The sequence below is a fragment of the Nerophis ophidion genome, linkage group LG13 (assembly GCF_033978795.1).
Source record: "Nerophis ophidion isolate RoL-2023_Sa linkage group LG13, RoL_Noph_v1.0, whole genome shotgun sequence".
NCBI classification, from domain to species: domain Eukaryota; kingdom Metazoa; phylum Chordata; class Actinopteri; order Syngnathiformes; family Syngnathidae; genus Nerophis; species Nerophis ophidion.
Genome location: NC_084623.1, coordinates 43907336 through 44036376, shown reverse-complemented (window position 1 = coordinate 44036376; position 129041 = coordinate 43907336). Strand labels below are relative to the sequence as shown.

The 129041-nt window shown below is 39.7% G+C and overlaps 2 protein-coding genes across 3 annotated transcripts in view; one reads left to right on the top strand and one right to left on the bottom strand.

Annotated features, from left to right (window-relative positions):
* Positions 1–19128: 19128 nt before the first annotated feature.
* On the top strand, positions 19129–81485 carry LOC133564591 (protein phosphatase Slingshot homolog 2-like). Of its 2 annotated transcripts, XM_061918990.1 has the most exons (15): positions 19129–19312; positions 26117–26160; positions 59654–59766; positions 60161–60225; positions 62278–62399; positions 62603–62668; positions 62745–62810; positions 63586–63780; positions 68531–68624; positions 72882–73010; positions 73128–73174; positions 74492–74638; positions 74747–74947; positions 75023–75836; positions 79894–81485. In XM_061918990.1, the coding sequence occupies exons 1-15, from the start codon at positions 19250–19252 to the stop codon at positions 81133–81135; spliced, it is 3408 nt and encodes a 1135-aa protein (XP_061774974.1). In that variant the 5' UTR covers positions 19129–19249; the 3' UTR covers positions 81136–81485. The 2 variants fall into 2 exon arrangements, with proteins under 2 accessions (XP_061774974.1, XP_061774973.1); XM_061918989.1 differs by lacking the exons at positions 19129–19312; positions 26117–26160 and adding an exon at positions 46895–47360.
* A 4203-nt stretch (positions 81486–85688) lies between these two features.
* Positions 85689–129041, bottom strand: part of LOC133564599 (ankyrin repeat domain-containing protein 13B-like) — a 128215-nt gene continuing 84862 nt past the window's right edge. The window contains exons 5-16 of the mRNA XM_061919012.1: positions 125137–125182; positions 123172–123315; positions 121074–121314; positions 114653–114719; positions 113915–113996; positions 110613–110677; positions 110308–110444; positions 105261–105418; positions 104959–105123; positions 100731–100894; positions 91680–91756; positions 85689–88593 (exon numbers count right to left, since the gene is read on the bottom strand). Of these exons, the coding sequence (XP_061774996.1) occupies positions 88392–88593; positions 91680–91756; positions 100731–100894; positions 104959–105123; positions 105261–105418; positions 110308–110444; positions 110613–110677; positions 113915–113996; positions 114653–114719; positions 121074–121314; positions 123172–123315; positions 125137–125182 (1548 nt within the window). The 3' untranslated portion in view covers positions 85689–88391. The remainder of the gene's footprint in view (positions 88594–91679; positions 91757–100730; positions 100895–104958; positions 105124–105260; positions 105419–110307; positions 110445–110612; positions 110678–113914; positions 113997–114652; positions 114720–121073; positions 121315–123171; positions 123316–125136; positions 125183–129041) is intronic.

Below are 129041 nucleotides of genomic sequence, written 5' to 3'. Positions count from 1 at the left end.
TATATATATATATGTACATGTGAATATATATATATATATGTGAATATATATATATATATATATATATGTATATATATATATATATATATATATATGTATATGTGAATATATATATATATATATATATATATATATATATATATATATATATATACGTTAGGTGAGAAAAAAACACAGAGGCTATATCATTCCTATAAGCCTTTTTCACGGGTCTCCCTGCTTGTCAGGGGATTTTATAAAATCAGTTACTACAACTCCCGACAAAATATTTGTGTACTATTCACAAATGTTAACACACAACAGCCAACAATAGCAAAGCACAAGTTAACATGCATGCAATGATTTTATCCCATATGTCTTATTGTGCCATGGTCTGGGGACAGGCAACAAAATGTGTAGTGAAGCCTCGTTATATAAACAATCAATCAATCAATGTTTATTTATATAGCCCTAAATCACAAGTGTCTCAAAGGGCTGCACAAGCCACAACGACATCCTTGGTTCAAAGCCCACATAAGGGCAAGGAAAAACTCACAACCCAGTGGGATGTGATATGAGAAACCTTGGAGAGGACCGCAGATGTGGGTGACCCCCACCCTCGAGGGGAGACCGGATACAATGAACGTCGAGTGGGTCCAGCATCATATTGTGAAAGTCCAGTCCATAGTGGATCTAACATAATAGTGAGAGTCCATGGTTGGGCCAGCAGGAGACCATCCCGAGTGGAGACTGGTCAGCAGCGCAGAGATGTGCCCAACCGATGCACAGGCGAGCGGTCCACCCCCGGGTCCCGACTCTGGACAGCCAGCACTTCATCCATGGCCACCGGACCTGTGCCCACCCTTCAAAACACTTAAGACATTTGATCAAAAACCAATGAAGCATCATCACTGCCTCACTACTCAAAAATATAACATGAGTTTTGATTATTTTATACATTTCTCATTTTCAAGAGCTCTTTCTAAGTGTCTTAACGGATAAGCTCCCCGATGTTATGTGTCAAGTACAAAGATACGGTGGTGAAGGTGTGCAGACTCCAGCTGCAGAGTGAAAAGGTGCCGGACCAGTCTGGGTCAGCCGTGTGAGCACTAAAACTGGGTGTCGTATGGACAAATGGGGCCACTTATTTTTAATTTATTTTTTATTTTTTGTACTTGTCTTAATCTTTTTGTATGTGTTTTACACTTTTCTCAACTTTTCTTTAAAAGCCTAACCAAGGACGAGGGTTGCAAATTAGCCTGTGGCTAGAAGTCCTATGTACTTTGACATCGGTTACCTATGGGTAGCAATGTTTGATTGAACTGTCCCTGTCAAATAAACACATAAATAAATAAAAATATCAGTTAAAACAATATATCTCTGCTGACAATAAACAATTGAATAATTTACACAGATGTTGGGTAAGTTGGGCCAATTCCAGTCCGGCTTGGACTCAGTGGCAGTGGTCAGGAGGACTTTGAGGAGTGATGTTTTTGGAAAGCGAGAACGAAAAAGACAAACACTTTAAAGGGTAACATTATCACAATTTCAAAAGGGTTAAAAACAATAAAAATCAGTTCCCAGTGGCTTGTTGTATTTTTTGAGTTTTTTTTCAAAATTTTACCGGTCCCCGAATATCCCTAAAAAAAGTTTTAAAGTGCTTGATTTTCCCTCTCTGCGAAAACACTATCCATTTTCCTGTGACGTCATACAGTGTTGCCAATGTAAACAAACAATGGCGAATACCACAGCAAGATATAGCGACATTAGCTCGGATTCAGACTCGGATTTCAGCGGTTTAAGCGATTCAACAGATTACGCATGTTTTGAAACGAATGGTTGGAGTATGAAAGTATTGAAGAAGAAACTGAAGCTATTGAGCGAATAGCTATTGACGCTATTCATAGCCATAGCATGGCCGAATAGCTGCGTTAGCATCGCCGGTAAAACGTGCGGATCGAACGATCAGGACTTTCGCATCTTGTGACACTGGAGCAACTTAAATCCTTTGATTGGTAAGTGTTTTTTTCGCATTAAATGTGGGTGGAAGGAAACGTAATATAGTTGCAAATGCATCTGCAGGTTATCCATACATCTCTGTGCCATGTCTGCTTTAGCACCGCCGGTAAATAGCATGTTAGCATCGATTAGCGTAGCATGTTAGCATCGATTAGCTGGCAGTCAACGTCAACAAAACTCATCTTTGTTAATTCGTTGACTTTATCGTTGCAAATGCATCTGCAGGTTATCCATACATCTCTGTGCCATGTCTGCCTTAGCACCGCCGGTAGATAGCATGTTAGCATCGATTAGCATACCATGTTAGCATCGATTAGCTAGCAGTCACGCCGCAACCAAATATGTCTGATTAGCACATAAGGCAACAATATCAACAAAACTCACCTTTGTGATTTTGTTGACTTTATCGTTGCAAATGCATCTGCAGGTTATCCATACATCTCTGTGCCATGTCTGTCATCGCCGGTAAAATGTGGAGAGACTTTGGCACATTCAATGGGGGTCTGGCGGCAGACACTTTTGCATCTTCGGGCCAGTGGTGCAACTTGAATCCCTCCCTGTTAGTGTTGTTACACCCTCCGACAACACACCGACGAGGCATGATGTCTCCAAAGTTCCAAAAGATAGTCGAAAAAACGGAAAATAACAGAGCTGAGACCCGGTTTGTTATGTGTTGAAAATGAAAATGGCGGCTGTATAACCTCGGTGACGTCACGTTCTGACGTCATCGCAAAAAGAGCGACAAAGAGAAAGGCGTTTAATTCGCCCAAATTCACCCATTTAGAGTTCGGAAATCGGTTTAAAAAATACATGGTCTTTTTTCTGCACCATCAAGGTTGACGCTTATTGACGCTTACATAGGTCTGGTGATAATGTTCCCCTTTAATGTCCTGGGCCCAAGGAGAGGCCATGGTCCAGGTGTAAGACTGCAAGGTGGTGGCGTTCCAAGGGCTCCAAGACCAGTAGCCAATGATAAAATTGGTACCACGATCATTGACCACGTCATCAAACACGGTCTTTCACTAATTAAGGCTGGTGAAAGAGTGCAGCCCACTTGAGTGCCTCCATTCTACGCATCTTTCAACAGACCAACGAGTAAGTATTGCATTTTACAAGGATTGTTTCTGTCTTCTCTCGGCAGGGTTCTTGAGGGTGCATGGGAGTTTGCCCAACCAGTCTACATGTGCTTTGTGGACTTGGAGAAGGCATTCGACCGTGTCCCTCGGGAAGTCCTGTGGGGAGTGCTCAGAGAGTATGGGGTATCGGACAGTCTGATTGTGGCAGTCCGCTCCCTGTATGATCAGTGCCAGAGCTTGGTCCGCATTGCCGTCAGTAAGTCGGACACGTTTCCAGTGAGGGTTGGACTCAGCCAAGGCTGTTCTTTGTCACCGATTCTGTTCATAACTTTTATGGACAAAATTTCTAGGCGCAGTCAAGGTGTTGAGGGGGTCCGGTTTGGTGGCTGCAGGATTAGGTCTCTGCTTTTTGCAGATGATGTGGTCCTGATGGCTTCATCTTTCCAGGATCTTCAGCTCTCACTGGATCGGTTCGCAGCCGAGTGTGAAGCGACTGGGATGAGAATCAGCACCTCCAAGTCCGAGTCCATGGTTCTCGCCCGGAAAAGGGTGGAGTGCCATCTCTGGGTTGGGGAGGAGACCCTGCCCCAAGTAGAGGAGTTCAAGTACCTCAGAGTTTTGTTCATGAGTGAGGGAAGAGTGGATCGTGAGATCGACAGGCGGATCGGTTCGGCGTCTTCAGTAATGCGGACGCTGTATCGATCCGTTGTGGTGAAGAAGGAGCTGAGCCGGAAGGCAAAGCTCTCAATTTACTGGTCGATCTACGTTCCCATCCTCACCTATGGTCATGAGCTTTGGGTTATGACGGAAAGGACAAGATCACGGGTTCAAGCGGCCGAAATGAGTTTCCTCCACCGGGTGGCGGGGCTCTCCCTTAGAGATAGGGTGAGAAGCTCTGTCATCCGGGAGGAACTCAAAGTAAAGCCGCTGCTCCTCCACATCGAGAGAAGCCAGATTAGGTGGTTCAGGCATCTGGTCAGGATAACACCCGAACGCCTCCCTAGGGAGGTGTTTAGGGCACGTCCGACCGGTAGGAGACCACGGGGAAGACCCAGGACACGATGGAAAGACTATGTCTCCTGGCTGGCCTAGGAACACCTCGGGACAAGGCTTCAAGTCTGGGATCCCCTGCTTAGGCTGCTGCCCTTGCGACCCAACCTCGAATAATCGGAAGAAGATGGACCGATAATGGATGGACTTACGGCGCTGTTGGTAGAGTGTCTGTGCCAGCAACCTGTGGGTTCCTGGTTCAATCCCCACTTTCTACCAACCTCATCACGTTCGATTGTGTCCTTGAGCAAGACACTTCACGCTTGCTCCTGATGGGTCGTTTTTAGGCACTTGCATGGCAGCTCCCGCCATCAGTGTGTGAATTTGTGTGTGAATGGGTGAATGTGGAAGTAGTGTCAAAGCGCTTTGAGTACCTTGAAGGTAGAAAAGCGCTACAAGTATAACCCATTTACCATTGACTTAATGCACAAACACTTCAACATAAGACAAGACTATCACATTCAGCTTAATGGCAAAGACTACTTCCTAGCAAGGCAACGCACTCAGGACAAACTGAAATTAATGTACTTGTTGTTGTCACTGTTTAAACATTTAGAATTGGACCTTACAGTAGAAAACATCAACATTGACAGCAAAAGATGTTCATTATTTCAAGCAACAGTGAAAAGTTTACTTCTAAAACTTTTATTTTGATTGTTTTAGTAATACTACCTGTATATAAAAAAAAGTTTTGATGTGTATGTACATATTATTTTAAGCAAAGTCAAATAATTTTGCCCGTATTCAGCATTTTTAAGCAAAAGATTGACTAAATTAACTAAAAAAAAATCAGTGATACAGCGGTATGGACCATTTGATGAAACCAAACCCACAGGACTGCACTGTTTAGTATCGAGCTCTCTGATTGGTTCAACCTCTGGCAGCATGTTTATATTGGAATAAACAAGTGTAAAGGTAACTAATATTATTCTAAGTCCAGTGGGATCTCATTGTGTTAAAATAATTGAACTAGTTGAATTAGGTCCTGTTGTTGAGCAACTCAAACATAACGTTGGAACAACATTGATTTGACCATTGAATTTTGGTCTTTTTCCAAACAATATTTTACAACATGTATACAACGCTGAAACAACATGCTTTTTGACAACGTTTATTCAATGTCAGGTTGTGATTTGGATTCGACCATTGAAATTTGGTAATTTCCCAACCAAGAACGTGGATCCAACGTTGGACATCAACGTTGTCTCAATTTACAAATACGACTATTATACAACGTTGTTTCAAAGTCAAGTTTTAAAGGACATGTATGTATAATCAACGTTGTATCAATGTCTTGTGCTTCCTGGGAAACCGTTGTTTTATTAGCTCAAGCAATGAAAATGTTATATTTATAATTAATAATTTCTACTTTCTGGGAATTGTTTAACCACGGTCAGGCCTGGAACCAATTAACAGCAATAAACGGGAATTTACTTTTTAAAACATTTTTAAGTTGGTGGCGATTATATTGAGAGTTTCCAATATTTAACTACTCAAGGGAGACCGTGTGTGTGTGTGTGTGTGTGTGTGTGTGTGTGTGTGTGTGTGTGTGTCTGTGTGTGTGCGTGTGTGTGTGTGTGTGTGTGTATGAGGGGCCGTTAGGGACATTATTCAGAAATACCTCTTACACACACTACTGAAATGCTCTTACATACACCACTGACATGCTCTTGTTTATGTGAGAGCATTTTAGTTGTTTATGTGAGAGGTAATTCTTAATAATGTCCCTAACGGCCCCTCATATGCGTGTGTGTGTTGTCATCATCACCGAATAATCCTTCTAACTCGGCGCCCAACATTCACACGCAAAATGTTTAGTTCGTTGCCTTTTTTTGTTACTTGTGTAGTTTGTTCTGGTTCATCTTTGCCCGGTGTGTATCCAAACACACACACACCTACACACACTTTTGCACGTTTTTTGTGTGCCGCCGCCATACATGCACACTTTATTGTGGTAATTTCCTCTAAGCTTCCTTCGCCTGACTGACAGAGCCGTGCTCCCTAATCGCAGAGGATCTATATTAAACAACGGAGCGCAGCGTGCGTATCCTTCCACCTCGTACCTGCCTCACTATCAAGTGTCTATCAAGACTCCCAGTTCATTTCATCCATACACCCTTTTTCTTCTCATTGCTTCGGCCTCCTGCTCCTTCTAGAACATTCCAGTTTTGACATATCTTTCAACTCCATTTTTTTTTTTTTCATCCCACTCTTCTAAGTTCCTCCATTTGACATCAATCTGGAGAGAAAAGGCTGGCATTTACCTCTCCAACTTGCACCGTCTGTCCTCTCAGGCTCTCTCCATTCTGCTCCACAAGCGAGGCACTACTCTGCTGATGTTCCGATACCAGCGCTGCCTCAGAAGAACAGGAAATGAGAATCTTTTTTTTCGCCCGCCTCCAATCAGTTGGTCCGGTCCTTTATCGTGCAGAAAAAAACACCGAATTCGTGCAATGGCCGTCTTTCACTCGTCTAATGAACTCATTTTGCAAGAAGGGAGAATACCATCTTATCTTTGCAGAGGAGGCCTTCTGTGACACGTACACTTCATTGTTTCCAACATGGCAACAGTTTATTAATGTTCAGTCTCCTCATTACGGGGCGACGCATTTTTAATTGTCATTTTTTCTGCTTTACTATCATTTAAAAGTTTACTGTTTTTCTGGATGGAGTTTGCACGTTTATCCCGTCTATACAGTTTGATGCAGAGGTATGATTTACACTAGAAACTAAAGTACAGAAAGGAATCTTGAATATATAACCGGATGTTGGTCTGGACCCCGGGATGGGGAGACGGCAGGCAGCGTGCAGGTGAGAGGTCTTTTTATAGGGACAGTGTGAGAAGAACAAAAAACGAAGATGTGCAGCAGGGAAGTGCACAAAAGGGCAAGTGCTCTCTTTGTGCAAAGCAAAACTGAAAGAAGTGTCCTGCTTGCCAAAACGGGGATAACTGTGTTCTGATTGACAACCGGGAACAGGTGTATCCTGGCTGACAACCGGGAACAGGTATGGTCTGATTGCCAACTGGGAACAGTGCCCAAAGGGCAAGTACTTGCTTTGTGCAAAGCAAAAATTTAAAAACTGTCCTGCTGACTAAATAGGGATAAGTTTGTCCTTATTGACAACCGGGAACAGGTGTGTCCTAGCTGACAACCGGGGACAGATGTGTCCTGATTGCCGACTGCGAACAGTGCAAAAAGGGCAAGTGCTTGCTTTAAGAAAGGAAAAATGAAAGGAGTGTCCTGTTTACTAAACAGGGATGTGTGTCCTGATTGCCAACTGGGAACAGTGCAAAAAGGGCAAATGCTTGCTTTAAGAAAGGAAAAATGAAAGGAGTGTCCTGCTTACTAAACATGGATAAGTGTGTCCTGATTGCCAACTGGGAACAATGCACAAAGGCAAGTGCTTGCTTTAAGAAAGCAAAAATTAAAGGAGTGTTGTGCTCACTAAACGGGAATAAGTGTGTCCTGATTGACAACCGGGAACAGGTGTGTCCTGTTTGACAACCGGGAACAGGTGTGTCCTGTTTGACGATCGGGAACAGGTGTGTCCTGGCTGACAACCGGGGACAGATGTGTCCTGATTGCCAACTGGGAACAGTGCAAAAAGGGCAAGTGCTTGCTTTAAGAAAGGAAAAATGAAAGGAGTGTCCTGCTTACTAAACATGGATAAGTGTGTCCTGATTGCCAACTGGGAACAGTGCACAAAGACAAGTGCTTGCTTTAAGAAAGCAAAAATTAAAGGAGTGTTGTGCTCACTAAACGGGAATAAGTGTGTCCTGATTGACAACCGGGAACAGGTGTGTCCTGTTTGACGATCGGGAACAGGTGTGTCCTGTTTGACGATCGGGAACAGGTGTGTCCTGGCTGACAACCGGGGACAGATGTGTCCTGATTGCCAACTGGAAACAGTGCAAAAAGGGCAAGTGCTTGCTTTAAGAAAGGAAAAATGAAAGGAGTGTCCTGCTTACTAAACATGGATAAGTGTGTCCTGATTGCCAACTGGGAACAGTGAACAAAGGCAAGTGCTTGCTTTATGAAAGCAAAAATTAAAGGAGTGTTGTGCTCACTAAACGGGAATAAGTGTGTCCTGATTGACAACCGGGAACAGGTTTGTCCTGGCTGACAACCGGGTACAGGTGTGTCCTGATTGCCAACTGTGAACAGTGCACAAAGGGCAAGTGCTTGCTTTAAGAAAGCAAAAATGAAAGGAGTGTCCTGCTCGCCAAAACTTGGATAAGTGTGTCCTGATTGACAACCAGGGACAGGTGTGCCTTGATTGCCAACCGGGCATATGCGTGTCCTGATTTCCAATCGGTGATATGTGCGTCCTAATTGACAACCAGCGACAGGTGTGTTCTAATTGCCAACCAGGGGTAAGTCCGTCCTGATTGCCAACTAGGGACAGGTGTGTCCTGATGGCCAACCAGGCTTTATAAATAAATTGAGACGAAGTTTAAGTTCATTGTGTTCTTCATGGTGTTTTTGAAACTGCACCAATTTTTTCCTCAGAATTGAAAGTGTTTTGGCAAGAGGATTAGTTGTAAAATGCACATTTTAAGAATATTTTTGTTCTATTTTTGGGCGAAAAAAAACAAAAAACTATTTTGAAGTTGTCTTTATTGTTTAATTATTATGCCATGATTTTGTCAATCCGGCCCACGTAGGAATAGATTCCCTCCATGGGACCCCTGAGCTGAAATTAATTTGACTAAATTAGCTATATGTACTAGTTGTTACATGGCTGTTAGCCTCAGATTATTATAAACTAGATAACTAGTTGTTAAACGGTTGTTAGTCTCAAATTGGTAATGATTAGGTAACTAGTTGCTACATGGTTGTTAACCTGAGATTTTTAATAGCTAGATAAGTAGTTGTTACACGATTGTTAGCCTGGAATTCATATTAGCCAAATAACTAGGTGTTACACAGTTTTTAACCTAATATTGTTATTAGCCAGATAACTAGTTGTTACACAGTTGTTTGCCTCAGATTATTATTAGCTAGATAAGTAGTTTTTGCATGGTGGCTTCAAATTATTATTAGCTCGATACGTTTTTGTTACACACTTGTTCGTCTAATATTATTATTAGCTAGGTAACTAGTTGTTACATGGTTGTTAGCCTTAGATTATTATAAGATAGATAACTAGTTGTTAAACGGTTTTTAGTCTCAGATTGGTAATAATTGGGTAACTAGTTGCTACATGGTTGTTAACCTTAGATTGTTAATCGCTATATAAGTAGTTGTTACACGATTGTTAGCATGGGATTCATATTAGCCAGATAGCTAGTTGTTACACAGTTTTTAACCTAATATTGTTATTAGCCAGATAACTAGTTGTTACACAGTTTTTAACCTAATATTATTATTAGCCAGATAACTAGTTGTTACACAGTTTTTAACCTAATATTGTTATTAGCCAGATAACTAGTTGTTACACAGTTGTTTGCCTCAGATTATTATTAGCTCGATAAGTAGTTGTTACATGGTGGCTTCAAATTATCATTAGCTCGATACGTTTTTGTTACACACTTGTTCGTTTTATATTATTATCAGCTAAGGAACTAGTTATTACATGGTTGTTAGCCTTTGATTGTTATTAGCTAGATAACTAGTTGTTACACAGTTGTTAACCTTAGATAGGTAATGATTACGTAACCAGTTGCTACATGTTTTTTAACCTTAGATTGTCAATAGCCAGATTAGTAGTTGTTAGATGGTGGTTAGCCTCAGATTCATATTAGCCAGAGAACTAGTTGTTACACGGTTGTTAACCTAAAATTTTTATTATCTAGATAACTAATTGCAACTCGTTTGTTAGCCTCATATTGTTATTAGCAAAATAACTAGCTGTTACACGGTTGTTTGCCACATAATGTTATTAGCTAGATAACGCGTTGTTACACAGTTGTTAACCTAAGATTGTTATTGGCTAGATAACTAGTTGTTACATGGTTGTTTGCCGCATATTATTATTAGCTAGGTAACTAGTTACATGGTTGTTAGCCTTAGAATGATATTAGCCAGATAACTAATTGTTACACGGTTGTTAGCCTCAGTTTGTTATTAACTATATAACTGGTTGTTACACGGTTGTTTGCCACATAATGTTATCAGCTAGATAACTCGTTGTTACACACTTGTTAACTCAGATTGTTATTGGCTAGATAACTAGTTGTTACACGGTTGATTGCCACATATTGTTATTAGCTAGATAACTAGTTGTTACATGGTTGTTAGTCTGAGAATAATATTAGCCAGATAACTAGTTGTTACATGGTTGTTAACCTTAGGTTGTTTTAGCTGGCTAACAAGTTGGTAAACGGTTGGTAGCCTCAGTTTGTTATTAGCTAGATAACTAGTTAGCGGCTAACCTTCGCTTGTGAATGGCTGGATAACTACTTGTTACACAGTATTCCGCTTTGGATTGTTAATAGCTAGATAACTAGTTGTTACGTGGTTGTTAGCTTTAGATTAATATTAGCTAGAAAAATAGTTGTTACACTCTTCTTAACCTTAGATGTTTTTTAGCTAGATAACTAGTTGTTAAACGGCTGTTAGCCTCAGAATGTTATTAGCGAGATAACTAGTCGTTACACAGGTGTTAGCGGCTAACCTTAGATTGTGATTGGCCGGATAACTAGTTGTTAGCCTTGATGCTAGCAATACATGTTTAAATTATATTGAACTTTCACATTTAATTCTACCTTCTTGCCTTTGTTAAATAGATATTTTTGTTGCATTTACATTGTGACACCCCGTGATGGGGTTGGTTGTCACATATGGGTCATAGCCATAGTTTATTACTTTTTTAGTTTTAATGAGAGGATACACAATTCACATTTCAATTTAATGTAACAATGCATTTTAAAGGACATAATATTGAGTAATTTACACTATAGTAAAAAAAAGAAGTGTGACAACTACACACTATACAGTAAGTAGCTTTACTGTTTTTCTATATTACTATCAAATCCCTACAACTTCTGCAGAAAGAAAGGAATAAAAGAACCTATTAAACTTGAACACAACATATCACATCTAACACCTCTAAAACGAAAAAAATCTTTTATTGTGTTTTTAAGAGGCTTTGCTGTCTCGAAATGAGGAAAATGAGTTTACATCTCCCCCTGTTGGCCCAAAAAGAGCAAGCAGCAACATTGGAAACATTGGAGCCTGTTTTGACCTCCACTAACTAACTACTGAGGAGGACTCAAGCTCCATAGAGAAAACTCTCACACACACACACACACACACACACACACACACACACACACACACACACAAAGTCTACTATGCAACACTTACAAATGACACTTAGAAGTTGAAGAAAACCAAAAAGTTGATGTTATTATTAAACAGTTAACATTTATTACCACATGAACACACACAAAATTACCAAAAATTTAGCTCAGTGGTCAGCACACTCACCTCTCACACGAATGACCAGGGTTTGTGTTCCTATGCAGATTGGGATAAAGGCATGTAGCCCAACTTGTTGGGTTACACTCGGTCTGTGCTCGGTATCTGCTAGGTTTAAATAAATGATAAATGGGTTGTACTTGTATAGCGCTTTTCTACCTTCAAGGTACTCAAAGCGCTTTGACACTACTTCCACATTTACCCGTTCACACACACATTCACACACTGATGGAGGGAGCTGCCATGCAAGGCGCTAACCAGCACCCAACAGGAGCAAGTGTCTTGCTCAGGACACAACGGACGTGACGAGGTTGGTACTAGGTGGTAATTGAACCAGGGACCCTCGGGTTGCGCACGGCCACTCTACCACTGCGCCACGCCGTCCCCAGGTTTGTGCTATTCCTGTGCTAGCTTTGTGCTCTTTATTAATAAAGTTGGTATGACATAAAAGGTTCGTGCTAGGGTTTATGCGCTCGGTCTGTCCTAGGACTTTGCTATAGGTTTGTGCTAGGTTTTCGCTATGTGTCTGCTACTGTAGGTTTGTGCTCGGTCTTTGCTAGGTTTCTGTCATTTTTGTGCCATATGTTTCTACTAGTTCTGTACTATGTTTATGCTACTGTAGGTTTGTGCTCGGTCTTTGCTAGGTTTGTGCAAAGTTTGTGCTAAGTTTCTGCCAGGTTTGTGGTATGTTCCCGCAAGGTTTGTGTTATGTTCCTGCTAGGTCTGTGCTATGTTTCGGGTAAGCCTGTGCTATTTTGCTGCTAGGTTTGTGCTAAGTTTCAACTGTGCTTGTGCTATGTTGCTTGCTAGTACTGTGCAATGTTCTGCCAGGTCTATGCTATTTTTCTACCAGGTTTGTGCTATGTTTCTGCCAGGCTTGTGCTATCTTTCTCCTAAGTTTGTGCTATGTTGCCACTAGGTTTGTGCTATGTTTCTGCCAGGTTTGTTCCATGTTTCTTGCTTAATGGTGCTATGTTTCTGCTAAGTCTGTGCTATGTTTCAGCTAGGTTTTTGCTTTTTTTCTTCCAGGTTTGTGCTATGTTTCTTCTAGGTTTGTGCTATGTTGCTGCTAGGTTTGTGCTACGTTTCTGCTAGGTTTATGCTATGTTTCTGCCAGGTTTGTACTATGTTTCTTCTAGGTTTGTGCTATGTTGCTGCTAGGTTTGTGCTGCGTTTCTGCTAGGTTTATGCTATGTCTCTGCCAGGTTTGTACTATGTTTCTGCTAGGTTTGTGCAATGTTTCAACTGGGTTTGTGCTATGTTTCTTTCTAGTTCTGTGTTACGTTTCTGCTAGGCCTGCGCTGTGTTTCAACTAGGTTTATGCTATGTTTATGCCAGATTTGTGCTGTCTCTGCCAGGTTTGTGCTATATTTCTGCTATGTTTGTGCTGGGTTTGTGCTATGTTTCAGCTAGATTTGTGGTTGGACTATGCTATGTTTCAGCTAGATTTGTGCTAGGACTTTGTTGGGTTTGAGCTAAGTCTGATTGGTTGGGCGGCTGGTTGAAGTTTATTTAGGGTTAAGGTTAGGGTTACATCACGTACTTTAAATGTGTTTATTTTTGTTTAGAACATATCCGAAAAGGAGCAGGACGAAGCAAGGCTTAATCCTACCCCCTTTTCATTTCATGGCAATTAGTAACACTTTTGTCGTATTGTTGTACATTTTTGGGTAGCAGGTTAAAGGTGGCTTTGTATGCACAAATTTTAGCTGTCTGCTAACGCACCAAATAATTGAGTTTCAGTATTTTGGATTCAATAAATAAAGGGTTTTGTATGTTCTCTATGACCAACATTACGTATTATTCTAACTGATCTCTTTTGTAACACAGTTAGTGAATGAAGCAAGTTGTTGTTGTTATTTCCCCATATTTCTACACAACAACTAAGATATGGCAACACTAGCAAGCAGTAGACAATATGGAGTAATTTTTTGTCTAAAACAGGGGTGTCAAACGTAAGGCCCGAGGGTCGGATCAGGCCCACGGACAGGGATGAGTTTACTAAGTCTAAAAATGAACCTGAAATATTTGAATGAAAGAAACTGCTGTTCTAAATGTGTCCACTGGATGTCGCAACAGCAATATCAATTCTTTGTATCTTTGTAGATCAGGGTTCGGCAACCTTTACCACTCAAAGAGCCATTTTGACCCGTTTCACAAAGTAGAGAACACAATGGGAGCCACATAATTCTTTTGAAATTTAGAATGAAATAATACTGCATACAGAGTTTTTTTTTTTGCTTTGTACTATGTATAAACTTGGGGTCTCAGACACGCGGCCCGCACCTTAATATGAAAATGTTATGTTATGTTATGTTTCATATGAATGCCGCTTGACAGCGTCACACCTGCCCACCCTCCCAATTTTCCCGGGAGACTCCCGAATTTCAGAGTAATTTTTCTCTCTAATGTACGCTGGTGTTCACCCAGTGAACAATAATAAGGGCGTACAATGATGGCACTACCGCTAGCGCCCTCTACAGCTTGTACAAATAGCTCGCCAGCCCAAAGAATTGTTTGACGAGGCTATTGCAGACACACGTAAGAGACTGCAAGGCATGCTTATTCAACAGCAATCCAGGTCACACTGAGGGTAGCCGTTTAAACAACTTTAGCACTCTTACTAGTATGCGCCACACTGTGAACCCACACCAAACAAGTATGACAAACACATTTCAGGAGAACATCCGCACTATAACACAACATAAACACAACAGAACAAATACCCAAAATCCCATGTATCCCTGACTCTTCCAGGCTACATTATACATCCAGCTACGCGCAACCCAACAACGCCCCCAACCCCTCCCCACCCCCTCCGTGCATCGGTTGAGGTGGGCGGGGCTGGGTGTATAATGTAGCCTGGAAGACTCAGGGATACATGGGATTCTGGGTATTTGTTCTGTCGTGTTTATGTTGTGTTATAGTGCGGATGTTCTCCTGAAATGTGTTTGTCATTCCTGTTTGGTGTGGTTTCACTTTAGTTTCGGCGGTGGCTCTTTGTTGTTAAGGCGACCGCCTTAACAACAATGCGCTGCAGGAAACCCTGGTATATATGTGTGTGTATGTATATATATGTATATATATATATATATGTATGTATGTATATACAATATATATAATACGGCCCGCGAGTCCAAAAGTTTTGGGGACCCCTGTGTTAGATCCATAAACACTGGAGCTGCACACTGTTTACCATCCATTGCGGTGGTAATCCCCTCCGTTATTTTTTGGGGCAGTTTTGTGACGTGAAAATTATCGATTGTGCCGCAATAATATTTGATTCAATCACAGATTTTCCGTCTCTGACACACATTAATTAATGTTCTACATCTTTAATGCAGAATCCAGCTTTAATTACAAAGAGAATTGTCTTGAGTTAATAGCTCCTGTTGTTATAAAAGTCACAAAGTGAAATCCCTGCTCGCCGCTTTAGTCCTAATCTTTTTTTCACGGCACACTTTCATGCCACACAATTGCTTCTTCAAGCAAAGATCCACCTCCCATTCACCTTCATCCAGCCGCTCGTTTGTCTTCCAAAGAGTCATTGTGAAGTGTTTCTCACACAGTTTGCATACTGAGCGATCCGCCATGAAGGCCATGAAGGCCATGAAGGCTTTTATATGCTTGAACACTCGCAGCCATTATAAAAGTAATTTGACGATGCACATATGTGGGAAGGGGAGATGTACCATCAATCATTCTGCCGCCCCTTTCGTGGTTCTGTCCGCTTTCAAAGCCCATTTTCACTCTTCTATTTGACCTTTGCACCCTGTGTGACCACACCAGCCACTAAGCATGTTTTTGGGTATTTTTTTCCCCTTCTTTGCATCCTGGATAAGAATGGAGCACAAGTGGAGGATGGGGGTAGCAGGAAGAACAGGAGGGAGTGGCAATGACCCAGATAACGCAATGAAATCAATCACGCTGCTTCTTCTAGGCCCTTTTGAGCGTTTGTGTATTTCAAATTAAAAGCTTCTTTTCGGTCTATCTGTGTTTCAACACATTTTGAATTCAATATTGAAAACGACTGTTATAACATGTGGTTTCACACCTCCTTTAGTCCCAGGAGAATGCATGGGGTCATGTCATCTCCTGCAGAAGTTATGGCATATATGACCTTGCTGATGCATAATTCATGAGTCATCTAATAACACACACACACACACACACACACACACACACACACACACACACACACACACACACACACACACACACACACACACACACACACACACACACACACACACACACTTTAAACCCATGTGTGTAAAAGACCCCCCTTTTCTATCGTTACATTCATTCCCAATTCATTGATTAGGGCAGGAACACACTTATGCATGGTCATAAATTCTCAGCAGACAGCATTCACGCCCTTTTGACAGCCGGTCTCTTTGGCGCATGCGCACAACACCAGCCGCTGAGCCCAGGAGTGTCAAGTCAACCGGATTCCGGGACAGGTTGGATGAGTCGCATTTCAAAATGAAAGCGCCGATTTTGACCCATCATTGGAGTGACTTTACTGTAATTAGCAGGATGGTGTAATGCGGGGGTCAGCAACCTTGCGGCTCTAGAGCATTTAGCTCCGTGGAACTTTTTTTAACAATGTATGAAAATAAAAAAAGATGGGGGAAAACTATATTTTTTGTTTTAATATGGTTTCCGTAGAAGGAAAAACATGACACAAACTTTCCTATTTGCTACAAATCCCGCTGTTTATATCAAACATGATTCTCTGATGAGAGGATTTGTCAAGCGCCGCTTTGTCCTACTAATTTCCGCGTCTTGAACCCACCATAGTTTGTTTACGTTTACAAGGCTGCCACTCCTTCTGGGTCTTATTTTGTCCACCAAACGTTTTATGCGGTGGGTTAGTGCACTAAAGAGAGGTTTGTTGATGTTATTGACTTGTGTGAAGTTCTAATCAGGAATATTTAGTCACTGCATGACTGCAAGACAATTGATGCTAACATGCTATTTAGGCTAGCTTTATGTAAATATTGCATCATTAGGTCTCGTTTGTAGGTATATTTAAGCTTATTTACCTTACTTTACGTATGTCCTTTGTGTATTAAATTTATATTTGCATGTCTTATGACATACTATCTGTAGGTCATGTAGGCTGCTTTTCGGATAATTGTTTGTGTGCCATGTTGTTCCAGACCCCAGAAAAAGTTACCTAGCCTGCAAATATTATAATAAATCCATTAAAAGAAGCCTGTCATTTTCTTTCATTTGGACACACACATATTTTCATTTGGCCATTCTGAGCCAGTAATTTCAAGGGTTTATTTCACCCTCTGTTTTGTTAATGTTTTCCAATATTGTACAAATGAAAATATTATATTCCAAAATTTCTGTCAACATGAAATACGGCACGTTTAGTTCATATTGGCACTGTAATTCGTCCGAGTTTTTTTATTCAAGACTTCTATAGCAAAGATGACTGTGGAGGGGGGCGTGGTCTGCGGGCCTGCCACGTAGCGAGGTGTGTAAGGAAACCAGCGGCAGGTGAGTAGATTACCCAGCTGGGACTCATTATCTAATCCCCTATTGCCTTTATTAGCAGCAGCCGGGAAGAGACACGTTGTTGGAGTTGGAGAGAGAGAAAGACACACACTGGAGAGCATAACAGAGAGCAAGAGAGACTGAGGCTGAAAAGTTGAGTGCGATTGCCACAGAGGGGACTTAATAAAAACCTTATTGAACCCAGAACACCGGGCTCTCGTGCCAGTGTGTGGTGGTCAGGGGAACCCACAGCAGATGAACTGCTGCAATGACTTATTTAAGTAACAGGACTGAAAGTAACATGAGGGATTCCAAACTCCCAATTAGGGCCTCTTTCCTACGAGAAGTGATCCAGTCCACCTGCGAATATCAAACTAAGGGGCCTTATCTTAGTATGTGCTCAAACTGAAGTACCACTGTTTACTCAAACTTGATGGTTTAATTTTTTTCCAAGATGAATATGAACATTCACCAAATGTGAAGTGAAGTGAAATATATTTATATAGCGCTTTTCTCTAGTGACTCAAAGCGCTTTTACTTTGAGGGAAATTTAATTTGCATCCCACGAAAAAAATCTATAAATACACAATAACTGTTTAAGTGTGTCAATTAACTCATATACCATGAGTTGATTAACGTGAACCCCGAATTAAACAAGTTGAAAAACTTTTTCGGGTGTTACATTTAGTGGTCAATTGTACGCAATATGTACTGTACTGTGCAATCTACTAATAAAAGTTTCAATCATAGTGAAACCCAATATTTAATTTACATTTAAACCAGTGTGGTAAAGTGTCTTGCCCAAGGACACGACAGCAGGATGGCAAAAGTGGGGATCGAACCGGGAACCCTCCAGTTGCTGGCACAGTCTCTCTACCAACTGTAGAAAATGTTATGAGTTAATTAATACACTTCAACAGTTATTGTGTATTTATAGATTATTTCATGGGACACAAATGAAATTGCCCTCAAAATGTCTTGGAAATTAACAATTGCAATTTAAGAAGATCAAGATAGATCTTGGCCGTAGTGTGTGAATGTGAGTGTGAATGTTATCTATCTGTGTTGGCCCTGCAATGAGGTGGCGACTTGTCCAGGGTGTACCCCGCCTTCCGCCCGATTGTAGCTGAGATAGGCGCCAGCGCCCCCCGCTACCCCAACAGGGAATATGGATGGATGGATGGATGAAGATAGAAATTAGGGCTGCGAATCTTTGGGTGTCCCACGATTCGACTCAAAATCGATTCTTGGTGTCGCGATTCGATTAAATATCGATTTTTTTCGCTTCAACGCGATTCTCGATTCAGAAACAATATTTTTCCGATTCAATACGATTCTGTATTCATTCAATACATAGGATTTCAGCAGGATCTACCCCAGTCTGCTGACCTGCTAGCAGAGTAGCAGATTTTTGTAAAAACCTTTATAGTTGTAAAGGACAATGTTTTATCAACTGATTGCAATAATGTAAATTTGTTTTAACTATTAAACAAACCAAAAATACGACTTATTTTATCTTGGTGAAAACATTGGACACAGTGTGTTGTCAAGCTTATGAGATGCGATGCAAGTGTAAGCCACTGTGACACTATTGTTCTTTTTTTATCATTTTTATAAATGTCTAATGATAATGTCAATGAGGGATTTTTAAGCACTGCTATGCTGAAATTATAACTAATATTGATACTGTTGTTGATAATATTCATTTTCGTTTCACTACTTTTGGTTTGTTCTGTGTCGTGTTTGTGTCTTCTCTCAATTGCTTTGTTTATTGCAGTTCTGAGTGTTGCTGGGTCAGGTTTGGTTTTGGAATTGCATTGTTATGGTATTGCTGTGTATTGTTTTGTTTGATTGATAACAAAAACAAATAAAAATCGATTAAAAAAAATGAAAATCGATTTTGAATCGCACAACGTGAGAATCGCGATTCGTATTCGAATCGATTTTTCCCCACACCCCTAATAGATACGCTCATATTTTCGGGTAAGCATTGTTTTATTTTGAAAAAACCCTAACCGGATCTAGCAGCTCAATACCGTTCAGCTTGACTATACCGGGGGGGGGACATCAGCGACCAGACTTAACCTTAAGACTCAAGAGCTTGTTGTAGTTTCTTTTTCCTCTCAAAATGTCCGCTACTCCGCTTTTAGGCACTTTTAGGTGACTGTGGTGTGAGCAGGTGGAGGCAGGATGGCGCTGGTCACCGTCCAGCGGTCGCCGACGCCGAGCACTACCTCCAGCCCGTGTGTGTCGGTGAGTATCGGTCAAGTGTTTGTGACATCTGGCGGTAAGCTCGCCCACTGTCTTCCCTTTTAATGCTGACAGTGCACGTATAAACAATTGTTTAAATTACTATAAAAAAATATTTTACTGTAGAAATTTAGTTGTGTTTCATTAGCAGAAGGCTATACTTATTTCCTGCTGATGTGTGTGTGCCTCACAGTGAATAGTTTTTAAAATATACTTTAGTGTCAGCTGTGAATGTGAGTAACTGTTGTCTGTCTATCCGTGTTGGCCCTGCGATGAGGTGGCGACTTGTCCAGTATGTAACCCGCCTTCCGCCCGATTGTAGCTGAGATAGGCACCAGCGCCCCCAAAGGGAATAAGCGGTAGAAAATGGATGGCATTAGTGTCAGCATCACTTCTGCTTCATTGACCTCCATTATGGCGACTTAGTGAGAGTGACAGTGAGGAGGCTGGAGCTTGCCCTGAAAGCCGGTTAGTGTGACAGGCCTGTCAGACCCCGTTGGACCTTTCGTGGGCCCTCTTATCTTATATTCCACGCCTCCAACATGCTGACACACTGTGAGACTGTGGCTGGCATAGATAAAATTGCAATGTAAAGCCTCTTAGGCCCCTTCTACAGTTTCCAACCCTCCTGAAATTCAGCGCCTCTCCCGAAAACCTCCCGGCACAAATTTTCTCCCGAAAATCTCCCGAAATTCAGGCGGACCCGAGTGACGTGTCGACAGCCTGTTTTCATGTCCCCTTTCCCACAATACAGAGTGCCTGCCCAATGACGTTATAACTGTAGAATGATCGAGGGCGAGTTCTTGGTTTCTTATGTGGGTTTATTGTTAGGCAGTCTCATTAACGTCCTCCCAGCGCGGAAACAACACACAACAACAGCAGTCACGTTTTCGTCTACCGTAAAGTAGTTTGTCTGCCGTAAACAGCAATGTTGTGACACTCTTAAACAGGACAATACTGCCATCTACTGTGCATGCATATGTGACAATAACATCTACGGCTTTTAGAGCAGTGGTTCTCAACCTTTTTTTAGAGACGTACCCCCTGTGAACATTTTTTTTAATTCAAGTACCCCTTAATCAGAGCAAAGCATTTTTGGTTGAAAAAAAAGATAAAGAAGTAAAATACAGCACTATGTCATCAGTTTCTGATTTGTTAAATTGTATAACAGTGCAAAATATTGCTCATTTGTAGTGGTCTTTCTTGAACTATTTGGAAAAAAAGATATGAAAATAACTAAAAACTTGTTGAAAAATAAACAAAAGTGATTCAATTATAAATAAAGATTTCTACAAATATTGCGATGGGTTGGCGACTTGTCCAGGGTGTACCCCGCCTTCCGCCCGATTGTAGCTGAGATAGGCACCAGCGCGCCCGCGACCCCAAAGGGAATAAGCGGTAGGAAATGGATGGATGGATGGATGGATAGCTGTAAATATACTCCTCCCCCCTTAACCACGCCCCCAATAACGCCCCGCCCCCAACAATGCTCCTCGCCCAAAACCCCGACCACGCCCCCCACCCCCACTTCCCGAAATCGGAGTTCTCGAGGTTGGCAAGTATGCTACACTAAGCCGGCTAAGGTTATCCAGGGTAAATCACACCTAACTTTATCCTTGTCCACACACACACAATTTTTGTTTAAGACCCCCCTGTTCCCTTCTGTCAGCCGGTGCAGCGCGACCTAATATGCATGCACGTGTATTGCGCACGTCATAGTCACTTCTGGTTTTTGTGTGCACGTTTTTAAATTTAACTTATCTGTACAATATCCAATGTTGTGGTATTTTATTAACTGGAATCCAGTGTGCTTTGGGGCCCTATTGTAGTTCATCACACCTGAGACATCACAAATCAATCAAATCTTTAATAAACAAGTGAAATCAATCAAATCTTTAATAAACAAGTGAAAGTACACAGCCCCAAGATGAGGTGGCGACTTGTCCAGGGTGTACACTGCCTTCCGCCCGAATACGGCTGAGATAGGCTCCAGCAACCCTCCAAAAATGGAGGAATGGATGAAAGTACACATTGTGAATAAGAACATTTTACAACAATCAAACTAGGGATCTAGATATCTGGTCAGGACACTCCTCACTCTTTTGCCTTTTCCTTCATTGTCAATTCATTTTTGGTGACTTTATATACTCTGGACCTAGACGTTGAGTCCGCGACATACATGGCGGACAATAACTGATACAGTCTGCTTTGCCAGTCCAAATGCATTCGCTGTTTTCCGTAGTTTTCCCTCGACAGCCAGGTAATTCAAAGAACACGCTGCCTTTTTTTAATCACATCCACGGGAGCCCGCATTCTCGTTGACGCTCCTTCGACAAATGGACAAAGTTTTTTGCTAAGTAGAATCCCAGCTGACCTCGACATTCGAAAGTTGTCTTGCCGTCTGAGAAGTGTTGTATCCGAAATAGCTGCAATCGCTTTCTCTTTAGGTATTCATGTGTGATTTCCACAAGCGCCTGTACAGACAGAAGGAGAAACATGGCATGTTTGAATGACTCGCCTTCATATTTCCAGTGGTTAGCTCCGAGTTACGAAACTGCTATATTATGAAGCCGGTTGTGGTGCGTTATTACTGACGTCACTTCTTGTGTGGGGCGCGGTCTTTCTGGCGTCACTTCCTCTCCGAACTCAGTTTGTAAACGATCAATGAGTCCATACAAAGCCAAGAGCGGGAGAGTCAAGAAATACACGGCGCATTTATACCCGTGTAAAAAATTATCCGAGGAGAGGAACCTTAAACGATGAATTAGTGTGGCTGAAACGGGGCTTAGGTTAAATAATTATTCATTGAAGGGGTTATCCGTCTTAGTGTAGACATAGCCTAAGGCTGGACGGATGTGGGTGAGTTGGGGCTGCAAAGTCTGGTCTCTGGGTGGACTGGGGACAAACATAGAAAAGGGAACTTAATCTGTATACCGGGGATCGGCAACCTAAAATGTTGAAAGATCCATATTGGACGAAAAATACAAAAAACAAATCCGTCTGGAGCCGCAAAAAATGAAAAGCCATATAAGTGTTATAATGAAGGCATCACATGACGTAAGTGACTATATTAGCCTTAATAACCTACTATCAAAATGACTATATGTCGCAGGCTGAAGAAAATATTCGTTGACAGAAATGTTGAAATGTAATATTTATTCTACATATTTTTACAACATTACAAACCATGAGTCAATCAGAGGCTACTCAGAAGGTGAGATAACTCCTGGATGGGTTTTAATGGCTAAAAGTATAGATGTGTGTGTCCAAATTAAAGGAAACGGCAGGCTTTTTTCTTTTAATGGATTTATTACAATCTTCAGAACGCTAGGTAATGTTTGCTGTGGTCTGGAACTACATGGCACACAAACAAGTACTTTGAGAAATGCAACCAATATTACATACAGATAATGTGTCATGAGACATGCAAAACTAAATTATATACAGAGGATATGAGGATATTAAATGAGTTCAAATATAGCTACAAATGAGGTAAAATGATGCAATATGTACATGCAGCTAGCCTAAATAGCATGTTAGCATTGATTAGCTTGGAGTCATGCACTGACCAAATATGCCTGATTAGCACTCCAACAAGTCGATAACATCAACAAAGCGCACCTTTGTGCATTCACGCACAGTATCCAACATTTGGTGGACAAAATGAGACAAAGAAGGAGTGTAAGATTTTACATGTAAACAAACTGTTGCTCATAGTCAACCACGGTGAGTTCAACAACGGAAAAATTAGTAGGACAAAACGATGTTCACCAAATACTCTCATGAGTAAAGCATACACAAACATTTTAAATAGTGGGCTTTTGGGAAGGTTTTGTTGAATGCAACATGTTTGTTCTCAAACCAAAAAACATACTGAAACGAAAACAAAAAATGTTCCCCCATCTTTTTCCATTTTCAATCTTGTTTTAAAAATGCTCCTGGGAGCCACTAGGGCAGCACTAAAGAGCCCCGGGTTGCTGACCAATGCCCTATACCTATTAACATTGATTAATTTTCATGCCCTATATTTGTTGCGTGATCAGTCAAAGATGTGACTGCTTTTCATCTAAAATCCAAAACAAAGTTGTCCCAAACAAGTCTCTTAAAGGGGCTGTTGGCAACTTGCTCACAATAACCTTTTTCAAGTAAAACTATAACAAGCGGCTAGCTTTTGTTACCATTCATGGTTAAACAGAACATGTACATGTCAAAACTGTTCATATTTTTTTTTTCACAAAAACTAAGTTTGTGTAGCAAATTATTTTACTGGCCCGAATAAAATGATTGATGTTAACGGTAGTCACTCAGCCGGTCTGGTAAAAACGTACGTGCACACATACAAAAGTGGTCCTAGAGAAGCAATAAACAATTTGCAGTCATGTTGTTATGATAGAATATACTGTACATTCAATGACAGCTAACGCTAGCTATCCAAATCACTATGATTACCCAATAGCACCCAAAGCTAACACGCGTGCATGTGTTGTGTACGTAAGCATCATAGAAGACGGGACAGGGCGGGATATAACGCTAGAATTACATTGGAAATTACCGCCCTCTAAGCATCTGTGTAAATGTTGTTAAAAGCCCTTTTAACCGGTTCAACGGTTCAGGTTTTATATACATGCTCTAAGTATACAATGTATATGTAGAGGAGTGACAGGCACATTTATAATATTTAATACTACGCATTTTTGCTTATTTTGAGAATGTGCGGCGCATTAATTAAAAAAATTAATCACAAGGTTCGCCTTTTTTTTTTCAACATCATCACTGATTATTACTCACTGCAGACTACATGACAACATCACTTACTGTACAAGGTCTGCTGTCATTAGGATGCCGACTGCTTGGATGTTTGTATATTCATATTTAGATTAAGAGTATTACTTATAAAACTTGCGAAGAAAAGATGGGGGTGCACCCAAGTGTCTTTTCATGTCGTTCTCGCCATTTCCGAGTCTAAATTGGCTGTCAAAGTGTATCAACTTGTCGTAATCCATCCTCATCCTTTTTCTACCCAGGTGAGATGCGTGATTTATGATCGAGATTGAAGTTGGACAAGCAAGGCAATAAGGAAGCAGTTTACCAGTCGATCATGTCAACATTGGCTCACAAGCTCATGATCCCGGCGCCGTTATAAAAAGTTTTTCTGCGTTAGCGCTTATAATAACAATATCACTAATGCTTGGTTCATACTCCAGGCGGGCAACATGTAAATAGAGTACTGTTGGCACTATTTGGATGGTTATTGATTGGGTTTTACGGGCAGAATAGTACACCTCCCATTGGCTTTTGTTTACATTTTTTTTTACAAATTACAATGCATTGATAAAAGTTAATCCATTGTCAAGTCTTTCATAATTATTGTGAACGGTAGGCAAAATTTAAAAAAAAGTGTGCTCCCCTTTAAAAACCACGTTCGACAACCAATTTAAGTTTGTAAATAGAGGTGATCCTGTATGTTATGGATAATCCGCTGTTGTTATCGTTGGGATAAACGTCACAGGTTGTGCAAATTCCAAAAGGCTTGTTTGGCGGAAGTACGAAGCGAGGCAAGATTCTTTTTTAAATATCTCCGCCAAGCCTCCACGGTTTTATTACAAATATTTGACACTTAGGCAGATTCTAAATACAACAAAACTAGGTTTTGTCATAATAGCTCCCCTTTAACAACACACAACTGAGCCAAATCGCTGCACATTTAAATTCACAAGCTGACTGTAATTAAATAAAGTAACTTCAGTCTATCGTTCTTGAGCAGTTTATAGTCCTAAAGTGCAAAACACTTACTGAGAGTGTACCGCGGTTCCATTAATGCAATGTTTATTTATCACACATTTTTTGCAACGTTGCCATATGCAAACTTTGGAGTGGTTTTCCATGAAAAAATACAAAATAAAAAGATGATGAATATATTTTACCCAATATTTCACCTTCCTACTCTCCGCCCTCACCTTTGCCCTTGCTTTTCTATCGCTTGGGTGTTTATCTTCCGAAATATTGACCCACCCATCTCACATTACTTGCTTTTAGCACAGCAGGGAGCGGCCACCCCCTGTGTGCAGTAATCTGCCTAGCAGCCCACCGACTTCTCTCTTCTGATTGGCTATGAGGCCACTCCCTAGACATGTATGCAGCGGATGTAACCATAGAGATGAGGTTATGCATCACGCCCTATTCCTATGCCGTATGTGTATAATGAAAAATGGAATGATTAGCGGGGGGCCTGCACATTACGGGTGTCAGTAGTGGTGTGTTGTTTGCTAAGCAGTGTGTGTGTGTCCTTACATACTTCCTAAAAGGAGGCAATACTGAAGATGCTGAGGCTGGCAGCTGTCCCATCAGATGCTCACATCTGGGAACCACAGGGTGAAAATTCCATCCTCTTCCACCTGTTTCATCCGCCATTATTTAACAGTTCGCAAGCGCAGCCTTTGCCATCCCAGCGTAATTTGGACATTGTGTCCAACCACGACAGATTGATGCCGAAGAGAAAGTTCCTGAGTTTTGGAAGGGATTAGAAAAGGGATTAAAATGTTTGTGTATGTGGTGGACTGGTTGCAGTGGTGGGGGAGGATAATTGCATTTTTTTTTGGAAGGGGGAAAGAATAGCAGAGTGGCGAGTATGGACAGGCTGTTTAAGCTATATCCTTCTGCCTGGAGTCCAATTTTTGCTATTAAAGTAATTTCAATTAATTGTACCGGCCTCTCAGCGTGTGATGCAAGCATCCATTACAGTCTGCGTGGGACACTGGGTTCTCTCCAGCTGATGATGCACTAACGACGTACTTCTGCTACTTCTAGGAGTCTGGCAGTGGTGAGGATGACAGTCGCTCCCAGGCCAGAAGGTGAGACCACATCCTGTTTAGTCACACACTCTCATGTCCCTCCCCTGGTTCTTCTGTGGAGGCTGCAGGTTGGAATGTACGCCACTAGGGGGAGTTTGCTTATTAATATTCTGACAGTTGCAACTGCACTTGATATACATTGATCACAGTTCTCCCAAAGTCCGTACTTTAATCCCAAAATCTTCTATATAATGCTGATATTCAAATAAGATTTGTGTCTTTGTACCACTTAGATGAATGAATGAATCAAGTTCATATTGTTGTGCAATCTAATTTGGAGATCAATTTAGAAGTTACACAACAAACAATAATAAAAATGAGGACAAGGATCTATGCAAAGCCAACAGATAAAATAATAATGAAATGTTGGCTTTCATGAAGATTGCATAAACTATTGATGTCATAATTTTTTGTCAGTGTTTTCGGTGTGGGGTGGCTCAGATGGTAGATCGGCTGACCCAGAAACATGAAAGTTCCAGGTTAAAATCCATCTTTTGCCTAGAGGTGGGGGGAAATTCAGATATGGTCGATTATAAAATCGATTAGTAAACGTCAATAATCGATGTATTTTTTGTAAATAAAGTAATGCAGACAGTTCTCAAATGTGGCTGACTGCAGAGAGCCACCTCCCTGAGGGATCCGACCCGCTCCTTTTATTTTAGGGAACTTACCGTATTTTTCGGAGTACAAGTCTCTCCGAAGTATAAGTCGCACCTGCGGAAAATGCATAATAAAGAAGGAGAAAAACATATATACAGTACGTCGCACTGGAGTATAAGTCGCTATTTTGGGGGAAATTTATTTGATAAAACCCAACACCAAGAATAGATATTTGAAAGGCAATTTAAAATAAATAAAGAATATTGAACAACAGGCTGAATAAGTGTACGTTATACGACGCATAAATAACCAACTGAGAACGTGCCTGGTATGTTAACGTAACATATTATGCTAAGAGCCATTCATATAAGTACAACATATAGAACATGCTATATGTTTACCAAACAATGTGTCACTCCTAATCGCTAAATCCCATGAAATCTTATACGTCTAGTCTGTTACGTGAATGAGCTAAATAATATTATTTGATATTTTACGGTAATGTGTTAATAATTTCACACATAAGTCGCTCTTGAGGATAAGTCGCACCCCTGGCCAAACTATGAAAAAAAACAGCGACTTATAGTCCGAAAAATACGATATGTTCCAGTTTCGCATACATTTCTATTAATTTAATGAATGTGATAGGATTTTTTTTTGTTAAAAATGCACTGTTTTTAAAAGTTGCAAGTGATAAACGCTTTTTAGTGGAATTAAAAGAAATGTAAAACTGCATGAATAAAAAAAAATAATAATTTAAAATTAAAACGCATTGATATAATTTTAACTTGGGCTTCACGGTGGTAGAGGGGTTAGTGCGTCTGCCTCACAATACGAAGGTCCTGCAGTCCTGGGTTCAAATCCAGCCTCGGGATCTACCTGTGTGGAGTTTGCATGTTCTCCCCGTGAATGCGTGGGTTCCCTCCGGGTAATCCGGTTTCCTCCCACTTCCAAAGACATGCACCTGGGGATAGGTTGATTGGCAACACTAAATTGGCCCTAGTGTGTGAATGTGAGTGTGAATGTAGTCTGTCTATCTGTGTTGGCCCTGCGATGAGATGGCGACTTGTCCAAGGTGTACCCCGCCTTCCACCCGATTGTAGCTGAGATACAAAAAAAGGGAATAAGCGGTAGAAAATGGATGGATAATTTTAACTTTTAATTTCATTTTTAATCGAATCTTAGCTCCCGAATCCTAATCGGAATCGAATCGTGCCGTGGCCTAAGATTTCCACCTTTACTAATAACTCGGGCTGTACAATTATGGCTAAAATAATAATGAATATTAGTTTGGTTGATTTAAATTGTAATTATGATTCATATTTTTTGTAACACCAAAACTCCATTTCGAATAAAGTTGAAAAACATCTGCATATTGATTAGCAATTAATATACCACAACAAGTAAAATTAAAATAATAATAATAATAGCAATAACTAAACATTTAAATAACAATAAATGGCAAAGTTAAAAAACTACACAATTTTTCAGTTTTGTTTCAAATTATTTATTTTACATTTTACACTTATATTATACCACCATAGTGTGTGCTTTTTGTGTAAATTAACATTTTATAAAATGTTTGTTGAATAAATGCAAAAATCTTCACATTTATTGGTGTAATACATCCATCCATCCATTTCTACCACTTGTCCCGTTCGGGGTCACAGGGATGCTGGAGCCAATCTCAGTCGAGTACACCCTGGACAAGTCGCCACCTCATCACAGGGCCAACACAGACAGACAGACAACATTCACACTCACATTTACACACTAGGGCCAATTTACTGTTGCCAATCAACCTATCCCCATATTTGGACAATTTTTACCAGTATTTTAGGCTAAAGCATAATACTTGTGGAAATGTATTGGTAAGTGCTTTAAGTACATTATGCTTGTGCAAGGTACTTTTTTGAAACTTTTTTTTTGGTAACGCAGTCAGACCAGATGTGGAACACTGTCCTATTATTCTGAAGGAGGAAGTGTGTTGTGCTGTAGTTTCCTCATCTTGACGAGTATAGAGGTGACTCACTTGAGGCTGTTAAAAAAAAAAAAAAAGAGAGCGCCTCTCAAATTGCGATCGCTGTTTTTCCATTAATGTTACATCGATGATGTCGTTCACAAAAACACAAGCAGATAAGATGTGTTGTGGGTGTATGGATTGCTTTTGTTTGCTTTGTAGTTTAGGCGCCGTTTCAAGGGACAGTCTCAACATTGTTTAGTCCAGGACGAGGCTGTTAAGTGTGTCGGGTATTATTGAGCGCTACCGGACACATTATTCTCCAAAACGAATGTTTCTTTTCCTCACAATGACCAAATTTTCCTTGCCGGTTCATTTATGTAAATTTAGAGATTATTGATTAGAACTACTGCGATGAGGTGGCGACTTGTCCAGGGTGTACCCTGCCTTCCACCCGATTGTAGCTGAGATAGGCACCAGCGCCCTCCGCGACCCCAAAGGGAATAAGCGGTAGGAAATGGATGAATGGATGGATGATTAGAACTACCCGTGTTGTTTCAAATAAAAAGTAGCAACCATGGTGACATTCCAAACTTCTTGTAGATGTTTCATCGTCACAAGCTCCGAAATTTGCATGCATGTTTTGCGGCCCATTTATTTATTTATTTTTTTAAAGATTATTTTATTTTCATGATTTGACTAATTGTCCAGCCCGACTTGTTACTGCAAGACACATCACCCACCTTGCACTAATTGCTACCCACACTTGTGTAAATGTGGCTGAAATTTACATACCGGTAATGGGTTTTCTCAATATAAAGCGCTTTATGCCCCTTGAGGAAAAGGGCTAGATAAATATATTTAATTTCATTTAACTCTAACACCTCACTTGTGTACAAACTTCAACTTCATTGACAAATGATCAAGGGGTCGTTTAACATTTTTAAAGGTTATGCAAGTATAAAAATAAGTTAACTGTTGTAAGATGTCAAATCCACCAAGCATTCTTAACGTGCATAGTAGATCTTAAGAAAAGTGTCGAGGCACTGCTGGGATTTTTACACATTAGGGATCTAACGATATGAAACTTTGTGACTTGTTGTGACCAAAATTATCACGGTATAATTATTATCACGGTATTGTTGAATGTGGTCAAAAAATACTTAAACACACTAAAATATTTTAGGAAATTTCTTTGAAAAAAAATACTTAAAAAAAATAAACACACAATATACTTTCTTGGCAGAAAAAAACATTGAACCTTTTTTGGTGTTTAAATATGTTAATCTCTTTCTGTTTCGATTTCTAAAAGTCTTAAAATCATTATTATAATTTTTTTTACATTTCCCAATGTGTATTAATATTGTTCTACTTGTAAAGTTGTTTCCATTATTAACACTCTGTGTCACTTAAGCCAGCAGAGAATGAAAAAGTCTCGCAAGAAATGTCGACATCAAGCATGACGTCTTTTGTGACGGCAGTCCATCTTTTGAAATTTGTCCTAAAATAATTAAAAAAAAAAAGCAAAACACATGCCCAGACTTATTGCTTTGGTTTGCTGAAAAGAGGTTGCACGACAATGGTAGATCTTTTTAAAAAGGAGACATATAACAAATATTTTTAGTACCATCCTTTTCTTTTGACTACTATATTTATCGATGTATGCGGATCTGCTTTTTATGAACGGTGCCTTTGGACTATTCCGTTAAACTTGTTTGGTGTGTTTTTCTGTTAAATACATTGTAGTTTTGTAACATTTTAACACTATCCGAACTGTTTTTCATGCCTTGGGCGTGTTTTTAAGTAATAGAAAAGAATAGACGTATTCAAATTGATTGCAGCGACTCGTCAGTTTTGCAGATTAGCCTATTGTTTTTTGGTCGGTGTCTTTTTTTTTTAATCCAAACAGAGGAGTTACTCACCCCTTTTTTTAGTACCAATTCCTCTTCGAACTTTGTTAGCTTAGCTTCCATTTTGCTTTCCGTTCTGCTACAATGTTGACATGTTCCCACTGTCTCTCGCTGCAAAGTTCTTTCAAGCGACGTCAAAATGCTCCCACAAAGTAGCAGTGTTACTGCAGTTCCATTATCCGCAGCCCAGACGTTTATGTTATTGCATGGATAAGGGGTTCTTAACCTTTTTGGCCTCAGGGCCCCACTGAAATATTAACACTAAATGAGTAATATTGTTTTTGATTTTAATAATATTAAATAATTATATCTAACCTACTGTATATAAGCAGTTTACAACCTTGTTAAATTATATGAAAGTGTGTTAATCACACAGATTGTTTATTTAACACGTAAACCGTAGGCTTAGATCAGGGTGATTAGAAAAATAAGTACTAACCAAATATACTGCATAAGAAAGGACTCATAAATAATAGCCAAAACATATATTTATATACAGTGTTGTGCTAAAATAAATAAATTAAATTAATAATATATATTTCATTTAAATAAACTGTAAATAAAATTAAAGTGCAAATCAAAATATAGCTTCACAAATTTAGTCATAGGTATTGCGCTTATGAAACTTCTTGATGACTTTAGTTCCAGATTGCTTATGTTTGTTTGATATGGTCATTACTGCCACAGGTAGCGAAACAGTGTATTACAACTGAGTCCCGCTGCGGCCCCTGCGGACCACCGCTGAGAAACAGATTTTTTGGCGGACCACTCGGGGGTGCTCACAACCTGGTCCTGCCCCTGGCCCTATGGTTAAGTAACGGTGGTATAAACAGTAAGAGTTTTTGCGTAAGATCGACATTTTTATGTCGCTTTGCAATATATATTGTAATATCGCAGGACACTAGCGTACACCATGACTGGTTTTAATGTCTGTTTCACCCAGCAGTTTATTTTATTTTATTTTTTTAGGAGATTAAGTCTCAGAATAGATAAATTATGTCTTTGTGAATATTGTCGTCAATGTCTGATCCTGATGCCGCAGGCTCGGACTTGATATGCATGATGGTAGAATAGAACATTTTTTTTTTAGGTTTGTATCTGCATGCATGTATCAGGAAGGAAGTCATGATTCACTCGGTTTGATTTTGCTGTTGAGTAACAGAGCTGAGCCACAAGCCTGAACAGATTATGAGCAGACAATAGGTGGGAGAAACTCAAACATAAAGGCTGCATGGTTTGCGTCAGATGGGCAACTGTTGAATTGTCTTCATTGTACACAATGGTTCTTGAAGCTCACATTGTGTACATCTTGTGTCTATGGGAATAGCAGCACACAGCCATGAAACGCAGCACGCATACAGTATATTGTAGTTAGTATGTCTGTTAATGACTGTGTACGTAGTTCATTGTTGTGCCAAAAAAATAAAAAATAAACGCAAAGATGGCATAAAACCTGCTTGTCAGTGTAATAGTGTTACACAATCTGAAACATGAACTGTATACTGTGTATATTCAGTGTTGCTCATGCATCCGCTAATTGATTTAAATCGCCACAAATAGATTTGGCGCTACCTGTTTGCCCTGGCTCGCTCATAAATACTTTGTCATATGATAGTCTGTGATTGTAGCTAGTCGTTACAACTCAGTATAATAGATGGCATTGTAACACACGGTTAATAGGCATGTCGTCTTCCATAGAATAAGAAGACATAGCAGGAAAGATCAGTGTTGCCAGCTTGCGAGGATACGGACACCCTTCGTAACGTTTTTGGGCATGGGCTACTGATTTCAATACTTTTGTTGCACATGAAGTCACATCCAGTTGTAGGCGCTGCATCAGCTCAAGTACTTGGCGGGCTAACAGGTGTATTTGTAGCGGACTGCTTCTAGGTCAGGGGTGTCAAACTTATTTTCATTGAAGGCCACATAGCAAATATGGCTGTCCTCAGACAAATATATATATATATATATATATATATATATATATATATATATATATATATATATATATATATATATATATATATATATATATAAATATCCATCCATTTTCTACCACTTGTCCCTTTTTTGGGGTCGCTATGTATATATATGTGTGTATATATATACATATACATATACATGTATATGTTCATTTAGCTGCTGTGCAACAACTTTTTCGAGGTCAGGATCAAGGTTAGGCTGAAGCCCGTCGCCTCTCAGCAAGCACGGTTTGCCGTAGAAAGAGGGCCAATTATCAATAAACGTTAGTCTTTGTTCTCTACAAAAACTAGCCAGCCACTTCTTAAGCGAGACTAATCTGCTATACCTCTCATCAATGACAAGTACTCTATGTCGAGACATCTTTCTAGTGAGATTACAGGTCCGAGTTATGTTCCTCTTTGTAATCGCTGACTGTCCTATCCAAGTGTCATTGGAGCCGACGTGTACAACTGTTTTCGCGCAGATGATGGTGCGATTAGCCTGTCATACAGTTTACTAGGCCTGTTGCGAGTCAGCTCCCTAAGACTAGCTTCAATGTCGGGTACTCTGGCCCTGGGAATACACTTAATTATGGCTGGTTTACTAAACTGTATGTTCCGGGTGATGGTGTCCCCTATGACTAAGGTGTGGTGTCCAGTCGACTGGGGTGTAGGGCTATCTAAAATGGCTAAATGTATTATTTTACTCAACCAGTACACCATGGCTTGTATGCCGATTAAGACGGCCACAAGCTGGGCTCGTCAGCTCGCTACAGCTGATGCTAGAAAACGTGTCCGCGGCGTCTAAAGTTACAAAATTATTCTGCTTTAACTGGCGGACACGGTCCTCTCGTAGGGCCAACCTACTCCCGTTGTTTCTTTCGCCAAGTCGCGTTCTTGCTGTCTTCAGAGCAGTAGGTGAAGAGGAGCCCCAGCGAAACAGAGCAGACGCCTTCGGAGCACAGTTGCTTTGGACCGGGAAAAGCTTAGCTTCGTTAGCTTAGTAGCTATCTAGCTGAGAGAAAGGCGGTGAGACAGAGAGTGGGTGCTTTGTAAGTTTGATAAGACTACTGGAAATGTATCACAGAATAACATTACAAAAGATATTTGACAAAGCATGATCGTAATATGAGACCGTTTTACTTTGTTAATGTAGTTAAACCGGATGTATAGCGTGGCAATTTTATTTTTAAGCCGGGAAAGTGTGTGATTTGTTTGAGAAAGTGTCTTGACATGATTTCATGTCGCATCGATTTTTTGCATAACAAAAATATTACATTCGACTTCCTGCCTTCAGTCTTTTATTTCTGTTGAGATTTTAAGCTATCTTACTTACTAAAGCACTCATAGTAACAGTCTAAATGTTATGTTATCACAGCACCTAACGGTAATCGAAACACACAAGTGAAGCATAAAGAAGAGCAGGCATTTGCTGCAGTGATGTCGTCCCACGGTGAAAAATAGAACTTTATTGTCAGGAGAACAACTTGCTGTGGTTATAAACTTGATATTTCCATACGGTGCCCTTTTCTTTTGTCTATTTCTGCTCGCTTAAATTTGTAGCTCTTCAGTAAGAAGTAAAATGCAGCCAGGTTTCCCCCGCATCGGCACGTCCCAAGGGTCAAAAAGGAGTGTGTGTTAATCGCTGTTATAAAAATTTGTGACATTAATTAAACTAATAGTTAAATTGTTATCGTGTTGATTTAGACAGCCCACATTTTTAAGTGTATTTATTTTGTTTTTCTTTTTTTGCTTAAGTTTTGTTGGCCTACATAACCCACCAACACTGATATCAATACTATAGCTCATCATTAAAACCTGAATCCCAATGATTTTGGCTTGTAGCAGATGCACGATGATTGTTGTAACTGAGGTCAAAGGTCAGTTTGAGCTACAAATTGTACTAACTACAGATTAGTGTCTGGTAACTGAGGTCAAAAGTCAGTTTGATCTACCAATTCTACTAACTACAGATTAGTTTTTTTCTAATAAAAACATTTTTTCAGATATGACTAAAAACATGTATTTTTGCATTTGAATAGCTATTCTTCTAGGAGGCTGTAGATATCTAACACACTTTTAAAACAACAAAGGCATTTTGTCAATGATACCAAACATATTACATAAATTTTGTCTGCGTCATGTCTGTATTCTGCCTCACACTCCAGCGTGAACTTTGGTAGAGGTTCCCTCTCAGATTTCATTCATGCATATTTTGGACCCGCTTCTACCCTCATGAGCCTCACAAGTCCACTGCCTGGTAAAATGTCAGGTTATGAAAATATTATGTAGCGAATAATGCACGCGAGCCCACTGAATGAGCCATTGTGTTGATTTTGTTCTCTAAAATATGTCTACAGTTGTTTTAATTACTGTACATTTTCACTGCGGATGTTTTGTGTGGCCAAAAAACGTTGATACTTAACAATCATGTTAACTTAGTGTTGTTTTTGTGCAATGCAAAAAGAAACAGAACTGAAAAAAAACTAAAACCAATTGGTCTTTGAGTGGTGTGCAGTCATTTGGGTGGGGCGGTCAACGTATTCAGCCCTCCGCTCATTCACACACTGGGCTTGTTATTACACTGGACAAACTTAAACAAAGCCATTATATTTGTGAGGTCATTCTGAACAGTTGAAGCAAGTTGGTCCCAGCATGGAACATCTTAACTGTCTCTCTGTTGAGAAACAGAGCATAAACTTATTTTTCCTCCCATCCCTTGAACGTTTTTTGCAAATAAACTCTATCCAGCTCACCAAAAACCAATACACACATCTACTGTGAATATTCTTTTTAAACATGAAACAAACTGACAGGCAATTTCTGCGTGACTAATTACAAACGTCTCACATTCTATACCTAATTAAGAAAGAAAGACGTTGCAGAGACATTATTTGCATTTGAAATTGAACAAATTATTGTTGTGCTATTTGCTCTTTGTTGACTGCACAGAAGAATTTAAATCTACGGTCAGTTATGCTAGAAAAAAATGTGACAAACACACATACACACACATTTCCGAAACATGGTGACATCACGCGTATGAACCTTTAATCCTGCCCCAGTCCCTTATGCACTTATGTTTCACATTATGTTAGGTAATACATCAGAACAGCAGCTGGTGAAATTACTGTATACCTATTCACATGCACATTGTATATATTCCCAACAGCGTCATCATTGTACTCTTTTACTATTTGGTTCATATCTCACCATTTGTCCAGCATTGCTACACACTAACATGGGGTGCAGCCAGGGGGCCTGCTTGAGTGACCGCTAACGTGTATTACATAAGAACCGTGGTCCAATTAACTTTGTTCTCCCCACCCTGCATATGGATCCAACTAGAAGTAAAAAAAAATGTGGCCAGTAAAACAAATAGTGGATGTTATATTTCTTTGTATATTTTGTCCATTCACTACCTTTAAATGCTACTCTTATCTGCGCTCCACACGCCATTAACGTATAAAACCATTTAACTAAAATATGACAAATGTTATGGTATTTTGTCAGTCATTTAGACAATTGGTCTGACTGATGAATGTTTGTTTTTGGACAAGGGGGCTATCCAATTGCAGGGATATTATGTAACGTGGCACAGCTGTCACAAGAACGATACATCTGTTTCAAAACCCCGACCTGCAAGGTTTTTGTTCCCCACTCAACAAAAACGAAAAATGAAAAGTGATCCAAACAGACTAGCTCTGCCTCCTTTTGCATATTCCAAAGTTTGCTAATGAATGTATTTATTGAGTGGGATCAAGGGTTGTTGGGACCTGGTTCGATCAGACCAATTTCTGAAGGGGGATTGATTTTATTTTCTAAGCACGAAAACGTGCCCTTGAGCAAGCAAACACAATGACATTGTCCCTGTCACTATATACTTCTTTTCTACACACCACAGAGTTTAGCATATATCTTTGAAACTGTAATTATCATACTTCCATAAACATTTTGCGATTGCATTTTAGTTACACAACATTAATCCATCCATTTCCTACCGCTTATTCCCTTTGGGGCAGTGGGGGGCGCTGGTGCCTATCTCAGCTACAATCGGGCGGAAGGCGGGGTACACCCTGGACAAGTCGCTGGGCCAACACAGATAGACAGACAACATTCACACTCACATTCACACACTAGGGACCATTTGGTGTTGCCAGTCAACCTATCTCCAGGTGCATGTTTTTGGAAGTGGGAGGAAGCTGGAGAACCCGGAGGGAACCCACACAGTCACGGGGAGAACATGCAAACTCCACACAGAAAGATCCCGAGCCCGGGATTGAACCCAGGACTACTCAGGATGTTCATATTGGGAGGCAGACGCACTAACCCCTCCTCCACCGTGCTGCCCGTTCCACAACATATTGTCTTGATTTAAGCACTTGATGAAAAAAATTATTTACCAAATTTGGGCGTGTCATCTTTTTGTGATCCACAATAATATAGACTGTTTGCTTGGATTAGTTACCAAAGGAAGAAGTACTTTTCTCAGTCAGTTTTAATTTCCTGTGGAGTACTGCTGTGCGCAGAGGACCTACTCAGATGCAGATTGTAGATCAAATAAATACTTTCCGAAATTCTATCTTTCAAAGGCCTGTTGATGGTCATCCAGGATCGAAGTTATAAGTTACATTGATGCAAACAAACACAGCAAGTTACAGTAGCTACTCCTGCTTTTGTAAGTCTGCCAGTTGAACAAATGTTCACACACACCCAGAGTAGAGATGTTTAGACTCATCACAGCTGCATTCTGTTTAACATGCAATCTTCCTTGTATAATATTGATAACAACATACACATACACACAGCGCCTTGTCATTCTGAATAATGTACTCTACAAACCGAGGTGCTAGGCCTGGAATGATACCTTTGCAGGAAGCTATATTGTCCCACAAATTATTGCTGGTAAAGGATATTAGTATCAGCACCAAATCAAGCACTAATGAATTTATAATATACGTATAACAGTAATAATGTAAGTATCCTTTCAAATGCAATCAACTTTCATTCATTATTAGTATGTTTTACCATTGTAATTGAGGAGTCGGTAACTTTTAATTATCTGACATAAGTGAACAAACTCAGTGGCCTAGTGGTGAGAGTGTCCGCCCTGAGATCGGTAGGTTGTGAGTTCAGACCTCGGCCAAGTCATACCAAAACTATAAAAATGGGACCCATTACCTCCCTGCTTGGCACTCAGCATCAAGGGTTGGAATTGGGGGTTAAAGCACCAAAAATGATTCCCGGGCGCGGCCACTGCTGCTGCCCACTGCTGCTGCCCACTGCTCCCCTCACCACCCAGGGGGTAACCAAGGGGATGGGTCAAATGCAGAGGACAAATTTCACCACACCTAGTGTGTGTGTGACAATCATTGGTACTTTACTTTAACGTAAACAATAACTAATAAAATTAACTCTCAATTTCCGTTTGCAAAATTTGCACTTGAATAAATACTGAACATCATGAAGAGCTGTTTTTCCACTGTTAAAAGTGATAGGTCAGGTTGTGTGTCTTTTTGTCTTTTTTTGTTGCCGTCACTTTCCTGAAAACTAAGCGTGTTAGTTCGTGATGATGGTCTCATCTTGCTTATTATGTTTGAAGCCGAAATATTGTGCATCCTGTAAAGAAAGTAAGCTAGCGGCCCTTCCTCCACCAACATAGACAAAGAGTGGATGACTGAGGAGAGGGCTCACGCCGTTCATTTAATCCTGCTTTTGAACAAATGCGCTCAGGTGCCGAGAGTGATGCACAGAGTGAACCCTCTTGCGCCCTGTTTGGAAGTGCCAGTCAAAGAAAACAAACACAAGTGGATATGGAAAAGTTAGCAAGTTAATTTTCATTTATTGTTTGCTTTATTGATTCTTGGCCCAGGTGTGCTGGTGGAATCATATTTTAATTCATAGTCGATTTCCAACTTATGACCCTCCATTCCATAAAGCCCCACTTAAGAACCTTCAGTTTAGGTTGATTGAGGCACCAGTGGACCAAAACGGTAGTGTTTTACTCAGAGGAAGACCACATTTCCTTGAGGACTAGCGCATATAGCGTCAAACTGACACAATAATACCACAATGATTCAGTGTTACCGATGTTTCCACAATAGAAACTTAAATATTTTACTCAAACTTTAAATTTGCAGTTTGCAGTTATCTCATTGTTTTTTCTTTATACAGTACTTTTGAGTTTGTTGCCTGGCTGGTCATGTCAGTGTAGAACTGCAAACTATCACGCTGGTGGCCATTTATTGCTACCACGCAAATTTCCATTAGCTAACATTGACCTTATCATTTCTAATTAAGCATTGAAAGTCCCTTACGAGTTTAGCAGAAACAGAGCTAAGGCGGCATCGGCCGAAAATCTTTCATCTTTGAGTTCACGCCAGCAAGTGAAAGCTGAGCCAAATTTGATCCTTAATTGTTCTTTTATCCGGATTATAGCCTCCCTTTTTTTTCCCCCCCCTCCTCAGACAAAACTTTTCGTTTCTTTGGTTGTTTTGTAGCTGTTGCCATGATAGAAGTAATTGCACAAAAGTGTTCTTCTTTTAGTTTTTTGCGGGCACGTAGGCGTTTGCATCGACTTGTTTTTTTAACAAATGGGCAAAGGGGAAGTGACATATGCCATAAAGCAAGTCAGCATATTTTTTTTGTGGCACTGTTCCTGCCACCCTCCTCAAAATTGCTAAGTGCCATTGAAAGCGATACAAAACCCCAAAACTTATGAAAATATTTTATAAATGTTGGTTACTTACTTAGTGCTGCTTTAAATCAAGTTCTTACAAATTGATTCATGTTGATCAAAAAAGACCTAATTCGAGATAAGCAGCAAATTTAAAGCCCTTTTTTCAGAAACTTATATTATCCGTAATTGTAAAAACCCCCAGAATTGTACAATGTTGTGATCGCACCAATTCTTGTGAATTCAAAGAATGCCTGCAAATTTTGTGCTGTGTTGAAATTTTCCCCAATCACCACAGCCTCCAAAGAAGTTTGGGGCAATTGTCCTTGTTATCACCAATCAAATGTGTCCCAAAGTAGCTTCTCAAACACAAACATCAATAGCCAAGAACGTAGGGACAATAACATATTGAAAATCTCTTTTATAGGTGTATGTGTATAAACAGTCAATAATAAAAGTTTTATTTCAGTATATGTTTTCAGGAGATAATACATAAAATCGAGCAGGGACGTACTTCAGCGTAGCAAGTGTCATTTCTCAATTATGTCTCATGAGATTATAAAATGTTTGCTTTGTTGAGTAATCTTTAGCAAAATATGCTGTGATCACAATTTTATGGCAACACCAATAAACACAGCAACTTGTATTGCATTTTTTGAGAAAGCTCCTGAGAAACCACGCATTTACGGCCGCACAATCTCAGAAAAAGGCCCATAAAGTCCTGGGGGCGTTATATGTGGTCATTGCAACTAAAAAGGTACCTTTGGTCCATTGTGTCTTACATTTGCACTGCAACAACGTCCCCGGAATATTCATGTAAATCAGGCTGACGACAACACAGAAGCAATGCTCTTAATTGCACTATACCAAGGCAGTGAAATAAAACGCAAGGCAGTCACCCAATCTGATATGTTCAGCATTGCAAACGCCATCAAAAGTTTACTGGTTACTTTTTTATGAGTCGCACCAAAGGCTTCATTTTGGCCCTGAAAAATTATCAGTAACCGAATTGTGAACCTGTTCCTGTTTCTATGGTAAAGCTCCTGAAGTGGAAAAGGGGTTTAAGAATGTTATGCTCCAGCTTCAGCTCTTTGATCTCCTTTTGTCTGTTCCTTTTTCTCAGATTCATGTTGTATAAAAGTTTCACAGTTCAGCATCATAACATCAAAACAACCGCCCTCTCATGTTACCAGCCCGCAATCCAGGTTCCCACCAAAAGGCCAGTTCATTTGACCACGCTAAACGGAACCTCATGACTAAAGCATCAGAGCAGCTGTTTGGGCTGTGTGCGAGCATGAGAAAGCAAACCTTCATTGTGATGCAACAGTTGTTCATAGGAAGGTGAGACGAGGTGGGGTGTAGTGTCACGGCAGCAGTGCAGGTGTTGGTGTGTTTGTGATGTAATCAATTTGGCGCTGAGCAGGACACATGTCCAGTCCAGGCTTCAATAGCCACATTCCTCATAACTTATCAAGGTTGAATTTTGCAAACAATAAGTAATATAGGTACAATAGAAACTGTGTTTAATAGATTATAGTAGCTGTTTGTATTAGTTTTGCTTTTCCTGATTTATTCTATATTTTAAATGGTGAGAGCTCTCAGGAAGGAGGTTTAGGGCTTCTTTGTTCCTATAAGAAACCGTTACGAGACTTAGTCGGATTTTTGCATTGACTGGATGGATAAATAATATATTACATGCTCTGTGAATGTGTAAGAAAATGCATGGCTTCCAAAGGCCACAGTTGTTTTTAACATTTCATAACAAAGTCAAGCAGAACTAATGCTTAAAATGCTGGATTCTCATAAACAAATATCCATTTCAGAAAAATGACATAACATTCACGTTGAGACCTGGATTACACAATTGAGTTAAAAAGTGTGTAAGCCAAAAGGATTGTTGGGTGAGTGGAAACAGATGAGGCTTGCGTGCATGGCACTATGTGATGTGTTTTGTTTGATCCAATTTAAGTATCAGTCAATTCATGCAAAAAAAAAAAGTGTATTCAGTTCAATTAAACCAACTATTTATATTACTACATTATAAGTAAATATTATAACATAGAGACTGGCATTTGACAAATTATCTTTAATCCTTTAATGGGAGGAAAATAATTGTCATATAATGGAATAATTGAAGTAGTTGAGACACATTCAAGCTCCTTTTGGAAGCAATTATTCTTCAATTTTACACAGTCTGTTAGAAACAACAAACTTTTTAAACTTCGTCCGACAACAGTCAGACCACATGCTGGTGAAAAAATGAGGTGGTTGATTATACGCTGTTTCAAATTGTTGACAGGTTGCATTGTGTTAAAGATGTTTTGGTTGTTGCAAGATCAACAACATTTTTATGAGCTAATAAAATAATGTTAAACAACCTTTTTTTAAGATTGAGCCAGTTAGTGTACACCATGTGTTCTGGCTTAATTTGAAATTTAATTCCCCTACTAAGACCTCCTTGACAAGACAAGTTCATGATCATCTCTAATTGAGTCACATTCCACTGCATCAGTCAGCCTAGTGTGGTTGACTCTTGCGGCTTCTTTCACATGTGGTTTGTTCCTTATGTAACACAAGCACAAGATTTGGGTATGGAGAGGATACAAGTCATCTCAGGGGCAAACCAAAAGCTCATGCAGATTAAACTGCTTCTATTACATTAGCTTGTAACAAGCAGTTCATTGACCCTGCAGGACCTCGATACGAACAACAGAATTCTCAGGACAAGTGTGCTATTGTTTTTTTTCTTGGGATTTTTCTGGCCATTTCCTGACAAACCTAGAGATTTAAAAAAATATATTTATTTTTTTTCACCTATAACAGATTTTTCTCAGCATAAACTGAGCTTTGGAAAACTGCAGCCAGGAACACTTTACAAAGTGCTGTCTTCAGTGTTGGGTGTAGACAGGTGTAAGGGAGGTTTGCCAGTGTGGCTGCGCCAAGTGTATGTTGGTAAACCTCAGTCCCTGACAACCCTAGTAGCAGTGCTGGTTGCTGAATTGATACTTGGGCTCTTAGCTTGGTAGCTCGCGCTCTCGTGCTCTTGTCTCTTTGGGTGGACCACTCAGGTTTCAGTCCTGGGCAAAACAGAAAGCAGGGACTGAACCAGGCATGGAATCTGCACCATAATCCCAAGTATTTACTCTTCATTTAACATTAATGGCCCTCAGAAGCAAAACTATAGCATAGCTATGTCAGCTGCAGTGATAACGTGTTAGTAACATTTTAGGTTAGCCCATTCGCTCAAGAAAATGTACATTTGTTCAAAATTATATATTTCACAGTTTCTAAGTCTTCTAAGAGGACTGGCTCTTTTAGCCCAGGGGTGGGTCTAAGGCGTTACATCTATGATGAAGGTGTGTTTACATTTTTGACTTAACCAAAACCCAGAACTTCAAAATTGAAGTTGAGCGCCCCTTCTCTCGAAAGTGGTGCAATTCAATGAAGGAGATAAAATATGTTTTTCACACTTGGTGGTTATTAACAGGCCCTGAACAGTATGATTGACCAAGTGCAGTGATTTGCAATTATTTTTTAACTCCCCACTTGGACTGACATGTTTCACTTGAGAAGTACTGGCCTAGTGCGAGTACAACCATATATCACATGTTGATAAAATGTTGTTTTAAATCACAAAAAGCTTGACAGCCCCTCAACATTTTGTGTTTTATGTCGCTAGTAGAGTTGTCAGATGTATTGTCACTTTAATACCAAGTCTATATCAACACGGCAAAAATAAATCGATGTATATATTTTTCAGCATCGTCAGTACTGCATACTGTACTTTTTCCCAGGCGAAATGCATCAATTCACTGAGTCAGCGCTGAAGAAGAAAAAAAAAAACCCACTGAAGAGGGAAGGCAAAGTGTGGCCTGGGCGCCATTTGCTGAAAGCAGCTGTTTTTTTTTTTTTGGACCCGTAGCACATTGGAAAAATAAAATAAACACAAAAATATTTGTGTTGGCCCTGCGATGAGGTGGCGTCTTGTCCAGGGTGTACCCCGCCTTCCGCCCGAATGCAGCTGAGATAGGCTCTGGCACCCCCCGCGACCCCGAAAGGGACACGCGGTTGAAAATGGATGGATGGGGGGAAAAATTTGGGGCAAAAAGGAATGACAAAATGAGAAAAGGCTGAAATGTTGGTACTAATAACAGATACAAACACATAGATTAGTCATTAAATATATGTTTTAGCTTTTTTATTTGCCTTTTTCATCAAAATATATTAAATCAAGCAACCACCATATAGAAAGAATATTAGGAAGACTATTGTTTGTTTTTTTACAGTTGGAGGCGCCTCACCACTGCTGTTCTTTTTAGAATGTAAATAGTTGACAATGCTATGATCATGATAAGAACAATATTGTTTGTTTTGTTATACTGAGGGGCAATAAGTCAATGCTGACCTTTTTTGGCTTCATAGTTACCTCTTGGGCAGCACAGTCTCAGGCTCGGGGTCTTTCTGTGTGGAGTTGGCATGTTCTCCACATGACTGCGTGGGGTTCCTCCGGGTACTCCGCCTTCCTCCCACCTCCAAAGACCTGTACCTGGGAATAGGTTGTTTGGCAGCTGTCAATTGGCCCTAGTGTGTGACTGCAAGTGTGATTGGTTGTCTATCTGTGTTGGCCCTGCGGCGAGATGGCGACTTTTCCAGGGTGTACCCCGCTCTCTGCTTGAATGCAGCTGGGATAAGCACCAGCCACCCCCGTGACCACGAGAGGGACAAGCTGTAGAAAATGGAGAGAATGATAGTTTCCTTTTGACAGCAATTACTGCAATTTGAATTATGTGCAGAAATATATTGGAGCACAGTGATCTTAAACACTTGACACCGTTTTTACTTAAGTAGTGAATAAAAGAAAATGGGTTTATTTTTTTATTTTTTTTTTAATGGTGGTATTGTATAAGTGTCGATAATCATATAAATTCATTGGTTTCGGAATCACCTACTCAAATTCAGGTATTGTGGCAACTAGAGCTGTACGGTATACTGGTATTAGTATAGTACCGTGATACAAATGAGATGCAAATGAGTTCAGTATTGTACCGCCTCTAAAAAGTACCGGTCCAGCTAAGAATAAAGGTGAAGTTATAACACTGAAACGCTGTCAGGAAGTGGCGCTTTAAGACAAGGCTAGCTAGCTAGCGGCTAAAGTCCAGCCGCAGTTGGCAGTGTTTTAGCTACTTCTAAATCACAAATTCTCGCCCCCATGGTGACAAGTAAAGTATGCTTCTTACAAGTATCATCCCTGCAGGACGAGGAATAGCCAAACATGCTTTACTACACACCGTAGCTCACCGGTGTCAAAATGTAAACAAAGGGCCTTGGTGAATATACACCTAACATCCTTTGTAATGATACCAAGTACAGAAGCGTATCTAGTCAATGCTACTATGATTAAATCGATTTTTTTGGCATCCTAACATCTTCTTTTGTTTATTTTAAATTTATATTATGTTTATAAACTCAGGAAATGTGTCCCTTGACACATGAGAACTTTGAATAAGACCAATGTATGATCCTGTAACTACTTAGTATCGGATCGATACCTAAATTTGTGATATCATCCAAAACTAATGTAAGACATCCAAACAACAGAAGAATGCCTGCTCAGTGGCCTTGTGGTTAGAGTGTATGCCCTGAGATTGGTAGGTCGTGAGTTCAAACCCCAGCTAAGTGATACCAAAGACTATAAAAAGAACCCATTACCTCCCTGCTTGGCACTCAGCATCAAGGGTTTGACTTGGGGGTTAAATCACCAAAATGATTCCTGAGCGTGGCCACCACTGCTGCTCACTGCTCCCTTCACCTCCCAGGGTGTGGAACTAGGAGATGGGTCGAATGCAGAGGGTAATTTCACCACACCTAGTGTGTGTGTGTCTTATCAGTGGTACTTTAATAAGTGATTATTACATTTTAACAGAAGAGTAGATAAAACATGTTAAAGGAGTAAGCAGATATTAACAGTAAATGAACAAACAGATTAATAATTAATTTTCCGCGAATTGTCTTTAATAATTTTGACAAAATAATAGAAGGATAAATGATACAGTATGTTACTGCATATGTCAGCAGACTAAATCAGGAACCTTTGTTTGCCTACTTACTACTAAAAGAAAAGTTGTCTGTTCACTATTTTATTTAAGGAAAAACTTGCAGTAAGAAACATGTTTGATGTACCATAAGATTTTTTGTTAAAATATAGCCAATAATGCCATTTTTGTGGTCCCCTTTATTTAGAAAAGTATCGAAATACATTTTAGTCCCGGTACCAAAATTATGGTATCGGGACAACACTGTTCACTAGGGCAATGGTTCTCAAATGGGGGTATGCGTGCCACTCGGGGTACTTGAAGGTATGCCAAGGGGTACGTGATATATTTTTTAAAATATTCTAAAAATAGCAACAATTCAAAAATCCTTTATAAATATATTTATTGAATAATATTTTTTTCTAAAAAGTGAATGTAAGTTCATAAACTGCGAAAAGAAATGTAACAATGCAATATTCAGTGTTGACAGCTAGATTTTTTGTGAACATGTTCCATAAATATTGATGTTAAAGATTCATTTTTTGTGAAGAAATGTTTAGAATTAAGTTCATGAATCCAGATGGAAGGTTGAGAACCACTGCCCTATTGCAGCGGTCCTCAACCTTTTTTCAGTGATGTACTCCTTGTGAACATTTTTTAAATTAAAGTCCCCCCTAATCAGAGCAAAGCATTTTTGGTTGGAAAAAAATGAGATAAAGAAGTAAAATACAGCACTATGTCATCAGTTTCTGATTTATTAAATTGTAAAACAGTGCAAAATATTGCTCATTAGTAGTGGTCTTTCTTGAACTATTTGGAAAAAAGATATACAAATAACTAAAAACTGGTTGAAAAATAAACAAGTGATTCAATTATAAATAAAGATTTCTACACATAGAAGTAATCATCAACTTAAAGTGCCCACTTTGGGGATTGTAATAGAGATCCATCTGTATTCGTGAACTTAATTGTAAACATTTCTTCACAAAAAAAGAAATCTTTAACATCAATATTTATGGAACATGTTCACAAAAAGTCTAGCTGTCAATACTGAATTATTTTTTTTCACAGTTTATGAACTTACATTCATAATTTGTTGAAGTATTATTCAATAAATATATTTATAAAGGATTTTTGCTATTTTTAGAATATTTTAAAAAAATCTCACGTACCCCTTGGCATACCTTCAAGTACCCCCAGGGGTATGCGTACCCCCATTTGAGAACCACTGCACTAGGGTCCCAAGTGAATGTATATTGCACTGAGATAGTATTGCTATTTATAGCAAATCATGTTTTGACTTGACAGTCAAACTCTAGAGCGGCTAAATAAACAGAACCACTCTTCCAGTCAGAGAGGAGCATGTGAACAGCAAGATCACCTGCCAGCGCAATGTCTGGCCCAATAACTGACCCCCAGCTGGTGTACTTGAAGAATTGGAGCTTTTTGCCAAACTGGTCGCTCCTCCTTCGACTTCTTATTGGCTCTACCCCGCTACTCCCGCCTATGTCGTGCTGTCATTGGCTCCCAGTTTGTCGCCCCGCCCTCTTTTACCATTGGCTCTCCCACGGTACCTACAAAGCACGTGTCCTGCTGCTTTCTCCCTCCTATGACTGGAAGTGAGTCTGTCGGAGCGTCATTAGTTCAGCGCTGTACTAACAGCTCGGTCTCATGACTGCAAAGCATGTCCCGGTTCTACAACGACAACTTCTTCAAGTTTTTGTCCGCCATTAGAGAGTAGGAGTGTAGTGCGATAAACTTCTAAAACAGGCTTTTGTTTTTACCGAGTAGAGCACTATTGTTTAGGTCCGTAGCCTCTTTACTACCATGGCAGAGTCCGCGCGTGTGCGAGTGCACTAAAGTTTGGTCTCGTACGGAGAACACCTGCCGTGTCCCCGGCTCCCATCCCTGCTTGTTTGTGCTGCACTCACCCGCCGACATGACCCTCGGCGCGGTGTCCGACAGCTCGTCGGCGGTCGGCTTTTGCTCATGCTGCGGGGCGAAGATGGTGCCTTACTTCAGCGACGACGCGGTGGTGTCCAATAATCAAATCAACCAGCTGTAAGTCTTTTCTTCAGTGACAAAATGAAGACTTTTTTTCGTTTTCTGCTTGTTTCATTTTGCACAAATGTATCAAAAACTATTATAGTTGTTTTTTTTGAATGAATGCACAGAATGTATATGACATGTTGGGTCTTGGTGAACCATCCATCCATTTCCTACTGCTTATTCCCTTTTGGGGTCGCGGGGGGGCGCTGGCGCCTATCTAAGCTACAATCGGGCGGAAGGCGGGGTACACCCTGGACAAGTCACCACCTCATAGCAGGGCCAACACAGATTCATCAATCAATCAATGTTTACTTATTCAGCCCTAAATCACTAGTGTCTCAAAGGGCTGCACAAACCACTACGACATCCTCGGTAGGCCCACATAAGGGCAAGGAAAACTCAAACCCAGTGGGACGTCTGTGACAATGACTATGAGAACTTTGGAGAGGACACCCCCCCCCCCCCCCCCCACCCCCTCTAGGGGACCGAAAGCAATGGATGTCGAGCAGGTCTAACATGAGACTGTGAAAGTTCAATCCATAGTGGATCCAACACAGCCGCGAGAGTCCAGTCCAAAGCGGATCCAGCACAGCAGCGAGAGTCCCGTCCACAGCGGAGCCAGCAGGAAACCATCCCAAGCGAAAGCGGATCAGCAGCGCAGAGATGTCCCCACCCAATACGCAGGCGAGCGGTCATTCCTGGGTCCCGATTCTGGATAGCCAGTACTTCATCCATGGCCATCAGACCAGACCCCCTCCACAAGGGAGAGTGGGACATAGGAGAAAAAGAAAAGAAACGGCAGATCAACTGGTCTAAAAAGGGAGTATATTTAAAGGCTGGAGTACAGTATATACAGACAACATTCACACTCACATTCACACACTAGGGCCAATTTAGTGTTGCCAATCAACCCAGTTGCACGTCTTTGGAAGTCGGAGGAAGCCGGACTACCCGGAGGGAACCCACGCATTCACGGGGAGAACATACAAACTCCTCACAGAAAGATCCCGAGCCTGTTATTGAACCCAGGACTGCAGGACCTTCGTATTGTGAGGCAAACGCAATAACCCCTCTGCCACCGTGAAGCCTCTTGGTGAATCAGAGTTTTGCAATATAAGTGCTGTAAGTACTTCCTGGTGATGTACGCAGCCAGGATCTTACTCATCATCCTCACCATCATCACCATCACTGCTGTTTGACCTTATTGAGACATTCTGTACAGAGCCGCCATGAGTCATTTTACTTTTTCACTGGTCTACACATGTAGCATTGTTTCATTGATGTCAGATGATTTGGGAAGCTATTGGGCAGTGGCGAAAGTCTTTGGGCACCGAACGATTCAGAATCAGATTTCACCTAACTATTCATTCCTATTCTTGAGATGACAATTAGATTCAGAATCAATTTTCGATTCAACAGGATTCTCGATTCAAACTGATTCTCACAATGTATAATTGGTTCTAATAAGTATAATGGTATAATAAGTATAATAGCAGGCCTTGTGGTCAGAGTGTCCGCCCTGAGATCGGTAGGTCGAGTCATACCAAGACTATAAAAAGGGGACCCATTACGTTTCTGCTCGGCACTCAGCATCAAGGGTTGGAATTGGGCGTTAAATCACCAAAATGATTCCCGAGCGCGCCCACTGCTGCTGCTCGCTGCTCCCCACTCTCCTCAGCTCCCAGGGGATGGGTCAAATGCAGAAGGTAATTTTCACCACTTTTCCAGAACAGATTACAGGTTGGAAAAGCTTATTCTGGTTGCATAGAGATTGCCTAAAATTGTCTTATTATAAATAGATTCTTATGTGATGGATATGTTTTCACTGTACAGTATGGCTATTTCAATTGTCTTAGGAGACATATTAACAGAAAGCTAAGGCCTGGAGTGATTCTCAAACTGTGGTGCACGTACCACTAGTTGTACGAGGGCTCAATCTTGTGGTGCTTTAAAGAAGTCTGTAAATATGTACTGTGTATATAAAGCGCCATTGTTGGTTCTGTTTGTGCATTGGGTGTAATGTTAAGGTGGCCATAATATTAAATATACTTGTTGGAGAACCACTGTACTATAGTATTGGTATAGCGCTGGTGTCCGCTGCAGTGGATATTCGATTTTTGTGTATCTAATTTTTCAGTTACGGAATTTGGAAAACAATAGCCTTCTCTATTCTACAGGAGCGCTGTACTGTTTATGGAAATCTGTTGCAAAACTTTATAAAGTTTTTCAAACTGACTCGTGGGCCTGTATAGTCTCATTCATGACCCAGATTTGGCCCATGGGTTACCAGTTGAATAACCCTGTTTGCTGTACAGCATAAGTATTGTACTAAGATCACTTAATGTAAAACTATATACCAATGATTCTTTCTTGTCTATCTTTACATAGCACAAATGTTTTGTTGATTTCTCAAGACATCTAAATTCAATTTGAAATTGTGAAAAACTGGCGTACTGTGTTTACAGCTATATTTGTTGAGGCATAGGTTTTAGACTGGATGGTGATGTGTGGTCAATAGGTTTCTCATGTCAATATTATGACTTAAACAGCACATGATTGAAGTTAATTCTATATTCTGATATGCTTGAATGTAAGTACTTCTGTGCTCAGATTTGATTTGCAACTGTCAGCATAATAGTCATTTAGCGGTATGTTAATTTGTCTTTCTACATGAGATGGGGATCCTTGTTTGAAAGCACCCACTAAGTAGCCCCAAAATAGACTAACATTTTTCTAGTTAGCACATTTTGGACCAATCTACTGCAAATAGCAATTGTATTGCATCTCATTACAGTAGGGATGCCCAAAATGTTTCCCTCCAAGGACCAAAGTAAAGATTTGTCAATGGGCCACGAGCTAATCCCAGCGATTTTAAGCGTGCAGCAGTGCCATGAGTGAGGAGTCTTGCCCCATACCGCTATGAACATCATAAAAGGTAGTGTAGATCGTTATGGTCAATAGCCAGGGACTAGTTAGCTCTGGTGACACGCCATCAATGATTGTGTGCTTGAAATAAGTCCGTATGAATATGCATTTAGATATGGGAAGCCACTCTTTGGCGGGCCAAATAAAATGACTCGGCCGTCCAAATTTGACTCCTGTACCACCCTTTGGGCACCTCTGCATTAGAATGTCACAGCATACCAAATAAGTCATGAATGTAATCAATATAAAAACTGACCTGTTAAACTTATTTTATTAAAGGAAGAAAGTCAAGGTTTGTAATTACTTTAATTCAATTCAAGGGGGATGAAATTAACTTCACCCACTTTTCCAGTAAAACGATTTTGTGGCTTTACGGTCTGTGTTTGGTTTTGCGGTGTTTCATAACATTTTCTTGCAGTTGGCTGAGTTCTGCGTGAGAAAAGGTCTCCTGCTGTGTTTGGGGAAGTTGAGGGCAGCCTTGATTGCATTCTTTTTTTTACACAGTTTTTTACACATGATTTTGCTGCGAGGTTATTGTTTAAATTACTTTTTACACTGCAATCTGTTTAAAACCTATACAAGATGTTGGCAATAAAGATAATCTTCTCGTTAGGTGGTCTTGATGAGCAATTGTTTTCATCGCAGCGTGGAAGCTGTGGTTATTTTTTAACAGCACTGAGTGCGTGCATAGTACTGGTAAATATTTGTTTATAGTTCATCTGTAACAAGCATGCCTGTGGTCCCCAGAATGTCCTTTTTGAGATGTAATGTTAACAAGGGTTTGGATCAGTAATTATTAGAATGAATGCTGTTCATGGGACTAAGACCCACTAAATGACATGTAAAACACACTTTGGGAGTAGTGTGACACAAAAAGGTACATTTTTAAGTCTTCGGAAGAACAGGCTGGATCTATTAATCACCTATCATATGTGATGTGCCATGGCGAGTATCTTTGGTTGTTCCCGTGTTCACAGTGCAGGTAAAACCCGCTTTTTTTTTGCCAATATGTGACCTGTGTCGGATTTTTTCATTTCCATGTGAACAGTCCAATTCCCAATTTTTCATATTCGACCCAGGCCTATTTCGTATGTGGATATACATCGGCTATATATATGTGATGCATCCTCAATGTGAAGGCTCCCAAGCTCAGGTCACATTCATTCGACCAGAACATCACCAAAAAGCGATAAGCATTATAATTACTTGCCAAAATAGAAGGTTACAAAATAAATAGTTGACAACGGAGTAGAAAACGAGTGAAAACAATGTTTTAGGAACTCTCATGAACTTTCCACCACTATTGTCTTCGACTGCTTTCCACAGAAACACTCTACAAGCACACATCAAAGTATAAAGTATCCCGTTAAAACATGAGAAACATAATGCCTGTCCTGTTCTTTCTTAGTTTTCTACGCGCAGTAATTGGTTTCAGAACATGTTGACATTGATTGCACAAAATCCTTGAAATTGCTTCAAATGCACCGGTACTGACACAGACTAGTTTAAACCATTTTTACTTTCATAAATCGTCTTGTCCGCATGCGGGTCCGATTGTATTCACATTAGAAATAAAAAAACATTTTGTGATGTGACCGGCCACTAAAAATATTAGATTTAACATAAAATAAAACAAATTTTACATCCGACCCTGTAGTGCAGTGGTCCCCAACCTTTTTGTAACCGCGGACCGGTCAACGCTTAATAATTTGTCCCGCGGCCCGGGGGGAGGGACCTTTTTTTTTTTTTTTGTTATTAAAAAGAGACGTTTTTGTCATGAAAAAGGGAGGTTTTTGTGGTTGGTGCACTAATTGTAAGTGTATATTGTGTTTTTAATGTTGATTTAATTAAAAAATTAAATATATATATATATATTTTTTTTTTTTAATAAAAATTAATTAAAAATTCCTCTGTGCCCCCGGTACCGTGCCGCGGCCCGGTGGTTAGGGACCACTGCTGTAGTGAGAACATAGCCTAAAATCTAATCTACATAACGTTGTTGAGATAATTTAGTAATACTTTGTGTTAACATGGCAGCCCTTCAAAAAGTTGCCATCTGCCGTGTTGCTATTTTTGATGTAAATGATAGCTGCATGCAGATGATCTAATTTGCATTTATCTTCAATAATAGATATTTTTTATAAATGGTTGATTTATATAGGCTATTAAGGTAAAGGGTTGTACCTGACACGTTTCAGCTACCTTGCTTCTGCAGCTTTCATCAGAGGTGTCACGTGATGTGACACGCCACGCCATAATAACACGTCACAGACAACGTCACGCTAACATCACGTGACACCTCTGATGAAGGCTGCAGAAGCAAGGTACCCTAAACTTGTCAGGTACAACACTTTACCTTACTAGCCTATATAAATCAACCATTTATAAATACACGTCAGTAGGCTAAATGAACATCTTCAACAAAATAATAGATATTGGTTGCCATGTTTCCACCGATGTTTTTGTCTAAATTACAACTTGTAATCGGATTCCCTGCCCTTTCAAAATAGTTCTGCGCATCTTGCCAAGTATGTGAAGTTCACCTTAGGTGGTGAAAACTTGGAGCACAGTTGGTACACTGGGTTTGTGATGATAAGCCTGTCTTCTTAAAACCTAACACAGCTACTTACACAATGTGAACAACATTATTGAATCACCTGGACATTGCACCTACAGGAACTGAATTGAAATATAGACTTGGTTCCCCTTCTTTTCAAGAATGTCTGCGGGAAGTTTTTGTGCAGTCTCATTTCTTAGGTGTTGGAAATAATTAAATTAAATTCTTGTTTTGAGATTAAGGTTCTAGTGTGTTTTCTTTCACACAGAACTCATCCAACTATACCTTTTTATTGACTTTGCATTGTGCACTTATGTCACAGTAGCCCCTTCCCAAAAATTTCACACAAGGTTGGGGGCATTGGTCATTGTCCAAAATGTAAGATCAATTATCAATTAAGAACATCGATGGCAGTTGCTCAAAGTCTATCTTTAGTGTGACCTGGTTTTCAACTTTCCTGTTATCAGTCCTGTTGTGTACTGGCTCCCGTCAGCTGTTCTTTCCCGTATTTGTTTCTTTCCCCAACAACCCGCAGTTTAACTGTTATAAAACTTTATGACATTTGCGTTGAAGAGACGGGTAGCGCAGAGTGAGCTAAGAAAATGAATAAATCCTGTCACTGTTGGATGCCTCCAATTGACGAAGTGTCATTAACTTGACTCTCCCTCGACTTGTGACACATTTTTCCACTGTGGCCCCTTTAGGCAGCAAGGCTTAACATACACCTCTGGCCATGGTCGTTCCCACGGGGTGCATGCAGTTTCTCGGGTCTTAACTAAGCCTGGCCCGCACTGAGTGTAGCCCTATATTTATCCCACTTTCCTCCTCAGATTGACTAATATGGGCACAGACTGGTTGGGGAGGGTCACCTACTTATCTGGCCCACCATGTGGAGTGGCCCTTACATAGTGATGATTGTGTCTCTGACCGATGCCCTAACAAGCGCCCTCTATTGCACTAATGTTGAGTAGTGCCTGAAATCCAAAAAGAAGATCCACCTAACTCTGTCTTTCTACATTAACCATCCTGTTAAATTATGTCTATCCCACCTATTTTGGCAATAAGCACAATCAGCCCAGTGCAGTTATACCGAGTATCTTGCCATCCTAAAGTACCTCTTTTGTGAGGTGAGATATAGTTATCTGCATCACAAAATGGGAAAAAATTACGTTAATAGGCTACAAGCTGCTGCACTGCATTGTATGGGCACTAATCGCATAAGTTAGATGTAATACAGTTACTAATTTACATGCATTAGAGCACACTCAGACGATGCGGTTTAATGTCTGCAGCTTGCTGTCCTGTCATCGAGAACCTGCAAGATGAATGTACAGTAAGGTGACTGAATGCCATCTATCAATAGCTGACACTTTTGAAGGACCAAGCTATTTTTAGTTACCGTAGCCCAATCCTTTACATACAACACCCTAACCTCTCCGATGCAGTCTCAGGTTTAGATTCCACATTCTCTGGTATTGTCAGATTGCCTACAAGCACGTGCACAGCCTTCCAATAATGACTGTTAGTGTTTTATTACTGATGACGGTGTACAGTAGCACTGCTATACAAGGTCATTGCTGTGTGAGTGCATGCACAGTGGGACATGATAGGGCGGCAACTCAAGAGATGGACCGGGTCATAAAAGCAGGACGAGACGTTGCAGGGAATGCAGAAAAGAGGATGTGATGTACGGGGAGTGAGAGGAAACAGCTGGGTCAGGGGTGGCTGGGTTATGGGAAATGAGTGCTGCACATGGCTGTCGCTTTGTTTTTTTTTTCTCGTTCCTCTCGTCAGTTCAACGGGATCCTATGCTACACATTGACAGTTTCAGCAAAACTCAGGAAGGAGGCTGACTGACTGGAGGAATGAAGAGATTAAGTTACAGAGCAAGAGGGGGATGACAGGATGCCTGAAAGTCAGATTGCAGAAGTTGAGAACTGTGGCCACTGGGTTCGCAGAGTTCAGTGTTATAAACCACAGAGTAACATCCATCATAGTGCAAACCATTTATGTGAAGTACGCCCTCAGAAGATTTGCATCTTGTGCGGTCTTGAGCATTAGTGTGTGTATGGTATCGATATTTTGTCTGTGTTTAACTCCAGAGGTTATGAAACCGTTTACGTACTTGGGCCTTGCAGAACAGGTTTACCAACTTTTGGGATCACTCTGTTCCAAACACTGTACTTATTGGCCACTATAAGTACACTTGCGCAATTGAAGAGATCTAATGCAATGTCTGTCTCAAAAGTTGTCTCTACAAATGTAAAGCTATAATAAATGCAAACAGCTTAACTAACTTTGGCAAACATATTAGACCTTAAAACAGCCACAATAAAGCATACATTTTGAAATTTAAACCATACCTAAGCATCATTTTAAGATAAGCCCTTGTGTTGGATGTCACACTTAATTTTTTTGTTGGGGAGTGTATTATTTTTTTATTCCTACTAAACAGCTGTTTAAAATTACTATCTTTTAGAATCATATAAACTTGAATAATTGAGCTAATGTGTGAATAGCCTCAGAGATAATGTACCATATGTTCACACTTAACATGCTTGGTTCAGTATAGATTAACTGTAGTGTGGTTTTGTTGACAGTTCCTGTGAACACTATCATTAGTTTGTTGGTTGTCAGTTTATTTCTAACATGCATACAATCACAATGTAATACATCACATATTTCCAGTTGTTTCATAACAGCATGTCCGAAAAAGAGTAGGAAGTAGCATAGCTTACTTAATCCTACTGTTTTTCGTATCATAACAGTCTTAACCCATTTGTTTGTTCAAGTTTATTTTTCTTTCTACTTTGTACAAAAGTACAAAGTACTTGTTTGTACAGTTTTTCTTAAACTAGATCATATTAATACAATGGTTTGACTTTTTTCCTTATAGTCATTCTATAATTTCATTCCGCATACTGATATGCTAAAGTTTGGAGGTGCATACAGATGTGTTAAATTCGATTTTTTTCAAAGGTTATATTTATCCTCTTTTGTCGAGAATAATTGTACATTCTTTGGTCGCAGGTTAAAATTGCTTTGTACATCATTTTAATCAATCAATCAATGAATATTTACTTATATAGCCCTAAATCACTAGTGTCTCAAAGGGCTGCACAAACCACAACACAAACCACTACGACATCCTCGGTAGGCCCACATAAGGGCAAGGAAAACTCACACCCAGTGGGACGTCGGTGACAATGATGACTATGAGAACCTTGAAGAGGACGAAAGCAATGGATTTGATCCAAACATACACTATATTGCCTAAAGTATTTGGCCCGGTCCTAATCACTTAGCCTGGCCACAGGTGTATAAAATCAAGCACTTAGGCATGCAGACTATTTCTACAAACATTTGTGAAAGAATGGGCCGCTCTCAGGAGCTCAGTGATTTCCAGCCTGGAACTGTCATAGGATGCCACCTGTGCAACAAATCCAGTCGTGAAATTTCCTTGCGCCTAAATCTTCCAAAGTCAACTGTCTGCTTTATTATAAGAAAATAAAATAGTTTAGGAACAATAGAATCTAAGACACAAGTGGCAGGCCACGTAAACTGACAGAGAGGGGTCAGTGGATGCTGAAGCGCAGAGTGCAAAGATTTTCTGCACAGTCAGTTGCTACCGAGCTCCAAACTTCATGTAACCTTCCAATTAGCCCACGTATAGTACACAGAGAGCTTCCATGAATGGGTTTTAATGGCCGAGCAGCTGCATCTAACCCATACATCACCAAGTCCAATGCAAAGCGTTTGATGCAGTGGTGTAAAGCATGTCGCCACTTGACTCTCGTGCAGTGAACACACCTTCTCTGGATGATGAGTCACGCTTTTCCATCTGGCAATCCGATGGACGAGTCTGGGTTTGGAGGTTGCCAGGAGAACGGTACATTTCGGACTGCATTGTGCCGAGTATGAAATTTGATGGAGGAATTATGGTGTGAGGTTGTTTTTCAGGAGTTGGGCTTGGCCCCTTAGTTCCAGTGAAAGGAACTTTGAATGCTCCCGGATACCAAAACATTTAGGACAATTCCATGCTCTCAACTTTGTGGGAACAGTTTGGAGCGTGCCCCTTCCTCGTCCAACATGACTGTGCACCAGTGCACAAAGCCAGATGGATGACAACATCTGGTGTGTATGGACTTGACTGGCCCGACCTGAACCCGGACACTTTTGGGAGGAATTAGAACGCAGAGTGAGAGCCAGGTCTTCACGACCAACATCAGTGTGTGTGACCTCACCAATGCGCTTTTGGAAGAATGGTTGAAAATTCCTATAAACACACTCTGCAACCTTGTAGACAGCTTTCCCTGAAGAGTTGAAACTGTAATAGCTGCAAAAGGTGGACCCACATCATATTGAACCCTATGTTTTAGGAATGGGATGGCATTTCAAGTTCATATGTGAGTAAAGGCACGTGGCCAAATACTTTTGGCAATATAGTGCATTTTGCTCTTCATTATTGACATGTTTCTTGCTACTTTATGTTGAATATTTTTATGAGATTTCCAGTTCATTTTATCATATATTACACCACAAATGTCTTTTTTTTCTTTTACCATTTAAATGTCTATTTGGATTTTTGTGTGTGATTTTCTTTTCTACTGTTGATGAATAACATTTTAGTTTTACTGAGATTCAAAGATAGTCAGTCAGTTTTTGTTAAACCATCAGTTTAATTTCTCCTGTTATTTGTATTGGCTTCTCTGTGTTCTCGCCTGAACAAAACGCAGTCGTGTCGTCTGCTAATAGTACTGACTTTAAGTCCTTTGTAACTTTACAAATGTGTTTATGTAGAGATTGAACAGTTTTGGTCCTGGTATTAATTCTTGGGGTACGCCACAAGATATATTTGTCTCTGTAGACGTGTTTGCCTGACTTCACGCATCGTTTCTTGTTGGTTAAATAGCTGCTCACCCAGTTCAAGACCAGCCCTCTACCATACCGTTAATTTTATTTTTATTACGGTACAGCTCGGTTGGTAGAGTGGCTGTGCCAGCAACTTGAGGGTTCCAGGTTCGATTCCCGCTTCCACCATCCTAGTCACTGCCGTTGTGTCCTTGGGCAAGACACTTTACCCACCTGCTCCCAGTGCCACCCACACTGGTTTAAATGTAACTTAGATATTGGGTTTCACTATGTATAGCGCTTTGAGTCACTAGAGAAAAGCGCTATATAGATATAATTCACTTCACTTCAATATTATGATTAGTTTTGTCAAATGCTTTTGTCATATCCATAAACTCTGCAGCTGCACACTGTGTCATTTATTGCGTTGGCAATCTCTTATGTTATTTTGATTAATGCCATTGATGTTGAAATGTTTCCAGGTCGGTTGTCCGTAAGTGTTGCACTTTTAATTAGGATTTGTCCAAGCTGTTGTGAAGCAATTTTTCAATCATTTATCAAAATTGTGAATGTAAAGAAACAGGCCTGTAGTTTGTAAACTGGTGTTTGTCTCCAATCTTATAAACCGGTACAATTTTTAATTTGTTTGGGAATTTGCCAGTGGCTTAATATATCTCTGTGTGTGTTGGCAGTATGTTTGTTATTTTCGAGGGTAATATATGATCGTATATTATAGGACTTAACCCAGGAGACAGCATTGTTATGTTGAAATTCTGTCAATTGCTGTCTTTATCTTTATATTTGTTTCTTGGTCAGGTTTTAAAGATTCCAGATTAAGCACTTGGTGAAGCAGACATGAAAACCACAATAAATGTGCACACCCTTTTAAATAACAATGGAATTCAACAACTGTCTGGATGGTAATAACAAAGAAAGCAAACACAAAAGAAGCAGCCACTCTGTGTTGCAGTTGTGGCCCAGCCTGCAGAGCTGTGCGTGATCCATCTCCCTTGGGTTTGCAAAGTGCTCTTACAGATATTGAGTCACAAGCATTTTTTTTGTTTGTTACACGCGCCATATTTTCCCAATTGAAAACCGTATGGCCACCCTGCCGTGTCAGTGTCACCATCATAATGGTAATGATATGTTTGTCCGATGAATGTCATTTGAGCCAGTCATAACTAGGTCTTTCAGACAGTTTCAATATAATCTCCTGTGACCAAGGTTAGTGTGCCACTGAACGTCTCTGAACAAAACACTTGACACTAACATGCTACAGCAGCAGAAAATCCTACACGCCCTGAGTGTTTAGTCACCACTTGAAATACTGACCCCCGCTTTTATTATGCTCAATGCAGTGACTTCAGTCATGTTTAATAAGATTAACTGTTCTAAAGGGGAACAGAACCTCAGCTTTGGTTCAGAGATTTGGGTGATGGCCAGCTCTTATCTCTACTCAAACATTGTGGAGGAGGGGGACTGGCTCTATCTTCCCGCTCAGCCCCTCAGTCCTCTCCCTATCCCCCCCATCCTTCTTTGCTGGCAGCTGCTACAGTGAATGCGTTCAGTGTGTGTAATCCAGCTGTGTGGAGGAGCAGAGAACATTGTGTTCTGAATTCACATTTACGCTTGTTTTTTTGGGGGGATTTTTTTTGCTTGCATCTTTCTGAATGCTTGGAGTTGGGCAGCCCCATTGATTATCAAAAATTATTCATTTTTAAAGTGGTAGAATTGGAAAAAAATGGATGGTTGGATTGAAGTTGTACTTTTGAGTGCTTTGATTGAACCTGTGGATCTAAGAAAAAAGACGTATTTTTGCATAGACCTATTTATAAAATGTATTGGTAACTGTATATTGAAACTGGAAGTTTATCATAAATATATACTGTATAATATATTTTAGATATTTGTATGTCAATGTGTTGGTTAAATTTCAGTTGTATTGTCCCTTTTTGTGCCCATTTTTTTATAGTATCAGCGAGAGCTTCCTGACAGTAAAAGGTGCGGCTCTCTTCCTCCCAAGAGGAAATAGTCCAACGCCAAACTCTGCCCCTCGTATTAGCCAGCGCTGGAACAAGCACACAGGTAAACATACAACACAGTTTTCCATAAACTTCCTACAAATAACAATTCTGAAACACATTATGTAGTAACAAACGGTGGTTCCCAGTTTGGTGCAGTCCATCAAACCCCAAAGTACTGTGTGCGCTGGTGGATTTAGATACTTCTCTGTTGGAATATTTCAATGCTATATATAAATGGACAGATTTCTAAGAATGGCAACATATTTTAAACAACTGACTGGATTTTCTTTTGGCCTCAAATGTATTCAGAGACTGGCAGCAAGGGAGACAATGCAGCCGAAACCGTCCCCAGGCCTAATGACACAGTATCTTATGTTCTAATGTTAACATTTAGCTGCCAAGAATTTCTGTGTACCCAAAAGAAACTCTGACAAAATCACATTACTTTTTGCCAGGGGATCTCCAGAAACATCTCCAGACTATGTTCACTGTGCTTAGGCCAGAAGACACGATCAGACTGGTGAGTAATACCGAGGCGTTAACAGACACCTGTTGTGTTCATGGGACGTTGAATTATAGGGTATATATAAATGCCCAATTTCCATTGCAAACATTTTGATGGGATGTTTAGGCCCATTCTGAGAACGGTATTACATTTAAGTCTTAAACTGTCACAATCATAAAGTAGACTAACATGACAACATCACACATACAAACTTTATTATTACAACTTGATTACTGAGTGGAATAATTTATGCAATATAGTATATCTTAAACAATCTTGGTGTGTGTTAAGATACATTTTAACTCAATTTGCATGCACTTGTAGTTATTTTTTAATGTTGCTGTTGCACTAACCTAATATCTATATACTATAGAGCAGTGGTTCACAAACTTTTTTCACCAAGCACTCCCTCAGAAAACACTTGACTCTTCAAATACCACCATAATGACTAACATTAAAACACATCAGCGTAGTAGGCCTGAGTATTCATTAAAAACAAAGCAGGTGTTTTATTTAACAAGTATACTGTATGTAATTTTGGCCAGTGTAACATTACACCCAGTTTAAACAGTAAAACTGTGTTTGAATATAGGAAAACAAAACACTGTAATTTAATCAAGTAATTATTTGGCGTACCACAGTTTGAGAATCCCTGCTGTCATGCATTCCTCTTGTTTCTTCTGAAGAAATTACTTCACTTTGTATTTTATTGGATTTTGTAAATGTTTTAATACATTTTCAAACCGTTCAAATGCTACATTGTATTCATAATCATCTGAGAAATACAAGTTGGCTGGTGCACAATTGATGGTAGAAAAAATGTCAAGAAAGAACAGAACACATTATCATAAAACATAGAGATGGAAACTTGTGGGATTCTTAAAATTGTATGGTATGATTTGTTTTAGACATGCATAACAAGTTATATCATGTAGTTACTTTTGCACATTGCAACAAAGAAGGTGTGTGTGTGTGTGTGTGTGTGTGTGTGTGTGTGTAAACTAATAATTCACACCATCATTTTTACATGTTTACATTTAATTCACTACTTGTATGAAAGAAAGGTAGTTGTTAAAAAAATATAACTCTTAAGTAATCATTTCAATAGTTGTATTAGTACAGTTTCATACTTTGTACTTTACTTTGTTTTGTGTGTGTGTGTATATATATATATATATATATATATATATATATATTTGGCCACATGGAAATATAAAGCTTCACAAATTCTATAGTTATCAGTAGGGCTGTGATTCTTTGGGTGTCCCACGATTTGATTCAATATCCATTCTTGGCGTCACGATTCAATAATATATCGATTTTTTTTCGATTCGATTTTCGATTCAAAAACGATTTTTTTCCTGATTTTAAAAGGATTCTGTATTCATTCAATACATAGGATTTCAGCGAAACTACCCCAGTCTGCTGACATGCAAGCTGAGTAGTAGATTTTTGTAAAAACCTTACATAATTGTAAAGGACAATGTTTTATCAACTGATAGCAATAATGTAAATTTGTTTTAACTAAACAAATCAAAAATATGACTTATTTTATCTTTGTGAAAATATTGGACACAGTGTGTTGTCAAGCTTATGAGATGTGATGCAAGTATAAGCCACTGTGACACTTTTTAAAATTTTTTATAAATGTCTAACGATAATGTCAATGAGGGATTTTTAATCACTGCTATGCTGAAATTATAACTAATATTGATATTGTTTTTGATAATATTAATTTTTGTTTCACTACTATGACGCTTCTTTTCTAACGTACGTTACAGTATCTGTCCTAGTTTGCACAAGCACTGTTTATTTGTGAAATGTACCCAGTGGCATCACAGTAAAAGTTGTTTCATTAAGGAATAATGTCTTCATTATACTCCACATCCGACATTAGTTTGAGGGAAGACCTGCTGTATTGATAGGTATCGGAAATTAAGTGTAATGCAATATCAGCATGTACGGAGAGCCAATATTGGACATCCCTAGTGCTATTTAACAAACATGAGAAAGAAAGTGATTTTTTTTTTTTTTTTTTTGTAACCCCTTTCCTGGCTTGTATTTCAGGCTGTACGTCTGGAGAGCACCTACCCTCAGGTAACCCGCTACATGGTGGTGGTCTCCACCAATGGTCGACAGGACACGGAGGAGAGCATTGTGCTCGGCATGGACTTTTATTCCTCGGACAGGTCAGTACCACAGCAGTAGTGCAGCATGGGCCTCTTTCAATTCCCTTTGAATTTTATAATTGTAAGAATACATTATGGCTCATTATGTTTTTTTATTGTATTTCATTAATACAATTCAAACATGGGAATAGTTAGGCTCCTTTTTTTATATGTGAAACCAGTGGACGTTGATCTGATATTAACATTCTGAATGTGCCTGTCAGCTGTTGTTCAGTGGGTCTGGTTCTACCTCTGTGGAGTGACACTCTGATCCACTTGGATGGAGACGGGTATGTCATGCCCTGTTTTCTTCAGCTGTGTACCTTTGACTTATTGGATTCTAAATGGTTACACTTTCCTTTGCAGAGGTTTTAGCGTGTCAACTGTGAATCGAGTTCATGTTTTTAAGCCTGTATCAGTTCAGGCAATGTGGTAAGCATCCATTTATTCTTTTTTTTCTAAAAATAACGTGCACTTCTGAAGATCTTTCATGCAAACTATACAGAGAAAAATGGTAAGGATTGTTAAGACTTGTCACATTTTGCTTTTTGTTTATTCTGTGTAAAGGATCTTATCTTATGGGGCGGTATGGCGTAGTGGGTAGAGCAGCCGTGCCAGAAACCTGAGGGTTGCAGGTTCGCTTCCCACCTATGGACATCAAAGTCGCTGCCGTTGTGTCCTTGGGCAGGACACTTCACCCTTTGCCCCCGGTGCCGCTCACACCGGTTAATGAATGATGAATGAATGATTGATGGTGGTCGGAGGGGCCGTAGGCGCAAACTGGCAGCCACGCTTCCGTCAGTCTACCCCAGGGCAGCTGTGGCTACTGATGTAGCTTACCACCACCAGGTGTGAATGAATGATGGGTTCCCACTTCTCTGTGAGCGCTTTGAGTATATAACAATAGAAAAGCGCGATATAAATCTAATCCATTATTATTATTATCAGAACTGCTTTCTTTTTTCTATATGAGCTTTCATTGTGTCATTTTGTGTCCTTGTCAACTTCCTATGGTCCCATCATTTTTTCATTGTAATCACAAGTTTTCTTTAAGTAATTAATGCTGTTAGCATTGCCCTCCTTACACTCTCGTTTTTCCACCTGCTACTCTCTGTCTGTCTTTCACTTGTACGCCTTGTGAGATGTTACATAATGTCTGTTTTAAGAAATGTCATGATCAGGAAAGCTTTTTGTTTGCCCACATCAGGTCAGCTCTTCAGTCACTCCACAAAGCGTGTGAGGTGGCCCGTTGCCACAATTACTACCCAGGGAGTCTGTTCCTGACATGGGTCAGCTACTATCAGAGCAGGATCTCCTCCAACCAGTTCTGCATCAACGAGTGGAACGCTATGCAGGATGTTGAGTCACACCGAGCCAATTCACCTGTTCTCTTTACAGACTTGTGAGTAGTAGACACACACATCTTTAAAGTAAATGGTGTTTTCTGATAACAAATAGTGTTATGTTCATGCATCACGAATAATGATTATATATGTTATTCCATGGAGATACATGGTAATCATAGTTAATTTATGAGTCCACACAGTTTTATTTAGATCACATTTAAATGTGCATGTTCATACGGTTTTCTTTGAGCTGCAACATAAATTGACAACTGATTGCAACCACTTGTTTGTCATTCACCTAAAACAGTGGTATACAATGTGTGCCCAACAGGACTGCAATTTATTTGTGTCAGTAGTGGCTTGTGTATGATGTACTGATGCATTTGACAAAGTGAGTAAAAAACATGAAAATAAAAACAAACGTTTCTTTTTTTAGTTTTTTTTAATGTCACAAACATAACTGAGCTTCCTTTTAAGTGCGTTTAAATCAGTCCTTCTCAAATAGTAGGGCGGGCAACCCGTTTCATCAAGAAAAACAACTAATAATACTAATAAACTAGATGAATACATCTCTCGTGGGCTCAACAGCATTTACTGAATCTTGATATCGCTACCAAACAATGGTGAACAACCAGGACATCCATCCATCCATCCATTTTCTACCGCTTATTCCCTTTTGGGGTCGCGGGGGGCGCTGGCGCCTATCTCAGCTACAATCGGGCGGAAGGCGGGGTACACCCTGGAGAAGTCGCCACCTCATCGCAGGGCCAACACAGATAGACAGACAACATTCACACTCACATTCACACACTAGGGCCAATTTAGTGTTGCCAATCAACCTATCCCCAGGTGCATGTCTTTGGAAGTGGGAGGAAGCCGGAGTACCCGGAGGGAACCCACGCATTCACGGGGAGAACATGCAAACTCCACACAGAAAGATCCCGAGCCTGGATTTGAACCCAGGACTGCGGGACCTTCGTATTGTGAGGCAGACGCACTAACCCCTCTGCCACCGTGAAGCCCCTCACAACCAGGACATCTCTACCTAAATAATGAGACAAAATATGAACTTCACATTATAAAAACAACTGCAGACATGAACCGTAGATGAGACTAATATTTGTAGCAGGAAATCAACTGCAAAAAAATGTATTCTTTCTCTCACGTCACGATCACAGCAGCGCGGCACGCGTTATGTCAATTAAATACGTTACTTACCGATGCACGAATAAGTCCAACATTGTCGTATACCTATTAATGCTTAATTTGTGTAGTCCTCCAGATGTACAGACATGATGTGTCTCCAATCTTTTCTTCTCTAAATCTGTGTGAGTGTCAAATGAAAGGAGCAGTAATGTCTTGGTGATGATAAATGGCTTAAATGTTAAAAAAAAAAGGTTTTCTTAGTGTACATATCCACTGCATCTCATTTTAGATATGTTTTAATGATCACTCATATATTTGCCTCTAAATACACCAAAATCTGCATTGGTGCAGGTAAATAAAGAGTAGCCTAACGAGACCATTGTCTGAACCCCAAAAGTGCCTCTAGGTTGAGTGATTGCAACCCAGCAATTGTAACGGAAATTAAAAAGTTGTCCGTAGACACCTAGTTTTTACCTTTTGCATTTTGTGACAGATGAAATTCCAATTGCAACATTTAGGAAGGTATTTATACAACGCAGTTTATTATTGGGGTACATTGGCTGTGATTTGTAGAACTGCACTGCTTCAAACTGACTTGATATTGCACACTTATTCAAGTGAGCCTCGTGTTGCAACATGCACATTGGGCACACACTTGCATCTGATACAGCAACAGGGAGGTTTAATACAGTCAGAAAACATGTTCACAAAGGGTGTGTACACTGCGAAGTGACAAAAACGGTGTTAACACGTCTCTTGCATGCGCGTGAGCTGAAATAGATCACCTGAGCAGAAATGTGCGTGGTTAGGGCTTCAGTTGGAACAGTGTTGCCCAACCCTGTCTCAAGTGCAGACAGAGTTGCTTCACTTTACACAGCACATCGAGGTCAAGGGTCTACATACTGGTTGTAACTTTGGGGCAACGGAGAGCAACACACACCCACAAAGTGCATAAACTGTCACTTGAGCTTAACTATTTACACTTAAACACGTGTTGCTGATAGACACACTTAAAGACAAAGTTGTCAACAATCGCATACGGAAACAGTGGACATGACGAGAATGACTTTTATAGATTTATGGCTTTATTCACACCACAAAAATTCCCCTCGCATGCTTAGTCATGTGCCTCGCTACATATTTGGATTGTGTGTGTTTCTCACATGCACACACTTCTGAGATCCTGGAGTGTCCAAAATAACTGTTGCATTAGTTAGCTTGATTTTTGGGAAAAAAAACAGGTCCAGACTTTGGATTGGCGATGTGGCCTGAACTCTATGTCGCAATATAAATGGCAGCGTCTTGCGATGTCGATATATAATACAACATATTATTTGGCATACAAATATAACTATTTTAAAACAAGTTAAAAAGACTTCTAAATTGGCTGCTGACGTATTTGGTAACTTACTGCATCATTTCCAATTGTATTATTTTACCAAACCTATTACACATCTCCTTGTTAGTTCACTGGTCGTATCTGGTTACTTTCTGTTTCTCTATGGAGGTGAAATCGTCTTTACTAAGAAAGCTTTTTTGACACCGAATTTATGTAACTAAATTGTTTGCTTTTGAATTTTGTGAAATGCATTTTTTTAGTGGAAAACAATTTGGTAGCAAATTTTGTGTTAAAAAATTCAGTGTTTTAAAATTCAGTGTATAAAAATTCAGTGCAGAAAAAACATTTGCTGCTTCAAAACGCAATACCCACTCCTGGTAAATTTACGACTGAAGCAATCGATCCGGTCTGATAACCTGCCAATGAGATGTCAAGTTTGAAGTCATGTGACACGGGTCTAAGGCACTATTGTAATCTGACAAAAACACAGGATGGCGGTGTAATAATATCAAATATTCAAATTATTTTGAGCAAAATAAAGTCAATAGTGCAAAATAAGTTAATATAAGTAAATATTTATATTGGCTCTGATTTAAAGCCTTTTTTTTGTTGCCCTTAATGTCCTCCTGTGTATAGTATTCCCTGAGTTTATCAACAAAAAGGCAAACAAATATTTTGTGATAATAAAAAATATTGCTCTAATCACTGAAGTATTGGCCATATACTGCTGTTGTATTTTGCATTTTTACTGTTGTATCTATTTGACCACCCATTTTTGCATTCAACAGCTCTAGCTTAGCAGTTAGCATGACTTGTTGTATAAGTTGGTCCTCGTCCTCCAGGTAATCCTTACCTCCTTGTACTTGTAAGAAAAATAGTTTATTTGCAGGACACAGCTGGAACAGGTCATCAACATGCATCATCACAAAGCTCTATCGTCTGCAAAGTTGATATAATTTAAATCGTTTATACAACACAACCCTAGTCTAGACACACACAGAGGAAGAGTGACACAGGACAGGACAGACAGAAGCAGGTGGCAGGCAAATAGTAGCACACATGATGGAAGTGTTAGATTTAAATAGAGCTCTTTTACTCTGCCAAAGCACGCACTGACCCTACCAAATGGACACAAGAAGTGTGGACAGATCTTAAAAAAAAAAAAAAATCACAGGTAAACACCTATTTCCTGGGAGCGCAACTTGTCTTTTGTTACCCAGCACAAGGTGTGTTTGTGTTAGAGTTGACTTTTTAAGGTGGCCACCCACATGTTATGAACACACACACGTATATAAGTCTGTGTTTATCTTCCAGCGTCAAGTGACCCGGCCGAGGAATCCTATAATTTCCCCTTTTACTGATGAAAGGTTCTGGTAGCAGGCATTCCAATGGTGCTTCAAGTGAAGTGAACCATGACTCACTAGTGTTTTTAGTTGCTCATCTGAAACATTCATCGTGTAGTCGTATATTATAAAAATTACGTTATACAAGTCAGCTTTTTGGCTTTAGTGGTCCGACCCTCAGGAATACCAGGACCTGTTAAAGGATGTAACGGTGGCTGGATGTGGTGGCCAAATAGCCTAAGGAAGCGCTCTGCAGAGGTCAAGAACAAGAAATTTCAAAATATTTCTACTGTACTCTCTTCAGTTTGGCATACTCTTTAAGCTATAATAGATGTGTTTGTGTGCAATTGGAACATTAACGCACGGTATAATGGTAATTAGGCTACGTGTTTGACTAACCACAGGCTAAAATGGTCCAATACATGTTCTACAAGGGAACCTTGTTGTGGAGGATCACTCATTGGCCATTCTCAGATTTTCTCTTCCCACTCTAGTTTTGAAGAATTAGACAAAGCAGTGATTCTTTTGTGGATACAGTAACTCATTTGCACTCTTATAAGTCAATGAAGAAAAAATAAAATGCCCTTTCCAGGACGTCTAGGCGTTTGTCATTCTTTCTTTTGTCTGATTTATTGGCCTGTGGTGATTTAAAAAAAATGTTCTGGATTATATTGTCCCACAAATAATTGCTGAAAAACAATATTGTCAGCATTATTTAGAAACCAAATTAAAGACAAATTTTATTCATAACCTAAAAAGATAATAATGTGAGTGAACCCCCTTGCACTCTGAATGGAAAGGATCAACAAAGATAAAAACATGGATATAGCAAATTATTGATTCTGGGAAAAGTTATCAAGTTCATTTTCATGTATCGTTTGGTCAATTGATTTGACTGTCGCCCCAAACCTATTGACGCTAAAGAGAGTGATCGTGTGTGTTTGTAAAAGCTGTTTTCATGTGTGTGTTCCGACACAGACCCACAGAGAGGGAGCGCACGGAAAGACTGATCAAGATGCGCCTCAGAGAGATTATGATGCAAAAGGACTTGGAGAACGTGACCTGCAAGGAGGTGAGAAGCAAACATTTGTTCTATTCTTAAATAGTCATGGTTTCACCTCCCAGTACAGTTCTCTTCAGCTCAGCACCATGCGCGTTGGTAGAATCGACTCCAATCCAGCTTGCATGCCCACTAGGATGTGGTTGACTTTGGGAGGATGTCATGATTATTTTTATAAAGGACAGTGTTTCTCACAGATTGCCAATCTACCGTATTTTATGAACTATAACGCGTTTATAAGCCGCACCCACTGAATTTTAAAAGCAAAAAACATTGTTCCATATTTTAGCCGCACCAGACTATAAGCCGCAGATACTGTAAATACGTTGAAGTGGTTCATTTAGCCTGCTGACGTGTATTTATAAATGGTTGATTTCTATAGGCTAGTAAGGTAAAGTGTTGTCAGGAACAACACTTTACCTTACTAGTCTATATAAATCAACCATTTATAAATGCAGATATAAAGGTTGGGCCATGAGTTATTTAAAGACAATTCTGTAAATGTTACATACCTCAAATGTTTCCAAATGATGCCTGTTGCACAGCAGTAAAACGGCTGATTAAACAAAACAGAAGTAATCGTCACGGACCAACTAGCTGCGGTGGCTAGCTCTCTAATCAGCTAAACAGATTCAATAACTCCACAGTGACATTTTGGTGAAGAGGCCCCACATCTGCGGTCTCCAAGGTTTCTCATTACGCCCATTGGGTTGATTTTATTTCTTGCCCTGATGTGGGATGTCGTTGTGGCTTGGGCAGCTCTTTGAGACGCTTGTGATTAAGGGCTCTACAAATAAACTTTGACTTTGACAAACGTTACTTGGAGTGATAAATGAAGAATCCATATGAGTAAAAACGCTATGGACGGCTGGAAGACTGAATGGCACTACCAATGAATGAAAGGACGCTGCAGCACCTACAGTGAGCGAATTTGTCCAAAAGGTGGTGCCATAGCGCAAACAATAAAATACCCTGTCAGTGTTTTTTGCTAGTAGGTTTTTAAAAAAAAAAATTACATTTTATTATTGCCGTCAACGAAGAAAAGGCCATAAATTATCCGCTGCCTTATAGACTGTGTTAGTAAAGGTATGCGGTCTCTTACCAGGTTTATTGTTGTTCCCATTGGTTTGAGTTTTTTTTTTTCTTGCCCTGATGTGGGATCTGAACGAAGGATGAGACATTTGTGAGTAAAGGCTCTATGACTAAATTTTTGATTGATTGATTGATTGACTTTATTTTATAATTTGCATAATTAACTATATAACTATGATTTATTTAAAAGGGCAAAAAAAGTTCTAAGTATACATGAAGATAAATCTGTGCTATGAAGAGGGTTGTGGCCGACAAACTGATGCGACCGGATATACGATTTGACAACCACTTCAATTGAAAAGAATCATTTGTGAATCTTTAGATTGAGTGTAAAACCATAGAACGGGTATCGTGTAAAACTAAAAATCAGGGGGCATTTTTTTTTTGTCTTTAAGAACAACGCAATACAGTGTTTCCCACGGGTCAGGCATCTATTTGTGGTGGTGTGGTCGGGGGGGCAGCGTCGGCGGCGGCGATCACAAAGAAGAACGCGGAGTTGGAATATAATTACAACACTTTATGTACATATTTATATAATATTTACATATTTATATAATATGTAACTACAAGCGCCATTCACAGACAGTCCCATTGCTTTTATGAAGGGGGCCAGCGAGTCAATTTGTGGCGGCCGTAATTTTCTTTGCGGGCCGCCACAAATAAATGAATGTGTGGGAAACCCTGCAATATGCACGGCTGCGCGCTAAATGCTTATTTAGCATTTCCATGTCTGAGTTTCGCCATCCGTCAACACCCACCAGCGGGCATCTGTGACGTCACTGACTTGACTCTTGGAAAAGACATCAGTTTTGCCTTGCAGAGTGAATACTTTATTTTCATATTTGTGGAGAGCGGCAACAACAACCCTGGTGATTCACACACACACGCACTTCCCATTCAAGTCCCGCTAACCACTCTCTACTGTGCCTGTGCGTGTCAGGTCTAGTTTACAATGGTCCCTAAATAGCTGTCCAAGGTATGCCTGTAATATAATTATTTAATTTTAGACCTCCGGAATCAGTGTGTGCTCATAACCCTCATAAAATGACATCTGAAAACCTGACAAGTTGACTTAATTAGTAAGCTATGCATAACAGCTCTGAAGTGCATTGGATACTTACTTTTATTGATTATACTGAAATGGGAACTGCCCCTTTTGGGGAATTTTGCCTATCGTTCACAATCATTATGAAAGACATGACAATGTTTTTTATTTTATCCATTCTAACTCGTTAATAAAAATCCTGCTTAAAGCGAGCCAATGGGAGATCTTCTATTCCTTCCATAAAACGCCAAAGATTCTCCATTTAAAATTTGTGACTTGAATATTAACTAAGTATTTGTGATATTGTTATTATGAGCGCTAACGCAATCAGCTGCTTCTTCGTTTTCTTGCACGTCAAACTTTACTGTAGATCATAAATAATGTCTTTCACTTGGATAGTAGAAGGATGAGAATGTATTTCGACAAGCTGGTACACTTCGATTGCCAATTTAGACCCGGTAATGGCGAGAACGACACGAAAAGACGCTCTGCTCCACCCCACTTTTATGCGTGAGGATTAGGAGTCATTCTTCACCTAAATGGGAACATATGAACATCCTAGCATCCTAATGATCGCAGACTCTGCTCAGTAAGAGATGTTTTATTGTGTGTTTAGGCTCTCATAAAGTCTGCAGTCAGTAGAAATCATGTTTAAATTGATCAAAATACGTAAATATTAAATGTTATGTATATGTGCCTTCATGTTGCTTATTACATATAAACTTACAGCATGTATATAACACCTAAATGAAGGTGTGTGGATGTTTTTAAGGGCTTTATCGGCAGAATAGAGCACAAGCAGACTTTTGGTCACATTTTCTATTTAGAATACATTAAGATGAAATACATCTGTTGTCATGTCTTTCATAAAGATTGTGAAGGATTCCAAAAAAAGTGCAGTTCCCCTTGAAGGACAAGATTTTTTTTATTTACACATTTTATTTGCTCATTTTTATATCATACCGTCAAACAAACATTCATTCAGCAAGATTTTTTGGTCCATGTTTAAAAATAGATACATGTACAGATATTTGACGTGTGTTTCTATTGTTTGTCTTTTGTCCTTAGTTCTGGGGACACAGAACTAATGACAAATTTTGATTAAATTTTACACATTTAAAATACTGCAAGCATGTCGCTTTTAGAGAATGTGCTTATGTTAATATTTGAGTATGAGTGTGCCTATGGTAATTGTTGTTCTCTGGGCATTTAACGGATCAGTTGACTATTCCGTTTATATTAGAAGACGTTTGGCCAGTCACTTAAGTATTTTCATCAGTTCTTGCTCATAGACTTACATTGTTCTAATATAGTCTGGGTGCTTGGTGCCAAAGTCCTAACTATTTATCCTCTGACACAAAGAGTGCATGTTCTTTTGTGGTGTTAAAAAAATGTCCATCATTAAATGTTAAACATGGGAACGAATTGTACATAAAACGTATCAAATCTTGTCCAGTTGTTCATACACTATCGTTTCGCTTCTTAAATATGTTGAATTGTCCATCACAGAGATGTACAAGCAGAGTTACCTTTTTATATGGTTTTGCTGTGTTTTCTGATTGTTGCGGTTTATTTTATTACTATAAAGTAACTTGGGGTCCACTTTGTACACCTCTGGTTTATTTACATATACTATTATGCCTCTCCGAATGTTGGCATTTGGTTTTGGCTGATGGATAAACAGTCTTTTTTAAATTAGAGATGGAAAAATCAATTTCAGGTTGTTTATTGATGATCTCCACAATGAAGTTACTGTAAAACTAAGCACTTAAAGGAAAAAAAAATGATCACACAGAATAATTGCCTGCTTCCACTTACAAAAATATTGTGACCTCATGTTTGCAAGGTCGTGCATCCCGCCATTGATATTAACAGAGAAGCACGAATACAGTCCACAAGGTTAGCAAATACATTCCTTCTTTGTGTTGCTATAGAGTACATAAAGACGACACACTTTTGATTGACTTCGTGTTTATTTTACACCATGACAATGTGACTAGCTCCACTCTTATGTACAGAGGGGTGCCCAAAAGTAATAGGGTGCAGTAATTGTACATGCTTTACATTACTTGACTTTCTCAGATGTGCTGTGCAAACATACAGACATATCATACCATACTTTGTTTTCCCAGATTCGTACAGAGCTGGAGATGCAGATGGTGTGCAACCTGAGGGAGTTCAAAGAGTTCATAGACAATGAAATGATTGTCATCCTAGGACAAATGGACAGCCCCACTGAGATCTTTGAACACGTCTACCTGGTAGGAACGCTAGCAGCATTTTTTTATTCTTTAACCAAGCCTCGCACCCACTGTCCTCCAGTTGATGATTGACATAGTCAGTGTACGCTCACGCTGACCGACTTATGTTGTCTTCAGGGCTCAGAGTGGAACGCCTCCAACCTGGATGAGCTGCAGAACAGCGGGTAAGACATCTGTCGCCACAGTTAGGAAGCAGCACACCATTTTGCTGAATTATACACACAGTCTGTGCCAAGGCCGTGTTTATCCACTAGTGCACAAGATGCAACCAGGCCAATCAATACCCGTGCTTTCTTTCCCAAGTGTATTGTAGCTTTGATCAAATAAAACTCCAATTTACTGTATATTAGGTGTGTGCCAATTCAAACGTTTTTGCTTCCAATACTAAGCCAATGTTGGAGCCTTGAATATTCGCCGGTACCGGTATTAATCTAATATATCAACAAAAATGTTTTATTGTTCCCTTTTTTCCGGTGTATTTGATTAGTTAGTGTAGTGGACAAGTTAGGCCCTAAGGTCTAAAAGGTAAAAACCCACATCACCAATAGGTGCGCAGCTCTCATGTGCGCTCTATTGGGGCAGTCTTCCAGAAAAATGTCTGCGTAAACAAATCATTGAAGCAGCAGAATACAAATATAAGGATTTTTTCTAATCGATTAATCAATTTACATTTTAACCGATACGGTACCAGGGTGCCAGTTTTCAGTACTTTTATGTGTGATCATGTGTTATTAGATATTATTTTTAATAATTGACTACGGTCTGCACAGGAGCCGAACAGCAGGAAAGGTGTAACATTACCTGTCACTCTAACTTCTTGTGCATATCTGAATGCTTATTTAAATGCAAAGGTGCAAACGCCAATCGCCACGTTTGGGGAGGCGTGTTTTTAAAGTAACACTTACAGAGCGGCGCCTCCCAGTTTAAAGTGTCACTTTTATTGCACTTCACGCACCCTCTTTATTAACCAATACAATTGTCATTTTTTGACATTCTTCTCCAAGATGTTATTGCTAGTGTGCACTTAGTGTGTGCGTTTTGACACACTCAACATCATGCGCCTTGGCTATATAGTCACGGGATGAAAGCGGGTACCGGTATTTTCAAAGGCAATATATACCAATTTCAATTAATTAGTATCGCGGTACTTTATTAGTATCGCGGTACTTTATTAGTACCGCGGTACCGTACAACCCTATGCCATTTTGGTCAGTCCAAAGCAAACTTATTGCAGTCACACAACACACAAGAAGAGAATACGCCTAGCAAGAAACGGCAGCAGCATTGGAAGCTAACAGAGAAGCTCAACCAGAAGCATGCAAGTGCAATAAAGGTACCGAAACATGGCGCCATTTGGTTTTACATGAATCGATATCCGGTAGTACTGATGGAGTTCGGTCAGTCCCTATAAAAGTACCAAATTCCATAACCCATCCCCAGTTGCCGCCCTGATAATTGTCAACTTCTCATCTCCTCTGTAGCGTCCGCTACATCCTGAACGTGACCAGAGAAATAGACAACTTCTTTCCGGGAACATTTGAGTACCACAACATAAGAGTGTACGATGAAGAAGAAACCAACCTGCTGGAGTACTGGAACGAAACCTACAAGTTCATCACTAAAGCCAAGTAAGCCTCAGCGCGCAGACACACAAACACACACACACACACACACACACAAACATGCCCATTGTCCTGTTGGCGGTTAAAAGCACAATCCTACTCCTCCTCTCCTAGGAAAGCCGGGGCCAAGTGTCTGGTTCACTGTAAGATGGGTGTGAGCCGCTCTGCCTCCACCGTGATCGCCTACGCCATGAAGGAGTACGGCTGGACGCTGGACGATGCCTTCGAGTATGTGAAAGAAAAAAGAGCTGTCACCAAACCAAACCCTTCCTTCATGAAACAGCTTGAAGAATATCAGGGAATTCTGCTCGCCAGGTGGGATTTTTACCAAAGTTCCTGTTAGTAATCGTTAAAGGGGTGTTTATTCATGGTTTCTTTGTGCCCCCCCAGCAAACAGAGGCATAATAAACTCTGGCGCTCCCACTCTGACAGCGACTTGTCAGATCGACCAGCACCGTTATGTAAATCCTCCTCACACTCCCAGAGCAACAACAACAACTCCTCCTCCTCTCCCTCCTTGCATCACTTCCTGGGTGTGGCCGTGCTCCGAACTCTGGCTTCTGAACCCGACGGCTCTGCAAAGTCGACCCCCGACCTCCGCGCACGCTGCAACGGTGCCTGCGACTCCCCGGTAGAGAAGGTGCCCGGTACGGAGCGTGACGCAATCCTCCTGTCGTCGGGTGTCGCTGACACGGCAACATCAGTCATCGCTGTCAAAGTCCCTCCTCCCCCACCCACGCTCAGCATCCTGCCCTCAACTCCCGAACTGCAGCATGCTCACAGCACAGGCGCAGAGAATAAAGCACCGGAACTACTTCTTCACTTCCGGAAGCAGAGCAGCTCCGACGACCTTTCCCCCGTCACCATGATGTCCCATGACTCCGATACGTCAGAACAGTCGCCGCCGGACACGCCGCGTGACGACAACAGCCCGCCGAGCCCCGTCAGCGGCGTCCACCTGACAACGCCGCCGCACAGCGACGACAACAACAACCCCAGCGAGTTACGGGCTAGCGGCGCCACGGACGGACGCGGGGAAGCCGACGGCTCGTCGAGCCACAGCTCGGACAACATTGACTTCCACAGCGCCAGGGAGAAGTTCCTGGGCTTGGCCCAAGAGGATAGAACACAGAGACCACCCGAGCAGAGGACCGCGTCGCTGGACAGTGAAGAAGAGGAGGTTAGCGGACAAGGAACAAGTCAGGTAAATATGACAATGTGATGCATCATGTTGCTTTGTTGTCTTCCACAAAACGGGTCTTTGTCACGGAGTTGTGGTGGTTAGGGGTCTTGGTGACGTCATTGTCTAATTTGCATAACTATCCCATGTCACATAAGTGCCAAATAATTGTATTCGCTAAAACAGGGGTCGGCAACCCACGACTCTGGAGCCGCATACGGCTCTTTAGCGCCGCCCTAGTGGCTCTCTGGAGATTTTTCAAAAATATATGAAAAATTGATATGATGGGGGGGAAAAAACATATCTTTTTGTTTTAATTTGATTTCTGTAGGAAGACAAACATGACACAAACCTCCCTAATTGCTATAAAGCACACTGTTTGTATTAAACATGCTTCATTGATTCGAGTATTTGGCGAGCGCCGTTTTGTCCTACTAATTTTGGCGGTCCTTGAACTCACCGTGGTTTGTTTACATGTATAACTTTCTCCGACTTTCTGGGACGTGTTTTATGCCACTTCTTTTTCCGTCTCATTTTGTCCACCAAACTTATAATGTTGTGCATGAAGGCACAAAGGTGAGTTTTGTTGACGTTATTGACTTGGGTGGAGTGCTAATCAGACAAATTTGGTCACTGCAAGCTAATCGATGCTAACATGCTATTTAGGCTAGCTGTATGTACATATTGCATCATTATGCCTCATTTGTAGCTATATTTGAGTTCATGTAGTTTCCCTTAAGACCTCTTAATTCAGTTTATATCTCATGACACACTATCTGTATGTAATATGGCTTTTAATTTTTTGCGGCTCCGGACAGATTTGTTTTTGGATTTTTGGTCCAATATGTCTCTTTCAACATTTTGGGTTGCCGACCCCTGCTCTAAAACAATCGAGTGCATTTTGTAATTGTCACCTATCAGATGAAAACTTTAAGTTGAGCATATTTTATGCATAAAAGGTAAACATTAATATAAGGTGAATGCATTTGATAAACCACGGTGAAACTTCAGTTAGTATTACTGTTTTGTGTTTTGTTTTTTTTAAACATCTGTTTGAGTTTTTTCGACATATACAATCAACAGTGAACACATATAAATGTAAATGTGTTCACTCCCCCCACACTAAAAAAAACCCTTCATCAGTCCAATAAGTCCAGGCAAATATTGACATGAAGCCATAGACAACTGCACTCCAACACACTGCAGCAATACACAAAGGCAGGCAAAAGGCTCATCAATTATCTACCTTTCAGTTACTTTTTAATCAGGGTTAAATTTGAGATCAGTCTCTTTAATATATTTTAGGAAAGCACCCCATACTTTCTGAAGTTTCACGGAATAACCGTTCAATGTCAGCCTAATTCTCTCCACTTTGAGAAGTTACAGAACATTTTTAATCCAGCAGGTGTGGCAAAGAAGTGATGTTGCCTTCAAATTTAGCACAATGAGTCTTTTAGTAAAGTAGTGAATGCTTCGAGATACTTTTTTACAGAGGGTCCAAATAGTCCACTAAGAGAATTTGGTTCCATCTTTTCACCAAGTATTAAAAATGTCAGTCCAATAACTGCACAGAGATGGGCGAATTAAAAACATTGACGGAGTCAGCTGGAGACTGTTGATAGCGATCACATCTCATCACACAAACAAGCAGGATGGTGCTGTAACAATATCAAATATTCAAAAAATTATCTTTCATGACATACAACTTGTATGATAAAGTCTATAGGGTGACAATGTTACACCAAAGCAAAAACTACTACTGGTTCTTGATCTTTAACTTTGTAAACAAAATTGACAAAAATCAATTTTGGGATGGTAAACTATCGAGTTTAATCAATGTTGTATTGACCGTTTACTAGGGGTGCAACGGTACGTGTATTTTTTTGAACCGTTTCGGTACAGGGGTTTCGGTTCGGCACACAGGCGTACCGAACGAGTTTGTAAGCAAAAGTCTTCACAAGCTGCTCTGCTTTCTGCCTCTGTCAGCAGCGAGCATTGTACCACCCACACAACCATCTGATTGGTTACATACAAAGCCAATTAGCAGTGCGTATTCAGAGCGATGTAGTCAATGCTCCAGCGTCTAGCAGATATTCGTTTAGCGGGGGAGCAGCGGACCGTGTACTCGCCCCAAATTATTAAAAAAACACCTCCCAGTCACAACTATTACAAACATCACTATGAGACCATTGACCTTCTAGATTCTTAAACTGCAACTCAGTTCGCTCGCAGTTCTGGCTTGACGTGAAGGCTAATTAGCTTCTAGCGTAATGTTAGCTCATTTTGCGGTGCATGTGTGTGTGTGTGTGTGTGTGTGTGTGTGTGTGTGTGTGTGTGTGTGTGTGTGTGTGTGTGTGTGTGTGTGTGTGTGTGCGTGTTAGGGGCAGCAAAGCCCTGTCTGTCTGTTATTTCATTGAACTCCATGGTGTTCAGGGATGAATAGTCTCTCCTATTGCTATTGTACTATTTTTTCAGCTATAGTTACATTAATCATTAGTAATGTAGCAGCCTAGTTTTGAATGGCAGGGTCCCTGCTATCACATGTTGATAAAAAATATAACATTTACATAATAAAAGTCAACTACAGGCTTCCCAAATGCTGTAATAAATTAAGCATGATGAGTTGACTTGAAATTGTTTAATGTTGCACTTTGTATATGTATAAGAAAGGTTTTGTCATTTTATTTAATCAAAGCAACAACTTGAGGCAGTTTAAAGTGGATTAACGTGGGCAGAATTATTATAGTGTTCCCAATGTTAAAAGGATAAAGCCATTGTTTACAAATTTGGTAAATAGCCAAGAAATTTATATTTTGTTTTCTTACTGTACCGAAAATGAACCGAACAGTGACCTCTAAACCGAGGTACGTACCGAACCGAAATGTTTGTGTACCGTTACACCCCTACCTTTTACTGATACTCTACATCATGGGTGTCAAACTCTGGCCCGCGGGCCAAATTTGGCCCGCCGTGTAATTTCACTTGGCCCTTGAGGCAATATCAAATTAACTTTAGAGCTGGCCCGCCACTGTAACACCGCATTCACCGCTAATACTCTTACTTGCCAACCCTCCCGATTTTCCCGGGGGACTCCCGAAGTTCAGTGCCCCTCCCGAATTTCATCCGGGACAACAATATTTGGGGTGGGCTTTAAAGGCACTGCCTTTGGCGTTCTCTACAACCTGTCCCCACGTCCGCTTTTTCTCCATACAAACAGCGTACCGGCCCAGTCATATAATATATGCGGCTTATACACACACACACACAAGTGAATGCAAGGCATATTTGGTCAACAGCCATACAGGTCACACTGAGGGTGGCTGTATAAAAAACTTTAACACTGTTACAAATATGCGCCACACTGTGAACCCACACCAAACAAGAATGACACATTTCGGGAGAACATCCGCACCGTAACACAACAGAACACATACCCAGAACGCCTTGCAGCACTAACTCTTCCGGGACGCTACAATATACACCCCCCCGCTATCACCACCTCAACCCCGCTGCTGAAAAGAGGCCTTCAATATTTATTAAAATTTTATTTGATATGTCATTGATATTTTTTAATTATTATTATTATTTGAAACTCGATTTTGCATGTCACTCTAAAGTTATATAAGCCTTGCTTGTTCAATATTCAATGCAAAACTTGTTTGGGTCCCTATTAAAAGGTTAATTTGTTCAACCTCGGCCCGCGGCTTTGTTCAGTTTTAAATTTTGGCCCACTCTGTATTTGAGTTTGACACTCCTGCTCTACCTGGTATCATTATTATCGATATTTGTATCGATCCACCTTTTTTTGAATTCAAGAGCTCTAGCTTAGCGGTTAGCAATGCTTTTTTCTATCCTCCTACAGTGTGTAATGTAGCATGTTTAGCTATGAATTGTCCTCCAGTGATAAAAATACTTGTAAGAAACATTGTTTATTTTCCACCATAGAGGCCATGATTAGTAATGTAGAAGCCCTGTTGGGGAATGTTGGCTGCTAACACGTTGTCGTGACATGACGATACTTCTAAAAGCTCTCCATAAAGTGCAGGTCATGTGACATGTCCTTTCTCTCCTCCGCCCGCAGTCCGACAGCGACGACAAGATCAGCCCGCACCTCCCTCTCCATGACAACGCCATATCCGTCCGCCATATCGTCACTGAGATCGAAGCCATAAGCCACACAGCTACTTCCGCGGCGTCCCCCGCCGGGTCCTCGCCGTCGCCCAAGTCGCCCAGTCTTCAGGAGGAGGCGGAGACCGGAGAGACTCCTCCCACGCACCCGCAGTCCCCCTCCATGCTGCCGTGCGATTTGCCGGCGGGCTCGGTGCGGCGGGCCACCGAGCAGCTGGAGTTGAAGCTGAGGCAGGAAATGGAGACGGCGGCGGCATCGCAGCGCTCGCCGCTGCCATCCCCCTGCCTTGAACAACTTCCTGTCCGATTGTACTCACTTCCTGTCCCTCAGCGCACCACAAAGGCAAGCGCTGAAGAGTCTCAGGATGAAGACAACCTGCCAGCGCCTGCACACAACTCATCAAGTGAGCGCTCCAGAATCCTTCTAGAAGGCGTCACGGTCCAAGAGTCAGACCCGGACGACGGCCAAGAGTCACATGACAGGAAGGGAGGCTGCGGCCCCGACTGCGACGCCAACAACCGCCTGGTTCATGGCGGCCGGGAGCTGGAGCGGATCCAACAAACCTTGAGAGAACTGCAAGCGTTCCTTCACGAGGGCGTCGGCCTGAAGAGGCCAGCCAATCAGGATCAAGACCGGGGGAAGCCCCACCCCCTGAGGGACACAATGGATGTGGAGGTGACGCCGTGCTCAGTGGCGCCGCCCGCAGGCGTGGACATGTTGCAGCGGCTGAAAGAAGACGGGAAGATCTTCCTGCGGCCGCTCGGTTGGCAGCGAGCCATGGAGCTGGACGCTCGCATCCGCCAGGCGGGCCTGACCCCGCCTTCCCTCATGAAGAGGTCCGCCTCCTTGGCCAAACTGGACTGCTTGGAACTTTCCGCCACCGACCTCAGCGACCTTGACCTGAGGCAGCGCGGCAGGACCGCCTCGGCGCACTCCCACCACTCCGTCGCCACGTCGCCGACTCACTCGGACGACACGTGGAAGAAGCAGAAAGTCCTGACCCGGAACGCCCGGCGCGAAGCCACACCTTCATCCCGCGATGACTCCCCGCCTGGTTCGGGAGCGGAGAGGGCGGAGCTAGACGGCTGCGCTACGTCTTCGCGTCCCCAGGGGCGTGGCCACATGTCGAGACGGTCGAGGAAAGCGAGCGAGAGAAAAGCGCGTGCTGCCACGCTGCTTTACAACACCATGTGACCTCACGACTCAGCAGCACGTGTGCCAATCATGTAGCAGGTGTGCGTGCGTGTCTGCATGTCAACTACTGGATCTTTCAACTGGATCATGCACACAAACTGTGTTTTGTTTTTTTATGCTCGTGTATATTTGTCCGACTCCAAAATGAGGGCTTCTTCTCAAACATGCACTTTACTGTCATCTTTTATTTGATGGTGTTGCACTGATATTGTTTCTTCTGTGTTCATCATGTCAACACACCTGTCTTTAACACACTTTTTAATTTAACGAAGACAAAGCTGGTATGTTTGTTACATGTGTTTTTTATTCCGTGCTTTAGCAATTAATAAATATCATGGCTTTGTTTTGAATGGTGTCTCCCTTGTCTTTTACTCACTTGTGCTTTGCTGCCCTCTGCAGGTCAGGAAATGAACGAAGTGTGTTTCACAACCTTTATTCCAGTGGTTCTTAACCTGGGTTCGATCGAACCCTAGGGGTTCGGCGGAGGTCAAAACACATCCGACTCATCGTGTGAATAAAAACTTCTCCCTAACGGATGCGGCAACAGCAGAAGTCAGACTGATTTACAGGTGTGTAATTTGTTGTGAGTTTATTCACTGTTTTGGTTTTGTTGTTTGAACAAGGTGATGTTCATGCACGGTCCATTTTGTGCACCAGTAAAAAAAAAAAAACATGGTTACACTTTGGTATGGGGAACATATTCACCATTAATTAGTTGCTTATTAACATGCAAATTAGTAACATATTGGCTCTTAACTAGTCATTAAGTTCTTCTTAATGCCTTATTCGGCAAGGCCTTATTATAACCCTAACCCTTTAATCAAATAACTCTAAATTAAGTTTTTGTTACTTGGGATATGTTCCCCATACTAAAGTGTTTCCAAAAACATAACTTTGTCTTTAATTTAAAAAAAAACATTTTTTTTCCACTAAAGAAGGGTTCAGTGAATGCACATATGAAACTGGTGGGGTTCGGTCCCTCCAACAAGGTTAAGAACCACTGCTTTATTCAGTCAGTGCCAGTTAATGTGGGGCAAATATTACTCTGTATTACACTTTGAAATTGCATCTTATGTCATCTCGTGGCGGAATATTTCATTGTTCATCAAAAATGAGACCCCCTGGAGAAATTTCATTTTTTAAATGCCTGAGATGAGTAGATTATATCTTTATCAGTTTGAGTGTTGTAAAAAAAATAATAATAGCCTTTATACATCATAGTAATTAAATAATCGTATCAGGCCAATTAAATGGAATTTGATCAAGTCTTTGGAAAATAAAAGGATCCTGCCATAACCTGACTTAGTGTGACAATCAGTGGTACTTTAAATTTATAAATGTGTTTTTTTTTTTTAATAAGGTGAAGTGAAATATATTTATACAGCGCTTTTTCCTCAAGTGACTCAAAGCGCTTTACTTAGTGAAACCCAATATCTAAGTTACAATTAAATGAGATTTTCTTATTTAAACTGGAATAGCAGGTCCATTCTATGTGTCATACTTGATCATTTCGCGATATTGCCATATTTTTGCTGAAAGGATTTAGTAGAGAACATCGACGATAAAGTTGGCAACTTTTGGTCGCTAATAAAAAAGACTTGCCTGTACCGGAAGTAGCAGACGATGTGCGCGTGACGTCACCCGTTGTAGGGCTCCTCACATCCTCACATTGTTTATAATCATAGCCACCAGCTGCAAGTGCAATTCGGACCCAGAAAGTGAGGAGTTCCCCATTAATTTGATCGAGGATGAAAGATTCATGGATGAGGAAAGTTAGAGTGAAACACTGGAAAAAAAAAAAGAAAAGGCGAAAGCTCCAGGCGACAGCAGTGCGAGCGATTCAGATATTAGACACATTTACTTGGATAATTCTGGAAAATCCCTTATCGTTTTAGTGTGTTAATAGTGTTTTAGTGAGATTATAAAGTCATACCTGAAAGTCGGAGGGCTGCGGTCAATGCCAGTGTCTCTCAGAGGAGCCAAAAATCACAGCTGCCTTTTTGACAGCTACAGGAGGAGGTCACATAATCCACTCAAGTCTCCGGTAAGAGACGACTTAATATCACAATTTTCCTATCCAAAAACTTGCTGGTAGAGAAACATGTTCGCTTGACCGCTCTGTGTTAAAGATTCACAACAAACAAACGCCGGCTGTGTTTCGGTTGCTAAAGGCAGCTGCAATCCACCGCTTTCCACCAACAGCATTCTTCTTTGACGTCTCCATTATTAATTGAACAAATTGCAAAAGATTCAGCAACACAGATGTCCAAAATACTGTGTAATTATGCGATGAAAAGAGACGACTTTTAGCCGTGTGTGGTGCTGGGCTAAAATGTCCCCTCCAACCACGCGTCATCATTCCGCAACGTTTTCAACAGCAAACTCCGCGGGAAATTTAAAATTGTAATTTAGTAAACTAAAAAGGCCGTATTGGCATGTGTTGCAATGTTAATATTTCATCATTGATTTTTAAACTATCAGACTGCGTGGTGGGTAGTAGTGGGTTTCAGTAGGCCTTTAAACCAGTGTGGGTGGCACTGGGAGCAGGCGGGTGTCTTGCCCAAGGACACAACGGCATTGACTAGGATGGCGGAAGCGGGGATCGAACCTGGAACCCTAAAGTCGCTGGCACGGTCGCTCTACCGTGGGGATTCAGATACTGAGATTAACCTCATGTGGGTCATTAATTAAACACTCCTCTCACAAATGAGTTAACAAGGGAAGTCCATTAAAAAAATACATCACAAGTTCCTCCTTAGGGTGAGATTTTTTAATTACTGCATAATTAAATAGTACTAAATATATCCCTAATACGTGCAATTAACTTACACTTTTTTTTAAATTGAGACAAAGATTATTTATGTATTTAATATTAGTATGCTTACTGTGGTATATTATTTATTTGTTCACTGTTCTGTGTCAGAGAACAAGAAAATTGGCTAAAATTGATATGGTATAAAAAGGGGGAGGATTAAATAAGCTCTGCTTCTCCCTACTCCTTTTCGGAGTAGGGAGAAGCACTCAAACTGAACTGTACGATTCATGAACGAATCGTTCAAAACTCACGAGTCGAGCCTCATGGGGACGACGAGTGTCTTTTAACTCGTTTACTAACTCACCCCTGGTTTAGTTACATTTTAAAAGCTAGTCAGTAAAATTTCATTCATTACCAACCTTTACTCTAAGCGCCCGAGAGCGAACGATTCACTTGTTCAACTCGTGAGTGTTTGCCCATTAGTGACGACTCGAAAGAGTGAATCCAGGCCCTGATTAACTTAATTTAGCGAGTGACGTCACTGCCCGATTCACCTAACTACCCGATTTGTTTGCGCAGGCGCCAAAAGTGAGAAACTTCCGTTGTTTAATCGACGGCAGATTTTCAAAATAAAGGCATTATATATATATATATATATATTTTAAACAAATGCTCGCGATTGTATCTACTGATGACTTCAAATAATCAACTACACTACAAAAAATTAAATTACTTTCATCCATCCATGTAGTTCACTGTTCAAATTTGCCATTTTCTTCTGAGCTTTGCCTCTGGGGGACATATAAAAGTGTTAGCAGTTAAACTGAATAAACTTGTATGTTACGCTGATAATACAAGTATTCAATTAAAAAAATCCATCCAAATACTTTTAATGCATATACGTTGGTATTTTTGCAATATTTCAATGACTCAAAGGTCGAAAAACTGTAGTCTCACGACCGGAAGTTTTGTTTGCGCATGCGCGAAACGACTAACTTAACTTTTACGAGCCAATACTGATTTTTTTGCGTTTGAATTTTGTGAAATATATATATTTATATAAACATATATATGTTTTTATTTTTAAAATTTTATTTGTACATCAAATTATGCTGACAATTTCAGTGTATAAACATTTGTGAGCAAAATTACATTTTCAGTGTTTTAAAACTGTGTAAAAAAAAAACAGTGACAAAAATTCAATGTAATAAAAAAAATAAGTGTATAAAAATTCAGTGTAAAAAAAATCAGTGCAGAACATTCCAATGTAATGACATGTGTTGAAAAATTCAGTGCAGAAAAAAATCAGCGTAGTAAAAATGTGTATTATTATTATTATATTTTATCATTTTATTTTTTTAATACACTGTAGAAATCACTTTGAGGTTTTATGCTCAATGTAAAGTGCTTTTTACAAATAAAATCTATTATTATTATCATCATTGGAAAAATTCCGTGAAAAAAAATTTAAAACAGAAAAAGTTAAAGCAGAAATATCTATTGCTTCATAACTCAAGTCCCATTTTCGGTAAATTAAAACTGAAGCAATTGAGGTGCTTCAGTCTTAATTCATTGCAAGTGAGTCTCAAGTTTTAAAGCAACAGACATTTCTGCACAGATATTTTTTCCATATTCATCTTTTATTTATACTGACTTTTTATACAATTATTTTTAAGCTGAATTTTTCACACACAATTGTCAGCAAAATTCAAACGCAAAACAAAATCCGTTAGATAAATTAAGAGTAAAGAAAAAAAAGCTTTTGTTATACAAACACAAACTGACCTTCATAGCAGAGAGGCTGAACAAGAAAACACTTATTCAAAAGACATTTATTTATTTGACGAGCATACCCATAAAAACAGTTGAGTTAAAAAAAGAAACAACAGATTCTTCCTCATTAAGCAGACAGGCATAATTGTGAAATAAATAGCAGAGAGATGACTCTCTCACTTTGTGCTGATTTTGGCATGTGGATAAAAGTCTAAAATGATAAATAAAAGTTACTATTTACATCAGAACACACATTCCCAGATCTTCTGCCTTCATTGTAGACAATACACCATCTCTGTGCTCCTACTGGTAGACATGGGTTAATACACTTAAACCAGGGGTGTCAAAGTCAAGGCCCCCGGGATGATATTTGATTAGTAGTAGAGCCGGCCCGCAAGCCACAGCCGCCTGCTGCTGTTTTGCACGCACCAATATTCCATCAGAGTTGGCACTTGGAATTTTTCAAAATGGGGTCCCAGGGACTCCATCAAGTCATAAAAATGGGGTCCCACAGTAACTTTTTTGTAATTGTTTTGAAAACATACGATAAATGTATGCATTATGCTGTTATATCTCACATTCTATATTGTGTTTTGGAAAAAGGTTGTCATAAATGTTACTTAATTTATTTTAAAAAAAAATAATACAAAAAGAAAACACATTTTTAGGCATATGTAAATGTGTTCAGTTACAAACATTGATTCACTTTCTTCTTTCCTTCATGGATCTAAACTTAACCGCGGCCGGGTATTTTTCTATATATTTGTTGTAATATTTTCAGAATGTGTTGGCCAAAGTGAGACAAATAAAACAATCTGAAGTTGTCTTTATTTTTTTACTTTTAATGCCATGATTTTAATAGTCCGGCCCTCGTGTGCACAGATTTTCCTGCATGCGGCCCCTGAGCTAAAATGAGTTTGACACCCCTGACTTACACCGTCTAATGAGTTAATACAAGAGTTGCATTCAAAAAAGTGCCTTTACAAAGTATAATAATGCTCCCTTTTCCTCATATTTATCATGTGTAAGTGGGCTGAGAAAAGCCCAAGACAGAAATACTATTTTTTAAAGACTTAAATAATTTCAAAATAAGGGTATAATAAATGCATGAAAATGTTGATTGGAACATAATAAATATTTGCACAATATTTGTTAGAATAATTGTATCTAAGTTATCACAAAACTATGTGTTACATTGAGTTCAGCTCAACCGGCGAGAAGACAAAAGTTGTTTGATCTTACCAAGCAAAAAGGCTTGTAAAACTGCACTGTGTAGGATGGGAAGCAACATGAAGGTGTTCCGTTTCTTTGATGTATTGAGCAATCAACAGAAATATATTGTTTTGACCCGAGATCTACAAAGCGAAGAGGAAGCAGGACTTGACTCCCCTCCAGGGACTTCTTCTTTGAACTGTTTTACAACCTTTTCTTTTAACCGACCTTTTCTTTGAACTGTTCTGTAATCTAAGACGATAACGGTTTACGACCTTCATCCCTTAGAAACAGCTGTTGCCATGTAATCAGGGAACGTCCAAATAAAAGAGGAGGCGTACAGTCTTTCGTCAGAGCGTGGTGGAACTGTACAAAGAGTGGGGGGCATGGCGTAGTGGCCGTGCCAGAAACCTGAGGGTTGCAGGTTCGCTTCCCACCTATTGGCATCCAAATAGCTGCCGTTGTGTCCTTGGGCAGGACACTTCACCTTAGCCCACGGTGCCGCTCACACTGGTGAATGAATGATTGGTGGTGGTCCGAGGGGCCGTAGGCGCAAACTGGCAGCCACGCTTCCGTCAGTCTACCCCAGGGCAGCTGTGGCTACAGATGTAGCTTACCACCACCAGGTGTGAATGAATGATGGGTTGCCACTTCTCTGTGAGCGCTTTGAGTATCTAACAATAGGAAAGTGCGATATAAACCTAATCTATTATTATTATTAGAGTATAGTCCAGACGTTTCTCCTCAATTGAGCCAAATTTAATTGTGTCTCTGTTTAATTCCTTGCTTCTTGTCTTGTTTAATAGGTGTCATCAATGTTTGAACCTGACAATATTAATAACCAATTTGTGTCGAAAGAATTGTCCATTATTTTTCTTTGAAAAGGCACATTTTTCTCCAACACAACTTGAGTATTGTCACCAAAAATACAACAATTGTCCGTGCTCCTTTGTGCATGTACGTCCATTCACATATACTGTACATGTGAGCCAACCACCGTGTGAATACAGTACATTTGGATATTTTTTGTGCAATTTAAAAAAACAAAAAAGGTACAACTGAGCAAGTTTTATTATTATTGTAATTATTAATATGAGTGAAGGCTTCAAACATTCAAATGTCTTTTTTTGTCGTATTTGTACGCGACCGCTGCGCCTAAAACAGGAAGTTGACCCGTCCTATTGTTTGCATGTTCTCCCACGCCAAACCCCTCCGAGCATGCCTTTATAGACCTTGCGTTGTGCGTTGGGGCACAGAAAAAGACAATTCCACATCACACGACAATTGGGAGAGAGAGAGGATAATGTTGTCTATACGGTGTTTTTCAAATCACATTTTAGAGTAAAAAAAAATGTCAACAGCGTGACAGCACGGGTGTTTTAGTACAGAGGGTGACCTTTGACCCCCTCTGCAGAGTCGGCGTTACCTCCCCCCTCCCGAGCAAAACCTCGGTCCACTTCCTTCCCCAAGTGTGCTTACAATATCGCCGCCCCCGTCCCCCTTACCCGCGGTCCGCTCACTTCTCCATGAGTGACAGCTGGATGATGTGCTGCAGTTCCTCCTCCTCTTTCCGTCGCCGGAGCTCCGCCTCCTCCTGCTCACGGGCCGATATCTCCATGGCGATGCGCAGCTGCTCGTCGTAGCTGCGGCCGGCGGTCTGCTTCTTGGAGGGGGTGGAGGAGAGGCTGGAGGGCGAGCGCGGCTTCAGCGGGGGCATCCTGTGGGATGAAAAAATCCTTCATGTTTACATCAAGGACCGTAATATTCTTCCATTCGTGCTTAGGGCTGAGGTATCCAGGGCGTGGCCAATTAGTGACAAAACTATGATTACAATTGTTTTATCTGCTTAATTTGCCGTGGTCGTATTTTGAATTTATTTTGTATTTTAAATCTATCTAGAACAGAGGTCCGCAAACTTTGTTCGCCGCAGGAAAAAACTTGGCTCTACAAGTATCACCATTAAAATAAAGTAGCGTAGTAGGCCTAAATATTCATTAAAACCAAAGCAGAGGTTTTTTTAACAAGTCTATTTATTATTTTTGGCATGTAGGGAGATAATCATGTGGTTCTTTGGCCTACCACTAGATGAAGCCGGCCTACAAAGAATCATTGATCTAGAACAGTGGTTCTCAACTTTTTTCCAGTGATGTACCCCAAGTAAACATTTTTTAAATTGAAGTACCCCTTAATCAGAGAAAAAACATTTTTGGTTGGAAAAAAAAAAAGAGATAAAGAAGTAAAATACAGCACTATGTCATCTGATTCTAATTTATTAAATTGTTTAACAGTGCAAAATATTGCTCATTTCTTGAACTATTTGGAAAAAAAGATATAAAAATAACTAAAAACAAGTTGAAAAATAAACAAGTGATTCAGTTATAAATAAAGATTTCTACACATAGAAGTAATCATCAACTTAAAGTGCCCTCTTTGGGGATTGTAATAGAGATCTATCTGGATTCATGAACTTAATTCTAAACATTTCTCCACAAAAAATAAATTTTTAACATCAATATTTATGGAACATGTCCACAAAAAAAATCTAGCTGTCAACACTGAATATTGCATTGTTGCATTTCTTTTCACAGTTAATGAACTTACATTCATATTTTGTTGAAGTATTTTTCAATAAATATAATTATAAAGGATTTTTGAATTGTTGCTATTTTTAGATTTTTTTTTTTTTTTTAATCTCACGTACCCCTTGGCATACCTTCAAGCACCCCCACGGGTACGCGTACGCCCATTTTAGAACCACTGTTTTAGACAGCACCGACACTTAACAACAACACATCATTTGCAGACTGTAATCCCTGGTTTGCAAAAAATATTTGTAACCCAAAAAGGTGAAATGATATAATCTCCCACGGCACACCAGACAGTATCCCACGTCGTTTTACATGTTTGTTTGTATCATCATCATTCATGTATACATCATTCCTTACAAGAAATAACAATTATTATTGTTTACTTGTTTCTTTGCATCATAATTCATGCATACATCATGTTCATTAAAACGACAACCTGCCCACTGTCCTCTTGGGGGCGACACAGAGCGGCTCTGGCATGACAACAACCTAATGTAAGGGCTTGTGCAAAGCCAACAGATCAAGCGTGCAGCTTTCGTCGTTAAGGAAACGTATTTAATTTTTTTCCAATTTATAATTAGCCCATTGTGTCAAACACTTCACCCAAAATTCAAGCAATTTTCCAAACCTTGAAAACACAAAATTAAAACTTGAGCATTTTCAAGGTTTTTATGCACCCGTACTAACTCTGGTTACATCTCTAGTTTGCACAAAATATTCCTGGTCAACAAATCCACAACAACACATTTCTCAATTAATATTGATCATTGTTATGTTTGTAGAAGCCAAAAGTTGTATTAAATCATGTTATAATGTTGAGTATGTAGAGTTACTTCAAAATGTTGACTTTGTAACGTGAGATGTGCAAGGGAAAATGTGTGTCGAGAGTGGGGAAGTGGACATTCTGTGTGTGTGTGTGTGTGTGTGTGTGTGTGTGTGTGTGTGTGTGTGTCCATTCACTTTAAACAGGGAAGATGGCAAGAGTAAAGATAACAAGCGGGTGGACTGTGTAAGCAGGAAGGCATCTCGCTCGCTCGCTCTCCAAACACGCACGAGTACATTGGACAGGAGTCGAGGAAGAGGACAAGAGCACAGGAAGTGAGTCAGGGATGGAAGGAAAGATGAAAAGAAGACAAACAACAGACCAGAGCAGTGACAGGAAGACTGAGACAATGAGGGCAAGAAAGCAGGATGCATCACCTTCGTCCTGACAGTTGGGAGATTTATTTTCCGCTGCTATTGGACTTTAGACCAGTGTTTTTCAACCACTGTGCCGCGGCACACTAGTGTGCCGTGAGATACAGTCTGGTGTGCCGTGGGAGATTATGTTATTTTACCTAATTGGGTTAAAAATATTTTTTGCAATTAAGTAATTATAATACAGAAAACATGTCTTTGTTGAGTGTCTGTGCTGTCTATAGCTCGGCAGAGTAACCGTGTAATACTCTTCCATATCAGTAGGCGGCAGCCGGTAGCTAGTTGCTTTGTAGATGTCAGAAACAGCAGGAGGCTGGGTGAAAGTAAAAAAATAAACAATAGGTGAGTGCCCCTAAAAAAAAAAGGCATTGAAGCTTAGGGAAGGCTATGCAGAACAAAACTAAAACTGAACTGGCTACAAAGTAAACAAAAAAAGAATGCTAGACGACAGCAAAGACTTACAGTGGAGCAAAGACGGCGTCCACAATGTACATCCGAACATGACATGACAATCAACAATGTCCCCACAAAGAAGAATAAAAACAACGGAAATATTCTTGATGGGTAAAACAAAGTAGATGCGGTAAATATAGCTCAAAGGAAGACATGAAACTGCTACAGGAAATTACCAAAAAAGAGAAAGAAACACCAAAATAGGAGCACAAGACAAGAAGTAAAACACTACACAGAAAAACAGCAAAAAACTCAAAATAAGTCACGGCGTGATGTGACAGGTGGTGACAATACACCTACTTTGAGATACCAGCTATATTGATGCATGCTTGATTATGCTTTAAAGTCATATCCAACAATTGCGACAACGACTTTTTACTGTCAAATGAGTTTTGTTTTGTAATGATTTCTTCAACGCAAAAAATGTGCCTCGGCTCAAAAAAGGTTGAACAACACCGCTTTAGAGGATACAAGTGCCATCTTATACGTGTTGTTTTCAGATAAGTGCACTCACAGAAGACAGTTAGTCCGAAGAAAAAAAAAAACACAAAAAAAACATGGCTGACCTATCCACGCGGCCCGGGTCACATGACAGGGGGTTTGCTCCTGGCTTGCTATTGGTCAGCGCCTCCCAGATGGTCACCTGAAAACACGGGAGGAGCACAGGAAGTCAAGACACAACAGTTTGTTGATAAATTTCACATTAAGTCCCCTGTCATTCATTTATTAAAATTTTATCAACTCTTTTTGGTTCTCATATTGGCCTTGTAGGCAGCGGCATAAAACACATAAAAACGATCGTTTTACCCACTGCATGCTCAAGGAAAGACATGCAGTCCTGTGGCCTACACGTTCCAGGCAATGCGGAAATACTAACTTGTTCAGATTAATTTAACGTGATTACCGACCTCAAAAGTGCGGGGGACACATCCCTATGCCCATGATCACAGGAAGCATCACTAAACACTAAGGCAGTGGTTCTTAACCTGGGTTCGACCGAACCCTAGGGGTTCGGTGAGCCGGCCTCAGGGGTTCGGCGGAGGTCAAAACACACCCGACTCATCGTGTAAATACAAACTTCTCCCTATCGGCGTATTACGGATACGGCAACAGCTGACTGATTAGCACGTGTGTAATTTGTTGTGAGTTTATGCACTGTGTTGGTTTTGTTGTTTGAACAAGGTGATGTTCATGCATGGTTCATTTTGTGCACAGGTAAAAAAAAACATGGTAACACTTTAATACGGGGAACATATTCACCATTTCACCATTAATATAGGTGCTTATTAACATGCAAATTAGTCATATATTGGCTCTCAACTAGCCATTAAGTTCTTATTAATGCCTTATTCAGCAAGGCCTTATTATAACCCTAACCCTAACCAAATAACAAAAAATTAAGTCTTTATTACTTAGAATATGTTTCCCTAGTTTTCAAATAACTATAAATTACCAAATTTTTTGGAGTATAAGTCACTCCGGAGTATAAGTCGCACCTGCCGAAAATGCATGATAAAAAAGGAAAAAAACATATATAAGTCGCACTGGAGTATAAGTCAAATTTTGGGGGGAAATTTATTTGATAAAACCCAACACCAAGAATAGACATTTGAAAGGCAATTTAAAATAAATAAAGAATAGTGAACAACAGGCTGAATAAGTGTACGTTATATGACGCATAAATAACCAAGTTAGAAGGTGCCTGGTATAGCTCGGTTGGTAGAGTGGCCGTGCCAGCAACTTGAGGGTTGCAGGTTCGATTCCCGCTTCCGCCGTCCTAGTCACTGCCGTTGTGTCCTTGGGCAAGACACTTTACCCACCTGCTCCCAGTGCCACCCACACTGGTTTAAATATAACTTAGATATTGGGTTTCACTATGTAAAGCGCTTTGAGTCACTAGAGAAAAGCGCTATATAAATATAACTCACTTGACTTAACGTAACATATTATGGTTAGAGTCATTCAAATAACTATAACATATAGAACATGCTATATGTTTACCAAACAATCTGTCACTCCTAATCGATAAATCCGATTAAATCTTATACGTCTAGTCTCTTACATAAATGAACTAAATAATATTTTTTGATATTTTACGGTAATGTGTTAATAATTTCACACATAAGTCGCTCCTGAGTATAAGTCGCACCCCCGGCCAAACTATGAAAAAAACTGCGACTTATAGTCCAAAAAATACGGTCTTTGTTACTTAGAATATGTTCCCCATACTAAAGTGTTACCAAAAACATAGAATTTTGTCTTGAATTAAAAATGTATTTATTTTTTTTTTTCACTAAAGAAGGGTTCGGTGAATGCGCATATGAAACTGGTGGGGTTCGGTACCTCCAACAAGGTTAAGAACCGCTGCACTAAGGTTATCCAAAGTGAATCCCACCTAACCTTATCCTTGTCCACACACAACAATGCCATGGTTTAAGACCCCTCCTCCCTCCGGCGCAACGCGACCTAATACGCATGCGCGGAAAATGCGCACATCATAGTCACCTCCAGTGTTGCGGTATTTCAATTAACTAGAATCCAGTGTGATGTGGGGCCCTATTGTTGTGAATCACTAAATTAATTAATTAATCAGAAATTAATCAAATCTTTGTTAGACACGTAAACAATGTGATAAAGAACATTTTACAACAATCAATCTCGGGATCTAAATATCTGGTCAGGACACTCCTCACTCTTTTGCCTTCACTTGATTGTCCATTCGTTTTTGGTGACTTTATATACTCTGGACCGAGACGTTAGGTCCGCGACATACAATAACTGATACAGTCTGCTTTCCCAGTCCAAAAGCAGTCGGCGTTTTCCGTAATCTTCCCTCGACGGCCTGGTAATACAAAGAACACGCTACCTTTTTTGACAAATGGACAAAGTTTTTCGCTAACTAGAATCCCAGCTGACCTCGACATTCGAAAGTTCTCTTGCTGTCTGAGAAGTGTTGTATCCCAAATAGCTGCAATCGCTTCCTCTTAAGGTATTCATGTGTGATTTCCACAAGCGTCTGTGCATGTAAAAGAAGGAGAAACATGCCATGTCTGGATGATTCGCCTTCATATTTCTAGTGGTTAGCTACGAGTTACGAAACCTCTTTATTATGAAGCTGGCTGTGGCTCGTTCTTTCTGATGTCACTTCCTGTGCGGGCACTGTCTTTCTGTCGTCACTTCTTCTCCGAACTCAGTTTGTAAACGATCAATGAGTCCATACAAACCAAAGTGCCCGAGATTCAAGAAATACACGGCGCACTTACCCGAACGATAGTTTAGTGTGGCTGAAACAGGGCTTAGGCTAAATAATCATTCGTTTAAGGGGTTAACCGGCTTAGTGTAGACCAGGGGTGTCAAACTCAAATACAGAGTGGGCCAAAATTTAAAACTGAACAAAGCCGCGGGCCGAGGTTGAACAAATTAACCTTTTAATAGGGACCCAAACAAGTTTTGCATTGAATATTGAACAAGCAAGGCTTATATAACTTTATAGTGACATGCACAATCGAGTTTCAAATAATAATAATAATAATCAAAAAATATCAATGGCATATCAAAATTTAAATACAAATTGAATGCCTCTTTTCAGCGGCGGGGTTGAGGTGGACGAGGTTTGGTGTTAGCGGGGGTTACATATTGTAGTGTCCCGGAAGAGTTAGTGCTGCAAGGGATTCTGGGTATTTGTTCTGTTGTGTTGTGTTACGGTGCGGATGTTCTCCCGAAATGTGTTTGTCATTCTTGTTTGGTGTGGGTTCACAGTGTGGCGCATATTTGTAACAGTGTTAAAGTTGTTTATACGGCCACCCTCAGTGTGACCTGTATGGCTGTTGACCAAGTATGCATTGCATTCACTTGAGTGAGTGTATAAGCCGCATATATTATGTGACAGGGAGGGCACGCTGTTTGTATGGAGGAAAAGTGGACGCGGCGACAGGTTGTAGAGAACGCCAAAGGCAATGCCTTCAAGGCCCACCCCCAATATTGTTGTCCGGGATTAAATTTGGGAGGGGCACTGTACTTTGGGAGTCTTCCGGGAAAATTGGGAGGGTTGGCAAGTAAGAGTATTAGCGGTGAATACGGATTTACAGCGGCGGGCCAGCTCTAATGTTAATTTGATATTGCCTCAAGGGCCAAATTAAATTACACGGCGGGCCAAATTTGGCCCGCATGCCAGAGTTTGACACCCATGGTGTAGACACTCGAGTTAAAGGGGCTGTTTGCAACTTCTTCACAGTTACATTTTTCAAAGCAAAAATTACAACAAGACTTGTGTTACCATTAGTTGTTTAACAGAACGTATTTGTGTTAAAGCGGTCTCTATTTTTCACAATCACTAAATTTCTGGAGTACATTTTTTTACCGGCCTGAATAAAATGATTGTTGGTCACTCACCCGGTCTCGTCAACACAAACACAAATACAAAAGCAGTCCAAGAGAAGCACTGAACAATTTTCATCCATGTTGTTGTTATGATAGAATACCGTATTTTCCAGACCATTGGGCGCACCGGATTATAAAGCTCATTGCTGATGAATGGTCTGTTTTTGATTTTTTTTCATATATTAGGCGCACCGGTTTATAGGGTGCATAAAAGGAGTCATAATATTAGAATTTTTTTACTAAATGTAAAACACTTCCTTGTGGTCTACATAACATGTAACGGTGGTTCTTTGGTCAAAATGTTGCATAGATTATGTTTTACAGATCATCTTCAAGCTGCTTTCTGACAGTCGCTTCTGCATGCGCCGTTTTGGGGGCGGTCTTATTTATGTGGCTCACCTTCGGTCTTCTTCTCATCATCTTTGTTGTAGCGGTGTAGTGTGCAAGGACGGGAGTGGAAGATGTGTCAAAAGATGGAGCTAACTGTTTTAGTGACATTTAGACTTTACTTAAATCAATAATGGAGCAGCATCTCCTTGTCCGGAAACAACAACAACGGAAATGTGTCCCGTGAAAAACCGTCCGACTGGACGGGTGAATAATGTAAACTCACTACACCGGTATGTTTTAGTTTACTGACAGATATAAGTAAGAACTTCACACTACTTTATATTAGAAATGGCAACAGCGGAGGATAAATGTCACATAGCAAGAAGATAGAGGAAAAAGAAAAAGCTTATCGCCTCACTGACACGCGCAATTTTTCAAGAGTTCTACAGATCGCAAATACAGCTCAGCAGGTACACAAAGGTAAAAAAAAGTTGTTTTTGCTTAATATTGCAAAACAAAACACCAGAAAATATGTCTTACCTTATATACACACCTTAATAATACTTCTATGTTTAATGCGTCAACAATTATTCAAGTGGTGCGACTTCATAGCTTACCAAAGTCGTAGTAAAACATTTAGATATATTTTTGAGCGCCGTGTGTAATGTTCTATATTTTCAGTTGAACATTTAAAAGGTTGGTGTTGTTTACTTGAGACATATTGCAATGCTGTCTACACTTATCTCTTATGTTTGACTGCCATCTACTGGTCACACTTATCATTACACCATGTACCAAATAAAATAGCTCCGAGGTAGGTGAGCTCAACCAAACTTATTCCTTACATTAGGCACACCGGTTGAAAGGTGCACTGTTGAGTTTTTTGGGAAAAAAAAGGATTTTAAGTGCAACTCATAGTCCGGAAAATATGGTACAAATTCAATGACAGCTAACACTAGCTATCTAAATCACTGATGCAAAAGCATTTGTTACGTACTTACGTAGTTATATCATTACGTCTTAGAAACCGGAAGAGGGCGGGATATACTGTGTAAAATTTAGTGGAAAGTTACCGCCCTCTTGGCATCTGTGTAAATATTGCAAACCGCCTCTAAAAATACTTAAATGATAAATGATAAATGGGTTCTACTTGTATAGCGCTTTTCTACTTTCATGGTACTCAAAGCGCTTTGACACTACGTCCACATTTACCCATTCACACACATTCACACAATGATGGGGGAGCTGCCATGCAAGGCGCTAACCAGCACCCATCAGGAGCAAGGGTGAAGTGTCTTGCTCAGGACACAACGGACGTGACGAGGTTGGTACTAGGTGGGAATTGAACCAAGGATCCTCGGGTTGCTTACGGCCACTCTACCATTGCGCCACACCGTCCCTAATATATAATACAGTGCAGTCCCTAATAAGACTTCTTCCACAGTCTAAGAACATGTTGAGTTAACATGCGATTGACTGCAACGTGACATGCATGTCACTTAAACATGGTAAAACGCTAAGGATTTGGTTGCTATCGACTGGGCAATTGTCCAGAGCGCCATTTTGCAGGGAGAAATGATGAGGGAGAAAAAAATATTTCTATTTGAAATGGTTGGCCAAAGTTACATTTTTTTTTTTAAATGCTTGAAGAAACTATCATTTTGAAGTTGGAAATCTTAATCAGATTAAAAATGGTGAGGGATGAATCCGCATTAAAGGTTCCCTATCATGCAAAATCAACTTTTCTTACCTATAGGTACCGGATGATGTGCATTTGGGATTTGCATAAATCCTGAAAATTTTAAATCTAACCGTGGAGACATTGTGTAGATATTTATAAAAAAACATTGCCTTCTATATGATACTTTTGAAAAACGAGCCGTTTGGAATTTGCCCCATTGGAGGCATTTTTGTCATTGGTGATGTCAGCAGATTATCCATACATGGTATAAATTCTTACTAAAGGCTTTGCCATTGTAGTCTGCGCTCCTTTTCTTTCGCTATCCTCTTGTTGTGGGGCAGACTGGCTCGTACATGCACATGCATCCTCTGCTGTCTCTTTTTCTAACACAGAGTAGCATATAATTCTAATTTATATCCGTCAGTAGACTCGCTAAAGCACTAAAAAAACACAACAAAGATGGCAGGAAGAAGACGTTGTCAAAGTCACGTAAATAAGACCGTCCATAAAACAACGCACCTTGAAGAGACTGTCAGAAAGCGGCTTAAAAAAGTCTGCAAAATATAAGCCATGCAAAATTTTTACTGAATAACCACGTCGACCACAAGGATATGTTAAAATGTAGAAAAAAATATATATGACCATTTGTAAGTAATAGGTATTTCAGAGCATATGGTTCCTAACAAGTTATCTTGCTCTAAAAAATGGGAGTTCAACTGACTTTGTACATCACTTTGTAAAGTAGTTATTTGACACGACACAAAGCTGCCACTTTGCCTCCTGGATGTTCTCCTCCTGCCCGCAAGGACTTTGAGGATGGCCTATTTTTGTTTGGCCCAGTCTACCTCTGGAGGGAAGCGAAGGACGTCCAGGACCAAACATGTTGGGATCTTAAAACGGCGGCTGATCCCGTGTCTTTGCTCACACCATTGCAGCCAATTCTTCTTTTTATTGATTCCTCTGTCAAATTGGCTGCTCTCACGCTGACACTGGCCATTTTTTTTTTTTTTTTTTAAAGCCATGCTCTGAATTCAGTGCAGCCATTTGTACCGCACGGGCAAGCAATGTCAATAACCTTTTACGTGCTTACTTAAAAGTTTCTGGCTCATGTACCTAATCTCTGCAGCAATAAAGTACGATGTGTTAATCGGGATTATCTTGAAACAGGCCCCGGATGTGAGGCACGTATACAGATTATGTGTGTTGAATGAGAGGTACAGGGTTCACACCCCGGACGAGCCCCCACAAATGAGGCCTGAAAACAGATAATGTTTGTTAAAGTACTTGTAGAATGGAAAAATAAGTTGACTTTATATGCTTTTTTGTGTTTCATTGTATCCATTAAACTCTATCAAATTGTACAGACAATCTACAAAGTATGTGAAAACACTCTTTAAACATCACAAATTCAGTCAGCCATTTTGAATATTTTGCTCCGAAAACCTTCGACTAATTTTAGAGATTGACATCACGGTAGAAACGCTTCTCCACTTCGACCATATTATCAGATCAGCCATATTGGAAATACGCAACAATTGGAAAGAGATACGGTGTTTATCATTCACAGTTCTTATGTATGTCAAGAACACATGTGCTTGGCTTTTTTATGCATTCAAACTAAATAGCTAACAATTGAGTCAACAGATGGAGAGTCCTCTCATTATACTCTCGAAAACATTCATAAAAGCGCTGACAAGACTCCATTTGCATGTAGTGACCTGCAAATTAACCAAATATGAATGATATTGTTATTATATAAGCGCCAACACATACAGACTATTTTAAGGGCACATTGATAGCAGTGAGCTAAGGTTAGCTTATGCTGCTGTTGTTGACACACTATAAAAAAGCTGCTTTTGCTTTGTCTCAAACTTGCTAAAAGTTAGTTTTTAGATTATAAATCATGCATATCTCACCTGGTAGTAGACACATGTGGCCATGGACCGACAGACTGGTCGACTTTCACGAAATAGACCTCAAAAGACACATACCTGCAGAAACTTTTCTTTAACCCTTTGTGAGGATTGTGATTGATTCTCCATCCAAAGGAATTATGTAATTAAGAATCTCTTCTGTTGACATCCCATCGAAAGTGGAAATATTACAATAAATGCTTGTTTTATTATGGTTTGTTATGGATACTTTGTATGTTACCTAGCAATGCCGCAGATGCTATAATCCATCCATCCATACGTTTTCTACCGCTTGTCCCTCTCGGGGTCGCGGGTGTGCTGAAGTCTATCTCAGCTGCATTCGGGCAGAAGGCGGGGTACAGCACCTCATTGCAGGGCCAACAAAGATAGACAGACAACATTCACACTCACATTCACAAACTAGGGCCAATTTAGTGTTGCCAATAAACCTATCCCAAGGTGTATGTTTTTGGAGGTGGGAGGAAGCAGGAGTACCCAGAGGGAACCCACGCAGTCACGGGGAGAACATGCAAACTCCAGTCACAATGAAACTGGATCCAGCACTTTGCTTCTAAAATCTATTGTTCATTCTCTTTGTGTTTAGGCTCCGAAATATAAGATCCTGGATAATAAATATTCCTAAATCAATTGTTGTTGGCTCTCACAAAGTCTGTTTAATAACCATTGCTGTGGATTTCGAAGGGATCTCTGGTTCCTAGCATGACGTCACCCCACCTCGTTATCTCTCAAAATTGCTCGGGAATCTCTGTAAGATTGATGCTAATTTGATCATATCTATTTATCCACAAACTTTTGAAGTCTTTTGGTGTCATAGTCTTTTGGTGTCATAAATCAGATATATGTTCAATATATGTAGCTTCAATATAGAGGCAACTTGTTTTTCTATTCTACTGGTACTTTAAGCAAGAGGTGCCTGGCTCACATCCCGGACAAGCCCCCCAAAATTATCCCTGTAAACAGACTGTGTTGAGTTATGTAATTCATTGATGAGGCAGATTATAGCATCTGTTGTCTGACTGATGGCAATAGAAGAATACCTGCCTTTTCACAAACACAGAGGCGGAATTTCCCCCTGGTGGTGAAATAGAGATACAACTCCCAATAGCAATATTCATTAAATTATATTAAAGGCTTGTGCATACTAATAAACACATGACGATATAGACATTGTGTCTTGACTATACACACTTATTTATCTGTATGTTTGAGGTGGCAGTAGAAGACCAAGAGAGAGAAGTCCCAAATAGACAGAGGTCTGCCTTATTAAGGACACAAATGAATCTCGGCATCACCTGATCATATTCCGAGCCGGCTTCCAGCAGACTCTGTTGAATGGCGAACTGCAGCAGGTCCTCTTCCTCCTCCCTCATGCTGTCTCTCTGTTTCCCTCCAAGCATGGTGTATCCAGGCGGGGGCTCAAACACACAGGGGGGGATCTCTCCCACTCGACATGACACTGCACACACGGGGAAGGCAAAAGGGCAAGAGATGGAAAGGTGTGTTATATGACACTGAAGGGGATTACACACCAGGAGAGGGAAAGGGAAAAAAAGAAAGAAATTCAGGCAGGAAGCTTTCTTTTCAAAATACCCGCATGACTCAGCGATGAGTTTCCCAAATGATTATACTGTAAGTCGAAACAATCATACAAGCTTAGATTGAGCATCTCCAGGGAGGTTTTTAGAGGGATTGTACATGATAGTGCTACACCGCACAGCTGCTGGGTAAAACCATGGCTTTTGGGTTTGAGTACAAGAGGTATAGAGGATAAGTCTATACACGACAAAACAAAACACAAGTGTCAGCTTTAAGCTATCAGCTTTTTTGCCACCAAGTATAACTCCATGCCTAAAGCCTATATGATTCTATGAAAATAGGTGATTGGTTGTCAAAGTCTTGATATCTTGCCACAAGAGGGCGCTGTCTTTCAAACATGTGGTATAGAAACTTATAGTATTAGTGTCAGAGTTCACCTACATGATGCTTTTTGGAGAAAGACGGCTGAACTCAAGGCGTGATGACTTTGACTTTGGGACCTTACGAGTACCTCAACTTAAGAGTATTTTTCAGATTTAAGCTGTCTCTCTGCTTTTTGTTGTGTTTTAAAATGTGAGCTTCTCCCCGCCTTCGGTTGAAGCGGTATTTGTCTACAGCTCACAGCCGCAGATCGACACAATCCTGCCCTCCAAATGTCAGAACTCAGAAAGTTAGTGTGAAGGAAAACAAGCGGTGGAAAACAAATTATAGAAACAAACTATTCAAAACGTCCAATATTTTAGTCAATGCCGGCACAGATGTTGCAGCCAGCATCCGCTGCAGGCAGCTACAAAAGTCCAAACGATGGACATTTATCCATAAAAATATGGAGAGGTTGCAGAATCTTTGTTTGACATAATTTAGTTTGTTCGGCCTGCTGACTCAACAAAATGGATGTTCAAGCATTCCCTTGGGTACACGGACATACAGTGGGGCAAACAAGTATTTAGTCAGCCACCGATTGTGCAAGTTCTCCCACTTAAAATGATGACAGACTGTGATGTCAACTGTGAGAGACAGAATCTGAAAAAAAATCCAGGAATTCACATTGTAGGAATTTTAAATAATTTATTTGTAAGTTATGGTGGAAAATAAGTATTTGGTCAACCATTCAAAGCTCTCACTGATGGAAGGAGGTTTTGGCTCAAAATCTCACGATACATGGCCCCATTCATTCTTTCCTTAACACCGATCAACCGTCCTGTCCCCTTAGCAGAAAAACAGCCCCAAAGCATGATGTTTCCACCCCCATGCTTCACAGTAGATATGGTGTTCTTGGTATGCAACTCAGTATTCTTCTTCCTCCAAACACGACGAGTTGAGTTTATATCAAAAAGTTCTATTTTGGTTCCATCTGACCACATGACATTCTCTCAATCCTCTGCTGTATCATCCATGTATCCATTTTGGTATAAACTCAACTCGTCGTGTTTGGAGGAAGAACAATACTGAGTTGCATTCACATTCTGTCTCTCACAGTTGAAGTGTACCTTTGATGAAAATTACAGACCTCTGTCATCCTTTTAAGTGGGAGAACTTGCACAATCGGTGGCTGACTAAATACTTTTTTTGCCCCACTGTACATAACGCTTGTCGACCTCACCAGTCTGTCACTTAAAGACGTCCATGTGCAATAAACAACAATTTCCTACTTCCTTGTTACACGACGAAGAAGCAGCTACAAAAGTTTGCTCCTCAAGGTAATAGCTCTGTATCATTATTACATTACTTTATAAAACTATTGTATTGTTTTTCAAACAATATGCCCTATCTAAAAGTGTGTTCTTCCTTTTAAATGGCATTTTACATGTTAAAATTGTTGTCTTTTTGAAAATGCAAGTACATAAAGTAATTTCATTTAATTTAAAAGGGAGATGTGAGGTGGGAGTGTTTTGAGTCACGAGATTGGTCATGGAATGAATTGAACTTGTACGTTGAGGATGCACTGTATGTGTCTGCTGGAGTTTTATACAATGGCTTTATAACAAAATACATTTTACCCCTAAAAAGTGGCAAGGGAAAGCTTCACTTTACATTGTTATTAGCTAGATAACTAGTTGTTACACTGTTCTTGTATGTGGTATGTTTAGGTGTATACAAGTGTGTTTAAGTGTAATTTGACTTTATTTTTAAAACAGGGACAGTACATATTGATGAACACACAAGTATAAATATGCAAGATGTTAGCCAGTTATACATTTCTTTTGTCCTTGCAGCAATTAATGCCAGAAGGACGATAAGGCCATACACAACATTAAAATAATGATCATAGAAAGTACAGTAGGACTAAAAAAAATGAACAATAAACCAAAATGATAATGACCAGCAATTAAATGACCATAGAATAAGTGCTTAAGTGCTAATGTGCTTGAGTGTTAAAATATACAGATTAAAATTACATATTGCTCATTACAAAGTGCTTATTCACAAGTTTGCAAAGTGCTAGTGTATATTTCACATTGCCCTATTGCACTTGTGCAGCTATTATAACACACGTTTGCATACACAGTTGTGATTTTGTAGGCACTATTTCACAACATTTGCATACAAAATAAAGTGTATGTAAGCAGACATGGTCACGAGACTGGTTTATATACCAGCAACAGCCCTCCCCCCCAAAAAACCCATACATTCAATAAATTAAATAGTTATCAATTACATCATTTACATCTAATAATACAACGCATCCAGTGAATTTCAAGATTCATTATGAGTGCAGTTTTGATTTTCAAATAACCAGTTTAAAAAAAGGTATATTAATTTGTAAGTCTCGTACGTTACTCGGTATCATGTTCCATATGAAAAAATTGACTGCCCAAAAGTATTTTTTCTTAATATGACCCGACAGTCACCTCTGGATCCTGATGTAGATGATCGATTTAAGTTTGTCTTTACACAATTTTTTCGTGGGTAACTGCAATTGGGAATTTTGCCTATCATTTACAATCCCTATGTGAGACAAATGTAATTTTTTTTTGTTATGCATTCTAATTAGTAATATATGGCTCGTACTAAGTGGCTAATATTGTAGCTAATAGGAATAATATATTGCGCCCATAAATATCTCTAAAAAAGTAGTGTTTTGCCGATACCAATATTTTGCTACCGGTGCTAAAATTATTTCAATACTTTTCGTTACTTTTCTAAATAAAGGGGACCACAAACAATTGCATTACTGTCTTTATTTTAACAACAAATCTTAGGGTACATTAAACATATATTTCTTACTGCAAGTTTGTCCTTAAATAAAATAGTGAACATAGTAGACAACTTGTCTTTTAGTAGTGAGAAAACAAACAAAGGCTCCTAATTAGTCTGCTGACGTATGCTATTACACATTGTGTCACTTTCCATTCTATTATTTTGTCAAAATTATTAAGGACAAGTGGTAGAAAATGAATTATTCATTTACTTGTTCCTTTTAACATGTTATAGCAACACTTTTTTTCAAATGTAATAATAATTTATTATTCTGTTGTTTGATACTTTACATTAGTTTTGGACGATACCACACATTTGGGTATCGATCCGATACCAAGTCGTTACGGGATATCGTACATTGGTCATATTCATCTTGAACGTTACTTTTTAGAGGCAGTATATTACCGAATATGATTGATTAGTATCGCGGTACTATACCAATACCGGTATAACATACAACCCTACTTCCTTGTTATTAGTTATTTTGTGAACCCCCAATAAGAGATGATTGCAGAAACCTGGCACAATAATCTACTATGGATTTCATAATAAGGTGCTTCACCGATGCACCAATGCTTTTTGTCAATGATGTCGCCTGTGACCAAGTCCAATATTTGACCCGTTCTGCTGCACCTGTTGTTCTGTGACTCAGTGAATCCTTTGCGAATTGGCGATGTTAGTATGCTTCATTAAAACATTTAGTATTTATTATTTTGCTTCACTCCGCATTCGCCCACTATAGATTTTGACACATTCTAATGAAGATGGTGTGCGCGTCCTTACTGGTGGAGCTGGAGCTGGAGACACTGGAAGAGTCGCTGCCAGGAGAGGGGGTGTCTGTCCTCAGGGTGTATCTCTGTCCGTCCCCTTCCACGCTCGCACCCTCCTCGCAGCCATTCAGATTGCTAAAGGTTATTCTGGCGTTCAGAATGTGGTAGAGAGGGATCTCTGTGGGAGGTAAAAATGACATTTGATGCTCACCCTGTTGCTTTAACTTCCTTCCATTTACACAGTATATCTGTTAATCAACCTTTCCATCATCATTCTACCAGTCGCTGTTTTGACCTGGCTTCTCAAGCACTCACCGATCTTGACAGGGAAGCCGGGCGGCAGGCGAAGCATGATGAAGTCGCGCAGCTTGGCAAAAAGAGCGTTGGAGATCGCCATGAGGTCGATGATGGGCGCCACTTGCTCTGCCAACGACAGTGGATGAGACTCGCACAGCCAAAGCTTTGCTTTGAATCTGGAGGAAAAATATGCAGATTAATAATTCACTTGGCTAATACAAGACACATTCAGACATCGGATAGATAGGACGTGGCGGCCGACAAGTCTCATGAGTCATTCGGTCGATTGATCGCGACATTGAAAATGATCTATTAATTTAAAAACCTTGCAACACATCGACTTCCGTGTCATCTCAGCTTTAATGAGACAGTGATCAATTGTCAGCGGGATACTAAATATGACAAAGAGGCCAATGCAGAGAGGTACAGGAGGATTCGACTGGTTGAGTTACATTACAGTAGAAATTTTGAGCCCTGCAGGAAAAGGACATGAACATAGTGACAGCAAGCACTGGGTCATTACACAGAAAGGTAGTCAGGATAACAAGACATGTAATCCAACAGGGAAACTCACAACTAAAAGGCGCACTTAAAATAGTTTCTTTCATGTATTGTATTTAACAGAAAGATATTGTCGTGACCCAAGAACTACAACGCAGAGAGGAAGCAGGGCCTGACTCTCATCTAGGCAACGCTTTTTTGAACTCTTTTACGGACCTATTTTTGAACTCTTTTACGACCTCTATTTTTAACTCTTTCATGAACCTCTTTTTGAAATATTTTATGACCTCTTTTTTAACTCTTTTATGAACCGCTTTTTTGAAGTCTTTTACAAACCTCTTTTTGAAATCTTTTACAACCTCTTTTTTGAACTATTTTGCGACCTCTTTTTTGAACCAACCTTTTCTTTTGAACTGATCTGTAATCAAAGGCCCCGTCCCTTTGGAAGCAGCTGTTGCCATGTGGTCAGGGAAGGTCCGAATAAAAGAAGGAGGCGTGCAATCTTTTGGCAGGGCGTAATGACACTGCACAAGGGTACAGTGTCCACACGTTTCTCCTCAATGAGCTGAATTGAACTGTGTCTCTGTTTGATTCTTTGCCTCTTGGCCTGTTTGATAGATGTCATCAATGTTTAATCCTGACACCTTCTAGTACCTGCTGATCTGTATTTGGGATCTGCATAAAACCTGAAAAATGGCGCACATCTGCTTTTGTAGACCGTAAGACGCCATAGTCGATGAGCGTCTTCTTTTTCTCTATTTTCTTAATGGGACATTCAACCTCCACTGTTGCCATTTCTAATATAGTTATCTAGCTAATAATCGGTGAAGCCGCTTTCTGACAGTCGGTGTAAAGTTCCTACACATATATATATATATATTTATATATATATATATATATATATATATATATATATATATATACATATATATATATATATATATATATATATATATATATATATATATATATAAATAAATATATATATATATATATGTGTAGGAACTTTCTGACAGTCGGTGTAAAGTTCCTACACATATATATATATATATATATATTTATTTATATATATATATATATATATATATATATATATATATATATATATATACATATTTATATATATATATATATATATATATATATATATATACATATATATATATATATATATATATATATATATATATATATATATATATATATATATATATATAAATAAATATATATATATATATATATATGTGTAGGAACTTTACACCGACTGTCAGAAAGCGGCTTCACCGATGCACCAATGCTTTTTGTCAATGATGTCGCCTGTGACCAAGTCCAATATTTGACCCGTTCTGCTGCACCTGTTGTTCTGTGACTCAGTGAATCCTTTGCGAATTGGCGATGTTAGTATGCTTCATTAAAACATTTAGTATTTATTATTTTGCTTCACTCCGCATTCGCCCACTATAGATTTTGACACATTCTATCCTCGTCATATTTGTTGTAGCGGTGTAGCGTGCAAGGATGGGAGTGGAAGAAGTGTCAAAAGATGGAGCTAACTGGTTTAATGACATTCAGACTTTACTTAAATCAACAACGGAGCAGCATCTCCTCATCCGGAAACGACAACAAGACCGTAAATGTGTCCATGAAAAAACATCGTGCCGGAACTCTCTAGTCATTGGGTGAATATTATAAACTCACTATACTGGTATGTTTTGGCGCCTTTATATACATATATATATATATATATATATATATATATATATATATATATATATATATATATATATATATATGTATATATATATATATATATATATATATATATATATAAATGAATATATATATATATATATAAATAATATATATATATATATATATATATATATATATATATATATATAAATAAATATATATATATATTATAAACTCACTATACTGGTATGTCTTGGCGCCTTTATATATATATATATATATATATATATATTCGATATATATATATATATATATATAAATAAATATATATATATATATATATATATATATAAATAATATATATATATATATGTATATATATATATATATATATAAATAAATAAATAAATATATATATATATATATATATATATATATATATAAAGGCGCCAAAACATACCAGTATAGTGAGTTTATAATATTCACCCAATTACTAGAGAGTTCCGGCACGATGTTTTTTCATGGACACATTTACGGTCTTGTTGTCGTTTCCGGATGAGGAGATGCTGCTCCGTTGTTGATTTAAGTAAAGTCTGAATGTCATTAAACCATTTAGCTCCATCTTTTGACACTTCTTCCACTCCCATCCTTGCACGCTACACCGCTACAACAAAGATGACGAGGAGAAGATGCTGCCAAAGGTGAGCCACGTAAATAAGACCGCTCACAAAATGGCACATTCGGAAGCGACTGTCAGAAAGCGGCTTGAAGATGATCTGTAAAACATAATCTATGCAACATTTTGACCTAAGAACCACCATTATATGTTATGTAGACCACAAGGAAGTTTTTTCCATTTCGAAAAAATATATATATATGTAATCCGGTGCGCCTTATATATGACGATCCAAAATAGACCATTTATCAGCAAAGTGCCTTATAATCCGGTGTGCCCTATCATTCGGAAAATACGGTAAGCATTAACAACAAAACCAACATTTGCAAAGATAGAAAATGCCCTCAAGACATGCTGGGTTGTCCACAAGCAACTCCCTACCTCCAAGTCCTCCAGTCATTAATGTTCTACCATTTACACTGTTGAAGGATCACGGGTAGAGATGTCGCTATCTCGATCATGGGATCAGAACAGGTGCAGATGTTTGCCTTTTCTAATTGATCAAGACAATGAGCTGTCAAGCCCAGACGACCTTTACCGCAGCTGTGTCCCAGTGCTTACATGCTAAAGATTGTACTCACGCAAGGATTCCTTCAAAAGTGATGCACGATCAGGAAGACACAATTACATTTCCATATTCCTGGTTGCACACATGCAAGATTTGCATGAACTCAAGGAGGCTCAAGTTTGAGAGCAAGTTGATTATAAGGTGCACTGTCGATGAGCAGGTCTAGTCAGGTCTATTTTCGTACAATAGGCACACCGGATTCTAGGGCGCTAAAGGGGTTATACTATTATTATTTTTTCCAAGTGGAAAACATTTCTTTGTGGTGTACATAACATGTAATGGTGGGTCTTTGGTCAGAATGTTGCATGGATTATGTTTTACAGATCATCTTCAGTCGCTTCGGGATGGGCCATTTTGTGGGCAGTCTTATTTACGTGGCTCACCTTTGACAGCGTCTTCTCCCTGTCATCTTTGTTGTAGCAGTGTAGCGTGCAAGGACGGGAGTGGAAGAAGTGTCAAAAGATGGAGCTAAATGTTTTAATGACATTCAGACTTTATTTAAATCAATAATGGAGCAGCATTTCATCATCCGTGGCTCACAAGTACAATAACAACGCCAGAAATGTGTCCCGTGAAAAAACGTCCGACCGGAACTCTCTAATAACTAATGTTCCTTGGCTGAATAATGTAAACTCACTACACCGTTCATGGTGAGTTTACTGACAGACATAAGTAAGAACTTTACACTACTTTGTATTAGAAATGGCAACAGCGGAGGTGAATGTCCCATAACAAGAAGCTAAAGAAAAAGAAGAAGCTCAATGACTACGGTGTCGACACAGAAATCAAAGGCGGAAGCGCGCAAATTTTAAGGACCAATGCAGATCCCAAATACAGATCAGCAGGTACCAGAAGGTAAGAAAAGTTGCTTTTACATAATATTGCGAAACAAAATGCCAGATAATATGTCCTACCTTATACACACACAGCAATAATACTTGTATGTTGAATCACAGTACAATCCATCAAGCGGTGCGGCTTCATAGCTTACCAAAGTCGTACTAAAACATGTTGATAAATTTTTGAGCGCCGAGTGTCATGTTCTATGTTTTCAATGGAACATATACAATTTTGGAGTTGTTTACTTGAGTCATATTGCAGTCTACACATATCTCTTATGTGTGACTGCCATCATATTGCAGTCTACACGTATCTCGTATGTGTGACTGGTCACACTTATCATTTCACCATGTAATTATTAAAATAGCTTTGAGGTTGTAAGCACAACCAAAATGATTGTGTACATTAGGCGCACCAGGATTTAAGGCGCACTGTCGAGTTTTAAGAAAATGAAAGGAATTTAAGTGCGCCTTATAGTCCGAAAACTACGGTAATTGTCCATCCCTACAACAACCCCCACCCTAACATATTATATGTGGTACAGAAAATGGAGGGTTGAATTCACTACATCCTCCTAACTACGTGTTTTGATAGGCACAAAATATGCTGAATTGGCATGATACTCTTAGGTATCTGCATTGATGCCTATTATCAATGCAGAGGCGTGTGATAAACACTAGAGAAAGCCCCACTGTCATTGTGTTGACTTGGCAGCCACTCGGCAGTGCTCTTATGCATGGCTGCTTCTGTCTCTGCCTGCTTGTCTGTGTGTCGGTCCGCTGCATCACCTCTGGGTCTTAGTGGTGAGTTGGCACGGGTGGCCAATGTCCCTCTGACTCGGTGATGAGCTGGGGTTGAAGTATTCCTCAGCTGTCAGTGCAGATGGGTTGGTCACTGCAGGACTTGACATTTGGGTGACATGGGCCTGTAGAGCAATGGCACACACTGCTAAATACATTTAAGATATACCAAAACAAAACAAATATTTTTAGATGAATATCCAAATATAATTTAACAAACTTTAAAGTGAATTTTCAACACTGTTCATGTGTCATTGTGTCATTTTCAGATTCAACTGTGCACAATCACTCACCCCATTGTTCGGGCCCATGTGTTGTTCTGCGATCCCAAGGAAGTTCTGCAATGGAGTCTTCCCACCTGCTCAAACACACACAAAAGCTAAAGTAACATAAAATAAACCCTTAAAAATAAACCCAATGGTCGCAATACCAAGAAAACCTCTGTTAGACAGGCTACGGAGAACCTGAAAAATGTATTTCCTCTCCCTGTTCTCTTCATAACATGTCTGTCAGGCATCTTCAAGGAGTGAGTAGTTTTAACCCCCAGGGGGAAAAGGCTGACTTTTTTGTCCTTTCAGTATATTTTTAGCCATACTTTTTGTTGTTATATGCTATACGATATTTCCTAAGAGAGTTTGTTTTTCATGTTTGATTAAAAAAAATCAATGTCCTATTTTTTCATAGGTGTATGATACACTGGCAGTGATTTGGCAATATCCCATAGACAAAAAGAACATACAAGTGAAGGACATAAAAAAAACCTTTCGGATTCTTTTTTTTTTTACTTTTTTTGCTCAAATCTCTCAATCAACTTTAGCCCCTAATTAAAATATCAAACTTGTTTATTTCATTTTAAGTCTAAAAAAAGGCATTTTGTTCAAAACTGGCACAGTTTTCAATTAGTGTAAATTTGCAGAAGGTTACTTGTTTTAGGAATTCAAACCTATATTATCTGATCAAAAGGAATTCAAGAGGGTTTTATCAAACTCTAGCACCCACTGCGACCCCAAACGGGATAAGCGGTAGAAATTGGATTGATGGATTAATGATAAGTCTATTTGTTGATTTACTGTTAATATCTGGATACTTTCGGTTGGAACATTTTTATATACACTTCTGTTAAAATGTAATATGCACTTATTCTACTGTTGTTTGGATGCTTAGCATTAGTTTTGGGCGACAACACACATTTGGATATCGACCATTTCAAAGATTATTGAATGATTACATTTTCTGTGAAAGATTACATTTTCGAACACAAGATGTAACAATATATATTACATTCTTTATAGCCTTTAAAACATATTTTCTGTGTTTATAAGCAATAGCAAAAACAGCCTTTTGATAATGGAATAAAAATCGATCTAACCGGTGTTGCATTGACCTGATACTACACCACTTGGTATCTTTACTATCGATATTTTTTTTAATCAATCCACACACCTTTGTTTGTATTTAAGAGTTTTTGCTTGCGATTAGCATATCTTCAAACGGTGTGCTGTGTAGCATGTTTAACTTTTCCCCATCCCTCAGGGATAATACATGCAAGAAACATAGTTAATTTACCGCCAGTAAGTTAAGGATTGCTGATGTTGACGTGCCTTTGCATTGTGGAGGGATGTTAGCCGCTAACAAGAATGCTACAGTGCATTAATTTTCTTGTTGGTGTCATGTGTCATCAACATGCATTATCACAAAATAATGATAGTAATAAAATTTATATTGTTGGCCTAATTGATATCATTCGTATCGTATATCGTCTATAACGCGCCAGCCTTTTTAGTGTAGCTAAGGTTGTATTTTTGCCTCATTCCTGTGAGAATCCTGCATGTGACTGAAGCATTAAGGACCGGGACTATTCAGGGATATCTGCAGTGTGCTCAAACAACCACCAGGTAGCATCTGTGAGCAGATAATACTGTATAATCTCTTTCTCTTTCAAACTTCTCAGGACTTATCAGGTCAGTAGTGCATTCTTCACACATTCTACACTCACGCTTAAAGTGAAGGATGAGGCAAAAATGCAACCTTACCTACTGTACATGTTTGATAATTTTGTTTTGGACTGAAAATTGAGCAACAACAAAAAAAAGAATCAAAAATGTTTTTACGCCCTTCAAAAACCTAAGGAATTTTATGATCAGTTTAGCTTTGATGTTTAATTCATCCATCTATCCATTTCTACCGCTTATCCCTTTCGGGGTCGCGGGTGGTGCTGGAGCCTATCTCAGCTGCAATAGGGCGGAAGGCGGGGTACACCCTGGACAAGTCTCCACCTCATCGCAGGGCCAACACAGATAGACAGACAACATTCACACTCACATTCACACACTAGGGCAGGAAGCCGGAGTACCTGAAGGGAACCCACGCAGTCACTGGGAGAACATACAAACTCCACACAGAAAGATACCGAGCGCAGGATCGATTCATTTTAGTTTTAGGGCTTACTGCGTTAACTTGTACGATTTTCGTAAATTCCAAACAATAATAGCTTTCTTTCAGCTAACGCCCACAATGTTTTGTGTTCAATAGTTTGCATTAAACCCAAGCAGAGGACTGAAATTATGTATATTTGTTTGTGCTATGGCGCCATCTTTTGGACACGTTTGTTTACCGCAGGTATTGTGGATTGAAAATGTACTTACTGTATTGATGCCATAAACCGAAAATAAGCGTCCATAGCTCGCAGTTGTAAATTTCACAGTTTAACTACATACTTTATAAACCGTTCCAAGTGTGACGTTTGTAGGAGTGTTTTCAAGCATATTTGTACATGCTATCATAATGTAATGAAGCTAGCATTGTTAGCAGGAGCTAATATGATAACACGTTTACGTGTGTCCGTGTTAGTATTATTAACTTACAATGGCATTTTTTTTTGTACCATTTCAGTTTTACAAATTTCTCAATAAATTCGCCAAAATGTCACCGTTGAGTTATGGAGTCTGTTTAGCTGATTGAAGAGCTAGCTTCCACAGTCGGTGGGTCCATGATGACGATGACTTCTATTGTGTTTGATCAGCCGTTTTACTGCCGTGTTACATACACTGTTAGGAAACAATTCACGTATGTAAATAAATATTTACAAAATGTTTCTTTGTAAATAATCATTTTCACAACGTATACACCTGGGGATTATAGTCCAGTGCGGCTAATATACCGGGGTAAAATGTCTTCTAAAATTGTGTGAATGCGGCGTATATCCCGGTGCGTTCTAGAGCCCGGAAAATACAGTAGTTCCAAAACATTACCGCATAAATTATGTATTTAATCGCACAATGTAGTTTGATCGCTCATGCTCCTTCACATGTTAAAATCCCTTTTATAAATGTGTGAGACATATTTCGGGCTTAAACAGGATTGTCGAAAGTCAACAATAGCAATTGAAGAGAAACAGGGTTGGGTCTTGAGCTGAATGTATTCTAATAATAATAGAAGTCACTTTAATTGAAAACGTTGAACCGAAACCAAAGAAGAACATGAGTAATGGGAGGATTTGAAGGGGGAGGAGCGATATATATACTTTTTTGTGGGTGTCAATTACTAGCAGTTTTTCGCCATTCGCGGGTGGTCTAGGAACACTGTATTCAATTACCTTTAATCTTGTTCTTGTTCTGGTCTGACAAATGGTCCGTTCGGGTCCTAGTGATAAGCTCCACATTGGAAGCAGCGTAGACCTAAAAAAATGAAAAGAAGGCTTAGCATCATTGGGATGACAAAGTAACGTACCAAATGATGGGACTCGGGGCAATAAATAGCAGCTCATTTTTATCACTATCATAAAAAGATTTTAAAAAAAATTCACCGTGCAATAATATACAGTACAGCAACACAATCCATCACACTGTAATGTTCTCTCACAACCCTATCAAGCTACTCTACACAAGAGGAAAGAAGTGAAAATAGAAACCCGGATGCCAAATGGTTGAGAACAGAGCAGGTAAACTGAGTTTGTCTGTTTATCTTATCTGTAATCTGGATCAGTGATGTAGAAAACAACATTGTCGCTGCTGAGCCTGTCGTAATTGCTTTTAAACCACTCAAGATAAATGATCCTCCATGTCTGACAATCCATCCCTCGTGACGCTTCAGAAAACAATCTCCATTGTCTGGGATAGTTTGGGGGTTCCGACTTTAGGGGCAATACTTACAAGTTGTGATGGTAACTCAAGCATGTAATTTTTTATATAGCTAAATTTAAATTCACTTTATTAATGCGCTTGAACAAGACAGTTGCGTTGAAGTGTCACGTCAGGAAATAATCCATCACGTTTAGACAATAGTGTTTTATCTGGACAGTGTGAAAAATCCGACGTCTGTCAGCGCGCTCTACCTTGGCTTCGTATCCGTTCACAGTCTCAGTTTTCTCACTCCTCCAGCCCAGGATACCCGTCTTATTCCTGCAAAGAGGATTCCACAGTACATTGCTTTGATTGATTCACACAAACAAAAAAATGTTGGGTTAAAAAATAACCCAATTTCAACCCAACTGATGGTTCAGAAAAGGACAAACCCCTTATTTAAGTTATTCTAACTCAACATTTTGGGTTAATTTGTTTCAACCCAACTTTTGCGTTGAATTATTTTACCAAAAAGTTGAGTTAAGATAACTTAATGCTGGGTTTATTCCCAACCAAATTACTGGGGTGAATTATTTAACCCAAAAGTTGAGTTATGCTAACTCCATGTTGATTGATTCATAACCCAACTATTGGGTTGAATTTATTTCACACAAAAGCTGAGTAATGCTCACTACAATGTTGGGTTATTCAAGACCCAACTATTGAGTTGCGCAATTTTGGGCTCATTGACCCAATAGTTGGTTAAAAATTATACATTTTACTGCAAGTTTGTCCGACTGATTCCCAACTACTGATCAACATTATTTTTATTCCATTAAAATACACTCAAAAGCAAGATATGAGTGACATTTTTTTTACAAGAATTGCCGTATGGTCATAGTCTGTGTCGCGTTTTACTGCGTGGATCGTTCTCCTAGGATGCAGACGGGGCTACGGAGGCAAAATGCAGGTAAGGAAATGATTTGTTGTCTATAAATCATGCGGGATACAAACAAAAGAGCACCAGTGTGCCGATAGCACAGGAATCTAATGGAATAGTGAACAAGAAAAGCTTAGCATGTAAACAGGCAAACAAAAAGGCAAAGCATAGCTCAGGACTCAAATTAATAGCCGTCGTAACTGTTGCGTGGAAGCAAATAAGAAAGCCAGACTGAGTGTGGCGAAAAGCAGGGCATAAGTAGCTCTCTGATTAGTGCCAAGGAGCAGGTGAGCGTCACAAACACTAATCAGAAGCAGGTGAAAACAATCTGCAGTCATGGCAACTAAAACACAAACCGAGGGGTGCTCAAAACAGGAACTGAGGGAGTCAAAAACTACACAAACATGATCTGGGTGGTGGTTCATGACAATAGTAGTTCTATACAGCATGCATGTACATAAGTTGTCTGATTGTAAATAATGTTAATGACATTAATCCTTAATAAAATTCCCTTCAAGAAAAAAGTACCTTTTTAATAAAAAAAAAGCCTTTTACCCAAAAATGCATTACTCATTAATTAAAAAAAAAATTGGTTCATAGTTTTGAAATACAAGAAATTTAGTTGAAATAATACCCTTATAACCCCAAAAATTGATCGCTCTTCATAAAAATAACTACAAAATTTAACCCAAAACTAACCCCCCCCAAAAAAACCCAGCATATTTTAGTGTACAGTAACATTGAACATATTGGATCGAACTGAATTGTAGTTGTCAATGTAATCTTTTTGATTTTTGTTTAAACATTATACTCTATAGTAAATACACATCTTTATGCAACTTTCAAATGATTGATAATACATTATTTCTTAATATTTAATTAAAAACATACTTGAACAGTTTTTATTGGTTGTGTCTTTTATGCACACACTCAGACCCCCATAGCCATATCTACTTCTGGTCATCAACAGGAATAGAGTACATCCTCGTTTATTACTGTTAATTGGTTGCGGGCCTGGCCGTGGTAAATTAATTTCCGCAAAGTAAGAATTAGGAATTGGATATTTTCATAGTTAGAGCATCAAAACATGTTCGCAACTTTCTAAATATGTGCAATGTGCCCTTTAGCCTCTCGCAGGGTTCTTAACTAAAAAATTAACAGTAAAATAGCAATGGGACTCTTGATTTTAATCTAATTCAATGTATATATTTAACCTACTGAATTAAGATTATTATTTATTTAGATCATACATTTTAGATATACTGCATAAGGAGGGATTGACGAAGCATACATTTACAATACAGTAAATTCATGTTGGGCTGAAATAAATAAACCAAATTAATAATGAATATGTTTCTTAACTAATCTGTCGATACAATTAAAGTGCAAATGAAAATACAGCTTCAACACTGTAGTAATATTTTTTGCGGCAAAACACTTCTCTCTCTTTATACACTACTCTGGTCTGAGATTCCCGTAACTGCCTCAAGTGCTGAAAAGGTCTATAACAACTGTATACTGCTGCCATCTAGTCTCCAAACTTTTTGACCCGGGGGGCGCATTGTGTTAAAAAATGTGGCCAGGGGCCGGGCTTTAAAAAAAAATAAAAAATAATAATTAATTAAATTCAAATATATATATACATATATATATATATATATATATTACATTTCCCCAACAGTTTTGCCTTTTTTTTCCTTCTTGCACTAATTGACTGTAAGACCCTGAACTTGCCACACGATGGGAAAATGCACATATAGACAATATAATTTGCCTGAGCGGTTAAGAGACCCTGAGAGTAACAAGTGGTATAAAATGGATTGACGGATGGGCTAGAAAGGACAGATTAAAAAAATAATAATTAAAAAAAATAAAAAAATAAATCACACTGTCCGGATTTTGTATGCTGGCGGGCCATATCTGGCCTGCGAGCCGTAGTTTAGGGACCACTGGTCTAGACGAATCACAGCTGATTAACAGATGTTTTTCGGCAGTCTTCTAGAGGGCGCTCGCGGCTCACTATTGACCCTTTGGTTAAAAAACACGGCACTAGGGTGTTCACAAGTAATATTAAAGACAGACTGTTTAGAGCAGGGGTAGGGAACCCATGGCTCTAGAGCCAGATGTGGCTCTTTTCATGACTGCATCTGGCTCTCGGATAAATCTGAGCTGACATTGCGTAACACGATAAGTAATGAATAATTCCACTTGTAATCACAGTGTTAAAAATAACGCTCAAAATATAAAAAATTCTCAAGCATTTTGAATCCATCCATCCGTTTACTAACGCACCTGTTCAAGAAGTTGCGTCAATGGTAAGAAGTTATGTATTTATTATTGGTTAGTGTTGGGCTTGCCCTCCTGGGGGTTCTCCAGACCACCAAGCACCGACATGAGAGCCTGTTTCAGGGTTACAATATTGTTTTATTTTTCAATAAGTCTCTCAGTTGCTTCCTAGCAATTGTCTTTTCCTCTTTCGTTCTCGCTCGTGCTCTGGCTCCAACCTCAACCCCGTCTCTCCTCTTGGCTGCTGCTTATAACAGAGCGACAGGTGATTAGATAACAAGGCAAAGGTGGGCCATCTACGCATCTGTCGCTGATTTCGAGGCTGATCCTGGCAACACCCCGCTTTGCTGCAGGCCCGCAGGCCACGCCCCCTCCACAGTTAGCTTCAGAATAACAATATTATTACAAAGAATAAGAGACCTTTTATACTCTAGAAATGTTGGTCTTACTTTAAAAGGCATACATTTAGTTGTTCAGTGTTGACATTTTTTTTATATGGCTCTTACGGAAATACATTTTAAAATATTTGGATTCTTGGTTCTCTCAGCTAAAAAGGTTCCCGACGCGTGGTTTAGAGCCTATTCTTATGGTGTTAGTTTAAGTCAAACCTGCATACATTTACATTACGATACAGCACATATTTCCAATTTCCATTACTGCATGTCCGAAAAGGGCCAGGAAGAAGCAGAGATAACTTAAATCTACCCTTTTTCGTTTCATAGCCATCGATTAAAAAAAACAACTAGTCGAACATCACTGTCATTGTCCATGGTCAAGTTTTACATCGCCATGGACTGACAAGTTGCCGACCAAGAAAGAAATGCCTGCTCTAAATTCGAAACTGTCAAACTCGACTGAAATTTGTGGCTGCCCACATGTAGCGTAACGGAGAGATATATCAGGAGCATATATCATACATCATGTTCTTGTTTCTCAGAAAATGTTATTTATTTTCAAATAGAAATGATGACTGGCACGGTACAAAGTAAAATTTAATATCATAATCCTATCAATTCTTTCCAAGACTCTGTAATCCTCACAATGTTCTTATTATTTTTGCCTCAATCTCCATTACAAAAAAAAAAATGTCCCTTTCTGTCATTGCAGTCCAAAGTGCTAGGAACTTCGTCAAGAAATAAGTATCGTGAGGTGCTGTGGTGTGTTTAAATACAGGAAGTTCTAATTGGGCAGTAATACATTGCTTAAGTGTCTAGGGAGCTTAAGCTGATAAATTTAATTAATTACAACTTGCCTTGAGATTTAGACTTTTGTCTCTTATTCAACTTGGACTTCATATCTTTCCTTTTTTTGTGTGCCGAAATAATAACCAAAAACTAACAGCTGTTACAAAGCAGCAGTAAGTAAAATTGTCCGTTGAAAGGGCTTTCCATACAATTACAGTAGAAGGTGTAAATCCCTGTTAAGCCACCGTGAAGAATAAGAATTGGGGCTGGTCAACCATTATATACTGTAGTACTGTATATACTGTACATTGTTTCCCTTCTTTCATTACATATTTGAAAAATCTCATTACACACAAAAAAATAATAAGAAAAAGAAAATAACTATAGTACATCAAATATATTGAAGACCACCTACAAATTGCAAATAAACGTAAGTAATTAAGAAGACCATAAAAATGTATAAAAATAACATACTTTTCTAAAATATTCATGTTTTCCTCCGATTTTGGATCAACATTTGAAATAAAAGTGACTGTTTTAAGTTAGATTGAGCTCCAGAATAGAGATGGGATTTAAGGCTCTTTAAGGGAAGCCAGATCTTTAGGAGCAGTTCCTTTCAAAGATCTATTCAAAATACTGGTTTGTTTTTATAGTTGTTTTTTTTTTTTTTTTAATCAAGGTAACAATTATTGGTAGTCGTAGATGTAGTAGATGTAGATCAGAATCATTTAAATTTACACCAATATTACTCTATTGGTAGGAATAATTACGAAATATTGACTGTTTTTGTTTTCATTGTAAACATTCTATAAAGTGGTGCTGTCACGCCAAATTTCTTCTCCCTACAAAAACCTTCCCCCCAATTTACTTCCGGGGTCATGATTAATACAGACGTTTTGTTAACGCTATATTATAAAAAATATAACGCTATATTATAAAAACACAGACGTTTTGTTAACGCTATATTATAAAAAAAATTAAAAAACAGTTTACAAACACAAGCTATGGGATGACATAAGAGGAAATGTGACCCCGGAAGTATATTTGTCATCCCATAGCTTGTGTTTGTAAATTTGTATTTAATTTTTTTTCATAAAATAGCGTTAACAAAACGTCTGTATTTTTATAATATAGTGTTATATTTTTATAATATAGCGTTAACAAAACGTCTGTATTAATCATGACCCCGGAAGTAAATGGGGAGGGGAGGTTTTTGTAAGGGGGAAGAAATTTGGCGTGACAGTGCCGTATTCCTATGCTTTGACAATAACATTACTACTTCGCATAAAAGCATTTTAAAAATACAGAAAACAATACACAAAGAATCACTACGAATAAAATGCATGCATTTATATAAAAAGCAGAAAAATTAAGAAATTACAAAAATGTGAATATAAAATTGTACTTCCTAAGTGTACACAGAAAAACAGGTTAATTCTGTACACTATACGTCACTGGCTTTAGTTCGATTAAAGGTCCCCAAACTACAGCCCGTGAGCCAGATCCCGTCAGCATATATATATATTACATATATACATATATGTATATACATACATAAAGTGGGGTAAAAAAGTATTTAGTCAGCCACCGGCTGTGCAAGTTTTCCCACTTTAAATTTTAAAGAATTTATTTGTAAATTATGGTAGAAAATAAGTATTTGGTCAACCATTCAAAGCTCTCACTGATGGAAGGAGGTTTTGGCTCAAAATCTCACTATACATGGCCCCATTCATTCTTTCCTTAACACGGATCAATCGTCCTGTCCCTTTAGCAGAAAAATAGCCCCAAAGCATGATGTTTCCACCCCCATGCTTCACAGTAGGTCTGGTGTTTTTGGGATGCAACTCAGTATTCTTTTTCCTCCAAACACGACGAGTTGAGTTTATACCAAAAAGTTCTATTTTGGTTTCATCTGACCACATGACATTCTCCCAATCTTCTGCTGTATCATCCATGTATCCACCAATCGGTGGCTGACTAAATACTTTTTTGCCCCACTGCATATATACATATATATATGTATATATAAACACATATATTTAATATATATATAAACACATATACACGTATATACAAGCATATATATATAAACATATCTATATATATATGTATATATATATATATAATCACACATATATATTTATTATATATATGTACAACAAATTTCAAGTCTGAAATAGAGTCTATAGTGTGAATCTTTGTGTGCAACATGTATCTCCATTCCAGAATAAAATGATAAGTTGAGCATTAGTTTTACATTTGTTTAGAATTGCTGCATCTGACCTTTCAAAGGCGATGTTGCGAGTGTCCAGCTGAGTGGTCACCACGGGGGCAGAGAGCCGTCCCGCCACCTGCTCATCACTGGGCTGGACTCCCCCAAGGAGCCCCAGACCGGCCGTTGTACTGTTGCAGGCGCCGCCTTTACCCCGGCCAGGTGAAAGCGCAGTGAGAGACGAGACGCACAAGGTCTCACAGAACACCAGCTGCCTGTCGTGGTCGACCTCCATCACCTCTGCGTTGGAGTCTGAGAGATGGGAGTCAGGCCACAATGGAGTCAGAGGACAATGTACATTAAGTGTTCTTAAGAAATTAAGCATGTAAAGTGAGAATATTTGATATAGGGAGAACAAATACTAAAAACGTAAAATAGGAAAGAAACAGAGCCTCATAAATGAAAGCTGTCGCTAAAAAAACAATTTTATCACATGAAAGAGAAGCAAAGATAACAATAAAATGAGTAGTGTTGGGGCCAGGGGAGATGAGTATGTATAGGACAAGTTGTGAAAAGATCTAAAAAGGCAGGAGCATAAAGCATCATCCTGGAAAAACACAGACATCTCATTCCTCTGGGGATTGCCTTTATTTCACACTTATATGTCCAGTGAAACATGTGATTTACAAATACTATTTTGGACTCATGCCGCCAAACTAACTTCCAGTGGTACCTAAAGCTTGTAACTATGGATATGCGGATTATTACCATTGATTGATGCCTTTTAATGCCGATTTCAGACGCCGATCCTCTTTGGCTGACATTATTTATTTTTAGACCCCCACCAGACAAGTGGCTAGCAGCTAATAATGCGTCTCTATGCACAGTGTGGAACCGCTCACATAAGCTAATAATAATCACCTCCTTAACGGAAAATAAACTGCATTTCTTAGTATTTTAAGTAACACTATCATGTAACATTATCACTGGAGGGTGAGGCTAAACATTGTTATACTTTAAAAGCGAGCCAGGAGCAGGCATGCTAATAGCTAAGCAAAACACTAAGATAGCTTTAAATTACACAATGAAAAAATTAAGAAATGTAGATGGAACAATGTTACAACAGAAAATAAGCAGATATTAACAGAAAATGAACAGATTAACAAGAGTCTATAACGATTAAAATGATCAAAATATTTTTTGTTGTTTTTGTTAATGTTCACCAACTCAGAATGATTCCCTGTACACAAGAGTACTTTAAGAGGCAAAAACCAAAGGATATAAATGAAAAGTAGATAATAGTAGTAGTAGTAGTAATAGTAGTAGTAACAGTAGTAGTATTTGTAGTAGTAGTTTTGCTCAAATAATTGTATGTAATTAAATTAAATAGGGAACTAATTCAATTATTGTGCTGTTATTTTCAATAGCATTCACCATAAATATGTTGAAAAACTTATAGTTAATACTGTGTATGCAATCAATATTGGTATCGGTCGATCTCACTCACGGATGACAGGTATCGGAATTAGCAACATAAAACTCTGATTGAAACATCTCTACTCGTAACACTCAAATTAATGTTCCCCAAGAAATTAAATTAAATTAACGTGTTCCGTTTAGGGCCCCCAAAATACAGTTTCAACATGTAACATGTTTTTTTTTTTTGATAAGTTGAACATTAACTTCTAAATACAAAAGATTGTATGAAAAACAATACAGTTGAATGTACCATTATCAATTACAGTAGTTTTATGAAGTAATGTAGTATTAATGTACAGCATTAATCATGTAAAGACGATTTCTACAGTATCACCTGAGAGCTGCTTCTTTGTCAAACACACCATCAGCGGCTTCATGTGTTTAAATAAAGCTGCTGGCCTAATCGACTCATTGTGCTTCAGCATGGTACAGACTAGCAGAGCTACGCTTGTACTACTTCACCCAGTCGGCTACACGATCACCTCTTTTAATTATTTCTTCCTTTAATGCAATGGCTATCATCCGCTTCTTCTTGTTGTATGGTTAGCTATTAGCTAACAAGCTAGAGATTGGGACACTGGATGTTGTGGTCGGATCTTACGGGGTTCACTGTGACACTGGCAATGCCAACTAGAGGTACTATTGTACTATATTACACAAACATAAGATGGCTGTTGTAAAAGCTCTGACCTTGTCCCCTGAAAATGAAGCTTCGGTTTCCTCTCTGCCAGGTCATTTGTTCAAATCCAGTCAGGGTAGTGTCAACACGGAGACACTGGCCACTCTTCCAAACCCTGTACGTGTCGCTCGGGCAGATACGAGACACGAGGGGCACTAAGGACAAATACATATTGCAGTTCAATTCTAAATGTCTACAACACTGCATTCAAGTCACTTTTATACAGTGGATGGTTGGATGTTTGAATGGATGGACATATGGATGGATGAGCGGATGGATGGATGAATGGATTGTGAGAAGAATAGATGGATAGATACATTAATGGATGGATGATGTATTGACAGATGATGGGAGGATGGAAAGATGGATGAATGGATTGACAAACAGATGTAAGGATTTACACATGGATGGATGAATAAACTGATGGAAGATTTGACAGACAGGTGGAGGGACAGACCTTAGATGGATTGATGAGCGGACAGATGGATGAATGATAGATGGATGGAAGGAACGACGGATGCACCAACAGATGGTGGATGGATAAATGGGGGACAGTAAATGAGTGATGGATGGACAGATGAATGATAGAAGGATGGACAGACGGACAGGTGGGTAGATACATGGATGGATGGACGGATGAATGGATGAAAGGATGGATAGACAGACAGGTGGAGGACAGACAGATTAATAGATGCAAGGATGGATGGATGGACAGATAGATGGAAAGATGGACAGACGGATGAAGGTATGGAAAGATGGACAGATAGACTGGCGGAAGGCTGGATATATCGGGGCATGGATGAACAGATGGATGGATGGACAGATAGATGGGCAGATGGATGGAAGGATAGGTGGATGGATGAACGGAAGGATAGACAGATTGGATGAATGGACATATTGAGGAAAGGATAGAGGGATGGGTGGATAGTTGGATGGATGATGGCTGGGAGGACAGACAGATTAATGGATGGAAAGAAGGGTGGATGGGTGGATAATGGATGGATGGATGGATGGATGGAGGGATGAATGGATGGACGGACGGATGAAATAATGTAAGGCTGGACAGGCAAATGGGTGAACTGTTGGATGACAGGTAGGTGAATAGATGGATAGATTGATGATGGATGGACTGACAGGTAAATTAATGGATGGATTAATCCATCTGTCCATCTAACCATGGACAGATGGATGGATGAACGGATAGATGGATGAATGGATAGGTGGGTGGAAGAAAGGATGGAGAAACAGACGGGGGATGGAAGGATTGATGGATGGGTAAATGAATGGACAGATGAATGGATGAAAGAATGGGTGGACAGTTGGATGGACGATGGATGGACAGATGAATGGATGAAGGGATGGACCAACAAACAGGTGGGTAGACAAATGGAAGGGGAGATGGACTGGTGGAAGGTTGGATAGATGATGGAGTATAGATGAACCGATTGATGGATGAATGGATGGACTGCTGAATGATGGAAGTATGGATGGTGGATGCATGGACCTATGGGTGGATGGATGAATGGATGAATGGAGAGATAGATGGATAAATGAATGATGGGTACTCCGGCTTCCTCCCACTTCCAAAGACATGCACCTGGGGATAAGTTGATTGGCAACACTAAATTGGCCCTAGTGTGTGAATGTCAGTGTGAATGTTGTCTGTCTATCTGTGTTGGCCGTGTGATGAGGTGGTGACTTGTCCAGGGTGTACCCCGCCTTCCGCCCGAATGCAGCTGAGATAGGCTCCAGCAGCCCCAGCGACCCCAAAAAGGGACAAGCGGTAGAACATGGATGCATGGATGGATGGACAGATGAATGGATGAAAGGATGGACGGACAGACAGATGAATGGATGGAAGAAAGGATGGACAGATGGTCAATGGAAGGATGGACCGATGGATGTAGGGATGAAAGGGTGGACGGAGGGATGCAACTGTCCTGCTTCAGTGACTGTAATGAAAACGATGCACTCACCCCAGCTGGTAAATTCCCATTTCATCTCCACATAGAAATCCTGGGCCTGCAGAGAACAAATGATGCAACCACTGGTAATGTCAAAGCCATTGATAGAAACATACAATTGGCAAAACAATGACTTTAAAGATGGTGAATGAGGAGAAAACAATGGAGAGTGAATAGACTAAACAATGCCTGCCAAAGGAGGTGAGGCTGGCACAAAAAGTTGCTTGTGTATTATGTGCAATAAATAATAGCACATGATCGACAGATAATGATGTGGGTGAGAGCAGCGGAGGCGTGACATTTGCAAGTGTGTGCTTGAGTGCACGTTGTGTAAGTATGGGGGCTTGCTGTCAACCACATGAGTATGGAAGAGTGTGTCTACACCGGGGACTGTTACACAAGCAGATACTGTGTGTGAGAGCTTGGCTGCATGTCCATCCGTTGTTTCAACATTGTAATATACATTTCATATTTCATAATAATAATAAATGCAAATTTGAAGGCAAATACATTTACCAATACCTGCTCATGGACACATTTTAAAGCATCTGGCATGCCAGAGAATAAGAAGACGCAGCAGAAGAAATCTGTTAATTGGTTGTGTGTTATGATTTGCCTCCCGGATCATATATGGTTTTGGGTTTTGAGTCTTTTGTGTTTCTTGTTTGTTGTTTGACTCTTCCGATTCTTAGCCTGTGCACTTCCTTGTTTGTTGTTGTCACCATGGTTTCTGATTTGTCCCACCTGCCTTTGTTAGCACACCTGCTTTTCATTAGAGACTCTATTTAACCTGCCTGTTTCATTTACTCGTCCTCGGCTCGTCGAGTTTGCTACGCGCAATCAGTGACATCGTGGACTCCCTACTCTGGTAAAACTCTGTTTTGGTACTCGCTAGCTTCCACGCTTAGCCTCTTGTGTTTACTAGCTCATATGCTAGTTCTTTGTTTTACCTGTCGTGCCTCGTGCAAATGTTTTGTTTGTTTCCCTAGCTCACATGCTAGTAGCTCTTTGTTTGCCTTTTCTGCATTAGCACCAGAGTTTCTGTTCCTAGCCTGTTTTAGTTTAAATAAATCTTTATTTCTTACCTGTATGCTGTGTCCGAGCCCGATCTGCGTCTTGGAAGAGCACCATCCACATGACAATGCCACGATACCGTCACAGTTGTGGGCCTGACTGTGGTTAATGAATGTCAACGAAGTAGGAATAATTAATTCTAAATAAAATATGTTGATAGACTGTGACTGAAACTTGTTTATGATCTTCTAAATAGGGTTTTAACATCATGAGGGCCCTATAAAGATTAAATAACACCCACATAGTCATCTTTACACTCATTTAATCCAACATAGTAATGGTCCTTGAGGCTGAGCCAATCAGTGGCCACGATACCACACAGTGGGCTCTGATTGGTTTGCTCTCATTTACACACTGCTACTGTGGTATTACGTTAAGTGTCCTGGGTATGACGTTAAACTACATCCAGGCATGAGATGGGAGGTTGTGTGTGGGGTTAGTGAGTCCCAACTAACGTCTATAAAATGCACACAAAGAACCGTTTGCACCTTCTCTTGTGACTGGCGGGCGGTCAGCGCCATAAAGCTGAGCGGGTCCCTGGGTAAATGGGGCGCGGACAACAAACAGGACAGAATAAGTTCAACAGCCCAGTAAGGCAATTAGTCTAGGAGAAGGAGCTCTGATATAAAATAACCCTTCCTACCCGCACCAAGCCAGCGTGGAAGGTGTAGGCTAATAACCAGCATGAAAAATACGCCAAATGGCAGAAACATGCTGAGGCTTTCGTCCAGCAGTGGACTGACAACGGCTGATGATGATGACTGTGGTATTGATATTTTTAGTTCATTTAGCCATTTCTACGCTTAAAAATGCAATTTTCGACTAAGAGCTGTAACGTATGCTTTAAAAAGAAATCTGCGATTGAGTGACACAGCGCGATGTGCAGTGACTAGCGGCAAATCTAGTGAATCGAGTGCAGTCCCTCCCCCATTTAAAAACCTCTCACGTTCAGGTTTTCTTATGCAACGGGAAAAAAAAATTAATGACAAAAAGAAGCAGAAGATGCAATTCCATTTGTAGTTCCAAACATATGAGAATGTGAAAATCAAACAAAGCAAAGTTAATCAAAGTTAAAGTTAAAGTACCACTGAGAGTCACACACAGATACTAGATGTGGGGAAATTAACCTCTGCATTTGACCCATCCCCTTGTTCATCCCCTGGGAGGTGAGGGGAGCAGTGAGCAGCAGCGGTGGCTGTGCTCAGGAATCATTTTGGTGATGTAACCCCCAATTCCAACCATTGATGCTGAGTGCCAAGCAGGGAGGTTATGGGTCCCATTTTTATATAGTCTTTGGTATGACTCGGCCGGGATTTGAACTCACGACCTAACGATCTCAGAGCAGCTATGAATATCAAATCTGATACCAGCAAAAAAAAAAACAAGTGTCGGCTCGCATCTAAAATCTCAGATAGAAGCTCCGATACCAGCAGTCCTGCAGCGTGTTTATTAGCCAATTAACTGCTAAATGTCCCACCAATAAGCACACAAGGTTTGTCTTTTCCTGTGTTTTGGTGAAGTCATTTACAAAATATGTAAACATGGTTGACTACAGGCTACTAGGAGCTAGTACTTAATCAACAGCTCAGCAGACAATAGCTAGACATATGAAATGTGTCCTTAATTGAACAATATTGCTGTCTAAAACATGACAAATGACAAATAATTATAGTTGCATATTACTTACAGATACAAAATAACCAAGGCAGAAGCCTAATAAAAAGTATCCAGTAACAAACATTTCCCCATCATTAAATTTATGAATTATTGTGACCACTCGGTGTCTCCAAATAATAAATTAACACTACATTTTAAAAGCATAAATCCGTCATGAGGTTAGTCTTTTTAATACTTATCATTGTTCTTTAAGTAAGTTCACTTGTTAAAGCCTTTTTTAACATTCATGCTACAAAATAATCAAAGTATAATCTATGGTTTGTGCTTATATCGAATCGGATTAATATCGTAATGGCCGATACTCAAAAGGGCCAATATCGGTATTCAGGACACCATTCATTTTTGGTTTGTTGTGTTCGAAATCCGTTTCATGTTTTTTGTTACAAATTCAATGATTACATTATCAGACCACCCGACTAATAGATTTCAGTCCTGCACAAAACCCTGACTAGTGGTGGCCTAACATCTTGGCTCAGCATTGTATGGAACACACGGCATTTGTAGTCATTTGCATGCTGCCGTGATTGAGACCAACCTGACCTGGAATGTCATCCTTTTCCATCAGTGCAAGCCTCAAGGCATCGCTAATCTACATAAAATTGCCTCTTCTCTTTGTCAAAGGGCAAAGAACGTGTTTGATATTCAAACCCATGCCTATAGTCAAATAGTGCGCTTGATCTTGAAACCCCCGACTTCCTATCAAATGTGCATTAAACAAAGTTAAACATTGGCAAGAAGAAGATCAGCTGGTTGGGAGGGGAAGAAAAGATGCAAGAGAAAAAAAAGATACCAGATGAACAAGGGGCTCATAGCAGAGAAGGAAATCTGTTTTCTTGTGTGATGATGGCTGGAATCCAGACTGACAGAAAGGAGGGAATGTTCCGGATAAAATCGATGATTTGTTCCTTATTATGCACCAGCTGACCACCATGTTATTACCACATGGCCACTTATGGTTCCTTACATGAACATCCTGGTGTACCTAATGACATGTAACTTTATGTAACTGTGTGCAGTAAAATGAAGATTAAAGGGAATGCCTCAATGGCAAAGAGTTACATTTATTCATATCAGCACTATATTTATCTGAACGGGACAAGCGGTAGAAATTGGATGGATGGATATTGCTTACTGTTTGCAAAGAAACGCATTCACTAACCCAACAT

Coding starts and splice junctions, on each gene's coding strand:
- LOC133564591 (XM_061918989.1), top strand. CDS start 47,239: ATGACCCTCGGCGCGGTGTCCGACAGCTCGTCGGCGGTCGGCTTTTGC. Junction 59,767..60,160: donor GCGCTGGAACAAGCACACAG/GTAAACATACAA, acceptor ACTTTTTGCCAG/GGGATCTCCAGAAACATCTC. Junction 63,781..68,530: donor CCTGTTCTCTTTACAGACTT/GTGAGTAGTAGA, acceptor GTTCCGACACAG/ACCCACAGAGAGGGAGCGCA.